Source organism: Anticarsia gemmatalis, chromosome 4, assembly GCF_050436995.1.
Source record: "Anticarsia gemmatalis isolate Benzon Research Colony breed Stoneville strain chromosome 4, ilAntGemm2 primary, whole genome shotgun sequence".
NCBI lineage: Eukaryota > Metazoa > Arthropoda > Insecta > Lepidoptera > Erebidae > Anticarsia > Anticarsia gemmatalis.
In genome coordinates this window covers 354,979-499,157 of record NC_134748.1, presented here as the reverse complement: position 1 = coordinate 499,157, position 144,179 = coordinate 354,979, and the positions used below count along the sequence as shown (strand labels likewise).

Sequence of the window (144,179 nt, the reverse complement as noted above, 5' to 3'; positions counted from 1 at the left end):
GTAGTCGCTTAGGTTGAAGTTCCGAGGACTTTACATCAAAATTGAATCATATTTTCCTATACAAAGGTCGTTTTGTCAAAGGCATCCGAATGGCTTAAACTTTTTTGACACCAAACCTAGCACGTTCTGGTCAATTTGACATTTCTAGTAATGTATATTGCCTATTTCTCTGTTTAGGTGGCGATGAGTACGTTGAACTTGCGTTTGTCGTACCACGACATGCGTATGTTCGCCGCAATGTTGCAGTCTCTGCCTGTACAAGCTAGGACTGCTCTCTCAGGTAATTTTCCCATTAATCTATTTTAATATATTTCACGTACACACTTATAATGATATGCCTTACCTATAAAACATATTACATTCATCATTATGTCGTACCAGGCAAATCCCTCGTATCGGAGTCACCCGAAGACGCACCCGCAAACAGCGTGCACATGCGCGCAATTCCCTCCCCTCAACCGAGTGGGTCCAGTGACACGGGCGCGGGGGGCGTGTCCACGGTGGGCGTGGCTACCGGCAGCTGGGTGTGTCGCCCGCGCTGGTTGCGTACCGCTCCTGATCCACCGCCACCTCCGCCGCCGCCGCCACCTGATGCTAGTATATGGCCTTTGAAGGCTGTACAGGTTTGTGACTATACTTATTTTGTGTAAGCATTTTCTATTTTCTTGAGCTAATTTTTTTTGTTCTTATTTATCATTGCAAGACCATATGTCAAGTGATACGGCCTTATATACCTAGGGCTAAAATGTAATTCACTTTGAACTTTTGGTAGTAAATTCTGTAATGAACATGTCTCCTACGTCGTGCTAAATTCCTTTACAATGTACTCGTTATTATAAGTTTCATCTAATTTATATAAAACATTATTGTGTCTCAGGTGTCAGCTGACTGCATAACTCTGTGCGTGATTGATGACTGTTTGGACTCCGACGTACCACTATTAGAAGTGGCTCTCGGTGATCTACAAGTTGAACAGGTAAAGACAATAAACATTTTAAAGCCACATTTTTATAAATACCATTAGCCACAATTATAACATGTTGAATCAAAGCAATCAATAAACTTTTGGTCTAAAAATTACTTATGTGGAGGAACGAGGTGATCATGTTTCTCCAACACAAAGAGAGGATCCTCCGACCAGGCGAGATGATCATGCCTTGTGGGCCTAGGCTGCCCGACTGTTCTAGTAGGGAACTTGTATATATAGTCGATTGCAGTGCAAACTTTGATAACGCGATTCAGGATTTGTGACGTCAGTCACTCTGCGAGTTGGTTGTTATGCGCTCGTCCCATGAGATGTCGCTACACTTATATTGTTCGATGCAGGACCTGCGTCGTGTAGAAGATTCCTTCGAAGACCCAGTGCTGGTGAGCACGCCAGGCTCTGTGGCCGGAAGCACGGCCGGTGCGGGCGGAGGACGTCTCTCCGCCTCGCTTACCATCGACTATTATAACAGGACATTGTCTGGATGGGAGCCGGTCGTTGAACCCTGGAAGTAAGTGCCACCCACACCTATTGGGGTTTGAAAGATGTTCTATTTGGGCAACGATAGCATTTATTTAACTTTATTTAATTTTATTAAATTTTATTCAATTTATTTATTCTACTAGCTGACCCGCGCAACTTCGCTTGCGTCACATAAGAGAGAATGGGTCAAAATTTTCCCCGTTTTTGTAACATTTTTTACTGGTACTCTGCTCCTATTGGCCGTAGCGTGATGATATATAGCCTATATATAACCTTCCTCGATAAATTGGCTATCTAACACTTTTTAAGAATTTTTCAAATCGGACCAGTAGTTCCTGAGATTAGCGCGTTCAAACAAATAAACAAACTCTTCAGCTTTATAATATTAGTATAGATAAGTATAGATTATTTGTGCGATCCACAAATAGTTGTTTTGTGTCTGGTTTTATAATTTCATCAAAGTTTTTCAATAGTTCTTGTGTGAAGGTAGTTTGGAAGAATCAATCATGAGGAATGACATGTCCGACAGTTGTTTAACACAGCTCGTTAAAGAATGTTGCATTTAAGTTAATAAAAACTTTGTATGATACGTCCGCGTGTTTTCTCTAAAACTACTGAATTATTTCACGTTTTTTTTACTAATACAAAGCTTAATTATTCCTTAACAACAAAATATGCTTTTTACACGAAAAATATTCTCAAAATTATTTATATTTCTTAATAAAACGAAGTCGCGCTAAGGCATATCCGCCATTAAAACAGTTGCCATGACAACGGATTTTTGTTATTTCAATGTCATTATAATATTGATTATTCGCGACTTCTTGACTTCACTTGAATTTTCCCGGGAAATGCGTCATTTTCACGGGGTAAAAAGTAGCCTATGTCCTTTCTCGGATATCAAAATATCTCCATACCAAATTTCATGGAAATTGGTTGAGTACTTTAGGCGTGATTGAGTAGCAGACAGACAGTCAGACAGACAGACAGACAGACAGATAGAGTTACTTTCGAATTTGTAATATTAGTATGGATAGACATTGCCAATTTCGTATAAATATCGCTGAACTTGAAATATAAAAAAATGAAGAAACCTTATTTGTCTGAAAGGAAATATGCTTTTATCTTTTAAATAACTATCAAACATATTTGATAGATGATCACGTTAATTGGGAATTTAATCCTGCAGTGCCGACTTCAACGGTCGGAAACTGTATTTTACACGACAAAATGTCATCTTCTGTCTTCTGTCTTATGTATTCCTGTGGTTTTTTTTAAATATCTAACAGTAATAATGTACGTTATGTATGTCAGGTTCGAGACATCATGGGAGAACACACTGACGAGCGAGCTGTCACTGGGTCGCGTACAGATGGAAGTGTCGTCGACAGAAGTGCTCAACACTAACGTGACGTCATCGCTCATTGAACTGTGTCAGCTTGTGAGAGCTAACTGGACCGCTGACTATTATGCACCACAGGTAAAGAGACGCTATTATCACTATGATTATAATTTTAATTTAATAAAACCAATCTATTTAAGCTTACCGACTAACCTTTGAGTTGTGTCAGTTCAGGGGTATTTTTTATCTTTTCGTCAAACGATGTATAACAAAACTATTTTGTCTTCGAAATTTGTTATAGTCACTGGTAACAGTAGTAACATAACTTGAGTGTGATTAAATATTGATATACTCAATTTGTGTAGACATCCGGCACATTGGAGCAGTCACCTAAAGGTAGTCCAGCTGGACACCGACGTCGTTCACCATTTGTGCCGTATGCACTACGCAACCACACTGGACACAAGCTATGGTTCACCACACTTGTGACCACTTCTGATGTGTAAGTTACGATAATTTTTGCTAAACAATTCCAGTTTCTCAAAATTGATTATGCTGTTTTACCTAAGCAAGTCAGTCAACGAGCACAAGTATACATTATTAACTGATATATTACTCAAGATTTAGATTGAATACTTTCTTTCATATCGATTGATTCATTCTACTCGAATCTCATGAGCAAGATGGCAATGAAAATACAGTTTTAGTAAGTTTTCTTATCAACAAGTAATTTTCTCAAACAAATATTTTGTGTTATTAGTTTGAACGAGCAGCAGAACTGGTCAGGTCCAGATGATTCGTGGATGATAGTGCGTGCGGGCGACACGGAGCCCTTCTCGTTCGGCACGAGGCGAGGCCGGCGCCGGACCCGCGCCGCGCCCGCCGCCGGACAGCCCGCCGCGCTGCACCAGCTCGCGCTGAGGCTGGATGGATGGAGCCCGCCTGACCCCGTCTGTGTTGACCGAGTCGGCGTGTACTTTAGGAATCTCACACATACTGTAAGCCTATTTAAATATGTTCTATCTCCACGCCATACCAGGAGTTTTTTAGCTCTGTTGAAAAATAGCATAAACATAAATATGTCTTGATTTGTATAAGAAAATAAAATCTATTTATTTGTACTGCTAGACGTGGACAACCTACCGTTATTTAACAATGCCATCGGTGTCAAAATTTCATTGATATTGTTTGTTTCAGAAATCGGGCGGTGAAGCCCGCATCGTGTTTGAAGTATCTCTAGAAGGGTCAGCGCGCAAGCTAGTGACAGTGCGCTCGGCTTTACAGCTCGTTAACAAACTGCCGCACCCTGTAGAAGTGAGGGTGGACCACGCGCCCTATGTCGGTGAGTAAATTGAACTTACAAATATCTATCACTCTCGTTCTATCTTCACTGGACACTCATAATAGGTCTTAAAAAAATTGATAGAGTAGTTGTCGGGACGACATTCCATATACACAGCCCTTAGATTTTCCCCCTATTTTGTATATCCCATCCTTATTATAATATCATGTACGGTACGGTCGGTGAGCGCACTTGGCGATGTACGGCTGGGTACTCACTTAACTGTGTAGCATGTGACGTATATGTATAATTGTATATGCATCAAGTGAGTACGCACGACGCGGGTCTGTGCGGGTCGCAGTGCGCTCATTGACCACGCGTACTCACTTGTAGCATTATACTCGTTACGACGTATTAAATGCTACACGTCTAAGTATTTCTTCACATAGTGCAACGACCGGCGCACAGAGCAAGGCAAATTGGGCCTCAAATTATATTTACTTTTCATATTGCATTGGATATAATTGCGGCCCTGCTCTGTGTGTCGATCAATGTGAATGGGCGCAAAGTACCCAGGGCAGTAACAGTAGTGTGGTCAGGGCTGGTGGCGGCGCAGCACGTGCGCGAGACCCTGCGGGCGCTGGTCCGCGCGCGGCTGCCGGGCACGCGCCGCACCGCGCCGCGCCTGCACCCTATGTCGGCCAACTGCGGTACCGACCTGCCTCCTACACCCCACCTCCATTATCTAGCACGTGTATCGAACCGATGCTTTTAGTTCCCTAGGTCATCATCAAGTTGCTGAACACATCGAATATATTCATAAACACTTGTGTTTTTAGTATAATGTTGGAGTCGCGGGTTTATTTGTACCAATGTTGGTTGTTTTGTAATGTAAATTAAGCAAGTAATGTCATTGCATATAACATTCATCGATAGAAGTAACGGCTGATACATAATTGTAAATTGAAATGGATATTTACACACACGCTGTTTACACTGTTTATAACATCACTTTTAATATGAAAGAACGAACGTATATATCTACATACAATTTTATTCTAAGCAACATAACGTGTATATGTGTGTTGTAGCGGAGTGGCGCAGTTCGTCGGGCGGAGTGCGGTGCGCGGCGGTGGCGGCGGGCGCCACGTGGGCGGCGCCGCTGTCGGCGCACGCCTCGGCGCTGTGGACGCGGCCCGCGCTGCGCTCGCTGCCGCACGCGCCCGCGCCCATCGACTGGCGCCAGGCGCCGCACTCGCGCGTGCTCATGCACCACGAGTGCACCGCGCCGCCCGACCACATCTACAGGTAATGTATACAAGTTCATTCATGCTTATACTAAAAAGTGAATGCACTGATATATACCTAAGTACTTAGGAATGAAATATGAATACACTACGCTATACTATGTTAAATGCTATATAAAATTCTGATATTCAACTACGTTTTGTTCAGATTCTGCTGCGTGATAATCCGCGAGCGTTTCCCGGCGGACCGCGGCACGCCGATAGCGGGTCACACGCTGACGCTGGTGCCGGCGCTGCGGCTGGAGAACCTGCTGCCGCTGGAGCTGCAGTTCCGCGCCAGTCCTGCCGCGCCTGCCGCCGGGATAGTGTGCGCTGCGGGCACTATACCGCCTGGGGATACTAGACCATTCCATGAGGTGAGCTTACTGTTTTGCCACGTTTTGTTTTCGTAACTTATATTTTTTATTCACATTATAATGAAATTCATTCATTTCCAATAGCAGTCACTTTTTCCATTAAGTGACTGCTATTGGAAATAGATTTCTATTATTTAGAAGGCTGATATAAAGCTTCTATAAGACGCTGAATAATTGCAAAGAATGTCGTTGTGTGGTATTGTACCAAACACCTCTCGATTGATATAGATACTGATATAAAATGATACGAGAAGATAGATAGAAGAAAAATATGTTTATTACTGCTAAAGTTCTAATGCTACGTATAAACTGATAGTAATGATAAATGATAGAATGATAGAGTACACGCGACGCGGTTGATGACCGGTAGTGAACTGATTTTTATATAAAACTAATGAATTACGAATGCGTCGTCGCGAAAATGCTGACATGACTGAATGATAATTGTGCAATGTACGGTTGCACCGTACATGCTCCCGGGCGAGATGAGAGATGTGGGTGGGTGATAGTAATGATAACAAGATGAAAAAACAATGGTTGATATTTAAAGTATGATTAATATAAAATTAATTTATTGTCCCTGTTCGTCCATATGAAACACTGATCTACACATTGGTGAGGTAGCCGAATCTTTTTTAAAGTAACTTTTAGTGGGAATTTCGTCACTATTACCGTCACTGAGGTCTATACGCGAACAATTTACACTTTTACGACACTTGGCACACGCGCACTCATTATTGCACTGAGTTGGGACACTGACACTGGTGACACTAACTGCTGGCTGCAACACCGCAGGGTCCTCCGCCCGCGGCGCGGTGGGAGCCTCCCTCGACCACCGTGAACATCCGAAGAGACCTCGCAATCGTCGCCATGCTACTGCTGCTCCAAGCAGTATCACGATGCAGAGAATACTGTAGATCGCTACATAGTGATGTACATCATGGAAACTCACATTTTCTGTTATTGGAGTACTCTGCTTGATTACATCCAATTGGTTCTTGATATTTGACAACTCTTGTCGTTGTAATTTCATGTCACTAAGGTTGAAAACTGATTCATGGAGTGCAGGTGTCAAGTTAACTATGTTGTTGATAGGTGCCATCTCAAATGTGTTTATTTCCGGCAGGACTATCGTTTTGCTTGAACCTTGTCGGTGTCCATAAATACTAAAGTTTTCCGTCTTTATAACACATCCTTGACCTATGTTAAACAAGCCTGCATGGGTCAATTGTAATGCGGAAATTTGATCGGGGCACAACAAACGTAGTCGACATAATTCACAGCAAGTGTATAAATAATGATTCATTTTATTTGTTTCTATAAATTTATTTATACACGGCTTAGCTATTGTTTTACATGCTCCAGTCGCTTGCGAAATCAAACAGTAGCTTTCATCATTTTTGATGTTATATATAGGCTTTTGTAAGCTACATAACAAAGTGCCTGGATTCTGTTGTGTACACGAATTGATATCGTTTTCGGTTAATGATAATAGAGCGTCCTTTTTTAAGTTAACGGCAACGTATTCTGATACAGGCACTATCTCGAGCATTTGCAGATCGACTCTATGGGGCACTGGAATGATTTTAAGAATTTCGTAAATATCCCTGGTAATCAGTGGTATTTTTACTTCAAAGATAAGGTAGTGTTCTGACATTTTGGTGCGTACTCTAAGTAAATGATAGATCTCTGTAAACTGCATTCCATCTACAGGTGACATAAGATCATTTGGGAGATGACTCGAAATGACATCAATCTCGTGCTTTAATTGCTGGGGTGATATCATGTGCAAGTTGAATTTGCCATGATATATATCGGTAACAGTATCGATTAACTCATCTTGAATGGTTTTCAATTGTAACAATATATTGTTAGCTATTAATGCCGACAAATTAAAATCGGTTATGATAGTGCAATTTTGTACGGCAGATTTTAAATGACTTATGGCATTTTCTAAACTGAGTAGTTTTTGATTGATTGCTTTATGTTGCTTTTCCATGACAGATTCCGTTCTCTTCAACAAATTATATTCTGATTCAACAATAGAGGTTTGATTTTTCCAAAGCATAGCCATATGATTTTGATTTGTTTTTATTGCATTAATGTCTCGCTCATACTTTTCTGCGAAGCGGTCATCTAACACGCCGAACAATGTGTTGGCTAGATATCCGACACCGTTTATGATACCGCGCTTGTATCGCGCACGGGCGTCAATTTGCTGATTCGATAATACACGGTTGTAATGTTGAATTTCTTGGTAGCCGTGACGTAATTGTATGAGGATTCCCTCGCAATGTGACACTGTGTTTATTTTTGTACATAGTCTGTCTAAGTACTCGATATTCTTTGATAAGGCTTTGAGACCGGCCCAGTATGGATTCATATCGAAATAAACTACTAAATTCCAATCTTCTCGAATCAGATGCATATTATTAATCTTATCAAAATATAGTGATTGATTATTCGGAAAGGTTATGTAGTTATATGAGGTATGGGACGAGGTTATTAACGTCATAAAAAATAATAAAAATGTGATAGCCATAGTTGTAAAGTTACATTTTTGTCGAGTAGGTTTTTTCGATGATTTGCTTGTTGTATTTGTTTGTTGCTGATTGTCTGTTTGTGTTGTAGGTTGATGAACTGGTAAGACGGATAGTTTTACAATGGGACGTTTTATGAGTCCATTTTTTGTTTTTACAGTAACGACTCGTACGTGACCATCCTGCCCTGGGTGAAGTGCCATAACTCTTCCCATAGGCCATTTGCCGGGGGGTGTATTTTGGTCATTTATTAGCACTATGTCGTTAATTTTGATCTCACTTTGTGCTTGTTTCCACTTACTTCTCGCGTTGAGTTGAGTGAGGTATTCTGACTGCCACCTTGCCCAAATGTCATGATATATTTTTTGTGCTAGTTGCCATCTGATTGGTAGATTTGTTTCAGAATCATATATTGTAAGGTTTGGACCACTAGCTAGAAAATGTGAAGGTGTCAATACGTCGAGATCTTCTGGGTCCTCTGACATAGGGCCAAGAGGTCTCGAGTTTAAGCAAGCTTCTATTTGCGCTAGTATGGTGGCTAGCTCCTCGTAGGTGAGTTTTTGATCGCCTATTACCCTTCTCATGTGGTGTTTCAGACTCTTGACGCCTGCTTCCCAGAGTCCTCCTGCAGATGGCCATGACGGGGCATTAAAATGCCACTCAATTTCCATCGCTGTTATTCCTGGAATGGCTTGCTCTTGAATATCTTGATATTGCTGTTGTAATACGTGGTTCGCTCCTAAGAAGTTGGTGCCATTATCACTAAATATGTGACGTGGTGTACCTCTTCTGGCAGCCATCCGCCGCAGTGCTGCTAAAAATGCTGATGTTGTTAGATCCGAGACCAACTCTAAGTGTACAGCTTTGGTCGCCATACAGACAAAGAGGGCCACGTATCCCTTCGTGGTCTTGACGCCACGACCTTTGTTTGTTTTGATGTCAATAAATCCTGTGTAATCTACGCCTGTGTTATAGAAAGGCCTTGAACGATTACAACGAGCTTCCGGCAAGTCACCCATGAGTTGGTAGTGTTTGTCGGGATTATGCCGCCTACAAGTAACGCACAAACGTAATTGTTTCTTGATAGCTCTGTTCCCGCCCAAAATCCAAAATTTCTTTCTTAAAAATGCCGATGTTAATTTCGGGCCTCCATGCAGCGTAGATTCATGACCAAAATCAATTATCAGATTTGTTAATCGATTGTTATTGGGCATAATTATGGGGTGCTTCATCTCCTCGCTAATGTAAGCTTTCCTAAGCCTACCGCCGACTCTCAAAATACCTTCACCGTCAATATAGGGATTTAGGTTTACAATCCTGCTAGATGCTTTGATTTTGTTAGTTTTCTGTAATGCTAAAATTTCTTCTAAAAATTCTGTTTGCTGTACATGTTTAATTAATAATAACTTGGCTTTATGTAACTCTTGTAATGATAAAAATGTTCCTTTCTGTTGATTTTTGTTTATAAATCGTAGAACCATTGCTAACGCACGCACAATCTTCATGTAAGAACTGCACCTTTCTATAAGTTGTGATATAATACTTTCCCTTTCTTGCTTTGTGACTACGTTTACTTTGATATTCTTCTTTACTTCTTGATCTGTAGTATATTGTAATGTCCTGTTGCTGCTCGGTATCTCTGACTGCATTAGCCAAGTAGGTCCACGCCACCAAAGAGAGTGATTCAACAATTGAGAGGGTGACAAACCCCTGCTAGCACAATCTGCCGGGTTATCCTCGGATTTGACATAATACCACTGCTCTGCTGACACTGCTTGTGTGATATGAGACACTCGGTTAGCGACAAAGGTATTCCAACGAGTGACGTCACCCTTGAGCCAACCCAACACTACCATCGAATCTGTCCAACAGTATTCCTTTATCTTATAATTTTGTAAGCACTCTTTAAGTTTAAGCATTAATTTGGATAAAAGAAGTGCTCCGCAAAGTTCTAATCGAGGGAGTGATATACATTTGCTTGTAGGTACTAATCTAGCTTTTCCAGTCATCAAAGTTATAGATGTGCTGCTTGTTTTATTTATCTTGCAATACACCACACACGCATAAGCTTTAGTAGACGCATCGCAGAACCCATGTAGTTCGATATGATCGTGCTCCTCTGTTTGTATCCACCTTTCGACGCGATATTGATTGATGGTGACAAGATCTTCCCGAATTTTAATCCATTCTCTAAGAATTTCATCCGGTAAAGCGTCATCCCATTGAAGATTCGAAATCCAAACCTTTTGAAACAGGATTTTTAATTTAGTTGTGATCGGGGAAAGCCAACCTAGCGGGTCAAATAGTTTTGATATGTTTGATAGCAATGTACGCTTAGTTGTTTTTGATATATTTTTTTCTATGTTGTATTGAAAATGGAATGTATCTTCATGCGGATTCCAGCTGAGTCCTAAAGTTTTTGTTGATTCTATATGTCTGAAATCATATCCAGATTGATTGTTGTCAAGTGAATCAACGTTATGTAACAACTCAGGTGTATTGGACTTCCACTTGCGCAAGTTGAAACCGCCTGATTGCAATATTTGTATTAGTTCATGTTGTATACGTTTAGCCGATTCAATTTGATGTGCTCCGTATAAGGCGTCGTCCATATAAAACGAGTTCAATAAAATATTAATAGCACAGCTGTTGGGATAATTTGGCTTTTCATCTTGAGCAAGTTGACGTAAAGTCATCATTGCAAGAAAAGGCGCTGCTTTTGTTCCGTATGTCACGGTTGTCAAACGAAATTCTTGTACCTTGTCTCCAGGATGATCTCTCCAAACGATCTTCTGCAGCTCTTGATCACATTCGTTCACCCAAATCATACGAAACATTTTCTCTATGTCTGCTGTAAATCCGTATCTAAACTGCCGCCATATAATGATCAAATTTTGTAAATCTTGCTGTAAGTTTGGCCCTCGATACATAAGATCATTCAAGCTATATCCAGAGGTTGTTTTTGAGGACGCATTAAAAACAACGCGTAATTTCGTCGTTGTGGAATCAGCCTTATGAACGCAATGATGAGGTAAATAATAACTTTTGTCAATTTCACAGTTTTTGCTTGCTAACGTCATATGGCCGAGTGATAGGTATTCATGAATAAATGATTTATATTCACGTGCAATATCTTTTTGCTGAGTAAATTTCCTTTCCAACTGTTTAAATTGTGCAATTGCTTTGGACTTTGAGTTGCCTAAATTTTCATAGAACATTGATTTTAAGGGCAACCGAACTTCATATCTGCCATCCTGGCGTCGCTTAGTCGTATTTTTGTAAAAATCTATGCATTTTTGATCCTCTTGTGAATACGTAGTATTGTCATGCTGACTTATGTCCTCTATCTCCCAAAATCTTTTGATATCTTCCATGTTTCTCAAAACTACGTTGCATTGTAATGGTTTGATAGTTTTGCCACATAATATCCAACCGAGGCTAGTCTGCTGAGCAGTCGGGAAGGAATCTGATTTGCAAATCCCCTCTAAAATGATTTCCGAATATACTTCGCTACCTAAGAGTATATCGACAGGACGGCTGACGTAAAACTCGGTATCGGCAAGTTGAATATTATCTAGACAAGACCATGCTGGCTTGTTAAAGGTAACATTAGGTAAATTATTCACTAACGACTGCATGATAAAGACATCCGATTGATACATGATATTGCTATATATTGATTTGAAATTAATAGTGATTGCTCCTGTACAATTACTATTTTTGGAACCTACACCGGACACCACACCTTTCAGTTTTTGTCTCGGAAGGCATAATAGTCGCGCTGCGTTCTCTGTTATCAATGACGTTTGCGATCCTTGATCTAGCAGAGCGCGCATTTTGATAAAGATTCCATCTGCGTTTTGCACCATTATCATAGCGGTAGGTAATAAAACTTCTTGTGCTTGGCCCTGCAAAGACACATGCGAGTTCCAATGACCCCGAGGTGACTCGTTGTTGGTCGCGGATTTTGATGTCGATGCAGCGGGCGTCACGTTGCCGCGCGTGTATGATTCATGTAGGACAGTGTTATGATTTCCATTGCACGTGCGACACCGTTTTTCTGATATACATGCCTTATTATGATGATTGTAAAGACAATTACTGCATAAACTGTATTTCTTTACAGCCCTTTTTTTCTCATCGGGGGACATGCCTAAAAACTTTTCGCAATAAAATATGCCATGATCGTATGTTTCACAAATGGGGCAGTTGTATTTGGATTGATGTCCAAACGTGTTGCCGTCTGACACTGCTTCAGTTCGATTACTCGTAGATGATTTTTGATAATGCAGTTTTTGCTGTTTGCTTCTCAACGACGATATGATATGATTGTTGCTAAAACTATTCTGAATAGTCTTTACATCCGCCTTCCTAGCTGACGTCTCTAATGTAATAAATTTACTTTCAAGAAAATCAAGAAACTCTTTCAACACTGGTAGTTCTCTTGGTTCTTTAAGTGATTGAAGGTATTCTGTATGAGTTTCGGGATCTAATTTCTGTGACAATATGTATACTAGAAAAGGGTCCCATGATGTAACATCAATACCTAAATTCCTAATGGCATTCAAACACTCGTTGGTGGTTGAATGAACTCTTTTGATATGATTGACTGATAACTTAGCGCTTATGGGGATATTTAACAGGATACTCGCTTGAGATGTAAATAAGAGTTTTTTATTATTGTATCGCTGATTTAGAATATCCCAGCATACAGTGTAATTGTCGGTGCTAATCGTAAGATGTTGAATCAAACGCTCGGCCTCTCCTTTGACCTTTCCTTTCAAAAATTGCATTTTTTGAGCTCCCGACAATGACGGATTTTTGTGTATGGTCTCTGTAAAGAGGTCCCTAAAGGATGTCCACTGTCTATAACTACCACTAAAAGTAGGGATTTCCATTTGCGGTGTAGTTTTCTTAGTGAACGAAGTAGACCATAATTTTTTGTTGATTGTCTTTTTCATGTCATTGTAAATCTGCTCATAGGAAGAATACATATCCTCATACTCTTTGTTTGAACCTTCCAAGTCACTATCTATCTCCCAATGTAAGGTGTCGATGACCGACCAACGCGTTTGAAGGGTATGAAGTAAATCATCGAACTCCCATTTCTCTGCTACGGAATGTAAATTAATGTTTGATACAGTTCGTTTAAATGCTCTAAAATTGCTCATCTGTTTCCTCAACATCTCGTCTGTTTTACTACTAATGCCCTTGGACACGGAAGTAGAAGGCAGGCTCGATCCAGCCCCGGAAAGAAGTGTAGCCGGCTTCAACATAGGTGTAGTTGGCCTGCTTTCCTCCCTATACTGATAATTTTGTATCGCCTGACGTATATTACCGAACCTATCCTTTACAATATCATACTGATTAGCGGTAAAATATTCATGAGATGTTACTCCAAAACGGCACAAATTGTCATGGTTTGCTTGGAACTCATGCCAGTAGCCGTCTAAGGTCTCGAGACGACGCTTGATGTAGGAAGAGGTCTTCCTCTCCGCTCCGTCTTTCTTAAAATTGGTAAAAAGTTGCTCAATAGCAGAAACAATTTGCTGTTGCGTGGACAAAAGATCTTCCATCGTTGCTTTTCAGATGAAAGTAAGAAAAAGGGAAAGATCTTGCTTGATATTCCGCTGAATAGTTTACCAGTTGACCGCGAATGCTGGATGCTCACGATCACCGCTGATAGTTCCGACGCACAAAACACAATAGTTCACGAATGTTGCTGGTTATACACTTCACTATGTAACAGTCTCACACGCGAAATGTAACTGAGTGTCCGTTTTATTCTCGAAGGACCAAAAAGATGTGTGGTATTGTACCAAACACCTCTCGATTGATATAGATACTGATATAAAATGATACGAGAAGATAGATAGAAGAAAAATATGTTTATTACTGCTAAAGTTCTAATGCTACGTATAAACTGATAGTAATGATAAATGATAGAATGATAGAGTACACGCGACGCGGTTGATGACCGGTAGTGAACTGATTTTTATATAAAACTAATGAATTACGAATGCGTCGTCGCGAAAATGCTGACATGACTGAATGATAATTGTGCAATGTACGGTTGCACCGTACAGTCGTAGTTCAGGCAGTTATTGACATATTATTGATTGTTTCTTTTTCGTTCATACTATATCTTTTTGTTACAAGTAACACAAGATACCTTAAAACTCCTTATTTTCCAGGTGAACGTAGAAGAAGGCGTGGAACTAAGCGTGAAACTAGAAGGTTTTGGTTGGTCAACTGCTCTCAGCGTGTGCGGCTCGGGCGGCAGTAGCGGCGCCGCGGTGGGGGGCAGCGGCAACGGATCCTTCAGTGCACGGCTCAAGCTGAGGGACTCCAGGTCCAGGAGACTGTATCTCAACGCTAGGGTTACTATTAAGAAGACTGATGGGATTAAGGTAAGAAGTTTTTAACAATTAAAAAGTGCATGTATGGTTAAACATTATTATTTTGTACTTTTTTTTTGTGCTCAGACTTATGTGTGAGAGACTATTACATATTTTCTTTGAAAACAACAATCCTACTACACTAGTACTACTTTTAGTATCGCTTGCATAAAGTCTTTAGTAAGGGTGCGAAAAAGAGTGTTTGGTAGAAAGAGAGAATGTGTGTACTATAAAGCTCTCTTCTCTATCACACATCTGCCATTATTCCCTCTTGCTATTAACCTCTATACCGTGTATGAACATGCACTGTTCGACTTTATACAGCTATCTAATTCTAACTATATTATGTATGTACAGGTGTCGATATCAGCGGCGTACTGGCTGGTGAACCGCACGGGCCTGCCGCTGGTGTTCCGCGCGGAGGGCGGCGCGGCCGAGGCGGCGGGGCAGTTCGACGAGCACGAGCTGGCCCGCATGGTGCAGCCGCTGCTGTTCTCCTTCGCCGAGGCTGACGGCGGACCCACGCTCAGCGCCCGGCTGGGCCGGGGACTGCCCGGCACACCCGAGGTAAATTGGTGTACCTAACGTTTGTCGTGTATAAATTATTTAAGGAATACAAAAAATGAAGATGCTATGGTATAATGATTAAGTTGATTGTTTAAATTCTGCTAAGGAAACTGTGCTATAGATTTTATTCTCACCCAAGTGGTATCGGCACAAAAAATAACTTCATTGAAAATGTTGATGTTATTAAGTTAATCATCTGTCAGTCAATCGGTCAAAGTAGATTTTTTTTTATTGAGATAATTAATAATGCCGTTTTATTCTTGTAGTGGTGTTCACCCTTCGGCTTGGGCGTTGGCGTGGGAGTCAAGAAACTGGAAGTCCGCGGTGAAGGCGAGGCGGGTGCGTGCGAGCGCGTGTACGCAGTGGGCGTGCGAGTGCGAGCGGGGCGCGGCCGGTACCGACACACGAACATAGCCACCTTCACGCCGCGCTACCAAGTGCATAATAACACGACACATCATCTACAGTTTGCGCAGAAGTGCACTGCTACCACACTGGTGAGTTATACGAATCTTTATAGGTACTTTTTGAAGATTTGTCAAAGTTTTAGTAAAAATTAAAACCGAACTCATGCAATGATTTACGTATTTACTTATTATGGTATATAATGCTAAATTAATTAGTTTTATTGAGCTTTACAGTAAAATTGTTAGTTTAAAAAAACATGCCTTACTTCATTTTGTCTTCATCCCTATGATTCTACAGTAGATATCGTGACTAACACCTAGGGACGGGTTTATTCTCTTTGAGAAGTATAAAGTATACTTCGTTCTTTAGTTAGCCGCATTAAATTACATTACATTACATATATTGTATGTGTTGTGCAGAACGATCCGGGCGCCGTAGCAACACACGTATCCGCCGTAGCAGGCTGCTACTTACCGTGGCACTGGGCGCGCTGGGAGCGGGAACAACTGCTATGTGTACGAGTACTGGCGCCGCCCGGCAGTGGCAGTGCAGGCAGTACGCCGACACCGCTCACTGCCTGGTCCGGCGGGTTTAGAGTTGACACGACGCGGACGCTGCATGTTGCGTGCAGGTACGATACTGGACTATTTGTTTGATATGCTGCAAGTTTTAAAAACTTATTGCCGAGTTTAATTATGATCTTTCCAGCTCTTCAGATTGGTTTTAATTTTCAAACTGGTAGCAATTTCACTAACTATCCAAGTAGATAAATTATTTGATTTTGATAACAGTGCTGAGAAGTGCAAGAGTATTTAGGCCTAAATATTCTTGTTAGTTTTCTCTAAAACATCCACCATTGCTTAGCAATTAAACAATTATAGTTTTCGCTGTCTTGAAATCACTACCAAATTTGACTGTGTTATTAACTTTAACGTCCACGTTTACGTTGTGCAGAGAATCTGGAGGTGGCTACCAATTAGTGAGGGTAGAAGTAGTATCGCAAGGAGCCACTATGTTCGTAGTACTGACTGACGCAGAGTGTGCACCGCCGCCGCTACGGATCGACAACTACTCGCCCGTGTCCATTATGTTCCACCAGGTAATAATATTTTTTTTATTCAGATTTACTAAATATTAGCTTTTGAGCAATTTAAGTATTGTTTATTTAAGTATTTAAATTGGAAACTTTATCGTATCGTATGATTGACTAAGAATAAGGTGACGAGCAAAAAGTCATTTACCATCTTTCCTCAAGAGATTAAATGCTTTGGGTATTGTAGGTGGGTTGTGGCGAGGAGTGCGTGGTGGGTGCCCACGCGCGGGCCCGCTGGGCGCTGCCGGAGCCGGAGGGCGCGGCGGCGCTGGCCCTGCGCGCGCCGGGCGGGCCGCGCACCACGCTGGCGCTGGACGCGCTGCCCGCCACGCACCAGCTGCTCTACCAGAACTTCATCTACGTCGCCTTCACGCACACGCACACCAGGTACATATTTCACTGTATACATTGAACGTATTTGCACTGTTTTATTTCTGACAAAAATAATATTTACAACACAAAATTAATGATAAAGAATAGCGTAGACTATATGCAGCACTTTTATGCTGCTAGTAGTTAGATAAATACTTTTCAAATAGTAATCACTAAATGTTTTGCTTCGTATAGTAGAGACAGTGGCACAGCGAACAACAAGCCGTCATCGACGACGTCGCCGGACGACAATGTACTCGTTTTAGAAGTACCGCTCGGCAGCACGCGGGTCGTACTCGGACGAAAGAGATACGGAGACAGGTATGTACACCAACCCTTAGAAACTTAGCGAAGTTTTTTTTATTTCCTCATATTTATTTTTCATCTTAGAAATTAGAATACGATTATTTTCTTTTGTATTTTTTTAAATGACAACTCCCGCACGAACAATTGCTCTTGTGTCGCCGGAACTTTTACAGACATACAAACAACAGACACAAAGTACAACCAGACCCAAAACAGTTATTTGTGGATCGCACGATTAATTGTTCCGTGTGGGAATCGAACCCCCGACCCCCCGACGCGATGGTAGTGGCGCGGCGTGGCGACGTAAACCACTGCGCCATGGAGGCAGTCAATAATTTATGTTACGTGTTTCGTACAGATCACAACTATGGCGACGAGGTCCCAACGACCAGTTAATTCACGAAGGCAGTTCACCGCCACAGCCTACAGACGCGCTACTATCAGACGACGCACCGCTCTCTCCTCATGCTATGGTAACTATCACCTGAAATATTCTAATTCAATATGAACCCGAAAACAATGACAATAAAACAAACTAATAAAATTAACAAATCAATTCTACAAACAGCTATTGCAGCTGTCATTTTAAGAATAACGAATGATTACGATGGCAGTATCTATGCCATCGTAATCATTCGTTATTCTTAATTTATCGTAAAATTACAGGTACTGGACATTGAAGACGCAGCTCCCAGACCAGGTCGTGCATCAGCGCTAGTACTGCGTCGCGCGGACCCCCGGCGCGCCTCCACACAAGCGTGGCGCCTGGCGCCGCCCGGCCGCATGCACTGTGCACACGCTAACTTGTGCGTGCAACCTGATGGACTCTCACTCATGGCTCTTACACCCGGTACGTATACGAAATCGTACGTTTGTTGCGTACACATAATCGTACTTGAGTACCCATTAAAACTTTTAATAGATTTTGTTGAACTTATCATTGGTATGGGATAGTTGGATTGGTATAGTATTACTTATTAAAGGTTAATAACTGAAATATGAATCTAAATTGCATTAGTTCATAGGTCCCTATTTTGTAGGAGGTCAGTGTATTTTGGTACAGGATATTATTGAGTATTATCTGGTGCAATTAGTGTCTAATGTACGAACGCATATATTTATTGTATTTTTTTTCACATCAAGAATACATTTGATTATAGCTTGTATTAACAATAAATACTTATATCACACACTGCTTGGAAAGCACTGAATTAATTTCAGATTACTATAGTTTTATAATTATATTTTGTTACAGGTACTCGTGTAGTGCTAGGCCTGCCAGCGTCGGGTCGATCGGGCTGGCGCACGGGCGCGGTGCCGGCGGAGCAGGCCGTGTCGTGGCACACGCTGCGGCCCGGCTCCGGCCGCCTCGAGGTCACGCTCACCGCCGACGGGCCCACGCGCCTCGTCAGGATACATGACCTTAAAGCACCTGTGAGTTGACTTTTTATCTTACATTTTTAGTATAGCCTTTACATTCCTTTTCCCTTATATGTATGTCTCAGGGGGTCGTCAGGGTGCTTCGACGCATTTGCTTATTATTATTCAAATTCAACTTGCAACGTTATACCGGTTAATCAACGCCTGAAAATGCATCGTTATTATTTGTATCTACTGATCTCGGTAATCTTTATCGCATCTAGGAGTCTGGGTGGATCGAGGGCGGCTCGGAGGAGGAGAAGGGTCGCGCGCCGAGCCGCGGGCGCGAGTGGGGCGTGCGCGTGTCGCTGGCGGCGCTGTCCGTGTCGCTGGTGTCGCGCGCGCCGCCCGCCGAGCTGGTGCACGCGCTGTTCGACGGCCTGCTGCTGGAGCTGGCGCTGGGCCCGCGCACGCTCGAGCTCGCGCTCGCCGTCACGCACATGCAGTGGGACAACCAGGTACACGCACTGTGCTACACGACGCTAGTAGTATTCAGACGGTCTGGTGACTAAACTAAACTAAAATAAAATTGTCGACTGCTAAGCTGATAATTTAGCTAAAGATCGCGTCATAAATGATTCTCATTTTGTACTTTTTTGTGTCTCTCATTTTGTGTTTTTTTTGGCATCTACTTGTAGTCTTAATTCTATTGTATATTGTGTTTCACAGTTGCTGGGCACTCCTAGCCCCGTGCTACTGTACTGTCTGCCTGGTCGTGGCGGCGGCGCAGGTCCATTGCCGGCGCTACACGCGGCCGTCGAGCTGCAGCAGGCGCCTGCTAAACGATACAATGCGTATTTCTTCAAACATCTCGTTGTGGCATTGAGACCACTTGCTATTAGACTGGAAGAAAGGTAATTTATTCACAGTATTATATAACTTTTAAAGATATTAAAGTCTACCGTCTTGCGTAATGTTTTTATTGTGGGTTATGTCAATCTAGTTGAGTTATCAACTTCTGCTCGCAAGGATTCCTCGCATTGAATGATCTTCACTCCACAAAAGTTTATTTTAATATTAAAAATAAAGTCAGCCTAATATATTTTAAATACTAATATTTGTGTGTGTCAGACTGATCCTGCAGCTGTGGGCGTGGGCGGTGCGCGGCGAGGCCGAGCTGCGCGAGCAGCCCGACGAGGCGGACTACGAGACGCGGCGCATGCTGGCCGAGCTCACGGCGCTGCACGCCACCAGATACTACTTCGCGCTCATCAAGATCATACCCACGCAGGTACCAAACACTACACACACTACCTACATGGACCGATGATTGTACAGAACCATAATATGTCACTGGTTTTCTTATTTTTAACTAACTTTTTCCTTTCAAGTGGTCGTGAAAGAGCCTAAACATTTATAACTGAATATATTACTCTCAAATCTTCGAGTATTTTACACATATTTAAATTTTCTGTGGCACATGCTTTAAGCCACTGAACCGTTTTAGTTTCTTTGACACGCAAACAAATTGCTTTTTAATAACTTTATATGCATTTTACACAATTAAATTCAAATGTGCTGACTTTTTTGTGCTTACGACACATTTTTGTTTCCAACGCGCTCAGCTTACGACGAGCAAGAAGGTTAGACTCAATGTGTCAAGTTACTGTTTGATCGCTAAAATTTATGTTCCAACACTATCATTACAGAGCACAGCCAGAGACTATGTACTTATAGAAAATAAATCATAAGATCAATTTCGAAGGCATATATTAAATAGAGATTATAGCCCGACAAGACAGCGGAAATCTCAGCCAATTTTTAAATTCTACATGAACATTTCCATGAGCACTGTCACACGATATACTTACACATAATTTTGTGTCATAAACACAGTATTGCTAGCGTGTTTGTCTTAAGCTGGGTGCACACGGAAAAATAAAATATAACAAAAAAAGTTGCTAATATTAGCTCATTTATGTTTTCTTTAAAATCCCGTGTGAATGCAGCTCTTCACTAAACAGCTCTTTATCTTGTGTTCCAGACCTAAACAACTTTTTCACAGTAGTTAGTGTAATATCTCTAATACAATGTATTTCTCCTAGATCCGCCTGTCAATGTGCACAGCGAACAAGCTGGAAGGTTCACTGAGTGCGTTGAAGCGTCGCCTCGGCCTCACGTTCATCAAGTTCGAAGACGCCGCCGTGGAGCTGGAGCCGTTTGTGAGAGCGCACGTGTTTGACACTGCGTCCATACTGGGACGACAGATGTTGCAGCATTTTAAAGATGTAAGAATATTGATCATCAGTTTGTTGTAGGTTTAATTTGATTTTTGGGCAAGTTTATTTGTAGTATACGGAAGAATGCGAGAAGGTTGGTATAAATCAGAAAATATATTTTTCATTTCGTGGGAATGAAAAACATATCAAATCAATACGATTTTGTATTAACTTAAACAGCTCTACAGGTATCAAATTGTGAATCTTTTGTATAAAACAAGCTTGAGTTTGAATATTTGGATAAAATGGAATATCCACATTCATAGAAGTGTACGGACGGGTGTATATATTCGTTTCATATATTAACAAAACTACGTATTTTAGGAGTTAAAATGGCAAGCGGCGAAGATCCTGGGCTCGGTGGACTTCCTGGGCAACCCGCTGGGCTTCGTGGCCGACGTGTCGGAGGGAGTCACCGGCTTGCTGCTGGAGGGCAACGTGGGCGCGCTCTTCAAGAACGTCACGCACGGAATATCTAACTCCGCCGCTAAAGTTACCGGTAAGATGTCTGTTGTTTTTTAAATCATGCCTTTATTTCGTTTCGGTTTCCTGATGTTTTTGAAATCATGCCTTTATTTCGTTTCGGTTTGTGTTCTAGAAATGATATGAAACCATTTACCTTACCTAAGAAATCTTATATAAGAGTTTGTGACCTTATAAAGCACAGACCGTAATCAACTGTTGAACTTCGGTTTTAAAACTGAATTTTAAATTTAAAGAAATAGTCAGCGTTGCTTTGCTATCTAGTGTCTAGATATCACATGAATAGTTTTGACTTGTCTATATGTGTGCAGAGTCCCTGGGCGACGGTCTGGAGCGCGTGGTGGGTGACGAGGCTCATGAAGAGACACGGCGCCGGATCCGCTCTGCTGCGGCTGGAGCTCACCTTGCCGCTGGTTTCCGTGGACTAGGCCTCGGGATATTGGGTCTGAACCCTTTTTATAATTATTACTTTTATTACATTTACTAATGCAAGCAGTTAACTATTTTTTATTCAACTCAATATTGTATAGTACAAAGAATTCAATGGGGTTCCATTCAATTTTTATACTGTCGTGATATCTATGTGTACCAACTTTGCTCAAAATATCATTATAAGATTAATTTTATGTGTGTAGGTGGTATGACATCGCTAGTAAAGCACAGTTACGAGGGCGCGACGCAAGAGGGTCTAGGTGGATTCTTGGCCGGCGTTGGCAAGGGGTTGGTGGGCACCGTCACCAAACCAGTAATTGGTGTACTAGATCTTGCAGCTGAGACTGCATCAGCGCTTAGAGATACTAGCAGAAGGTCAGTATTATGATCTCATTTTTAAATATTTTTAATATCTGATGTTGGTTGTCCGTTTAATTTAATTTTTTATTTTTAAAAAGTTGCATTATTTATACAGTTTGTGTTATAACTACAGGTACAAAGGTCAATGTTGAAAACACTACCAGTACCGATTTAATTCGTGAATTAAAATATTGTGCTTTGTGTCATTAGGTCGGACAAGTGGGTTCCGCAGCGAGTGCGTGGTCCCCGCTGTGTGGCAGGTTGCGGCGGCTTGCTGCCGCGGTACTGTGGCGCTCAGGCAGCGGGCGCGGCGCTGCTATACGCGCTCAACCACACGGACTACTCGGAGCACTTCCTGGCGTACCGTGCAGTCCGCGACACGCCGCATGACATCCGCGCGCTGTTGTCTGACACATATCTGCGCATCATTACTTGCAAGCACTCTACGCCTTGCATCGTCATGGAGACGCACCTCAGGTATGAATATATCACATCAGTCACTCTGAGTATTGTAGTTAATGACTAATTATTGGTATCTTGATGCAAAGTGAGGTGGATAATCGGCTTCAGATGTTTATCTTTTCTTTTAAAAATATGTCTCCCGCATTAAGAATTACTCATGTGTCTCGGGGACTTTTACAAACATACAAATAACGGACACAAAGTATAATCAGACCCGAAGCAATTATTTGTGGACCGCACAAATTATTGTTCCGTGTAGGACTCAAACCCACGACCTCCCGACGCAATGGTAGCAATGTGGGAATTTAATTACTGCGCCACAGAGGCTGTCGTCTATTTGATTTATATCCAATAGTTGTGCTAGTTCCATAAATAATTTAAATTATTCCATGAAGCAATAGAAATTGCTCTATTTAACTTGAATATAATTGTTAGAAATAGTAATAAGTTCAACAAGGAGTATTTAATCAACTCGTTATATTGTCTCCCAGCAACCTGGTGTCGTGCACGGTGGTCTCCTCCGGCGGCGCGCACTTCGTGGAGCTGGGCGTGCGCGGCGGCGAGCACGGCGTGCGGCGGCCGCGCGTGCAGTGCGACAGCGCCGAGCTGGCGGCCTGGGTGGCGCGCCACGCCGCCTACGCGCGACAGCTCTACCACGAGCACGTGCACACGCTGCTGCCGCACACCGACCTGTAGGAGACAATCTCGACTTAACACACAAGTTAGTCGACCAATTATTAATGGTCCTACTCGCTACCAGAACAAAATTCTAAACTAATGTACAGGTACATTGGTTACAATCACATTTTTTGCTAAACAGCAACAATATGCAAAGAAAATACCTATTTGTGGACTACTTTCCACGAGAACAAAATACTAATCTAATATGTAAATTGATTACAATGACATCTTTTGACGAACAAAAAAACATGCAAAGAATACCTTCACGAATCGGATAGAGATTTTTATATACTATTGTGTCAGTTTAACGAACAGCTGTAGTGTAAAAAACGTCTTTACGGATTATATAAAGTTTTCTCTACAAATTGCATAAATATACTATTGTGCCCGCGAACTAATCACTAGTGATGAAACCAGTGCGCGTGTTTGAATAATATTATACTCTAGGTTTAAAAAACTACTAATAACAATCAAGTGATATCACCACTAACACTAGAATGTGATAAAAGTGATTGTACTTAAAAAAACTAATAACACTATATCGTGTGAAGTGACTGAAAAAGACAGTGACGTGAATAAATAAGACTAAAATGACTACAAAACTACGAACATACGAACGACTAAAATAATAACTACGAAAATTATTTAAAAAAGACTTAAAACTAGTTTTAACGAAGATAACAAGACAATTATAAAGTGACTAAAACGAGACTTTTGTGAAACATAATATAAAAATACAAAATACATGTTTAATTGGCCAACATACAGCAGAAAGCAATGAATCGTCCAACTAAGTTGGAAGGTGTATTTTCTAAGTAAATACTCAGATATAAAATGAGCTTACGGTGCGTAGCCGCACATATCTTGTGTATAAATATCCAAATGCTATGTTAAATTCTACTATAAATTCCATTTAGACAATCGATGTAGACTGATAACTATAATTCTCAATATTGTTAGTATTTTAACGGCCAGTTTCATCACTTCTAGTTAAGTATTGGTTAGCTTATCCAGTGAAAAACAGAAAAAAAAATTGTTTATAAGTTAACCGAGATTTATCTAATAGTAATGAAACTGGCCCTTAGTGTTATTAAAAAGACAAAATTGATCCAAAATTTAACTCAGTATTTCGTTATATATGTTCCTCTCTTTCTGACTCTACTCTTATGACAGTGAAAGAAAGAGACGAGGAAAGCTGTCTTACTAATACTTTTTTGTAAGTATTTTAGTGAACACTTTTCTATACTTTGTACTAAATGCGCTTTATGTACCTTATTAATAAACGTAAACACTTAATAGCAAGTCTATGTTTTATCCTTATAATATAATATATTTAATTTAAAATAGATCTTAAGAGCTATGAATATTAAAAACATACGACCTTTTCATTTCCCGACATTTCGGCCAAGTTTTACTGCACTCGGTCTCTAGGGATATAATCTCGATCAAAAGTGACAAATCATAGATCAGATACTGGTTTAAGCTACGTTTATTAATAAGGTTATGAAAGTTATTCTTCCGACCAGACAAAAGTACTAATATAAGTGTTCAATGTAACTACTTTGTTATTCAATTGTTGTGTACTGCCTCATTGTTGAAATAAACCTATCAGTATATACAAACAGTATAATAATGTATAATATCAGAATATAGCAGCTAAGATGTTACTAACATTTATAATATACAGAGTGAGAGGTGACTATGTTGCCTTTTCGCTCTTTCACTTTTAGGGTATTACCACACTGATTGAATGCTGACTGAATGGATCAAAGATTGCTATAAAGAAATTGATAAATGGCAAAGATAGATGTCCATGGAAAAGTGTGGTAACACTCTTATTGTTTGATTTCATAAGCATGTGTTCATTATTAATAGTTCATTGTGTGTTCTAAAGTAAGGCCAACGAAATGAGTTTTGCAAGATTGTTGGTACCGGGAACTGGTTGCTATGACAACCATATAACATATTATGGCAACTTGTGACTTGAAGTCGATACCACGTTTAAAATTGTATTCAATAATAACAGTATGAGTATAGAACTCGTTTCGTTGGCTTTACTTTATATTCAAATCCAAGACGGGCTAAAATATACATTTTGTATTTTTTTATTCCACTACCCAATCACACCCAGGTTTATTATTACACGTATGTATATCTATTTCTACTTATCTATGAAATCTATCGATGTAGTGTATAGTATGACTATATGTCAATATTTGTACACCATATTGGATATTATGTGTTTGTATCTATGTAATATATTAGCTAGTATCTTGCATATTTAATGACTTGTTATTTAGACGACAAGGCGAAACAATTGGAAATAAATCATAGACTAAGGTTTATACTTTATAATAATAATAGGTTTCTAATTTGTAAAGATTTTTGGTTGTGAACGTAAACACACAAACAGAAGTAAGGTTTCACTACACTTCGCATTACAACACTTTATCGAGTAACTGATATGCCTAGTTTCTTTAGACCATGACTGTCTCACTGCTTTGCAATGGTCTCCTCCCAAACGAGGGTGTGGTTAGGTCTTGAATCCATGTCATATCTAGTTACTGCATGCTAGTGGCAATGATCCATTTAGCATTTGGTCTCTCGTTGCTTAAAAGCCAGCCGGAGTGAAGTGAGATCGTGTTACTAGTTATACTCATGCTCTAATATCAGTATTGTTACCTATTTAGTTCGTCTTGTCGTCTAAATAAAAGGAATAATAAGTGATAATTTATGTTTGTATGTCGTTGTGTTTGCGTGTGTGCGACTAAGTCGTGGCGACTGTACTTGTGTCAAACATATTGTGATACCTGTACCAATAAGGATTGAACAGTAAAGGCATTGGACGCTAAGCAAAATTAAACTCTATTGCTCTAAGAATAGAGTACATTCTCATGTAACTTATTAGTTACTTATGTTTTGTCAAAAATTCAAAATATTATTCTTCTATAACTATGTTATATTCTCAGATTAATATATTTTTGTGAAGGAGTGAGTGAGAGCGAGATAGTCGGTAGACTAGATGTTATAGGCTGTGATATAACGGTGTAACATTGTAGGACGTGTGGCGACGCACTGCGGACATTTTGTGTACTAATGTTTTAAATTCATTCCATTGTAGATTCATCATTCATCATCCATTGTAGTGTTCCATTGTAGTTATCGTCGATAACGGCCTGTTTGAATAATGAAGTAACTAGACTTGTGTCTGTTACTCCAGTTAGGCATTTCTGAAGAATTTATAATATTAATACAACATTAAGACAAAAGTTGTAATTCAGCAAATTATTACTTCAATTGTAGTTTGTAAATGCGAAGTAAGGTATGGGTAAACCTTTAAGAAGTCATACCGTAACTCAGAAAAATGTAAGCACAATCTCAGTTTTGTGGCTCCGACTATTTCCGCAGTGCTTCGCCACAGTTCGTCCAGTGACAAGAAGTAAGGAGTGTATTGTAATAATTTTGTGTTTATTTGCCTAAAGTGCGATGATACTATTTACATTCGGTGAAAGACTTTGATGGTATAGATACGGTTTGAATTAAATCTATCCATTTGTTTAACGTATGCCTTATTAGAGTATGAAGAGTGGAAGCAGCTATGTGCTGATATGTAACATAGTGATCTCGACCATTAAAAAACCACGATACGTCAATACCAGGCTACTTTTTCATCATCACATCATAAACTACCGCTAAATATACCTCAGAAACCGGGCACTATAGAATTACTTGATTTACTTGATATATTACCAAGCCACGCGAAGTAGATCCGCTAATTTTTCTGGTGAAAAAACAGTCTTGTTTTAGAAAATTTATTGTTTAGTATTGGGTGAAACTTTAATGTCAGACCTGACAATTTGCCATGAACTATATTTTATGTATACGAGATCAATTTGGGTTAAAAGTGTGAGGAAGTTTGGTACTGAAGTTTCATCTATGGTTTTAAGAGTTGTTATGTATGGTCGAGTCACAGGCATCTGTAATTTTAATTGGCTTCTAATGATATTGAAACTTGTGCGATTAGTTAGTGATTTTGTTTGTGTGAAACTATGAATTTTAAGTTGTAATAGCGTTGTGGTTGCTCATTATTTTATAAGCGAACTTTTATGCTGCAGTCACTTTATATAAGTAGGGTTTAGTTCACTATATTTTTTTACGAATGCTCGTAATTTTAGCCAGTTGCATAATACTTGGTACGATCATATGTATCGTATAATTTTAAGTTAAGGCTTGCGCTTTAGTGGGCTACAACGCACTGCAAGAATTCTACATCACTTAAGCCAATCTTTTAACATTTGACCGACCCGATCACCTCATCCCTTTTATGTATTTTGTACGTATACGTGCACGTACGAACCCGTAATAAATGGAGTCTATATTATTTGTCTCTAGGAAAAAGTAACATGTACTAAGTAAACGTAAACTTTGTTATTTTAAGGTAAAACGGTGATCAGATCGGGCAAATGTGCTATGGTTGTGGCTTTACATACTTTATGTATGACAACGTACACTGAAAGCAGGTCACTATAATCTGCAAAATTTAGACTGTACAATAAGTAAACGCACAGTTTTGCTACCGTTGTATACATTTAAAAGGATATTACCTTTGTGTGTATTCTACCTTTATGACAAGAAAATTAAACCACAGTTCTAAAGTACTTTATTTAATGAGTAAAAACCTGCTTTATTCCCTAACCCTATGGAAAAAAGACGTGATAATATGTATGTGTGTAAAACCCTGGTTCAGTGTACGTTGTTATAAGGTCTCGGCGTGAAACGTCGGGCCAAGTCTCCGCATTACCAAAGTACTTGTAACTATAAGTGGAGCAAGGTTTATTTATTTATTTATGACGCCTCGATAAATTATTACCAACTGTTATTGTTTAGTTGATATTAATAAATACATTTCTTGTAATATTCAGTTGTTTTATTTATACTGTCCTAAACAAATTGTAAATGACTCCTAGGTAATTAGGACAAATGCTTTCCGTTAGGTCTTTGTTTGGCGGTAGTCTCTTGGAAACCAAAATCGCTGACTATCGGCGATTTAACCTTGTATTTCTTATACTTATGAGTTACAATAGTTCAACAAGCCTATTTACTTTTGGTTGGGCGTTTATCTTACAGTATTGCTTGTTTCTGAACAATTCTTATAATGCTAAACTGTTCGTATTCATGTCATCAATAGTGTTCTATCAATTGAATACGATTCGTAATTAACCCTAATTGAACTTAGTTGTAGCTGAGAGACTGATGGTACTAATTATATCTTAAATGCTGAGGATTATTATGTTTACGTATTGTTAAATCATTCAATATTGTTTTAGCAGACTTTTCCTGCTAACTTCCTTTATCTGGTCACCTCGTCCGTCCGTCCGTCTTAATAGTTTAATTTAATGAGTTTGGTAATTCTATTAACGCGAGAACACAATTAGCTACTTTGTTAGACAGCTACTAAATAGTAATATACCTAACCTATACAAATTGTTTAACATGAATTACAAGTGATATTATTACAAAATCATTGTTTACATAACAACTTATCGCATCATAAATAACTGTGACCTTCATATTGTAATTAAACGACAAACTACTGGAAGCTCTCAAACAACGATAAAGCGCACTACACAATGTCAGATAACCGCGCAATCTCGGCACGAGAAACTATCACGGTAGCAGAGTAACACTAGCGAGAGACGGGCCTGCGCGGGCGCACGGGACTGAACACACGAATCAAAGGCACAATCAGAGGTCATATTGGGTCAACAGTTACCGAAAACTCAGATAGTTGGACTATATCACAACGTAAGTTTCGTTTAAGGTTATAATGTTAGTGAAAGTGTTGTTTTTAGCGGCGTGGCTGTGTGCAGCGCGCGCCGCGACCTTGAGAGTACCGAGGTAAGTAAAAACCAATGCGACGACACCGTAACGACCTCTACGTATTGTGACAAAACTCGATCGTTTGCCGATGAGCCATCTGGTTCTCGACAATACCTACTACTGACTGAATAATTAACGCGGGGAACGAACTCGGTAACTTAATATACGCAAACGTTATTAGCATATTTGTTAGTCACAGCTGATTGGTACGAGTTAAAGTACTAATTAGTACGTCAAGTGACGTTTTATTGTATGTTATTGTGGAAATATTTCAGCATGGCGTCCGTAGATTATTCGGCGGTTCCTATCAAGGAGAAGACCCTTCACCAGCCGCCGCTACAAGAAGTCGCTGATGGTGAGAACATACCTACATTACATAATAATTGTTTAAGGAAAATACTACCTACATACCCACAACCTACACAAATATTATATCTACCTACCGTATCAACGCTTGGACGCAATTCACTCAGCTCCAAACCAGTTCTCATAAAAAATAACAACAAAATAAATAAATGACAATTAGCGTCTTGAAATTCATCTATAGATTTACTGTAATAATCCGATCACTCGTAATCTAAATGGATGGTGAGCCTGCAACTTGTACCTTCTAATGACAGCCTTAATATTTATTTTGTTAATGTGGGTATTCCGATATTTTCCAGTGTTGTCCAGAGGTTTGAAGAGCACATTCTCGACGGTGGAGGTGTCGGTAGCGGACACTCCTGACCTCACCCAGAGCCCGTACTACCTCACGTCTCCTGGTAAGTTAATTACATACAATATTCTACTTATCAGAGGGTCTCAAACTCTATATTATGTGATAACAAGGTTTATAAGCTTCATTTCCTTACACAATGTGCAATAGGGATATATTATTATGTATATATGTATAACTCTATACAGGTATAATTACGTCTAAATTGTGCTATGACATCGTGATTGACTGCCTCCGTGGCGCAGTGGTTTAGGTCACCACGCCAATACCACTGCGTCGGGAGGTCGTGGGTTCGATTCCCACACGGAGCAATTATTTGTGCGATCCACAAATAATTGTTTCGGGTCTGGTTGTGCTTTGTGTCCGTTGTTTGTATGTTTGTAAAAGTCCCCGCGACACAAGAGCAATTCTTAGTGCGGGAGTTGTCTTTTTTAAAAGAAAAAAAAAGAAAGATTTATATTGTTTGTGTATTTCAACGATAAAAAATGTCATCTGATGCAAGAATTGTTTTGAACTTAAAATAGCCGAACGTAGAGCAATAAGTACTGCAGTTAAACGATCACCTGTCGAGCGATTAGATAATACGTATTGATCAGTTAGTAATAACTTTGAACAGAAGTCAATAAAGTAGCAAGTAGTCCGTGTGTATGATAATGAGCTTGATACATACATACAGAGATAAAATATTACGACTTTTTACCATAGAGGTAGGCAGAGACCAAAGAACGTCACTTAGTACGATCCTTACAAACTTCACTTGCCTCATTCACCTACGGACTTTTGGTCATTCAATATCATAGTTTCGTATATATATATTTTTATAGATGTATTCGCTTGAAGTTAATATCATTGCAATATGCAGATAACAATCTCTTTTAATTCCCAAGAACCATTCTCAGGGTAAAAGGTACACACTAAGAAATGATTACGAACAATAAAAACCTTTTCAGTAAACTATTTTCCTGTAATACTATCAGCAAACAAATTACATAATGATAATACTTAGTTGACCAGTTAATTGTCGGAACATATCACGTTATCTGAAAGTAAACAAGAGATAGACTACTGTATATAACACAATATTATTTAACTGTACTTATCTGATTGTATCTCATTGTTTACTCAGTTTTACTGCCGTGATGAACAAACAAGCAATCACACTGATTTTATCTCCAATCTGCATTGTTTGAACAATCATAGTTAAAATACATAAACGTCTAAGATATTACTAGAAGGTACAGCTACCTACATCTATCCATTTTAAAATCGTCTGTATTCAGATGTATTTTTACTTTTAAATTTTCGCGTTGCATGTTTATTATATAGGTACCTACTTATTACAATACGGGAATTAACGCGAACATAATAACTTAAGTTTAAGAACATTTTACCGTGGGAAGTGGTTTCGGCGGAGTTTACACTGGCCGTGGTCGCAGGCTGACTGTATGACATTTCAAGGTAAAATGTGTGTGCACGTTATTTCCCGTATTCTAATAATACATGTCGTACATGTTATCAAAAATAGAAGAAAATTCTTTTCCGTTCAGAATATAATTTCCTTATTTTTGTTGTTTTCTTCGTTTCTATTTTGGTTTTGTTGAGGTTAACTGACAAGTTCGAGCCTTATGTTTAGTGTAAAGAGAAAAGACGCACTGAATGTTAAGTCAGCCGTATCATGAGAGTCCTCGCGAATTGCTGATGTAGTTAATAGCTTAGTCATTTAGTGTCAATGGAATCCAGATTTTTACAATTATATTTATCACACTTGAACTCGTTAAATGGTGTACATACCACCTACATAATTGATAATACTTCGCGTTCAAGTGCTCTAAGTGTTTTGTATTATACTAATAAGACACGTGAGAGCACTCATTCAATAATATCAAAAACTGAAAACCTACTTAATAAAATATCGTGAATCACTTTAATATGACAAGTAGGTAAGGGTTATGGAATATCTATGTCGAGTCGACTATGACTCCAAACGATTGAAACGACAGTGTATGCGACAGTCGATTACCAGGCTTCAGGTTCGATTTCCGAGTTGGGCAAATTACATGTGATTTAAACAAGCTTCTGGTTTCGACGCTGCTTTATTACGGTAATAGTTTGGTAAGGTGACTCGCCTTCTGTTACGAGCTGTCTACGGCGAGACGTGGATCTATATGGTACACATTTACGTATACATACCAGTAAAGCGTAACTTTAAAATAAACAAATCCATTGATATATTTTCCAGGGCTGACCGGCAACGCAAAGTTGTTAGAGCTCGGCGGTCCACCATACTTGCTCCCTCTGGTACAGCGCGACAAGCTGTATGACTTGGCGTTGCTCGCTAAACATCTGAAGCAGGACCCTGCGTTCGTGGCCGGCGCTGGCGCTGGACCTTGGCCTCACATTGGTGTTAATTGTGAAGTGAGTTTATGTGACTGGAAATAGGTACTGCTAACATTGGCAGTCGATGAATAAATTCCCTCAGAGAAATAAAGTATGGTAACAAAATGGGGCCGAAATGAGATAAATACTCGGAAAATTCTATCGGTTATGAAATACTTATTAGGATTCACTTTGGGGACTGGTCAAAATTCTGCAAAGTCCCGTCGCTTCGCTCGGTCAGAGAGAAGTTGCTCGAAATCCTAGATGAAGAATTTCGAGCAACTTCTGTTTCTGTTCTATTTGTAGATCTTTTGTGTTCATCTTCATATGATATACCGTTCTACGAAAATCAAAGTTTCTATCCTAATATCAAGAAGGTCACGGTAAATATTATATATTTCAGGGTATAATAAACCTGAGCATCAACAACGGCACGATAGATCAGGGCACTCGTATCGTGTCCATCGAGCCGGTGGGCGCGCCCAAGGGCAAGGGGCTGTACCTACAGCGCAGACTGCCCAACAATGAGACCAGGACCGCGCTACTCGGGAACTATCTACTAAGTGAAGGAAAACCTGGCAAGGTATAATATACTTAACCATATTTTTTGCAAATTTGCTGTAAGTCTATCAAGATTATTCAAGATAGTATAGGGTCAGGGAAGTAGAATACCACAATTACAATAGTTTTTTTTTTGCTACTAACTAAACTGCTAAACTAAAAAAACTAAAGACTTAATGGCCTCTGTGGTGACTGCAGGTTGCACTGTCAGCCGATGGCACACAGCCAGCTTGAATGGCATACAGTTTAGTAATGTCGTCGTAATTCTTATTACAGGTGATCAAAGTAGTAGCCAAGAAGCGCATCGGTGAGTCCAACTTCATCACAGCTATCAGAGAGACACTCAAGAACCACTATGGTGACAAAATCGTCGGTAAGTACACATTCTCATCCACCGAGAAAAAATGTAGCCACCATTGCACATGCAAGATAGCTACTCGATACTTGTCTACAGAGTCAATATTAACGATTTTTAACTCTTGCGACTGGTATATTATAATGAAACGGGTTTTAAACACGAATGAAAATTGAAAGTTATGATACCTTATTTGTTTCGATCGACCGACGTTTCGATCGAATTGGTCAAATAACATTAAATTTTAGCTGTGTTAAGATAAGAATCATTTAAAAGCTACGTCAGTAAAATAATAGCCTACGAGCAGCAACTACCAACACAAGTAAACTAAAATACGATGTTAATTTCTATTTCAGGTCTGGGCGGCACGTTCTTACTCCGCGCGGGTAAGGTGAAGTTCCACGTGATGCCGGACTTCTCCGCGACCCCGCTGTGCACCGACAGCGACGTGGACACGTGGCTGCACTACTTCGAGATGAAGGCGCCCATCACACACGTCGGCACGCTCGTCACCGGAGACTTTGTTAGTATACTTTGAATAATAAATTTAACTCATTTACGCTACGCTGGCCAAGGGTCCCCTCCCGTAATGAAGGAGGGTTTAGGCCTTACGTTCACTACGCTTGCCAATTGCGGGTTGGGGACTTTGCAAACCTTCAAGAACTGCTTCAAAGAACTCTCAGGCATGCGAACTGTAATCAGTAGTGTGGGAGGAATAATGAACCAAAACTAGCTTTAATTTATAATTCATTAGCACTCAATTGTAATGACAGCACTGTCCTGCAAGCCCCAGACATAATCTTAAATAATTTATGAACTAGCCTCTGTTACCGCTTTAGGTAAGTATATGCCATACGTATAAATTTAAAAGGAGCAGTGAAGAGATAATATTAATTGCCTATAATATGTCGTATAATATAAAGTGCATCCAATAAGATTTCTTCCTTGGGAAAACTTGATTTGTTTACCACTGTCACATCACTTTTTGTATCTACTACATGTGACATTATCTTCTTAGGGTCTGGACCTGCGCGTGCAGCACTTCCACGGGTTCAGCGCGCACGGTGACGGCGGCCACTACCACTACGACACCACGCCTGGTGACGTCGAGTACGAGGGGTACTTCGCGCTCGCTGGCTCTATTGTACGAGTGGATGCGCCAACTAACACACACGCTGTCGGACGGGACTAGGGAAATTACTTTATGGACCAATTAAACTTTATTAACTTGGAATATTGATCTATGGACCACTTAAACTTTGTCATCTTGGATCAAATATAGGCGTGTCAATGCATTTTAAATAACAAAATTGTCGAGTAATTTTCTTGTTCGACTGATAATGAGCTTTATTAACATGGAATAGAGTCCAAAACGCAAAAATGTTGAGATCAAAACCTATCTATAAATCGTCCGAGTTTTAAATTCGATCAATCAAATCAACCGCTGTACCAATACTGTACTGCTCTGTACTACTCAACACACATATTTAATGTGTGTTGAGACATTATGGGGATGGAAGCTCCATCAATGTTATATGGTTGTTATTTGTTAAATAAAATACCAATACAGGCTTTACCGTGTATTCGACTTAACTATGTGTTACAATTTGTATTGAAATGATTGAGTTTTATTTACACGGAACATATTTCATCAATAAGTATAACTCTATGGTACAACGTGTGTCTCAATTCACTGTATTTACAAACCAATTTAGCTAAAAATATAAATTTTAGGTCGACACTCGACCGATTTACTATCGCCGATCAAAGCAACTGGGCACGACCATTGTACAGACGCATAGCTGAAAAAAGTAATACATTTTAAGTTCCTATTGTAGTCCATTGAAAAATAACATTTAGGGTTGTCTTATCCCCCAGCCGCCATCTTCGAAAAAGGGTCGGGGCATTAACCCACCCCTCAACACTTAAAAAAATTGCGTTCTCTGAAAAACGCAAGCTAAGGCCTAAAATGATTTACATTTCAATGGACTATCGTGCCCTAACATATGTTCGATACCCTGTCTCCCTTCCTACTAGGTTTTTAGTCCACCCCTAAATAAATAAATATAAATAATTTATAATAATTTTGTTCAAAGACACACATTGTACCATTGACTGACTGTAAAAACGCTGAACTTACATAAATATAGATGAATGAATGCATAAATTAAGATTTATAGCTGCCGTCAATTAGATATTAGTATTTTGACAACAAACTTTTAGTTGCAACATTTTTTTGTATTTTTCTAACTAACCAACATTTTCGTTACAAATTTATAAATGTCAAATGAATAAATTCAGGGTTCTTACAGTCGCACATAACAGTTACTAAGCCCTGCGACTTCGTTTACATACGCCGCGGGCTCTACATACAAAAATAATGTAACATTTCATATTATTTACATACAGATATAACGGGAGCATACAGCCGGACTGAGGGACTTTTACAAAATATATATAATGACGTAGTTATATAAAATAGTGACGTCATACATTACATCGATATTAAACAAGATATATCTAATGTAGGAAGATTGAATACATTGTACATTTATTTTGATTATATTCTCGATCCCGCGATATTCCAAAAATACATTCTTAGTTGCCTCTATAGCCTATGGACCATATCATTATCTTGCAGAGACAATTCATACAAACATATTGATTTAATAACAGTTCGCAATACAGAGCAGAAAGGTTTAAAAACGTTGCGCTATACAATAATCCCCTTTCATTTTTTAGTGATTGATCTTGCCACATTTGACTGAACCGTTTTCTCAACAAAGTAGTTACTGCCTCAAGCAACAGATGGCTCATAACAGAAAGTATGTTGCCGTCCCGAAATTATACACCACATTAAAATTACGATACTTATACATTTTCTAAACTACAGTTAACTAGGGCACGGATAAATAAACGTTACTTTGCAAAGTAAATATATGTCATCATTAACCGAAAAATATTTTGATTTACAATAAAATATAGGACACAATTTTTAACTTTGCAATTGATCGTTTATTTATCCAGACCGTATTATTTTCATATAACAATTAAACAACTAAAGCGATAATTTTCACATGGTCTGTCGACCGGCGAACAACGTGCACGTGCACGCACGTATACGCAACTAAATAAGTCTTGAAGACACAGCCCTCGCTAGCAAACTAATAAATAATTATAACAATGGATATTATTACTATTAAGTACAGCCGACCGCTAAATTAATTGATTATTTTTTAACGTTTTTAAACTCTCGCGACATAATATTATAATGTCTGGTCTTAAACGTGAGTCAGCCCATGACCACGGTCGATGTAATTGGATCGAAATGTCGGGAGAACAAATCAGGCATTCTAACCTTTAACTTTCAATCGCGTTTAAGACCCGTTGGATTATAATATTATGATTATTTTTTAGTATCGAAATAATGTATCTAAAATCGGTAATCATTTAACGATTTCAGAGACATTAGCAGTTATAGGCCTGAGTAAACTTAAATCAGAATGAATAATGAAGTTTTTGACACGTAATTATGATTGTTATGAATGAGTGTAAAATAATGAACACTGGCAAGTTAACGGCCACACTTAAGTAGATACAAGCTTTGGTATGTTACAGTCTAAAGGTCAAAGATCAAACTGTCAAGACTTGTAGTAAAATTACAATTAAATGTTTAATATCTAGGTGATTGAAATTTCGTTAGTTGGAATAATATGAGCTTAGGCTTAATTTTCTTTTACGCTGATGTTCGTCTAGCGTACGAATAACGTGGATACTACACGGCGACTCTGACGTGCGCGGCAGATGTTTCTATGCAACGAACGCTGTACGCGACCGGCGTTCGCGTATGAGAAAAGGAAGCCTAAAAGCTATTAGTTCTTAATTATTTCCTATGATACAGTGCGATCGGCTGTAACCGCATACACAAAATAAAATGTTGAGCTAAATCAATCGATACATACAAACTAGAACCAGGAGCATTCAAACTGAACACAAAACAATTTTGTGACTTAAAGCATGAACAATAATAACAGAAACATTAAAATATTAAATTGAAGGAGATTACAAAAATAATAATATATACATACAAGTAGAAACTTGCAACTTTAAGATATCATATACAGCGAATAAAATATACTCTTTGATCATTATGATCGTACATTTTGAACAATTAAACACACAAGCAGAGTTTCATTCACAATATTTTTTAACTTGGACTGACCATTTTCATCGTGAAATTAAAACTTTATAAAGTCATGGTGACAGATTAAGACACCACACGATGGACATCGTTGTCGAGGATTCCACGACGCAGGACGCATGATGATTGAACGGTACTTGCAGGTCTATCGTGGCAGAGTTTGGCACAGGACAGACAGGTTTGGAAGGAAAGCAGGGAGGCCATTGTCCAGCAGTGGGACACATAAAAGGAAACTAAAAAATATATACCCGATTTATGATATATCTTTAACGACTTATGTATTTAATTGTTCATATATCCTTCTATAGTAAAATTTTATATACCCGACCATTAGAATAGTCACCGAATAGTCCCTAACTCAAACCAATCACCCCTATTGCACACACTTAAGTTCAACGTACTATCAACGCATTTCTAACTAAATGTGAGTGAATTTAATTGAGGAAGCAATACAAAAAGCTGGCATTTCTTCAGACGAAATCTTTGATTTCTAGAAGGAATCTGATATTTTTTAAACAATATCTACATACTCAGTTCTGTACTTTTGGCGTAAATATTTCGGACATTCATTTGTGGTACAATTAGTCACGATTGCTCATACTACTTTGCAAAAATGAATAAAGGACATGGACAATACAGTTAGCCGCATTGCTATTTTTTTCGTAAGAATCAATTTGATTAAACACGCCATGTAAATTTAAAAGTAAAGATATCTCAAGAAACTATTTTGTAAATAGTTCGTAATTTTAGATAAACACACAGCATATTTCTTTATTTTTTGTTTGCCTCTACTGTCCCACTGCTGGGCAAAGGCTTACTTCTTTTAGATTTGTTAATTTCATTAAAAATAATGAAATAATTTCCATTATCTAAGTGACTATTTGATAAATGACAGAATCAATCGTGACACTTGCAGCACAAAGAAACGCCGGGCGCGATCATAGTCGCGGTATTGTCTATAGCAGCCACTGCGAACATATTAGCACAATACAACGCGTAGCACCTTGCAACAATATACACTACTGCACAACAACATATTTTCAAAGCTTATATACTTGTAAAACTGAAGCAAATATAGATGTCTTGTATTTAAAGCAGCCTTGAACAGAATAACATCAATTATTACCACCATATTGTATAAAAATAGCGAAGACATCAATTAACTATATGAATTACGTAGTGTACTGGAGAGCTCAAACTGTTACGCAAACTAAATAATATAAATAATACATAGATTATTTCCGACTTTTTATGAGCTTTGCGCTTTGAATAACAATGAAGTAGAATGAAAGGAAGAAGCCGACTGCAGACCACAACTGCACGAATACACACGCTGTCGGACTGCAATTTAAAGGACTTCAGGCGACTATTGCAGTTGACGTCAAAGTTGCTGTCTGTGGTCACAATATACGCTGTCGCTGCTGTTTGCAGTTGACTACGAAATCCTACTTTCGAATTACCCAATATCATGTAATATGTTTAAATAAATATTATAATACTTATTCTTCTCGGAAGTCATGACGGAACATCAATTTTAATTAGATTCTACATACATATACAAAAAGTTCAATTTAATTTGTTATCAATAAAAGATAGATCTTCCATGTTTTGGCTACAGGGGGATTTTCGAGCTTTTATTTTCGGGGTACAAAAATATCAAGGTAACTAAACTATAGTAGACCTATCTCTTACTGATTGTAGGTTATTGAAATATTGTCTAAGCATTTGACATTTAGACATTTATAGTCCAACAATATTTTATGATACATAAACACCGTAGTTACTTTTTATAGACTAGTATCGATTGGCTTCTCTGCTATGAGAGGAAGGCGTGATTTTATGTATTTTGACGACAAAAAATATTTGATGTAATGACTTTTATAATTTGATGAAATGTAAATATCGGCAACAGGTTAGTGTTACTATGTCGTTCTACAAAAAGTAACAGCGATGCGAATGCACAATTACGCTGACACTAAGCCCATATAACATGAATAAAAGATGACATTATTATTATATCTTAATTCGTTAACAACTTGGACATATAGAAGCAAACACTTACTTGTATTATTCTGGAAAGTTCTTAATTAGTAGCGGGGTTTGCTCACGCGAATTTCAACTTTATGAAGTAGACAGGGAACTCAGTATTAAATGTAGTATTAATGACTGGAAAAGCTAAGAAAGGAACGGACGAACTTTGTAGGCGTTCGCAAAATGTTATGCTAAGATATCGTTGTATTGAAAAAGGTGGGTTATAGATGGTATACGGAACGTCCGAAACGGACACGCTTCGTACATACGTACGAGATAGCGCACGCAAAATTTAACAACAAAAAAATAGATGTAGTTTTGTAAGCCTCGGGGCTAAAATGATTGGTTATAATATAGTTAGGGTTTACCCTCGTTAGTTAGTCTCCGTGCCGCGTGGGTGTTCAGGAGCGGAAGAACCGCACGGCGCGCACCACGTACTGGCGACAGATGGGGCACTCGGCCAGCTGCTTGGCGCAGCCCGTGCAGGCCGCGATGTGGCCGCACTCCAGCAGCACGCACTCCAGCGGCGCCGCCATGCAGATCTTGCAGCACTCCTCGATCGGCAGGTTGTCTATATCTGTAAATATCAAAGTAAAATATCAGCTATGTAAAAGATCTAGATAGCTGATTTCGTGCGTAGCGTACCGGTTGAAGCAGACAGCATGGTGCAACTGCTCGCAAAGGTCGTAGGTTCGATTTCTGGTATGGTTAAAGATAAAGATGTTTATTCGCTATAACACGAGATACAAATTTAATGCTTGCTTGTTTACAGTTGAAATGTTTATTCATACACTACTATTTTCATCACTACCTACTCAATAAATTGTGATTTTTTGAAAATGCTAATTAAATATTCCTATGATTTTTTGAAGTACACAATGTATTCTATAAAAACCACTACATTAACAAAATGTTTCAACAATAAAACATGGTCATTCCAAATCAATTTAATATCAGACGTGTAACGTTAGTCAGTTAGAAGTAGGTACTGACCATCTTTATAGATCTGGTGGTTCCTCCAGAGCGTCTTGGCTCGCTCCAGCAGGTCGGCGCGCTCCAGACAGCCGCGGTACTCCACGCGGCTGCGCGTCAGCAGCTCCTTCAGCTGCTTCACGCTCAGCTCGTCCAGCTCCGACTCCTGCTTGAACCGCTCCACGCTTATGTGCGCCGGGGACATCGTACCTGCACACGAATTACGTTAGATTTATATTGTAAAGTGTATGTTAGCAGTAAGCTTAAGCACACATATATATTGGCAAAGATTTTAGCAAATATGTTTAATTATACGTTTGATGAGTAAAAATTCAGTCTAGTTAAATTTTATATTCATTGTTTTATAATTAATTTTTACAAGACGAACATAATTTACACTCGTTTTAGACGGGCAAATAAGGTGCATTCTATAGATACTTTACCAATACATGATTAAAATGATAGTGCTAAAATTACGATGAAGATTCTGATTATGCTCGATCGTTCAAGTACTCTTACAACATTTGTGAAATTTGTAAAAACGAAAACGGTAAGAAGTTGTTCTCACTTCTCATAGTGGGAGGTGTGTGTGGCGGCGGCGGCGTGGTGGGCGGGCTGGGCGCGTGGTCCTGCGGCTCGTCCCGCAGGCTGGCGGAGTCCCGGTCGGCGCGCGGGTCCAGCGCGTCCAGCTGCAGGTCGGACGAGTGCGCGCGCACGCCGCGCACCAGCGCGCCCGGCACCGACACGTTGAGCGTGCGCCGCCCGCCCTCCAGCGTCACCGTCATTAGGATCTCCGCCGAGTCTACGCACCGACGATGACACGTTAGGTCTAGGGTCTACGTATGTTAGCTAACTAACTTCTAATCATAAATTAAAAAATATGTTCTTATGCATATTATATGGTGCATACATATTGTTTCTTTTCTCATAATTAACCTGTGACTACTACAGCTCTTGAAAATCACTACCTAGGAAGTAGCAATTCTAGTACATACCAGGATATACAATAGCTCTAGACTCAAAACCGTTGTGCAGTGATAACATTAAACAATTTATACTCAGGACATCCCAATAGAACATTAATTCACATTACAAGCAAAAGCATCACATTTATAACATTATTATATAAGCTTAACAAGTAAAAGCACTAGTGTAATAAGAGTGTTACCATCGGGCAGGGGGTCGGCGGGTCTGTTGACGAACTCCCAGCCGGCGTCGTCGAGGTCCTCGATCTCGAAGCAGTCGGCCGTGTCGACGCGCGGCGTGTCGCCCGACGTGCTGCGCGACACCGAGCCGCTCGAGTCCGGGACTGGCACGCGGATGTCGGCTTCACCGCCTGGGAACACAGTTCGAAAATGGACTTTAAATAATTGTAAGGCAATAAGACCATAGAAAAATACGTCTCTTAATTGAGCGTGTTTGTGCTTGAAGCACTCGTATTCTTCGGTTTATATTGCTAAAATAAACGCATGAAGGCACGCATGCGCTTACAACCCTTAGGAGAGACTATAAAAGGATGTCAAGATATTTTTCGTATAACTTTTATACATAAATACATTTTTACCTCGCGAAAAGTAGACAAATAAATAATAAGTAACGTTGTTTACCTGGTCTGGTGGTGAATCTCTCAGGGTTGGGTCGTGGTGGGGTAGTGGTGGGCAGCACATCATGCTGAACGGGCGGCGACGGCGCGTGAGCGTGTGCCGCGTTGAAACAACCACCTGTAAATGACGAGCGTATTTGAAGTGCACTGTTCAACTAGTTCAGATAATAATGGTAAGGTTAGTCATTATATGGCATTACTGGTGAAGTTATTACGTGGGGACAATGGATTATCTGGGAGAATCCACTACAAAGGTGTACTAAATTAACGACAATAGAGTATTAAATAATATTAAATGTGTGTATACGCACGCTTATGAGCGTATACGAGCGTGTACGTGCTCGTACCGCTCGTATGCGATGTACGCGCGGACATAAACAAAAATGCAAAACACAGGCTTAGGGTCGCTTTGTTTGATCGATATGCATATTTTATGATCTTGTATGATTCGACAAAGAAACATACACTTTCAACATTCACACAGCCATAACAAGGGGTGGGTGACAATTTGTCAATTACGAAATAAAAAAACAAATAATGGAACAAGCACTAGGTGACATTATTTCAGTTGAATAAAAGCAAATTGTAACCAATTAGAACTCATAAAATCATAATAATTTTGTTTCCTTAGAATGTTAAAATTATAACAAACAGCACATATTTAATCGGGAAAGTATCTTACGCAAATAATCACATCGATTTATAACTAATTTTACGACACTTATTAACACTAATATTGTTTACAATTTAGACCTTATTCATCTGAAATACAAAGAACAGATACCACAGAGCATACTAGTGAATCCTCTGGCGGGGGGTGGCTGGGGGTTGTTGGGCGCGGGGTTGAAGGCGGAGTTGAACAAGTCGTTGATGTTGTTGGTGAAGCCCTTGAGCGAGCTGAAGGGGCTGGCGCCGGCGCGCTGCCCCCGCCGCCGGTACGACGAACTGTTCACGTGGGACACGCACAGACTCACTAGCTCCTCTTTTTCTGAAATTATACAACAATTGAGTTAATAACACTGCATTTTGAATACTTTATCTGCCCCTAGAGTTTATCAGGTGAAGGTAGAACGTCTTAAACTTTTCCATATAGATAGACGCAATTAACGGCAAGTAGCCGTAACACATGAGCGTAAATACACTAATTAGAAAACGCCGATCGTAGGTTTCTAAGAGCGCAATCCCAAAATTTTTTTGCTTACACTTATTATTACTATAACAGTAATAAGGTTTAATAGAAGAGGTCGTTATGATACGCCGTTTTTTTCGTTAGAAACGTTATTTTATTGCAGATACGAATACGTACACGCGTTCCTACACATACGTAGCTATGTATACGTTCGTCATTTCCGCAATGTTTTTAAACTGTCAACCAAACTAGAATATTTATCGCCCGACAATAACACCACACGCACTTTAATGATAGCATACAAACAATTATAAGTTACCCTCCCTTTGACTGAGACGCAATCGAGTAAACATATACAAACAACGTATATTTGACTGGCGATGAAAATACTTAACCACTGTTTCGCCGAGTTATGACAACTTATGATTTATTAAGAGAAACCCTACCTTCAGGTAGATTATTATCACACTTCTTCATTCTTTTCATGTCCGAAATCCCGTCAGGTTTGTTCATGACACTATTGCACGGTACTCCAGCCTACGCACTTGGGACCTAGGGAACGAGTGAGGGCAACTAGTGCGCGCGCTGTGTACCGGAAATCAATAGTGCAGTGCCCGACGCACTATAAATATCTAGGTATCAAAATTCCTGGAACTGACCTTCACAACAAGGTTGCATACAGCTCGCAATAACAATAATGCCGTATGTACTATACTTTAATGTTAATATTTATTTAAATAAATTATTACTACTACTACTAAGCAGTGATAGCCGAGTGGTATAAGTTGACACCTCCCACTCAAGTGATCGCAGGTTCGAACCCGAGGCAACACACCAATGACTTTTCGAAGTTATGTGTGTATTAGAAATAATTATCACATGCTCCAACGGTGAAGGAAAACATCGTGAGGAAACCTTGCATGTCTAAAATTTGTTTAAAACATTTATTGAGGGCATGCAAAGTCCCCAACCCGCACTTGGCCAGCGTGGTGGACTCAAGGCTTAAAAAAGGGCCCTCCCTCATTACGGGAGGAGACCCTTGCCCAGCAGTGGGACAGTAATGGGTTAAATTTATTTTAAATTTATTTATTACTACACAGGAATATGACACCTTTAACAAATTTTAGAGTAATCAAAACAATATGTAGAACAAAATTAATATCAAAAATCTAAGGACATTATTACGAATTACGAATTATATATGAAGTTGTCTTTATCACACATACAGGCCACGTTATACCTATTCCGTTTCGGTAGTGCTTTTAGGACGCACAGGAGTATAGCGCGGCAATTTAAAATCAGTAATAGGGTTCCGTTTTTACCCTTTGGGTACGGAACTCTAAAAATATAAGAATCAAAATAGAATATTCTCAACTCCCAAGAATCTAAAAGTAGCGTTTCTGGAAAATCCGTATCAAAATTACTACATGATTATTTTTATCAAAATAAATCAAAATCACAACAACCTGTTACGATATTTACGAAAACTTTGTAAAACAAATGTTATTAAGTAAACATCTACCTAAAACTACTATTATTTGTTACAAACACTTACCATTTACGTCACATAAAACATGATGAAAACAAATTTAACCGATACAGTGTATTACATTCGAATTATTTATGAAATATTTATCAAAACAAGTGCAGTGCTGTGACGTAGCAAATTAATTACAGAGTGACCACTCGCCATAAGTCACAATTCTACCAAAATACGGGTGAAATCTACTAAATGTGAAATGACCTCTACCAATATTTCGTATATTTGTCGGTGTTATTTCAAGCCCCAGTGAGAATGACAGGTAGTGCAATGTTTCGACACTCACTAGTCACTACTAACAGTTCTCACGTCTAGCTAGCATTCGAGAAATCGCGGTTCGCAACTGCGCTAAGTTTACATATTTGACAAAAACGAACTAAATAAGTACAAATATTAAACTTAATATCAAATTGACTACTAATACCATAAGTAATTTAGTACTTTCTTCTTATGCTGTTTTCAGCCATAAGAGCATATTCAAGAACAATGCTGATCAGAAATCATTGAAGTAATGAGCATGAATGTTAAGCACTTATAACATGTTATTGTACCCAATTAAATTCATACATACATAACTCCTTCTAAATGCACAGGTGTGCCTACACCTGTGCATTTAGAAGGAGTTAAATACACTAATATTTGAAGTGAATTAAGAATTATTTAATAATTAATTTGAAGAAGTGAATTAAATACACTAATATTTCCCTTCAACAATGTAAGTTCCATATAATAGGGGTTGAACTATTGTCATTTATGGCACACATGAAACAGCTATTCAGAAATATTTTTATATAAATTAGAAAGTATCAATAGCACTTTGCCTGACCAGAAAAGCAAACCTGAGACCTTATTATCAGCAGTTGGATACACTACTAACAGCTCTGTAGATGCAGTATAATATAATAATGTAATATTTACTACAAGGGAACACCCTAGAAAGATATACACAGATCATTATTTCTGGTGGTCCTGTATGACAAGATGTTTGTGATGAGATTAAGGAAAGAGAAGTTTGTGAGGATTGTACCAAGTGGGTTTTTTGATACCTGCCTACCCCTATGAGAATTGGTTTTATGTATGTACTAGCTGACCCGCGCAACTTCGCTTGCGTCAGATAAGAGTGAATGGGTCAAAATTTTCCCCGTTTTTGTAACATTTTTTACTGGTACTCTGCTGCTTTTGGTCGTAACGTCATGATATACAGCCTATAACCTTCCTCGATAAATGGGCTATCTAGCACTGAAAGAATTTTTCAAATCGGACCAGTAGTTCCTGAGATTAGCGCGTTCAAACAAACAAACAAACAATCAAACAAACAAACTCTTCAGCTTTATAATATTAGTATAGATTTAACTGAAAGCAGAATAACCACATACAAAGCAGGTCCAGTAACTTACTACTGTGTTTTTACACTTGTCACCTTTATTTAGGAGAGTTGGATTGGGCTGAATAAAAAACCTACACATTCTGTCTTATTAAAGACTATTATTCCGACAAATATCAACTAGATTTATGCTCACAAACTACTGAATTTTTTTACAATATACTTTACAGAAAAGGAAGAACAGAATGAATGCTCAACATCTTATGTGTCCTATAACTGCACCCAATAAGAAAAATCCAACAAATAATAAATAATTCAACTACTTGTCTCCAGCAGTTGCATGTATAACAACTGTGATTACGGACTCCACTTTCATGGGATAGCAAAGACCATTAGCTTCTCTTCTGATTGTTGCACAATTAATAAGATTATTTTCTTCTACATAAGCATGATTACTACAAAAACTCCCCAACTTATCATTTTAGTACCAATATGACTGTACCAAAGACTGAACATTGTGCATACAAAGTAATTGATAATATTGTTCTCACAGTCTACTGTTGTTTAAGCCAGATAGTACTATCATGAAGCCACAAAATACTGCTATCTCATGTGAGTGTTGTAAAGCTACCATGTTGACCTCAGGGTGATCACGGAAAACATGTAAATTATAAATATTTTATATAAATGTAAAATTATGCACATTATGATAAAGTTATAAAGACAATGTTTTAGGTGCTTCTTTTATAATTTATGCTTAAGTATAGTTCGAGTTTCCATTGTGTGTCGAACTAATACAAGGTGATGCAGTACCTAGTTAGTTTAAAAATGCAATATTTATTATAATATGCTAAGATTGAATGGATTGTTCACTTAAGTAGGAATAGCCCAGTCTTGCATGTAAAAACCTAAATTGAAAGTCTCTTAGGATTTTAAATCTGATATCAGTATAGTTTATGTTAAGTGAGGCCAAAGGTTTTGCAAAATAGTAAAAATTACATAAGTATGTAAATTCTGTTAAGACATCATGTAACTTCATTCTTATTTACTGTTAGCCAGGTCGTTGTTCCCCTATTCATGTATAGATTGAGAGAAGTGTCTGTGACAATTTTCATGAACATGCAATAGATGCTAATCCACCTGAAGTAGCTAGTATCAATGATAAGGATGAAACATGGATTTTCAACTGTAACATCATGCTGAATCATGTTATTCTTAGAACATATTCATTTATATAGGAATGCAGCAGTAAATCAAGGTGATAGGTAGTAACATAGTGCAATTCATAGTTTTCCTTCCTCAGTATTGTCATAGTTTTGCTAAATCATAATGTTCTCATGACAGTATTATGGGTATTGAATACTTAGAAATGCTAAAGCAAGCCTCAGCTGCTTGTTATTGAACTAAACAATAAGTGCTGTCACTGCATTATGGACTAGTGCGATTTCTTGATGTTTGACGACGTCACTGCGTCAATCATGTCACACATCAAAACATGGTCAGATTTAAGGAGATCAAATCCTATTAGGAGCTGTGACGAGTACTTAGCATGTAGGGAAGGTTCTGTAGACGTGGTACATACCAACACAGCCCCTGGTGGAGACGTTCTGTCGCTGCAGGAAGCACTGCAGGTCGCGGACCTTCAGGTGTGCGATGGTGGCTCGCGACAGCGGGCGCGTGGACAGCACGCGGCACGGCGCGCACATCGTACCTCCGCCGCGCCGCAGGCACCCGCTGCAGTAGTACCGCTCGCACTCACAACACGCGCGTTTTCTCTTAAACACGCTAAACTGCACGGCGCAGCTCTCGCAAGGCATCTTACTGCCCTCCCGTCCTCCTATCCTCCCGCACCATCCGGCTGCGTTACACACACATTACACGGCTGTGATTATGGAAATTACAACAACATGAAGTACATTTAATATTTTTGTGTAACGTATTTATCTAAAAAAATCAAAACATATGAATGACACACCTGCCATCACGAAAACAATACTTCAACCTACGCATACCACTTCAAAACATGTACTTATTTTCAGCTTAAAAAAATATTTTAATTATAATTACAGATTATTGCAAACAATATTACTAGCAAAAAATATACCTATTAGCTAATTAAATAAATTTTAAACAGTTGTAATAGTTACTGCGAAAACATTAACAATATAAGATCTGTTTACTGCTGCATGTAACGGAACGTGACAAAAATAGAGCTTGGCTCTACAGTGTCCAACATGCTCGACAACTTTACGAACACTAAAATATCTGATTAAATATCAGTCTTTTAGTATCACCGTGTAAATTGGTGTAAATACCATTTTTTTTGTTAATTAGCTGTTTGGATTATGGCGAGTGTATACATACAAACTGTTAAGTTTAAAATTATCTTTGGGAATCTTATTATTCTTAGATGTGTTTTGCTAGACATTAAAAAACTATGGGCTTGTATTAATGTTTAAAAGTAAGTGCGAGAGTTAGCTCTTACGGGGCAAAAATCGATTAACCGTGATAAGAAATAGAAATAGATTGATAAAATGCAAATTTTAATAATAATATGGTTAATAAAATATATGTTTTAAAAAACACTTCATGCTAAAAATATTATGTAACACGTGTACACAATAAAAAATGTATTCAAAACCATTAACTGTTCACGCAAAAGGCTTAAAAAGAATCGCTGAGGACAGGATTCGAACCTGCGCGGGTATAACCCATTGGATTTCAAGTCCAACTCCTTAACCACTCGGACACCTCAGCTGTGTGTCATAGATCTATAAACAGTTATTGTGTGTGAGGCAGAGATTGAAAACTTTATTTGTTCAAGTGAAACAACAATATTTATTTACTCACTATCTAAGTAAATTCGTTATGTATGTACCTAATGCTTTATATGTTTAGGAGATAGGAACGAAAATCCAAACGGATATAAGAAAGTCCTAAGATTATGTAGGATATAATAAATATTATTATGATTATTATATTTTGATGATGGTATTGGTAGACACAAGAAAATATGAAAATATGCCAGAAATTAAGTGCCTAAATAAGTAAATACCTAGATGACGACACAGCGCTGGCTAAAAGAGATGAATGAAGGAATAACAAAAAGTAACTTTTGTTATGCTTTTTGTTAGCCTTTAGTTAACTTGCGACAAGAGCACCAGCAGAATGATTTCCTTCTAGGCCTCGAGGATGATGTTTAGTCATTGATGCCTAATGAAATAAACTGCGCAAAATGAAAAAGGTAAAAGTAGCCATAACGTACCCAACATTGGTAGAAAGCATGCCCATCAAAGGGAAACTACGACACTAGTGAGTTCAAATATTCTTATAAAATATTGTTGTACTGCAGACACTAGTCAAAGGAGCAAATGCAAACCAAATTTGCTATTCCGCATTAAATTAAATGAAAAGTAAATGGACGTGTACTCCGGTAAATGAGAAATGCATGCAGAGAGTGGAGGGCGAGTTGGTAATGCGTTACAGTTCGACATTGAGAGGTAAAGCGTGTGAAATGTGAAACAAACATGAGTGCACCGAGCCGTGAGCCGGGCTCGTGGTACCTGCCACCCCTACTACGTGCAGTCATGGGTGACTTTACTGTTCAATTTTGTGACATCATTCATAGCATGATTTACCTCACAGAGTTTTTGCAAGAATGGTTTAAGGTGTTTGGTGTGATGTCGCTACTCTAGCCCGAATTTACTACTATCGAGTATCGACAACCGGCTAGGTGTTGAAAATTGTGTATGAAATTTGATTAGGGCCTCTAGTGGACGTCGAAGAAACTATTTTGATTTTAAATGTGAAACTTTCGGTACTCGATGATTCCAATCGAAGATAATCGCGCTACTGATATGGGGATTTAAAATATTATAGGCAGCATAGGTAATGATTCATCCGCGTAGGGAACAGATATGTGATTCCAGGTTTGGTTCACGATGTTATTTTTGTGTCCGTTATACTTATTTTGTATGCTAGAAAAGTCCTTCGTGGCGCAAAAAGATCATGATTTTTAAAGTTGAAGAAATTTTATAAATTCTGTTGCCTAGACGAGGATTCTTTTACAGGATACAGGAAAGGTTACAAGGTCGAACAAGAAGTTATCAAATTAAGCAACTGAAAAAGTGAGTTCTAATCGAGTTCTGATAGTAACAGTTAGTGAAGCACTGCTTTGTGTGTCGCATCAAACAAATGCATCTCGGAGTGCGCTTTCCAGCACTACACTCAGCTTCGTACAATCCCAACCTCGCCAGCACTCTGCCATGAGAGATGTGAGCCCGAAACGTGCAGCTGTCGAACTTGCACGAACGCACCACGAAGTTTGCCGAATGGAACATGGGTAACGCGGGTTTTCTGGTTGAATTTTCTTTGCTGTTTTATTGTAAAGGCTTTCGATAGCTTTTGCATTGGAAATTCGCTTTTTATTACTGTTTAGGTTTTCCACTAGAATTGTACTATTGCTTGATATACGAAAAATGTTTATGAACTAAGTAATTTGGGACTTCCCGCTGTAAGTGCGTCACAATGACGAAGACAAAGCTTTGAACAATTCGGGGCTTTTCTTGGCAAATTATCTCATCTTAGGCAAACATAGAATTGTAGGTAATTTTTGGTCTATTTCGTAAACATATATTTTGTGTTTTACTTTTAATGTCAGGCAACAGAAATTATATTACTCGTCTCAAGGCAGACTGCCATATTTAGTCATATCAATCTCGTGATTGTTCACTGATTGGAAAATTGCCAATTTGTGTTCGATCTTAAATTATTATATCAATGTGTCATGAGTACATAAGTACGTGCTATATGTGCTCTTGTGCGTTTTACTAATTTTAACTTCTTTTTAACTACGTTTAGAATAATTTATCAAAACTAAACTTTCTTGTACTGTGAATCTAATATTCATGTGGTTATTACCTTCATCCATGCCACAGTTATACTTACATGTTTTGAAAATACAAAAGTACTTTATGAATAAATTAAATCATTTAATAATATTCCGCCCAAAGGCAACCTCTCACCTGACGTAGGTACAATTTGATCAGCTGTTGTTATTTGAGGCGGCCATTAAATTAACACGTTTACGCGAAAATTACGTATTAAGTTACATGACGTCATTAACAAAATAATATCATATACTGAGACAATAATGATGTATGAAATACGTTTGTTTATTTTGTAATTATATTGTTAGACAGCTTCCCTGTGTGATAATTTATGTTCAGCTGTGTCTTGTCTGGCTCTGGTTTGACTTGAACAAATACAATGCGTGTAAAATACGGAACAAATGTTAAAACGTGTAGTACAAAATAAGTTTAGAGTTTATATCTAACAGTTATTTTAAGTCTTTGCTTTATTAAAAACATCAAAAGATACTAACGATTTTAAACTCTCGCTATTTGTAGGTACCTACACATGATGTTCAAATGCAACGGTTCTTAAACGCGATTGAAACGAAAATAGGTATTATTGAAGTTCTAAGACAGAACCAACATCATTCTCAAAAATCATGTCTGCCTTTCCCGTAGCAGTAGGTAAGCACCATGATAAGCACAAGTTAAGCGTATTTAAAACTACTGCGGATAATAGTTAAAGCTCTTTTACTTCGCCTCTTTATAACTTGTTCCTACGCAATTCCACGATACAAATATTCAGTTTCAAAAAGCCTACACAAAGAAAATCAATGTAACAAAATTGACGGACTGGTAACACGATCACTTCGATAAATTAGCACTCTTTCGCAAATTGATACAAAATCAATACGGAGCGTGGAGCTGGGGGTTTATTGAACGTAATTTTTCTTTTCAGAAAGTCTTATTTAGTGGCTTTATATTTTATTAAGAAGAAAGGCCCGCAGTTCCCGCAGGCGGGCTGTCAGAGTGACGAGTAATCTTCCTACTATGATTAACTATACCTACTAAGGTATATTAATTGGATTGTTAGGCACATAAACACATACGAGTAAATAGGCATATAGAGGCACATGCCCCCAAACGATTCGATTTCCGGTCTAGGAAAGCATTAATGATCATAAGACTTTGTCAATTAATTTTTGTTTGAGCTTTTCTTTGGTCCATTAGGATATATCAAACATTCACTTGATGGTATCGTGTTCAAAAAATATATTTAATTTCTACTTACCTAGGTATATTATTATACTTTTTTATTTCGTATGACTAATAAGGTAGCGGTAGATAGGTATCTACTCAGTCTAAACCATACTTTCTATATTTAATTTCAAGGTTAATGCTAAAAGTAAACACATTTATCCAATTTTTATAATTTCAGATAAGATTATAATAATAATATGAGATAAGATGCACTTGACTTTTCCTTGATGTGACGCAACATTAACTAGATAACTGTATTTATTCATTCAATTAGTAGTAATTTTGAAAACCTTGAATTTTTGTTAACATTAATCTGACCTTCAGATTTCTGATCAATACTTCAGAGCCATATAGAAAACAGTACCTATTTCTCTTAGCTCCAGGACCTTGTAACTGTTAGATAAAGTCTAGAAATTTCTCGAATATTTACCGCGAGATCTTTGTCTTGTAAGTACTTTACCCCCGGTTTCTGAGTACATTTAAGGGTAGTTTATCTACTCAATAGAGTTTTTTTTCATATGAGTTTAAACGCTATTCAATAGATTAACTACCGTAAGTCGATTTACAAGATATAGCTACATTATTTCTTAATACTCTAAATGAGAATATAAACCACTTTACCAAATTTATATTGATAAAATATGTTCGGAAAATCTCTATAATCCTGTACGGAACCCAAGGCCGAAGCTAAGTTACGTACCTCCAGGAAACAAACACACCATGCTCAGCAGCCGGACTTAATTTATTACTGCCCGCAAAGTTTCTTTCAATCAACAATGTCTAGAGGTCACTGAACTCACAACAAAACATTCACCCTTTACAACGAAATGAATGAATGATGCACTCTCTCACTTATTCTTGTTTGAACAAGATTTGTAATTTAAATAACTTTTTTATTTGTAATCATTCATATCAGTTATTGTCTCATTCATCATGCGCATGCGTTTAGAATCTACCAAATTTTATCTATGACGTCACATCATATGCACATACAAAATACACACGTAAATAATAATACGCTATTTCGCCGTCTATATCACAGCTGAGGTGTCCGAGTGGTTAAGGAGTTGGACTTGAAATCCAATGGGTTCTACCCGCGCAGGTTCGAATCCTGTCCTCAGCGACTCTTTTTGGTCTTGTTTTTAATGTAGTTATTTTATGTTTTTGTATAATTAAGTTTGTTTTGCATTATAAATAGTATAATTATGTCCATTATATTTTTACGGATATATATTTTAGTTTTAACAGTGATGATCATAATACATTTAATTCTTTAGGGCGATCTTTACGATACATTACTAGATTTAAACCATCCTTTGATCGACGATTACTCATTTTTGTGATAAAAAACAATTTTAAGATATATTTATAAGGCATTTTGGGAGAAAAGAACCTAACTGGAAATGCTAACTCTGAATAGAATTAGTTATTTAAAAAAATTACAATCCTAAAATAACTCGGAAACGGAAACGACAAAATATCTTATAAAGATAACCACAAGCAGGAAAATATTTGATTTAAAAAAGGCATTTTCCTGCTACGTTAAGTAAGAAACCGGGACTTTAATGACTTATTAATTCTAAGAAACAAACAGAACTGCGATCTCTTTATTTGCATTCATATCAATTTCTAAGAAAGGGTGAGGCGTGTCATTACAAATCAAGCATTATTGGTCAACCTGTATTTTTAAGAAAACTATACCTAGAGTCTATTATTTATCGTTTTTGGTTTAAAGTGCTAACTTAATCGTTGGAGTTTTTGTGATTTGGCTATAATCATCAGATAAGTAAGCTGTTATTGTTATAATAGTGTTGTATACTATAAAATTGATTTTATCAAACATATAAACAAAATAGAAAGGTTTTAGGCAAGTACGATATTCTTTATAAAGATGAAGAGTTATTACTAAGAGAGGAGAAGTGCATTATTTTTATAGTGTCAATATTCATATTGACAGATTGCTATAAGAGTTTGAGTAGGCGCTATCTAGAGGCATGCGTTAATCGACTTTATATTACTTTATCATAACATTTTTAAGCTACGGGGATAGTTTATTTATATAAATACACACATAAAATCACGATTTCTTCCCGTCGGAGTAGACAGAGACCAGGGACTTTATCTTCAAACAATACGGGCATAGAATATTTACATTGCAAATTCTCTGACTCTTGAACCAAACCAGTGTTCTTCCGATCATCAGCAGAATATATTACTGGTCATCCACTCGTATCTAGCATCGTTATTTTTATCGTTTCCTACTCAAGACTGATGGCAGCACCACACAGTTCATCGGAACTACTTGACAAAGCGAAACGACAAGGAATAATCCTCATCCCACTGGACTTCAGGGTTGTTGACCTCTCGAAACTCTGAAAGTGGTGGAAAAGGAAACGTAGAAGGCATTTGCATACAACAAAAAAAAACCAACCCTATGACAAAGCAGTAAAGTCTTTTTCCAAATATCTGAATTTCAAGATGTTATTCGCACTATTTGTCGTGCTACTATGCACCTTTTGTGGTTGTCTTAAGGTAGATTGTGTGACTATAGGGATGGTTTCTAGGAACTAGGTTAAGCACAAGTTATTTTTCACAATTCGCGCGAACCGGTACAGTTGCGAGCTTCTGCAATTGAAACTGGGATAAGTATAATGGCGTGCATTAATACGGCTGCTGTTTGCAATGAGATTGTTTTAATTACAGATTACTGTCCCTTTGCTCGGTCTCTTTCTTAACCCGAAATAAGTTAAATAGTAAAGGTATAAGGTTCGAGACTTCAAGGAATCTATAGAGATATTGTGTTAAGATCTTTTTATCAAGGTTTACTTTATCAATTGATTAGCTGTTGCCCACCATATGCCGCTTATTCTATCAAAAATGTATCTTATGTCCTTCCCTGTCTGCCTTATTACTCGGTCATATAATTATGTTATTTTAATTAAGTGGTGTCGGTAATCTAAGCAAAAAATTATCGCAGGCAGACTTTCGTTTGTATATTTTTACATAGACGAAACAAGACGAATGAGAATTAATCTTTATACAGTCTATACATGTCCTCGTAAAAGTCAAAGGTATGTGCCCTGGATTGAACGCTTTGAACCCGAATTTTCTGCGTGGGAGTTAATTTATTATACCTACTTACTTGCCTGCTACCTGACTGTATTAAGCTAAGCCCTGAGGGATGTGTAATAAGAAATTAGCAGTCCATTGTATTAGGTACACGTAGTTACCGTAAGCGCAGTTGTTAGGTAAAAGAAAAGCTTAAGGAACTTTATGGGTTGGTCATTAGTTTTTGTCCGAAGATAGGAATAAATTAAATATTTATATTCATGTAAGAGATCGAGCAAAATAGAAATTTAGGGACAGTTAAAATAAGCTGTACTTTGTAATAGACGTTCCTATTTCTTTGGTGTTATTATGATTTGAGATTGCCACCTTAAAAGGTGCTTCTGATTTTAATGTTCGATTATGAAGCTGAAGACAGCAACTGGTGTGGATTTTCATCTGACTACCGGATTAATATAACCTTTAATGAAAACTATGGTTCCACTCATCTGTGGAGTTACAGCATACAAACTTAACATTTCTAAAAAGCGTAATTGAAATTCAAAAATTACTGAAACAAAGCCAGAATATAACCCTAGTTTCATAAACAGCACAAAAATAGAAACCTCATCAGTATCAACATAGAATCAAATTGTATCAGATCACCGATATTTGACGCTTCGCAATAAAACCTGCGTCGTTAGCTTCGGCAGGGGAATTACCTAGATGTGCTGACTCAGCTTCATAAGCAAGGGTCACTGCACTCGCTGTAATGCGGCCAGCAACGCACTCATGCTCATATTTATTGCAATCATTAATTTATTGTGTAACGTTTTTACCGCTGAATAAAGTGCTGTAATTAAAATTTTGTTGTTAGCCGGTTTACACTAGTTTTTAGCCGTGATTTCTCTTGCAATGAATCGTTTTTCAGGAGAGACCCTAATGGATTCAATTACCGGTTGTTAAATGATCAGTGGGTTAAGTAACCTTTGGCACGGACATTCCACAGACTGATAGTCGTTAGTATAGTTTCAAGGAGTCAGCGTGCTTTGGATCGCACGTTATAAGGTCCTGGTTAATGACAATTAAAATAACGATGGTAAAGCCATGCCAAATGCGTTTGGTTAAGGTGAAAATCTTTATCTGTAGATTAACTACATACTATGCAAAAGAAACAAAAGGGTTATATGAAAATTGTATGAAAAATACAGGACGCTAGGTTTCTACTCTTTCTACAGGCTTATAGTAATCTCTTTTCTTTTGAAACATAAACTTCTTCTTCTTATCGTTTGGTTAGTGGTCAACCTAGTGTCAAAGTTGTTCAAGCCGCCCCAAGGCCTTTGACGTGGCTTAACGACTGTTATCTTAATTGACAACTACCGGGACCGACTTTTTACGTGCCCTCCGAAGCACGGAGACGCAAATAACACTATGCATTCCATAGATGGGTGACCCCATCTATGGAATGACTGCGCCAAGGTTTGCTTAACCCACAGATCGTTTGCCGACCGGTGAGCGCAACTGGCTACGGGCGCCTCAAACATAACTGTTAAGTACTGAAATTTAAAAAAAATCGATTACTGTATTAACAAACATTATTTTATGATTTTCTTTATAGATATACGTTCTTCTACTGTTGAGAAATATTTCTCAAAACTCCTTCAAGGCTCTGTATCTTCAGCTGTTTGTTCGTCTCTTCTAAGAATAGCTAGATATTGTAATAAGCTAATGCATAATATTTTCTCAGAAATATACAATATTCCATGTTATTCGATATGTGGGAGTAGAGCTGATTGATTTGAAAGTGGGTGTACCGCGGCCTGGATTATATTTGTATTGACAGATGACTGTAGATACAATAGATGAAAGTTTGTGTGACGCCATGAGCTATGGTTATAGTGATCGTCTCATTGCTGTGACAATGGTTTGGCATCGCGGGCTTGATTTCCACATAGAACAAAATGTATTTTGTCTATTAAAGAAACAGTTTTTCATGTCTAGTCGAGAGTTCGTTCTCCCTACGATTGTAGGTAAACGTTTTCACGACATAAGATAAGTTCATGTGCTAACTTCTGTACCTAATTAAAAAGATTTCGAGAATAGAAGTAACATACAGTTGTGGTTCTTGTATGAATATTAAATGCCCTATTTTTATGTTGTTGAAGTCTTCTGATCCGTTATGTGTAGGTGTGTGTATAGCCACTATGGATGACTTGAATTTTTGCGATAATAGTCTTTGAACACGAACAATACGATCTCGTCCGACCTTCTAGGAAAACACTGAAAAGGAAAGTAATTGGGTGTAATTTGCGTCCCACAAGCAGAAGCCTATTGAGAATACAGGTGTTAATGAGAGGCCGCGACTAATTAGAGAGCGCGCGCTCGAGGTCAACTTGCCAAGTTCTAGGTGAAGACGACTTGGGTTCAGTGGATTTGTGAAAAAACGAAAGTGTAGGAGAAAAGTGGGATCTGCCGCGGGAGCTTGTGTTTGTGTCACGGATAAACTGCGGGTATAGTAGAAAACGAAATAGACATGCTGCAAGGTACTGCAGGCTGACCACTTGATTATTTTGACGACAACGTACTCTAACTGGACCATCTCCAAGAGATGATCACGCGTGAGAAGGACAATTTATAAATGTAAATAATATAGTCATGACCCAGTTTCTATAGAAAAATAGTTATGGAAGATGGTATTTCTTGAAAAGATCTGTAAATTAAGCGGCTTAAAATCCAACATTATTTCTAGTATAGTTTCGCTTTATTCTTCATAGCTTAGTTTGCGATTTGCGTCAGACATTTGCGTAGACAGCGCGGCGTAACAACAAAAAGTAATGCCTATCACAAACCTATTACATTACACTGACAAAACACTTAGTAAGCGACAAGCGTTAGACAATGTAATTAATTCACGCCATGATGACATCCGCTATAAACAAATAATTGCATTTTAGAACCTAAAAGTAATTTTCTAGAACATTCTCGTAATCAATAAAAAATGTATTGTTTGCAGCCATTCATACGTAACGGCTTGAGCATCGTACAATAGCCGAAAATGCATGTTTCCGACACCCCACGGATTACTTCTAAAATCCCTCAGAGAAGATGTAATGACCTATAGATATGTAATTTGTGAATGTATAAAAATGAATCCCAATTTCCCTTGGTCACGCCATCACGCGTGAACGGCTGGACCGATTTCACTAATTCTTTTTTTGTAATATTCCTTGAAGTGCGGAGATGGATTCTTACGGAGAAAAAAAAATACATGAATTATTTATTTATAAAAAATCGACTGTTATGCAATACGAAGTTTGTGGGGTTAGCTAGTAATATAGATACTATGAAGGAGAAATACTTATAAATTGTAGTACATTATTATTTTGACATACAAAACAGAGTCGCACAGGTGTACATAATGGGGCCCCAGTCACCCCTGTGCGCACGCGGCGCGCGCATTGTCTGCCACTATAGCACAATGACGGCGGCGCCGGCGCACCGTGAACTATACCAGTACATAGATACACTACACATGCGAATTGTGTCAAACTTGTGTTTCATTTGTTATTTACTTTTTACAAAGAAATTGTACTCTAGTATTCTTAGTATATGGACTTTATGACTTCTGACTATATGTCAAACAGCTTTCGTAGCTTTGCAGAACCTAAGTTTGTCTGTCTGTCTGATTAACCTGTGTAACGTTTTCTAAACTATGTCTGTTACGCAACATTGCTGAACCAGTTTTCATAAAACTTCGGATATGTATAGTTAAAAGCCCGCATTTTTTTTTAAGTTACTCCGTATGAAACAGGGTATTAGTCACTGAGTCAAGTCAGCTAGCGGAAAATGAAAGAAACCCTATATTGTAAGTCAAAGGAAGTGTTTCCATAGTCATAACAATTGAATAGGTATATATTAAGAGATGTATGTTATACATAGTGTATCTCGTTATGTGATAGTGGAACGAGAGTGTGAATATCATCGGCTGGGCGGCGCGTGCAGGGCGGATCGATAGCCGCCCGCGGACCGTGACTGACACAATGCAGTAACGTGCAGAAATATTACTTTATCATAATTTATTATTTGTTTTTCGACACCACTGGGTAATGAACACAATAACTAACATATAACTGTTCTGGACTGCAAAATGTATCACACCACTTGGTTTTTGGTAGACTAAATGTCTTTTGCGATCGGTTTCAAGTCAGTTTCAGTTATTGGCGAAATTGACCCTACGTAAGAATGAATATTGGAGTTATAAATAACAATTTGTAAAGTATACGATGTCTAGGAGATTGGCCAAATCTGTGAATACCTAATGTTAGTATTAGCAAAACACAACATTTTACCTTCTCTACAAAAAAACTAAATTCTATTTACGATTCGAGTATCATCAAATAGATATTAGCAGCATATAAACAAGTATTTATCAAAATGCGACATCGTGAACTATGACGTCACAAGTTCGAATATTCCGCGAAGTGACGCCGGGTGACGCAACTGACCTAGTGACATTGCTCAACACTGTCCATTCCTATTATGTTGGCATGTTAACATTACGTCATGGGTTTTACTAAATAACGCCTAATATTGTCGCTCGGAATCGCTAATCGATTGTTTTGGGTTTTCGATCAATTACTGTACTTGTACATTAAACTAAATAAATTTGTAAACTGATAATGACTTTGTCTGTTTTTTATGTTTATAATGACTTACAGTTGGATCGATTTAAGATTATTATCTGAAACTATATCCTATACTTTTCACGGCCTTGCCCTGTGAAACTAGAAGCATTTTAGTGTCCATACTTTAGATTCGTCAGTGAATCCTTTACAAGTGCGTTTTTTTGGGCACAGTTTTTTTTCAGAGACGGTACTGAGTTAACCTACTGTATACTGTCCCCTGTAATAACAACTGCCCTCAGACTCCAAGCGCGACCCGTGACCTGACTCAATCACACGTGTACAACACTCTCCAAACCAATATTTACTATTGTTCCCTATCCATCGTCTGCTTACATAGTCCAAGTTTAATGTAGAGCTGAATTCAAACTGCAATGGATAAAAAAGTGGGATTTAAGGAAAAGTGTTCAGAGATAGTGTAGTGGAGGGTGTTGCATGTTACGATGTCCAATTTAATATCGGATGCAAAACTTATTGAAACTTTTACTGTAGACATTCGTAATACCTACATGAATGTTTCGATAACGACTTATTCCTGATTATTTAAACGAAAATATGTGACTACAGTTTCAGAGGCAGATTTTTATTTTGGACTTATAATTATTATAATTTAACCCATTACTGTCCCACTGCTGGGCAAGGGTCTCCTCCCGTAATGAGGGAGGGTTTAGGCCTTGAGTCCACCACGCTGGCCAAGTGCGGGTTGGGGACTTTGCATGCCCTCAATAAATGTATTAAACAAATTTTAGGCATGCAAGGTTTCCTCACGATGTTTTCCTTCACCGTTGGAGCAAGTGATAATTATTTCTAATACACATATAACTTGGAAAGTCATTGGTGTGTTGCCTCGGGTTCGAACCTGCTACCACTTGCGTGGGAGGCGTCAACTTATACCACTCGGCTACCACTGCTCATATTTTGGACTATTATTTTGTATTCGTACTACAGTTTATTATTTGCTTTTTTCTAAATAATCATGCGTTTAGCTCTAGTTAGAACTTTGATGGTTTGATAGATATTTCGGCGTTAAATCTAAAAACTTTGTTTGCCGGTTGTCATTTTGCAACAAATGAAAAAACAAGAATCTACGGTTAAGTACTTCTTTCTTTCTCTCTCTCTCTCCTTTTTCTTAATATCCATATGGGGAGCTATCTAACGAAAATAGTTGACAACTATTTCAAAATGATAAACATGTCATATCAAAGCAGCAATGTAATGCATAGTGGCTATCAATATGACGTATAATACTTGTCAATTGAGATACATAATAAACCCGCTGGCCATGAAATTCAACTATGAAAATATCTGCACTCTTTATTTGCAAAGAAGACGCCATCTTATAATTCAGTCGTAGAATGTTCCAATGTTTGGCTCGAATGCTCTACATTAGGTGAAGGGCAAGGCGCTGTGCCAAGTGTGTTCACAGCCGGGTCAGCTAGTGTTTACATTGTATCTATGTTATGGTACATGGTGTGTATGGGGGTTTACTCACGTGTTGCATTTAGCACAACTTTATGGTGTCATGGACCGAATGTGTCTGTCAAAACATCGTGCTCAACTACCTAGTTCTATTGTTTAAGTGTTCTATCGTGAATTTTACTTTGTCTCCTATCTTTATAGGTATTTTTTATAGGTTTATAATGCCTTATGTTCAAAAAAACATTGATTTCCTTGCCGATTATTCTTTTGAACATAGTGCAGTTGAGAACTAGGCTGGTTTTGTAATAACATTATATACTTGTAAATGAAAAGATTATAAAAATTGACTTTCTCCTATTTCCTTGAAGTCATCCAAAATACGGAGCGAGATTATGAGTTAGATAATGTTTCAAACATGACGAATATTTTGCTTATACGTATGCATATAAACAAAAAAAATGCTTCTCCATTTTCCTCTCTCGATTAATAATCAATCGAAATTGTTACGAGTTCGTTTTATAACCGTAATTGTGCTCAAACACAAAGGTACAAATGTATTCTACGTATGTACAGCTACGAGCACAAATATGTAGAACATTTCAAACACGTATTTATATAATGAAAACCCAAAAATGATCGCAGCTTTGTATAATGCTGAGCAAGAGTAGAAAGAAAGATCGAAAAAAGATAGATGGATTGTGTGAAAGAGAATATGGAAATGAAAGGGGTCAAGACAGTGTTGACGGCTGATAGAGATGAGTGGAAGAAGAGAACACGTTGTACTGACCTAATTGACGTGGTATAAGGGTAAGGCAAACAAGGAGGTAAGATTTACTTACGTTACAGATATATGATAGATTGTCTTTTCATTGTAATTAGATATAAACTAGTTTGAAAATTGTATAGTGTAGAGTATCGCCCACATATTTTGTCTTTGGAACTGTATCAGTCGTTACATATTTTATCTCGTGACTGTACAGTGAGTACCGTTGTCAGCGCCAAGATGGCAGGAGCCTCGCGAACTAAAAATAAACCAATTATTTGTCGGCAGGTATTTACGACCACGGGATATTCTGCGGCGTTATAAGGTTGCTTGAACACACGCTAAAATATTGCTAACAAAAATATTGAATTTCGTAGTGAACAATGTAAATCTTTGCTTAAAGTATTTGTTCTTTGACTTGCAGAGAGCTTTTGAAAGAAAAGAAAATTCTAGTACTTAAGGAAAATGTATCTAGGCTACTTAATCTTACTGCTTAGAACAATTTAAAAAAATATTATTTAAGGGCCAAGCAGCCACTGTTAAAACGTACAACTACCCTGCCAAATGATAATTGGGATCAGGTTTAGATAGCATGATAAAGATAAGTCTCTTTTTAGGAAAACAAGTCGTTAGATCTAGTAAGACATCCTCGAACTGCCTAAACAACTTTAAAACGTAGAGGACCACGAACCACATCAAAGAAAAGTATGATGTAAAAATTATCTGCAAATAAAGTTCGCCCGTTAAAATCGCAATGTTGTAACCAGCCTTAATTGTCCAACATCCAGTATTAAAAGTGATATAAAGTTACTGTTACATTTGGCGACAGACGAACGACTGGTGTCTGTCGCGACGGCTCCCGCGGCGCCGACCTCACTCTTTGCAATTATCTTATTACTCATTTGACAACAACATTTTGATGAAGGATTAACTCGGACTAAATGTGGACCGCGATTGGGGTTGGTAGAAGGTAATATCGGAATTTCTGATTGTAAGTTATTATTTTAAAACGTTTGACTTAAAGCTTTTCTTAGTTTATAGCATAATTAGAAATAAGTAAAAAGCTTAATTATAGCTGTAAATTCTACAATAATTATAAATGCAAAAGTTTGTTCAAATGGATGTTCGGGTGTGTTTTTCTTTCGTATAAATTAGACATCTGAAAAACGGCTTAGTTATCTTTGATTTACTGCTGAAAACTATTGTCACGTTAAATTTCATAAAAGTTGTTTCAACGTTTTGGTCCTGAAAGCGTAACAGGGGGCTTAACACGATTCGGTTAGCAACGATTTGAAAGCCACCTTGCTGTACATTGTTTTCTCCCTTAGATTATTGTGATTGACACGTTACGTCAAAGCAGCAATGTACTGAATAGTGACCATTAGATTATTAGATCTGATCGGCCGAAGTCGGAGCTTTACCAGATTAAGTACAGAATAATCCACTGTCATATTCCTTCCAGTGAGCACTCTGCCTATAGTTTGTGTGTATCTCTTATGAGTCGATAATAAATTATCAGAGAGCAGTAGATGTACAGTGTAATACCACAGTAATGCTACAGTTAGTCAGCAGGTAGTTATAATTAACGATCATTTGCATGTATTGTGAGTATTTGTGAGACGTAATCACAGTTTTTAGACCCACTCGGAAATCATTTGATATGTTTGGTTTTTGCTGTTCACTGCTCATATTGCTTTGATGTGTTTATTGCGGGGACTTGTCGATGTTAGGTAGGTACCTAACTTATACAATGTTTCGGTATCTTGAGGTTTTAATGTACAAAATTAGATCTAAGTTTTAGTACAGCTTTGGTTTCCAGCCTCGTGTGTGTGTGGAATCCATGATTTTTAATCATTTTTTTATGCTGTTCGGCCCTCCAATTTAATTATTTATGTTCATAGATATGTGATTAGGGCGAAGACCATTGTTCTAGTCATGTGCAGGACAATAATTTAGTACATTTTATAAATAAATTTTAATCATTTATATAATCTGCCACTTACGTAAAAACCCATTATTATTTCACTTGTAAAATTAATTAATTCACCCAAAATGGAACGTCATAAGTATTTATTAAACAAAAAATACATCTAATAGTTGGAGACACAGCTTTAAAATGGTGTCATACAATGGCAAGTCACATCCCTAGATCTTCTCTTCATTTCCACACAGGTTCTACAATTAGGCACTAAACTCCGGCCTTAATTAAGGGGAAGTGCAACACGAGAGGCACAATTAACAGCCATGTACCATGACACGTATAACTTATGTGCACTTGAGGCCAAGCGGCGATGTAGTCCCACGTGGAGCTCTGCGGCTTGGCACACGGTACTGTCCTGAGATTTGGCACCTAAGTGTATAATGCTCTTAAGTAGAGATAGGCTAATATAAACTCTATAGATTCTTATGGAAGGTAATCTAAGCACGAAACTGACAGGATCATTAAGAGGTTTGATGTTCCATGCTTAAGCTCATGCTGTTTGTAAATTGAGATCAGTCGAGTTAATGTCCCATAAATATTAATATCCTCTCAATGCTAAAAAAAACATTGATTATCTCCATATTTGTAGGCTGTAATTTTCTTCTCATTAAATTCTATTATTTATTTATACATAATCGTACAACGTTACCATTTTTAAATATAAGTCGTTGCACAATTCGAATTAAAAAGAAACAATCCTCAGCCATACTCTCCATCACACAATTTAGCTAAAAGTTGATCAGCTTACTAAATTTTCTTAAACAGAGAATACTACATACTATAAAGCAATCACTTATATTTTCACTTTACTCCTTTAAAAGCAGCGTGTATTCTTTACAAGCTAATATTAATATGATGGTTGTAGGATATATTTGAGAACCTGTTGCAAGTCAGCGCGCAGGTAACGGCCTCGTACATTATGTTTAATCCCGCCACGTTGCAGCTTGTCCCCCGCTAGTTTCAATATAACATAACACTTAGCTTTTACGAGTGTAAGTAACACTAGCTAAGTACTACAGCCTCTGCCTGGGAAAACAACTGTATTTTGGAGGTTTCTTAAACGGTTTTGAATTATTTCTGTAGTCTCTACAATTATTATGTATGACAACTGTAAACTCGACTTTATGAAAAACGAAACTATATATATTTCAGTATATGAATGGAATTAAAACAAAACAGTAAGAGGATGCGAAGCGCGCTACGCGTCGTAGTATTGCTGTCCACTGAACGTTCCCTGAATGCCAGCAGCATTTCCATGTTGCTTAGCAATGTTATATCTCTGTGCGAGGTAAATGCTAGCATTCTGGTTGCTTGAACAGTCGATTAGATGTATAGCACCTTCTTTCTGTATACGTTATGGTAAGACAAGGTTTAAGTTAAAGTTTTCTTAATGATTTCCGTTTCTAGACGTGCGGGAGAATATAAAACTAAAGATTAGAAATTAATTTCTGAAGACCAAAAAACTCACAAATTATTTCTGAGCACACCATGGAACTAGATAGCGTCTAATGGCACATAACACTGATCAATAGAACTAAGTTCCACAATTATATAGGTCAAACAAAATCAGTCTTTCGTCCAACTATGTTGGAGTCGGCTTCCAGTCTCACCGGATACAGCTATAGGTAGGTCAAATAAAAAGTAATAACTAATTTGATTCTTCAACAAGTTTAGCATTCTCCTCTTTGCCCCATTAATGTACTTTTTAATGTGTTCAACAAACAGACACAGTAACAACTTGTACTATCATAGCTGAGAATGTGAGCGTAACCGGAGACAATGCAAATTTAATGCATCCCTGGCAAAGTGCCACGACTTATAGTATCGTGGTTTTAATGTGTATGGTCAGTGGAACTCGATGATTATGCCTGGTAGATAACATAGGTGGTAATGGATGTACTAACTTTATGATCAAGGGGCAGAAATGTATATAAGGCACTTATTTTGTGTGTAATGGGATTGTTTTTCACATAAAGTATACTAGGTGAATGCGTTACTATTTTCCTTTGTAACAGACTTTTTTTGCGAGTCAGTTGTCTTGGTCGTGAAATATTTCCTTCAATTTTACGACTTCTTCACTGCAGAAAGTATCTTACTGTTTGTATTAATCTGTAAGCAGTTAATGAAGTATTTTAACTTTGATTTTATTGATTTATTACTTTACTATTGATTATATTGGCAATTTTAGTGTTTGTGGGTTTATATGGTAAACTAATTTATTTACTTATTTATATCAAAGAAAGACCAGTGACATAACTCCGCCCGTGAATATATTAAGTTCCTCACGACACACAGTGGCTCGCGTCCGTGTAGCTTACAAAGACAAAATATGTCAAACTGCAGACCACCCCGCAGTAAAAATCATTCAAATATTCACATACACCTAGTATCATTGAATAAAGTAGAGTTTAGTGCGCGTGCGTGCGTGCGGTGCGTGAGTGACGTCACAGGCGTGCGCCGGCGCATATCGGCCGCATCGCGCGCACGCATCCTCCTATTGTTCTACGTGTTATGCGTCAACTGATAACTCACTTTGATCATCACTTTATTGGCTAAGGGTAGTTGCAGATAGGCATGGAATTACTTCAAATTATTTTTGGTAACCTGTCTAGCTAATCTCTGTATTAAGAGTGACTCTATATTGATTATATTATGAGTTGCCTATTCATTCTACGACTTTTCGGTTTTCGGAATTTCTTTGTGTTGATTGAAGTTTTTAAACTGTACACATACTACTAAAGTTAGTGTGCTTTGTGACCAGTTATTCAGTCGTGCTACTTGAATGTAAGATAGAGAAGTCTTTCATATTTTATGCAGGACCTCGTCTTATCATATTATTATGTGATGTGTTATGTGATAAAAAATATTTAAAGAGACAGGTGTATAAGTACTAAGCAGACAGTACAGTCGCAGAAGAGAGCAGAGTAGAGAGTGTACCTACCATCTGGTTTAATGTGTATCCTGTGAGACTATATGCAAATGAACTTTGGAAAGGTTGCATAATCGGGGAGTAAAAAATACACACGAATCCTCTATCATATTTTGAAAACGTTCATGAATGAAATACAACATAATTTATGTCCTCGTACAATACACACGGGAAACCTTTTGTTACAGTTATAATGTATGCAGTTTTCACCACAATTTAAATATCTTTTCACGAAATAATCGAGTGTGTAGACTGCATGTGCATGACGTATACTTACCACAAAGCGTTTGTAAGTAAACAGTGAGAGATTTGCGGCGCCATTGTGCGGAGATGCCGTGAGGTAACATGCTGCCAGGCGGTGCCCCACTTGTGTGGTCACTACATACAATTGCATGACTAATATTTTACTAATGACGTCATGTATGTGCATGTCCTGAAGGGGTGTATTTTAAAGAAAATAATAACAAGAATTAGTCTAGAGTTGCGGAAAATCTTTTCAAACATGCATTCAAAAATTTTGTTAGTGTGATTCAGTGCAGAATCGAATGAAGTGGCGTCATTAAACATTTCTCTGCTGCCCCATTTGCCGCCTGAAATAACACACCTATTACGATTACGCTGTTAAAGCTAAAATTTATGCGCTTACTGAAAACATTGCTGTGAATTTTCATGGCAATCATTTTCCGCTACATAATTTTTTTTATAGAGGCGTACCTAGTAATCTAAAGTTTAAGTTCATCGATTGTATAAAGTGTAGTCTTCCTGACTTTGCTATAGCCTATAGAAGTCTAAGAATTGACATAATAGGTATAACAGTCATAGGACATAAAAAACCCAGAATCAACGCACCACTTGATCCAATTAAAAACTGTCTACTCATATACAAAAATCGTACGATATTTTGTTATTTATTACATCATACAAAAACACAGACAGTGCGATATAAGCACAATTTACCAATAATGTGCATCTAGTTGTAATTTGTTATTGAAAGTGCCGACTGCTGTGTCAGGCTATGATCACGCCAGTGCAGGCACCTGACGACCAGTAATATGACACGAATAGCCCAATTTAGAACTACTGACTTGCGAATTTAATGCACGTGTAAAATACTTGTTTGTGGAAATAGTATTTTTGTTTGAAGATTCTAGAATTTTCTACGAAAGTTCTGTGAAGAAGTTAGGGCCGTAAACTAATTGTGTTTTGCAAATCATTATGTATCTAACTTTTCTCGGCCATGCTGTTGCACCAATATAGATAAGGTTTTGGTAAAGCGGTAGATTATATCTAGAGGGAAATAAATATTGGCGGGCACAAATGGTAGTTTTAAATAATATTTATATGTATTTCTAGAACACTGTGGCCTTTTCTTGGGATCCACAAAGTTCAGTGCCCTGAAAAAACTATCTCTAAATCATACCATTTATATTACTTACTTTACCATATTTCTCCTTTATTATTCGACATTTAGAGAAGATGTTTTGTACAAACAAAAGAAAAACAAGCCAATGAAAACGGCATGTAATTAATTGGTTTAGGTTGACAAATGTTGTGTGTAGGCTGTAGCAATAAACCAGGGCGCACGGCCCCCTGGCGTCGTAAAACTGTACTAAGAGATTATGTAGCAGAGGCGAAGATACTATTATTTATATGAGTTGTTTGTTTTGTTCAAGTTTTTTAATGTCCATAATACTAAGAAAATAAAGTATACTAACTTGGTACTATATTCTTGAAGGGTTAAAGCGACCAACCGTTAATTGATATGGGGTATTTTCTCTTCATACCGAAAGATGTTTCCTGTTCAATAGTTAAGCTGTAGCGGTGGTGAAGGTCCTTGCCATGCCACTTCTATTACGCAAATGATCGTAGATTTAATTCCTACCGGGGAGATGTTTGCGATTTCCGCGAACAGTCATTTCAGAACCGACGCCTTTTCTTGAAAACTTTGGCCGTTTTTGAAAAAATTAATCAATGCAATTTAAATGAGGTTTTACAAAATATTCATCACGATTGCCAAATAAAATTTGACTGACTACACTCACCTTTTGGTATATCCAATACCATGCAGTGTCTTTTTCACAAAGCACGTGACAATTATGTAAATATGTAATTTTCTTTTGACGAAAATCACCAATAGTTCTGAATGGTAGATAATAATATTGTTCGTAAAATAAATGAAAATTAACAATCAGTAATCACTATCGTACATCCTCGCTTCTTTTGGGTGAGTTTCTCTGAATCATTTGTCTGTATTTGTTTTATATATTTAACTTGTTAGTTACAAATATATTTTAATCACTTTTGCACATCTTCAAATTAAATCAGCTCAGCATTTCGGGGGAGTTACTCATTATTAACTTAATGTTGATTGTAAAGACCTTTATGAACTATGTAAAGATTAGCTTTTATAAACTTCATACAAAAAGTTCCTTGAAAAAATAATTTAACTATTGCACGGTACAATAGTTTTCCCAACATTTTATTCCAATAGTCGTGTGCAATAAATAACGTGAGACATTTAGTTCCAGCAAAGTACAATAAATAAAATATCAATATAAAAAGTTATTTGGAAGCATGGTCCAGGGCGCTGAGGGCGCACGGTCGGGCGGGCGGGGTCTGCGCCGCCCTCCGTGCGCTCGACTGCGCGCAAATTTGCGCGCTCGCGTGCGCCGGCCTTCACGCGCCGTGTCTCCCCCAGGTATCGTAAATATCAGATAAATATAATACTGGATAGAATTAACCAATAGCGTAGTACGCTTTAATTAAAGGCTGCTATGGAAAGCGAGTAATGAGAGAGTCTAGTGATAAGGACTATAATCAAACTTTTATCCGTCTAATTAAGGAGGACTAGTTACAAACCTTAGCCTCGGAACATAAAAGATCTGTTTATATCTAAATACTACATACTACTTATATCTAAATACTACGTTACTTCGTTGATGTTTGTATAAGTTTCAATTTAGCAATTGGTCACTCAGAGATTCTATGAGTCACCACAGTAGAGAGACTAGCTGTATAACTGAGATAATAATTATTTATTACTTTCGTACTTACAATAAGTACAATATTCACATAATTCAATGATAAAGTTATTTAATTATCACTTAACAAGAAAGTAATTAGCAGTGAACGAGTCAATTGTTTATAATTGAGCGTTTACTACAAGTTACCGGTGTTGTGGGCCGCGGGCTGCCGTGACTTGCCGCGAGTTGCCGCCTGTCGCATTGTTCTGCGGCGACAAAAAACTAATGACCACGGTGAATTTACAATGGCGATGAATAAATACTATGCACTAGCGCTGTAGATAGTGAAATTACACGATAGAAGGTAAAAACAGTATCCCCAGCGTATTTTTTTGCGTACTCAGCGTGTACAATTTCCGAACTAAGAAATGCATTTTGTCCCGGAGACTTTTACAAACATACAAACAACGAACTCAAAGTACAACCAGACTCGAAACTTTTTTTGTGGATTGCACAAAGAATTGTTCCGTGTGGGAATTGAAACCACGACCACCTCGATGTAATAGTAGCGGCGTGGCTACCTACACCACTGCGCCTTTGAGGCAGTCATATGTTTTGTTGCGACGCGACTGTTTAACATAGTTTCCTTAACAATTCATTGAAAAGTTAAAGACACATTGATTTGTGTAAATATAATTATTCCTATCAAAAGAAACATAGGTATATGTAAATCACTTATCATTATCAAACATCACGCTACAATCATTTGCGGAAAATCGTTAATCGTTTGTAATAAAGTTGCAACAGGTCCTGTTTCACATTTTACATCTTACTATGAAAGTTGTTCAGAGTATAACTACTGAAACTACTTTGTAGGTGTTATGTCAAAGTGAGTGCTGACTTCCTTCCACTCACAACACTACTCATGGCTGAGGAGTTATTAAAAAGTGTCCTTCTGATTAGAAATACTTACTTTTGCTGTTTGTTTAATTAGAAACTAACTGATGTACTTCTTCTTGCTTGTACGACCGACTTTCGGTCAAAGATTACAGATAGATTTCTATCTTAGACTATTATGTTAAAAGTAATGATTAAACTGATTATGTTAGGCCCTGCATCGTTGTCTATAGCTTGTTGATAGCAAAGTAACCATAAATGTATTTAGTAAGTAAATAGTGATTAGATGGAGTATTAAAAATATCGCAGGATTTGTAAAGGTTTTCCCTATTAAGTTTTGTAAAACTGATTAGTTTACAACTCCAGTTTTTAAGAAAGTTTTTTGACAAATGGTACAAAACAGTGAATTCTCGTCATTAGCAAAAGCTTCTAAGAAAATGTTCTAACTTGTGAAATCACGCCGTCATTCTGCGTTATTTATTTTATGTATTGAAACTGCAAATATTCGTGACGTCATAAAGTCCTTGTGACGCAGGACTTGACGTAAGTTTTTTAAATTGCGATTATCGAGAGGGACTTTACAAAACACAGACTGATGCATACATCATTTTACATACATCCAAAGTTAAAAACTATTTTCTGGGGTCAGGACATTTTGCTATGGATTCTACGAATCGTATTTCGTGCAATGATAGTAGCATTGCGTACGGCTATTAACTGTATAAGCACCGATTTGTACAAATCTTCTTTGTCATTCTTTGATACGATATATTTTAGTTGGCGGTCCTACCACTTTTGTGAAAACTAGCGTAATCAGTAAATATTCAAAAATTCTTCCGTAACTGAGTGACTGACTGACTGGCTGATGGACACTGAGCTGAAACTACTGAGCGTAGAAAGTTCCGATTTTCAAAGTTTCCTTAAGAAGTATGAAGAGTCACTAAGAAAGGATTTTAGGAAATTTCACTTCGACAGAGTTGAAATTACACATGGGCATAGCTGCGGGCGGAAAGCTAGTTTACAATACGTTCATCTTTGATGAGATATAGAACAGTTAGGTGTCCCAATATTGTCTACCCCTTTTTTGAAAACTGGCGTAATATCCCTATAGTATTTTATACTCTATTCAAACATCTAACTTAACATAAACTTAGTAGCTCTTGATAGCCACGTGTCGCACACGTGCATCAATAGCCCTAACGTTTAGCATGTGACGTGTCAACTCTACGCAAAAACCAGGCGCGGGTAAACGTAGGCGCTCTCTATGTAATTACCGGCTAATTGATGGTGATAGTTTCTTAACCTGTTTATAGTTTTTGCTTAATTATACCTACTTTATGAGCTGTCATAGGCCTTTGAAGAACGTTAATTTGATGCATTTATACACTACGCTTTGGGAGGATAATAGTTTTCTTTTTGTAATCTGAAGCATACTTTTTGACATTGCTAAGAATCTTTTAACAAATTAAATAACAATTTAACAAACAATTAGGAAACGGTACTTTTCTTAGTTTGTTTTTCAGTCTATTCATATTTACTCAGGATATTCATAACCCATATGCTTGGTGGCAAAAGAACATAAAAATTGTTGAATTATGCAATAAACAGGGCATTATTTTCAAACTATTTATATTACACTCAACGTGAGTTTTTTTTGGCTAGGTATGTAAACCTCGACAGGTGCTTTAGTCTTCGTGACACATCAGTACATTTTAAAGTGCAGAGTCCAAGTGAATCAGAGGTGGTTGATTAATTCGGCACATCTTCCTTAACCTTCGGATGCCGAGGTGTGGGCCCTGATTCATAAGAATTCACCACAAACATAAGAACATGACGTTCATTGACATCGATATTGACGCATTTCTGTGAAAATTAAACATGCTTGTGAAATAGCATATACGAATAAGCTTGATTTTCCTTTTTACAAATTCTCGGATTATCTTTAATATCGTGAAAATATTCTCGTTGACTTATATTATGTAATTTATTTTTAGTTTGATTTCTACACTTCTTAAAATAGCTCTCTTGTAGTAAACCTTCTGTGTATAATGTGATAAATAATACATCTACAACAATAATACCAATTAATTAAGTATATAAAATTGGAAATACAAAACTAAAAAAATGTTGTACCTTAATTCCAGCAAAACTGCTATACGGAACTGGAATTCGGTAAACAGCCAGACAGTCAGGTTCAGAAAGTAGTTATTCATCTTCCAGCAAATATACTGTTCCTAATTTGTCCTTACTTAAAATTCCTAGGGGTAATTTTAATGGTCAAAGAGGAATAGAGAATTCCTCTTTTGCAGGCAAACGCTTTGTTTAACTATAACTAATAGATAAGGATAAATAAATACAATGATTTAAAAGTGATCTTATTGGCATTGAGTTTGAGTCGCAGGGTGCCATCTGGCTACGTGGCCGGAGTATCAAGCGGGTCCTTGGCGGCGCATCAGTCGCTCATGATGTGCTCGGGATTTCCACTCGTTAGATGTCACACATGCTCGGTACATGAATCACATTATCGTTTCTGTGCTCTTCTAGAAATATAATACGACTCATAGTTCCTTAAAAGGTTTAGAAGATTGTTTACTTTTTGCTGGTCTTTTAGAGGTATATTAAGCTATTTTTGACAGTTAGGAAGTTGTCAGGATATAGGGAACTAACGATAGCAACCTATTAAAAAACAATATTTTTTAAGAGCTACCAGATTTTTATTAAAGTAGACACTCTCGACTACTTCGATTAATGCTAAAATTTTCAGGATTACAACAAATTAAGTTGTAACTACTTGTTCTTAGGCTTTGCAACCTTCGCTTTGAAACGATTAATTAATTTTTTTGTAAGCATTTTTAACTTTAAATCCAATCTAGTAATAGCCATATCACCTAACATCTGTTTAACTCCCAATAATTACGTTTAAGTAATAACTAGTATGTAACGTAAATGTCCGTCGTGGTCGATTGGTCGGCGCGGTAGAGCGACACGTCGTCACACCCGCCGGCGCCGGCTCTACCTCATCAGCTGACACCAGGGGCGTCTGGCAATGACCCTACACACTCTACAAATGACTCTACTTGGATTATCAACTGCTGACTTAGAGCAATCATAGCATCAGGATACCAGGATACCAGGATGCAGATCATAGCATCAGGGACGATGTCTACACACTCTACAAATAATCTTACTTCTAGTAAATTTTGTTGACACAGCGATAGAGATGACAGTCAGCATTGATCTCATTGGCCATGAGTCTAATTCATCAGCTTACACTAGGATCAACTGATAGTGACTGTTGTTGCTCTACCAATAACTCTACCGTCATAACAAACTATAGACCGATAATTTTGTCACATAGATTTTCTCTAACTTCTACTACCTCCTCAAGTTGCACTTACGAGTGACAACAGCTTTACTCACTTTACAAATACCTCTATCGTGATTACAAATCTGTAAAACTAACTAGTCACGTAGGCTGGTTTTGGCTCTACGCTATAAGTTGATATTATTCTGATTGACAATAACCACTCTATTACCAAATGATAGTTTATACGTCCATAAATCTTTATCTTCAGAAGAGTGGTTTAGTTCATATTTCTCAAAAAAGAATGTCAAGTACCATTTCCATCTTAAACACATTTTGTTTTGATTCTGAGATATGTTTGTTTGTATACAAGGTTCATCTCTGTGTCACTGTTATTTAAAAACTGTGACAATAATGATGTAATAACACTATCATCCGCTCGTGACTTAAATTCTTTTGCCTCTTATTAATTTCCGTTGTAGAATATATTTTTGGGTTCTACATTTAGATTTTAGGGACCTATTATTTATATAAGAATCTTGACAAAGTTTGGAAAGTATATTATTAGGTTTAAAAGCTAAATACCTTTTTCACCTTCATAAAGTTATCAACAAAATGTAATAGAATGTTTGGTTGTTAACACAAATGGTATGTAGAGTTAATCGCTCCAATGAAACAACAGTAGTTAACTACGTATCGACAAATTTCATGCCAGTTACCGCGATAAGCGTACACGCGGTAGAGTCCTAGAACACAGCGCACGTACAATCATAACTGTATCAAATAATCTGTGACATTCCCATTGTGAGATTATAACGAGCAATTAAACTAATTTTTTGAAGAAATTATATTGCATAATAACATATTAAAAGCACAGCAGAAACTCAAATCGGATGTTTTGTCAATCGTCGTTACACTTGCTTAAAATATTGCAATGTGCAATTTAGTTATTCGCCGACACAGTGATTAAAAGGTGATGTTGACGGTGATGGAGATGCGGAGTCAGCAGGGAGGTAGCGGGTCGGCATGCGTTGCGGCGCGGCGCAGCGCACGCCCGGCCCGCGCCGCCCACTCGCCTCCTAAACCTCGCCGCGGACGGACGGCATGGCTGTCTCGCGCTGAACCACTAAATACGTGTCTGTGTGCTCTGTGGAACATTACTCGCTCCGAGCAGCGCTACCCCGCGACCCGACCACCACCACGACATGCTCCGGTGAGTACCACCACCACCCTCCTGTCAACCGACCTTCGCTCGTTTAACAATTACCGATCTTTCCCGGTGTTTTCCCTCCGGAAAATTGTAATTGAACATCCTTAGATTCGTATTTTATCATGCTTTATTTCATCTGTATTTTTGCGTACCGAGTCAGTTAATTGGCACTCGATAGGCTCTATTGTGTCCGCGTATTTGTTTTAATATTTCAATACAGAAAGGTCACGAATTTTCAATAACAGCGTGAGTGAATCATGATATACTGAGTCATCGGGCACCTTCTATCTGGAACTCTACTTTAAACTTTAACTTAGTCTGAGCTCGGGAAAAACTAACTAAAATAATTCTGCGAATAATTGACATAAACCTTCGAAGATGTGCAATTATGTTTGAGTGACTATTCAGTCGAGACGGTTTTCCTTGTAATCGTAAAAAACGTTTCAATTTAGTGTTTACTTTTGCGCACAATGATGCTGTTGTATAATATCAGTGACGGAGTATCGAGATGTATGCCAGTTTACATGAGCAGTGACCTGACAGTGAGGCGAGCTGATGGCTCACGTGTGTGCCGGTGTGTGGTGTGTGGTGTGGTGCACGAGTGTGCGTGGTCGTGCGCCGCATCACCAGCCGGTCACCGACGAAGGCTCAACACCATTTCGCACGAGGAATTTTAATTAGTGACGCAATGACCTCTGCTTTTATTTTTTGCATAACGAAAATAAAACAATAACCAGTAGTATATGAGTGTGTAGTCTGAGTCAGGCCGGTTCGCCTTGAGGATGATTCCGTCGGATCCCCCGAGAGCCGATAGTTGTGACGATCTGCACCGGTCACACAGTGCACCGGTACACTACACCACAGTACGACAGTGGTGCGGGGGTCACTTGCTCAGCGATTACAAGTAACGAATGTAGGTTACTATTGTACGAGTAGCAGTTTATTTGCACATCGACGAGCGACTCCGCAGCCGCCGTCGGCCGGTGGTCTTGATCTTTCAATTGTATGCAGATGAGGCTGTAATGTAAAACTAGTCTGTAAAAATAGCAGTATGCTATAAGCTATACGCGGCTTATGCAATTATAGCAGAATTAAAGTAGCGAGTGACGCGTGTGGCGAATATTGAAGTTGAACGCGGATACTTGCGCAACATAATTGTTCGTTTGCGTCGTGAATCGCGAATAATCCATGTTAATAACGAAGGTGGTTGTCGCGGCGGTGTCGCAACATGCGGCGTTTGTCGCGCGACGCGGGGAATCGCAATTAGTCGTGACGTGTGATCGTTAGCGCATAGCAACAATGCACCGGACACCACCGCCTCCACCATAACACGCGCTTCGGTTACATTTACATACGACCAGTGTACGAACACGATGTGCCACTACCACGTACTGCTCAGTGCTCACCCCGGCGGCCGGCTACATCGAGCACCTCCACGGAGCGGCGGATTCACTCGTACGCAGTTTTGAAATAATGTCAGAAGCGGTTTAGTTCGCGTTGCGGATTGCAGCACGGTTAATGCAATAATTAAAAATCTAGTACATTAGCATTCATCATACTCAAACTAGTTGAATTATAAAAAATATGTTGACTAAAACGAAGCGCTTTCTTTGTCTATAATTTAGGTAGGTACTTCATATTCAAATTTTCGGAGCGTGACGCCCTTAAAGTCTATTGGGTTTTTCATTATTTGATTGTATAGAGGAATTGTGAGACTAATTGTAAGTTTGTAAAGATTGAGTGAAGAGTAAAGGAAGGTAGTACAACCTTCGTGGCGAGGATGAAGGCTACACTAAATTGTGTAGTTAGGTAATATTAAAAGCAAACAAATTTAAATTGAGGACATTTAAACGCTGTTCCGCTTGGATGTCACGCCTGTTGCAGCCGCGCCGGTAATTATATCAACCAGCACGCAACCAGCCTCTCATCACTGACGACATACTACACAATCATAAACAAATATACATTGTAAGATATCGATGGTTTAGTCTCAGGAGTATTTTAGTACGACTGCTGGTCCAGGTCCAGCAAAGTGTTAGGAGTCTTCGTTTAGTATTTGCTCGGGAGATGATGCTAGGCGTGGTTTATTGTAATAAACAATGGTAAGATGGCTTCACCATAGTCAACTTCTTTGCAAGGGCCTTTTCTCCGTTCGAAGAAGAAAATCTTGTAAACAAGCTAATTTCGGACCTATGTTAATCTGTAGCTAAACTTTCCAATGCCGTATTTTAATTGATCCTCGATCTAATCGGTTTCCACAAGTTAGTCGTAATTGTTAACATTATCATAGTCGACGAAGTAGTATTTGAAGCTCAAAACAAATGATTACTGCCCATTTTCAGGATAATAATAAACTTGATCTAGACTTTAACATAAGCTAGGTTTTCTCAAAATACTGTGTTTAGCAATAAACACATTCTAAGTGATGAGTATTCATAACTTCAACACCTGATTTTTTAATCAATAGACCATCTATAATTACTCTAACCAAATCTACTCCAACCAAACTGTATTTAAAGACGTTCCTTTACATAATCTATACAGCTGTTCGTACTCGTTGTTTTTGCTGATATTTTGCACAAAAAATGTCAATGCCATAACTTTTTCTGTCAGAGTCATTACGGTTCACAATGCGGCAATCCCTTGCGGTATCAGTCACCATCTTGGTACCTGTCCTCTCCGTAACGTTTCGACACAGGAATGCGAAATTCAATTAGCTTTTTTTATGCTCCGTCCGTTTTGATTCCCGAACGGATAAAGATGCGTCAGCTTCAAGACATTTTGGCGCCAATTAATGGAGGCGTGTCATTTTTAAATGGCGTTTTGGAATTCAATCGTTTCCTTGTTTTAACGAATATTTTTTTTCTAATAGAATTAATTGCGGATTTAATAGTATTCTGACAATTAAACAACATTTTTAGATGATAATGAAGCGTTTTTTGTCTGAGTTCAAACGGAACTTGAATGAATCAAGATTTTTTTTCCTGATTGCCTGACCGCTAAACATAGCAAGCATACAAATCGCTGAATCAGACGACTTTACACAAAAAGTACTGTCTCAATTGAAATCAAACGGTAACCAAACTGCAGTCAAATAACGGAGAGATCGACCACTTTCATGCACTGCACGTGCACTCAAAATTGACGCTAAATCTTTGACACTTATATTTACGTAATACTCCTTTCGAATATGTTCTGAAAACTGTCGTGTTACATTTATCCACTTGATTTAACTTGTGGTTAATTAAATAAAGCGTTAGTGGTTTGTTCAAATGTTTAAGACATATAACTGACATGTGAAAGTAGTGAGTCATTTATTTGCAGTGTTTTGTTTCATTTTGATCAGCTTCTGTTATGTGAGCAGAATATTGGTTTATTTTTGCCTAGACTAGTCCCTCGCTATAAGTTGTTTTTGTGAGTGGCCTTAGAAAAGAGAAGAGCTTTCAAACGAATCTCAGACACGCGAAGATTACATATTGTAACCGTTTGAACCTTCGTTACATACCCTTACGACGGACGCAATAGCAAGGAGTCTGATCTATCGTTACGCACCCTTACGGCGGATAATAGAATAGCAAGGACAAAATGCTGCCTAGTATTGTAATACCTAGCCTAGATGAGAATCATTACCTCAATATTATGTGCTAGCATTATTTGTAGTTGTTGTTTAAAAAGTCAACTCTCGCACTAAGAATTGCTCTTATATCGCGGAGACTTTTACATACATACAAACAAGAGACATAAAGACACGACCACCACTATACAACCAGACTCGAAAAAAATATTGGTGAATCGCACCAAAGCGAATCAAACCTACGACCTCCTTACGCAATGTTAGCGGCGTAGCGACCTAAACCACTACGCCAGGAATTCTACAAACCACAGTTTATCAGAGGCGTTAAAACAGCATTCAAAACTTTATCAGTAAAATCATTAAAACATTCTGCAATAAATAACTCAGACGTCGAATAAAACATTAAGATTCAGACAGAGATGTAGAACGTAGATAGTCCACGTTATTGTAACACTGTTCGGTCGTAAAACGTGTACGAACGCATCTTAAAATGCTAAGCCAGCATTGATAGTGGCATGTCTGGAGATAAGGTGATAGATTCCAAATCGTCTGGCTTGAACGTGTTTGAGCTGTGTTATGACGGTAAACGTAATCGGTGAATGCCTAGGTTTGTAGGTTGATAGAGTTATTGATAAGATTAGAAGTTTTTCTAAAGACAACCCAGGTGACTAAGCTTTTAGTTAAAGGCAAAGAGAGTTTAGGTGTAATTATCATAGAAGATTAGCCACTCATTTAATATTCATAGCAGGCAAGTCCGATCTAAATTTCTAAGACGCTTTTTTGACACTGAATGCAGCTAAAATACGTTAAGATGGCTTATTTACTACCCTTCTGAGGACTTACCTTGCAATCATAACTTTTAAACTCTCGCGTTGCATGTTTAATACATAATAGGATACGGGAATTGGTTCGAGTCGTCACATACTCGCAAGTCCTGGCTTCAAGCCATAAACAAACCTATAGTTATATTCTATCAGTAGGAAGTACGTAGCCCTACGTCTAGTTGAGAATGTACAGAATGGCTGAGAATGGTATAATGTATGCGCACGCGGCATTCGTATTCAGTGCCGGCGACTGCACGTGCTGCGGCATTCATTACTATCATTCAGTTTCGTTATTCAAATCGAGTGGTTGAAAGTGGAAACTATGAAGTGTTAGGGCTCTGAGCTTTCCCATTTATATGCACGTGGTTATAGTAGTTATCGTACGTAGAGAGGAGAGGCTTAGTTCACAATAGCCGAACGATTCGATCTTTGGGGTTAAGCTACGCTTGCCGAGGTTGATCTGTGGATGGGTGACGATTATTATATAAAGCGAATTCCTTCGTGATTCGAAGCAAGATTTGTACCTGAGTAGTTTTTTAAATTCAGGAAAATCATGAATGAAAGAAGTACCGTACTGTCTTCATAAAAGTTAGACGCAAAGTATCCACCATTTATTAAAATCGTAGCTTAAAGCTTTTATTAGTCACCATTTGGCCGATTTACATGATATTCGGAAATAAATATTTGTATCAATAGCGGACAATGTCGTAGGTAACTCTCAGTAAATGAATATAGTAGCAGTCTTGTCTCGTCAAAGTCAATTACGCTTCAAGAATGACAATCGATGCAAAAACATTTGACGCGAGATATAATTTAAATACGATTTCTTTGAGGAAAATCGTTTGTAATATTCAAACATCTTTCAAAGTTGACGTTTGTCACGAGGCATCAGAAACTCATGGGTGGTTCCACTACATAAGTATACATACACAGATAAAGTTTGACTGCTTCCGTGGCGCAGTGATTTAGATTACCACGCCGCGCCGCCGCCGCTACCAGCCCGTCGAGAGGTCGTGGGTTCGATTCCAACACGGAACAATTATTATTTTTTGTGCGATCCACAAATAATTATTTCGAGTCTGGTAGTGCTTTGTGTCCGTTCCGTCCCCGCGACACAAGAACAGTTCTTAATGCGGGAGTTGTATTTCTTTTAAATCAAAGTTTGGTTATAATTCGATTAATAGTTTAATATATACTTAACTTGTTCTCTGTTAGATAGGCTACCCGGCACTTATCCGTAAGCGTCGTAACATGAGCCAAGTCAATGTAATTGCTGTGATTATGCATCAGGTGTAAGGTTACAGATGCGATTGATATCGACGCAATAGATTAGTATTGATAGATTTATCGTAACTGACATGAATGACCAACTAATTGAACAACTGAATATTAAATACTTTACATATGAGATGGATAAAAACGAGCATTTTTAATCATAATTCAGAACATAAATAACTGGATTTTTTATTGCAAATCAAAAGATAGTTTTAAAGATATAATCGTTGGTAATAACAGTTATTTAGCTGTTCATTCACAAACGTAAAGATAAAAATGTGACAGCACACATTATAATCTCGTGACTGTATTGTTATGATATAATACGAAACCTAAAACATTTAGTTAGTTTATCAAAACAATAATAATTCGGCAGCCGTCGTCATCTCGACGTCACCCATTGTCTCAAAGTCATTGTCAATTGATGTTCCGTGTTCATAAGACTAACACTTCACTGATATGTGCTCACTAAACAGACACATATGTAAAAACTAGGCATAATAATGTGACGCAACAGTCTGGCCGCGAATACTTTCACTTACATGGACAATGGTCTCAGACTCATGTTGTTCATAAAACTCTGTGCAACAATGCCCTGGCGATGAATTCCTTACATAGTACGCGACAAGAAATTTACACGCTCCAAGACAAATTGTTTTGACAAGTGTAGACTTTAGCTCGTGGAGTTAGGCATGCCTTGAGTTGTACGACAGTTCGCCAAGTTGTAAAACGATACGGCAGTTCCAAACATAGATAGTTGTTGTTTGTTTTAGTGGCTCTCTTTAACCGTCTTCCGAGTAGTTCCGAGTAGTTCTGTGTAGTTCCGAGAACGAGAACGATCTCGGATCTAGTTTATTGCGCCCACCGAATAAAGTAGCGAGTACTTGTGTTAGTTTTATAGACGATATTGTGAGCTGTTGTAATGTTTGATGTACGGTTTAGACTTACGTTTTGGTAACGTGTCTGATAAATGACAATGAATTTGCTAAATCATCAGAAACTATAACTGTTCGGCGGTTCTAGTTTTTCCTAAATTTAAAGAGAAAAATCGGCGCGGCTTAACGAAATAACATAGCATTAATGCTTCTGACAGCAGGTACGTATGTATATATAATTTATAGAATAATTGGTCTCATGAACATTATAATAAAAAAGCTACTAAGTTTTCGTTAAAGACAATGAGTGTGCTCCAAAAATATTAAACTGATCACTAATTTGCGTCTACGCTTCTCTCTTTAAGGAAAATTATCTCCGAAAACATACCTAGACTGATTAAAAGAGTGTTGATTGCAAGGTGCATACAACGGGCAGTTGCACCGAATATCGCAACAAAGTCTAACGTATTGTAATATGTGGTAACTGTGCATTACGTGCCAGCACTGCGACGACTGGCAGCACTGCCAGTGTAACGTAAGGTTCATATCTGACGGAACATGCGTCGCGTATTATCGGTCGCGTAACGCCAGAACAGACAAATGTATAGAAATACACTTGACCGTTCACACTCAACCGATGATGCGTCGTTGCGAATCCCATACTATTTAGGCTACGCCCGACGCATCTTCCGCCAGATGTGAACCGTTCCTAACGCCTCAGCACTGCCAGTGTAACGCCACGGCACTGCCAGTGCAACGCCGCTGAACACCTAATTACATATTATATATTACACTGCGTATCTGTTCATCTCGGTTCATTATAGTCGCGGTTTCATGAGAACGCTCGTTCAGGAACTGTTACAGTCATTGTTCATCTTCCGGGATGAAATTAGATGTGGATAACTGGTTTTGTTTTCATTTTTATTTTACTGTTAGACTAGGGTTTAAGGCGCTTGTTTTGAATTTTATTTTGTAACTAGGGGGCCTCTTATACATGAATGTCGTAGTTGCTTATTAGGTCAATGACCAACGCAATAAGTTTTGATTTGGAATTATCATATAAGAATATATACCTTTTTCTTGTATCGTGAACTAAGTGGTTGTGAAGCGCATTTTAACCACTAAACCATCGTAGAGCTACTATTTATAACCTACCTGTACTTACTATAGTCCTCTAGTTTCCAACAAACGAAGGTCACCAGTAAGCCGTATTCAAAGTAGTTAGTGAGTGATCCTCAACTAAGCCGCGCTCAACTGCCAAGATTTATATTAAACTCTGAACTTACATCTCAGACGTACTGTATAGCGCTTTCAAATGTACAGTCAGCTGCAAAACTCGCTGAACAAGTTGAACTTTTGAATACCTTTTATTCTAAAGCATGAATACTGCACTTGAGTAAAAATAATTAAATTTTATTTAAAATGTTGATTTCGAGTAAATTTTTGATGCTTTTTTTCACATATCAAACCACAATATGCAAATCTCTGCCTACCCCATATGGGAAAAAAGGCGTGATTTTATGTATGATGTACGTAAAGAGGTTTTGAATATATTGAGTTATTCAGCGAATTTTGTACTTAACTGTACGACCTATCCGTTCTATTGTAATGTTCTAGGAAATCTGCCGTACTCAGTTACAAAGGATATTTGACCACTATTCTACTTGATACCAGGAAGTCAGCATTTTGTGACGAAACTTAACCCATTTAGGACAGTACTCGAAACATCAAAGCCTTTAAGGATATCTTGTAATAAATAGATCTGTAGAACAAAAACTACCATCGAATAACATTTAAATTGTTACCAAAAATAGCTTTGCAGTACTATTATGAGTCTAAATACATAGTTAAAGTAAATACGTGCAAGTGACTACATCGTTTATTTACTAAATGGATAGTTTAGTCCTTATTCGATCGGTTTGTGGGTAGATAATGTATTAAATTCTGAGTAGAGGTAATACGCATAAATAGATGTAATTTGTTTCTAGTTGATTGTTTTTTCCTGAAGGGGTGGGAAGTTAGTTATGAATAGTTAAATTAGTTCTTATATCGTGTAGTTTAGATACACAATTATATTGTTGATATTTTTGACAAATTAGTAGAGGTTGCAAAAAATATATGTTAATTACAAATTTTCAGTAGAACGTGCAATTATTTATAATTATTAAAATATTAACGTTAATCCTTCCTAAAGTATAGAATTATAGACTATAGTTAGCGTTTGAAATTGTAGCCTTCGCTTAGGCTGGACACTGGATTCTACAAAGCTCCCGCGAGAAATAAACTGAAACAACTCCAAACTGTCAGTAAAACTTACCACGCGAAAAAATTACTACGGCACTTACTAAACAAATATGACCTATTGCTATAACAACTTAGCCTTTAAACCTCTACTTCCTGAACATTAAACACCTCACACATATATTTTCCTGAACTTTGGCAGGCAGCCCGCGTCCACCATCCTTCACTCGACGCCGTAAAACTAAATCGACATACGATTGTCTCATTATCCTTGTTTCAGTTACGATTGTTTGTTTATGCTAATAACTGTTTAGTTTTGAAGGTTTAGTGCAAGGGGACTAAGTGTGGAATATTTTAGATAAACTAGCATCTTTTCGCGACTCCGTTCGCGTGAGAAGATTTCTCGGGGTAAAAAGAACTATGTGTGTAAATCCATGTTATAAACTATCTTTCTTCAGGCCTTTCAAGTGGTCATAAACTGCAAAATTTATAAAATTCGACAGTTTATCATTCATATAACAGGCTTTGGATTGCACTTGAAGCTTGGAACTGTCTTTCATTTCCACAAAAAAACGAAATGATTTTCCGAACAACCAACTATTCCATCCAAATCCTTTCAGTAGTTTTTGCGCGAAAGAGTTACTGATCTTTACTTGCAATCGTGAGCGCAATTTATAAAACACAACAATTGCTAAGCACTTACTAAGTTACCAAGACAACGTAGGTGCATCTAAGTCCTAACATAATTTACTTCAAGTAATAACAGATTAATTCTATAATAAATCGTCTGCAAATCATTGTATAGTCCTAAAACGGCAGTTTGAAAACAAGCGGTTCCCAAACCTACCCGACACAAGTAATGGTTAGTAATCGTATGTAATGATAGATAGCGATCGTCTATTGTTAGAGCCACCGGTCGACGGACGGTAGCCGCGGCTAACTACCGTTACTCAAGACCTTTCACACTTGTAACCGACGGTATTGTGTTGGGATCTTATCGGTGACAAATTACGTGCAAGCGTTTACTTTTATTGGTAGATTGTTTTGTTTGTTGAGCTTAGATTTGGTATATTCTAATCTGATTGAAATTGTTTCAAATTACTTGTCGTCTTTACGTACGAATTTTTTTTTTGGTTAGGTTATTTTTGTTTATAGCTTATTTTTCAATTTCGAGATTATCTACGTACTTTGGAAGATCCGGGAGTCCATGACCATTCCAGTTTTAGGTGGCCGTTTATTAATATTTTAGCTGAGCGTTTTATCAAAAATGTCGGAATATTATGATTTAATTGATCTCTATGTTTTTAAGGGTACGTTGACGGTCAGTCCCAGTTTTTGTTAATAAAGATAAAACTCATTTAGTCATGTGTCAGGCTATATGGTGTCTCGTACAACTTTGACATTCGTTTGACCATACGAAGTAATGATTCACTATTCTATGAGCGTCGGAATCTTAGCTAGTGTACATTGTTGTTATTGATAATATCTGCTGAACCGTTAGCGATAGCCGCCGTGATGAGTCACGCGGTGTAATGGCACACTTTTACTTGTCAATAACAAACAGTCATCTTCAAGCTTTTAACGTAATTGGGGTAAGTATACTTACAATTTGTAGGTCGGTTGGTCAGAATACATGATGGGTTTTTTTGTATGTCTGTGGATGTAATTATCATGTATCAGTAGTGTTAGAGTTATAATATGTTATTATGAATTTGGAGTGGCTTTGTTTGTATAAAAAATCGCGTCAGTTTGAGAACTTCCTCCTTTTTTTAAAGTCGGTTTGTAAATGAAGACAGATTGTCTGTATATTTATCGATCTAATTGTATAACAATATTATGATATTTCCGTCGAGCAGTACATAATAAGTGGTTTTTACTGTATACTGTTATTTCAGCTGAATCATTTTCCATTCATCTATACTTGTGTCAAAATGAATACAAATTTATCTAAATAAAAATAAATCTTATTATTTATTTACCAAATTACGAGTCATCTTTCCGTGTCACGTGACCGTGTATGAATCACACAGCCAAAAAAACTATTGCTACTCAGATTCTCAGCAATTACTGTAACTAATTAACAAACTTTTTGATGTAAACTTCAATCTTTAACGACTATACTACCGAACTAATTTGAGATCGGTATCTTATGTACCATGGTAAGCCACCTTACAGGCTATCTTTTCACCTTAATGCGACGTATATAGGAGGGCATAGTATTTATTCTTATAGTAACTGGTTGCCTGTTGGTAAAAAGACTTTTCTATGATCTTCCAACTTTTGATTTCTGCAAATGAAAACCTTTACGCTAGCATTGTCATCTTCTAAAAATTCAATCAGCATATCATCCACAGCCTCACTTCATTTACGCTAGCCAGGCCTTTTCTTTACTACCCTTATCCAGATTGCAGGAAGCACAACACTCTATTTAATTTATTAAGCTTCTAACATTTTTACATACAAGCGATTTTTCTCTAGTTAATGTAACAATGTAGTGATGTATTCGGGCGTGCGCGGGTGTCGGGTGTCGCGCAACCTTACGGTATCAATAACGCGGTCACTTCACGTTATCTTGAACTTGGCCGTGTTTGTGCCGCCCTCTACCGCACTGTACACGCAACTACCTTTAATCAGAAATTACTGAAAATTAATCGCAACTTACATAAGCTTGAATTTTTGTTTCTATATTCACGTGAAAAGGTTTTTCATCACCTTCCGAATTAACGACCTGGCATTAAAATAATTTGCAGCTACTACAGTAGATACTTATTTTGTATACTCATTTACTTTTAAATATGGAAATGTTCTTGGACTAATGATGGAATGAGTTTTGAAAGTAATCAAAGGATTGTGCCCTATTGCCTTAATGGCCCAAATGACAATGTAATACATCCATCGCGATTTAGGACGGTTATCAGCATGTCGAACTTCAACACGACTTGACAAACAGACATGACTTACTATGCGATTTAATTATTTGCAGTCAGGAAGTAAAATTCATACAATACTCTACTACGAAGCGAGTTGGCATTCAATATTAACGCCGGCTCCATACGTTGGCCCCAATATAGGCCCTAACGCTATTCGTCCACCGTGTGGATCTAGAAAATGGCATTGGTCCCACCCAACGTTGAGGCGAGCGTTGGTAATTGACCGTGTAGGTTTCATCAAAGGAATCTGCACCAACGCTTGCGATCTGACGAGACAGAACTAGTTTATTAGCCAACATGTGTACGTTACACCGAGTTTGCAGTCCAACGTTGGTACGAGCGTTGGGACCAACATGTGGACCCGGCGTTAGAACTAGTGCTCATAGTCTACGATAGCAGGTCACATCACCGCCCGCGGCGAGCCTTGTCCCGCCAACATACTAACCGACTCACACTCACTCGGAACCACTCGGAACTAGTCGGAGGCACTCGTGTGTGTGCTTGTTTCTTATCTACTCCATCTTTGTTCCGGTATCACTTAACATATCATTATACTATGCATATGGCTAGAATTATTAATGAGAACAAAAAATCTCGACTATCATTTAGCCGCGAGTTTGGCTAGTGTGTTTGTGCAACATCCTTTCTCATGACCGGCTATTAGATTATCAAATAGCAGTAATATGAAAACACAAGCCTCCGAATGTAAGCTTTTACCCTTACAAATTTCTCGTGAATTGCTTCAGCGGTATAAAGAATCATACAAACATAGAATCAGACAAACAGACACACATTAAGTACTAGATGTATATAGCCCAAGAAATTAAAATACACTTTCCAAGCATAAGTTTGGTTTTAATTAACCTACTAATTGGCACAGTATCTAGAATTCTAGAGCTTCTACATACATAAACTAAAATACTAATTTAAATACTATGGAGATAAATTCGAATATCCTAACTAAAGTAGAGTTACTACTCCCCGAGTCCCAATAGAACGTACCTCAATTATAAGTGGACCGTAAACTTGGCAACTACAACGATACGAAAACTTTACACATTGGGATTATCTATATTTGCATACGGTGAATAAAGGTGACGTCACACACAACGTATTGTTATATACAGGGGAACAATAGTATTGGTAAATTTAATTCCACGCCAACGTACAATAAAAATAGGTATATTTTACACTAGTTGTAGTAAATTTTTTTTTGGTTGGAAGATTATTAGTAAATTCAGTAGTAAGCTGGAAAATTTATAAGTGACAGCGATTATTTTAGAAACGTAGTTTACTTAAGGGTATAAAGGATAGTTTGCTACGTTAAATAAGTTAACTTGAGAATCTTCTGCCGGTTCCAAATATTTATATAACCCATGTCAAAGCCTAGGCTTGGACAGCTTTGACTCTAGGTTTCCAACTAGCGATACAATTAAACTAAATAAAAACAAACTTTAATATGGTTTCCTCTTGATTTCCATCCCTAGGGTTACGTAGATATGTCATTTCTGTTTTATATAAGGTGCTAATCTAACAAAAGTACGAAAATTCAAGCCTTTGCTAATACGTATATAGTTGTTTTAACAAACTGGCTTATGTTATCAACATCGTACAGTGTGTGAGCATCTCACCGTCCAATTTCCATATAATTAGGTTGAACATTCCCGTTCGTCTGTTTCGATCTACACGCCATGTCTCACGAGTGTCACGAGTCTCGCGACACTCGCTGATACTCGCTGACACTCGATACATACAGGGAAGTAATGTCTGTTGACACTTGATATATCACTCGTCAAATTGTTTAGATGGATGAAAAATATTACGTAATTATGTATGTGCGTGTACTGCTAAGTATTGCCAGCGTATTCACCCAAATTGGGTAAGTTCTTGTTCATTTATAATTACCCTGAGATTAAGAGTATTTTGAATGATTAAATCGGTTATATGAGTGTATAACTAAAGTACTTACAGAGATAGTGCTCTACAAAGAAATTTTGCATCTCAGTTATCACTGTTTTTTTTGCAGTACTCGTGCCCAACATACTTTTGAATAAATAGGTTTTCAAAAGTAATAACTTTATAATAATAACATTTATAAATAATTGCAATAACTGTACAGTGATTGCAGCTCGATAATGATAAACAGATGATTCAGAGCACACCGTTACACATCACTCTGCCTCTCTACCGCTCTACCGCTCTACCGCTCTACGTAGAGTCTAGCTCGCTGGTGCTCTACATGCGCGGGCGCAACAAGGCCACAGTTGATTGACGCCTGACACCCCTCTCCCTCCCCCCGAGGTGAAAGTGTACGGGACTTTCGCGAATATCTCTGTCTAACAACAAAAAAACAAACCATAATAACTTGTTCTCAATTTTTGCTGAACAAAAAATAGTGTAATGTAACAAAATCAGATCGTCAGCCTTAATGTGCTCTAGAAAACGCACTTTTACTTTTTGTACAACGAAACAATTAAGTTGTATTGAGGAAAATGAGAGGCTATTAGGTGTAGTCTTTATACATAAGGATAGAATAAACCACTTTTATTATCTATCTTCAAGAACAAAAAGAACATTGAGAACCTTTTATTTGTTTTACCTTTGCCCCGAAAGTTTCCGATAAAAATAGACTCACATCACTAAGACCACCAAGGCACTTCAATCACTTGTAACTTTTTTAATTACGTTCTATCAATACTTAACAATTAATCAATAGTATCTGACACCAATCAATTTGTGGATAATTTAGCTAAAACGGCTGACATTGGCTGTCTCACCTTGCCATGAGGTGATGAACAATGTTTTGCGCCGTTGTGCGGCGTGTTACGTAAACAGTAATAGAATACCGTTCAACACTGTTACAGACAATGTGTGAAATCGTGGGCAATTGCTAATATCGCGGTTCAATAACTTACAGCTAGATGCGGCTTAAGGTGGATTTGCTTTATATTTGTAAATCCCAATCTTGTAAAGATACATTTAAAATGTTGATCTAGTTCGAATCTCATGGAATGAATGTTACTCTCAATTAATTTCGATGTCATTAGCAATTAATATTTAATAATTAATTTACAAGCATCGGTTTTCAGAAAGATTTCCATCTCGTTTTGCATTCACTGGTGACTGTTGTAGAAGCCCTTAGCGTAGTCCATATATTAGTATTTTATATGATTTTGACATACAGTATTTGATTATCCTCTTGTTGCCAGCATAAATTATAATATCGCTAACTAAAAGCCTTGCTAATAGTTTCACCAACATTAGGTCGACCACGTAACCAAAGAAAATCAATAAATCAAACCGTATTAATACATTCCGGCCCCCCAATTTAAACTGTCACCTCTAATTTGCACCGCGCGAGGTCTTAGCATTATTTATAGCCTGTAAGAGTCAAATTAAGCTTCAAATGAAAAATTATGACTTTTAAATCTGCTATGGCTTAATCGAGTTGAGCACCCCTGCGAAATGTGTACACTTTTTTTTCTTTCGCCACTTTTATTTGCCGCAAGGAAAAGGTGACTAAGTGCTAATAACATGCATGCGGTATTTTTCCTTAATCGATCTTTTTTTCGTTTTAAGACTGGTTTTTATTATTTGTAGATAAAATATTTGGTAGTTTTTTCTTTCTATTTTGTGTCACTACTTAGTGGTGCATTGCAGTGGCTAAATGATTTTGTTAGTTTACATAATTGTTAACTTTTATTTATTAGTAGCACTATATGAGAAGGAACTGGTGTTTTGGTTAGTGCACCCGCTGATTAAAATTTAGCGCGAATCTCTTCAATCGGTACCATCGAGTATCGAGAGTTTGACATTTAAAATGTACTATATGTATGTTTCGTTAAAAGCACTGATCAGATTTTCATACAACATTTTTTGATAGCTAGCCGGTTGTTGTTACTTTATGGCAGATTAGAATCGGGCTACTGACCTGTGTTTTTATTTTTTGTTAAGACTAGTTTCTAACTAGTATCGAATTTACTTTCCTCATGTTAATAAACATTCTGACAAGCAATGTTTCATTCTGAAAAATATAATTACTGTAACAACGTGCAACGGTTTCCGCTCTACATAACAATATCATTATTATTAAATGTTTGTGTACATACAGTCTGTATAACGTGTAAGTCAGTACATGTAGCTTGCTGATGACTGTACATTAGAATATTAAACACAATTTGAGGGCTTATTTAAATATAAAAAGATCCTTTTCTACGTTTCAATTTAAAAAATGGGCAATCGCTTTCCTGTTTGTTTGTTTGTAAGAGTATGACTCAAAACTATCAATAATAAAATTAAATCTATATCATTAATGCTTAACTTAAAAAAAATCTGCGTCTTTTACCATGGTCTGAAGCCTGACCAAAAGCTTTTCAATTACACTCAAACTTTACGCTAGAAGAACCACATGGGTCAGCTAGTGTACAACTGTACAGTCATGGTAGGTTATGTGAGGCACGTCGAAGGAAGCTGTGACTAAGCCAGGGTCTTCCTCCGGCCTCTGACACACAATGCCGAAGATATAACACAAAACATCGTAAAATGAAACGTGATTACTCTTGATTGAGGAAATTTAGCAAATTCCTGCAAACGATTCTCATCCCTGTTGTTGAATGAAATGGGCTTTTGTTAAAGACGCGCTTTATTATACAATCATCTGTTTCAGGGGATTTATATTAAATGTATTATGTCGTTTTTTGCGTTTAAAGCTTTTCCTATATAAATTCAAAAATGAAGTCTAAGAATAAGAATATATAATAATAGAACTGTATTGCAAAAAGACATGAGCGTGTGTGAGGTTTCCAAATACGATGTTGAGGAGAGAGCGAAATGGAGGAGAAATATTAGGAAGGTTAACCGCACTATCATATGGGATTAGGGAAGAGAGAGAGAGACAGAGAGAGGTCTGATGTACAGTTTAAATTAATAATGTGCGTTTTTTGTGTTTAATATTTTTAAATAAAAAATAACGTGGCTTTTTTGTATGTCAAGGCATTTTAGAAATTAAACGGCTATATTCTTTTAACCTCTCAATATATTGTTTTAATAAAATGGATGAAATAAATACGTTTTATGTGTCGTGTGTTAAAAGTCAATCTGAGTGACGATAGGAGATTAACCCTCGTTTATCCCTTTTTACGGACCCTCAAAAACCGACAAAATATTTGATCATAGTGGTATTTAGTGTTTCAAGTAGGGTCCATAAGTTTCCCTTTCCCCGTGCAATGACTAGGAAATAGTTAATGTACTGGAAATTAGTACTTAAGTACTTTGAACCTTTAGTTGTAGCCTGTAGGTAAATATAAATAAATATAACCTGTATTTGGAAGTTATATTTTAACTGATATATTTTTGATGGCACATTTTTCTAAATTATTATGTTTTTGTTTGTTACAGGTAAGCAATCCTAACATACTGCTGAAATCAGGAAAATATTCACATCTATATTCTTAAATAAAGGTATTTATAAATCATCATCCCTACATATTATTAAAAAGAAACCTCACCGTGTTTGTCTGACTGTCTGTACGCGATTTTCTCAAAATATTCTGAACGGATTTTCATGTGCGTTTTCATCGATAGACGGAGCAATTTTCTTGAAACGTTTTAGTGTGTAATTTGTTAAGGTTTTGTGTAAACTGTAACCAGGGCGGAACCTGGGCGGGGCGCTAGTCAAACAGACACTGAGATTCGAGTATTGAGGTAGTGTTAGTAATAGGAAAACCCTTATATGTTACCTAAGTAATTATTATTTTTCTCGCATTATTACTACGGGAATAAAAATTCAGATCTTTTTTGGACATGTGTCACGATGTCAACTAGTGTTAAGTATTATTAGTACATCCTTCCATCTAAGAGTCTAAGAATAGCGAGGCTGCTTCAATGAGGAAAAGGAAGTGGCTATTTTCTATCTTTATTATGTCTTGTTTTTGCGTAATTTTCGTAATAGTAACTTGTTATCTTTTTCAGTATTACATTTCAGTTTCAGTTAACATAGTAATAGAACGGCTTAGCTCGGCGATTGACTACCATAGGTAGGATAAAATCCTTCAGAATTTCCTTAGAATATATCATAGTTCAGACAGAAAGCAATTTTCTTTCGATTGTGCGAAATTCTCAATCAGTTCTAAAAAAATCGAAAATATGAGTATTTGAATATGAGGCAGATTAACAGAACCCAATTTGGCTAGACGAAGATAAAACATACAAAGTAAATAGATCAGACTAAAACTAAGCTATATACGGAAGATACATACTATAAATAGCGTGCGATTAGTTGATAATATGTGCAGCAAGCGTGTTCGACGTGTGCGACGATCGTACATAACTGGTTGCGTAAGACGCCGGCGACGCGGGCGCCGCACGCCGCCGACGCCGCGTCGGTACGCTGCGCACGCGCCGCCGCCGCCCCGCGCACGCACCACACACACGATTTCTATGACTATTTACTATGTATGCTTGTTTGTTATTTGTGTCATAGCATGGGTGAATTACTGATCCTTTCTTTTGTTTAGTTGATGTTATTGAAATAATTTGTTTAGGTAGGTTAGGGCTAACACACTGTAATAGCTGTCGAACTGTACATTTTTCTGAACTGTTTATGAAACTAATCGTATTATTTTATTCGTAAGTCATAATATTTTAACTTGCAATTCGTGTAAAACTCAATTATTTTTACGTAACCTTAACGGTAGGTATATCAAATAAATAGAATTACATAAAACGTTTTATTTGGTCTAGTAGTTTTTATTTTAGTGTAGCAGTCTCCGTAGGTCCATTAGTTTGTCTGTCCAGTGTTCCTACTTTATAGCATACGACTGACACTGCCCATCTCCTGGGAGAGAGTCCAGCATTAGAGGCAAAAATAAGACTCTCTATAACTTACGAACTACAATTTACACAGAATGCCCTCAAAGAAAAGCAAGATATTAAATTCCTTCTTGATAAGGCACGAAATATGAACAATATATAAAACTATGAATAGTAAGTAGAGCACACATACCGCTGCGAATAGAAAAAGGGCACGAGATGAAATTGATGTGCGGCCACTTAAGACGTTCTTTTACTGAAACAAAGTGTGTAGTCACGGAAAATGTTGCATTTTCGAAAGAAGAAAGGCGTAAGATGGAATCAGAATAAAATCACTTAAGCCATTCTTACCCCGAAGGGATATTAAAAAGAAATTGCGGTCGCCGGAGGCACCTTGCTTCAATGTATATATTGGACAAGGCAGGATAATTTGTGTTTGAGCATTTTTGGTTCATTTGGTATTCTTGCAGCGTTTGGCCGAAGGTCGTGGTGGCGACCAGCTCACCATTATATATGATATACAAGTAAATACGTGAGGCTCTGCACTAGATTTTCCTTCTTCCGTGTTTGGGTGTAGTTTATTTAGTATCCTTAGAGCCTGCCAAGTCGTGGCCGTCGTGTTTAGACTATGGGTTCACGATAAACATTTTCCTGTTGTAGTGACATGACAAACTGTATTCCCTATACATAAATTAGTAGTACACAAAAAGAGGCTTCTCGCGACGGCACAATTTTTTTCCAATTTTCATTAAAAAATGTGTAGGTAAGGTTAGGTTTATTTTTTCTTTAAAAAGCGCTAGAATTGGTTTGACGTAGTTATAGTAAGTAGTGTATTTTCAGCTTTCAGTCTTTAAGTTAATGATATTCGAGACTACTATTTCTGCATTTCACCCAACTTTTCTCACTCGGAAAAGTATGAGTTTTGGCCGTTCATTTTAATGATTTTCAGCCCAACAAAAAATATCTTATCTGAAAAATATGATGATATAAGTACCCAAAAATGTTTGTAAAAATGTTTACGAAATAAAAAGAAATCTTGATATGAATTTCAAAATGTATAATGAATACCAATAATAATTACTGAAATGATTAATACTTTATGTTAAAGTAAATTTGATATGCATAAAGTTAATTTCAATAAGTGACAAGCACATAGAGAGGATTTTTAACGAGCTCTCATATCTGTGAGGCAGAAAAAGTTAAATAAATATACGAGTGAATAATTGCTTAATGAAACGAAGTAGTGATTAAAATAGCCAGTACTATGTTTGATGTGTTCCGGCACTCGTACTTAAGTACATATATGTACAAGGGCGAAAGCTTCTCTGCAAAAACTTCATAATTATTTGCTCGGAGTAATTATTTTTCTTGTGTATGTATTTTTAATTTTACGATCCTTGTATGAATATAACTGGCTATATTGTATGTTTATAACTTATTAATTAGCTATGACCTATTTTATACATATGTACATAATATCACGCCTTTTACCCAAAAAGGTGGGCAGAAACCAAAGAACGCCACGAAGAACCTATTTTATGATCTTAAGACTAATTGATTCTGCATAATATACCTATGTATAGTCGTAGATGAATCGTACTAATATTATAAATTCGCAACTTTGAATGTTTAGATAGATATTGGTTACTCTAAGTCGACAAAACTACGGAACGAATTTTGTTAACATTTGGCACACAGATAGAAATAGCCGCTAGCTTTTTACTATGGAAAACCTTTTCACGCGGGCTAAGTCGCGCGCAGAAGATAATGTTTAATTAAAATTCCTCCATACTACTTGGGAAATATGTTTTCCCAGGTAATGACACTTAACAGTATTGGCAATGTGCAAGCACCTTGGTGAAGTACGACCGATTGCCAATAAGGAAAAGTCTGTGTTATCCTTAGTGCATTCGCACATCGTACTAGTGTCCACACTTAGCTTCAATTAGTTGAAACAAATACTATCAATAAGCTGCTGTACTCCTCCATCAGTTATGAAATAAGACAACCATTGACACGATTTTTGAAAGATATCGGGCATAATCCGGAGAAAGAAGTAAATGTCAACCACGCTTTGCCTACAGGCTTACTCTAGACTCTACATAAAATAACCACAAGCCTACCAGATAATCACTCGACGATAGAGTCGCAGTGGCCACCGTGTGCCGGATCACGCCCGGCCCGGCGGCATCCGGCGACATCCGGCGGCATCCGGCCACCTTCCGGCGGTGTTAGCGAGGCATAGCTAATGTCGCGATGTCGCCTCTACCTGTGATGCATAGCTCTAGGTAGAGTTCGTGTAATATTTGTGGTTATTGCTGTAGCATTGTTATAAAATATGTAAGTGTCTATTGTAGATAGTGTAGTCTGCCAGGTTTAAAATATAATAGTCGCGTATGTATTTATTTATTTTCTAGACTGTCCTGTCTATCTCTAAATAATTCAAACAATTGATAACAGTAAGCAAACAGCCTTACCACCAATGTATTTTATGTAAGTATGTGTCTCGAAATTTCATAGTAAATGGTGGAAATATTTATGTATGTATGTTTATGTGCAAACGACGGAAACTAGTGTGATTAGTAAAAAATAAGGCCTTTTATATTTTCATTGTGATAAATATTGGTGTCAAGAACATTTGAAATTACGCATCATGCCTAATTCTAGTTAGGTTTTTAACCATACACTTGTTTTGCTGAAAGCGTTGAAACCTATTACCACCTTCTGATAATTTAGTGCCCAATAATATTTATTGCCTAAGGATCTACTAAGGTCCATGAAAACGAAATTTCGTCAATAATGAAAGTACCTTTACCTTTCTCTTATCCATTTTGTCACACAGTAAGCAGCATCGGATAAGCGTGCTTTATATTTTTGTGCCATAGTTCAACTGATCTTAAATAACGGATAGAATTGTAATAAGAAACTAACGAAATTTCAACGAATTATCTTTTTCGTTAATTATAGTAAGACTCTTAATCATCATCAAGAAAGTATTTACTTTTACATACCTAAAATTAAGTAGGTCCTACATAAATGACGTCTCTCTACCATTAGTCACTGTAGTACCGACATAGTTATTAGTAACTAAATAAATATGTACAACTCATTGAAATACATTAAGTCTTCAATTCGTTAACTGGAATTCGATAAGACAAGCGCTTCGAGGAAATGTAAAACTACATTATTATCGTACAGTACTGTAGTCATATGAAGTCACAGTTTCTTATTCATTCATAAAAACTTGAGATTATACACGTTTAACTGTTTATTAGCATTCAATTTATAAAGAAATTTCATGTGTGAGCGTAGAGTCAAAATTGTTGAAATAACCGAAAGCCTTTACCTTGGTTTAGAAACGATTATCCAAGATAGGATTGAAGAATCCGGGTCGCTACACTTTAAACTATAGATAAAATATCAAATATCGCTTAAAAATATAATTAATTGTCACAGTGGTTTAGGTGGCCGGGACTACTACTCAGTCGATGGATCGTGGGGTCTTTTTCGTAACGGAAAGAGAATTTGTGCAATAAGTGTCCTATGTACTTCGAGTCCGTGATTTGTATGTTTGTAAAAGTCCCCGAGAAACAATAAACAAAACAATTTGTTTATGACCGGTGACTGATACTGGTGCTGTGGGCATCTTAACTTGTGACACATTCATTTAAAACACCAACAGGATGAACAGTCACTAGTTCTGAGAATGAATTGTTCGTAACTGAGGTAGTCATAACGAGTTTAGTTAGATTATACCTACCGCTGTTTGGACAGGATCATAATATCGCTTCTTGTTAACTGATCAAGTTAGGGACGAAAGGGGAACTTGATTCCTAAAATAACTATTATTGAGAATTGACCTTCTAATAATGCCGGTGGAGCAGTGGTTAATGTGGTCACTACAAGCTTCCACTGTAGATGAAGATTGTTAGTTTGTTTCCCTGACGGAAAATGTATTTGTGTGGTCCAAAAATACAAAATAGATTTTGGTCTGGTGATAGTTTGTATGTTTTTAAAAGTCGCAACTACACAAGCGTGAATTTTAGTACGACGGTTTTCTTTAACTATTGTGGATAAATTAAGGGGCCTTGTTTTAAAGGCACGGCACAAAAAACTTTGCAATCGTTTTATAACACAGAAATAATAACCTGAAGTTACATTTAGTTAACTAAAACTTAGTTATTTCACATTCACCAGAATTTCAGCATAACGTTTATTGCCAAGTAAAATATCAGGAAGGCGTGTCGCCGTGTTGAGCGTGTTCGTGGACAATCCGTCTCGTGCCGTGTCTCCCAACTATCACGCTGCATGCGTCACGTCAAATACTCTTTTTGTACAGTTTTGTCGCAAATAGGTCGACATCGTTAAATTACATGCTTCTTTCCCTCGAATATGTAGTTGGTTGTTGGTAAATCGTAGTTTTGAACACAAAATGCCTGTTTTGAAATCGGGAATCTAAATGATGAACTATGTATTTAAATAGTGAAGTTAAGTCATACTTTTCATCGCCAAATAACATTATCCATTGATGGTTTAAGCTGTCTTTCAAAACGAATAGCTATTCATCAATTAAATTAGTTATGAATGATTGAAAAATTGGCCCTTAGTTTGCCTGTTTCATTTATTCGTCCATTCAATGACTGAAAAATTGTAAGTAAACTAAGTTTACCTACTAGAAATAAGCATCTCAAAAGTCATTGTCACCAAACCGTTTGAAAAACAACTATAAATATTGTAGTAATATTTACGTACACACATACGTACATATTCGGTTCAGAGTAACATCAGATTTTAGAACAAAAGCCTCCGAATAGCGACACTTTGACGTACAATTCCATAGAGAATCAGAAAATTAACATGTGATTCGTTCCACGCAGTTAATACACGAACAAACATGACTCCCGAACTTAGTAATGCTTAGTATACTATGTAAAACAATTGCGTTATTTGTGTATTATATCGTACTGTTTGCGAGTAAATATTTGTTGTTATACATGTACAGATAGCAAAGTAAAATATGGCTAGATTTTTTTTACTTTGATTGTAGTGTAGGTTTGTAGTGTGATAGTCATAGTAAAGATTTAAGAATAGCTTTCGAATGATAACAGAATCAATAGAATTTAGGACTGGCTTTTGTATGTAATAAATGGATGGAATTAAGTTCAATGGATTTTGATGATACCACTTTATTTAAGTGATAATTTTTGTATGATGGTTTCTCAAGTCATACTAAAAGTTGAATATCTAAATATCTATCTATATTCTATAGTCACATAATTGTCGACAAAGTTTTCATCTATCGTCTTAACTAGAGATACATTTAGATGAAATAGCCATTCATTTTTGATCCTCGGTGACCTTTGTTCTTCAGGCTGTGAGTGCCTGCTGACCGTACGAGTGGTGAAACAGTGATGTTTGTCGGCCAAAGTTGAGATCAACTCGGCTCATGTTTTATAAAGTTTCCACGCTTTTTACCGCTCTCTGAACTTTCAGTTTGTCCGAGTGAAAAGTTATTTTTATCCACCAGTTGGGAACATTCGCAGATCATCAAATTGCTTTAGGAAAAATAACACTGGATTTTGTATAATTCCCAAAATTGTAAGAGAAGATGTGTGTTTCTTTTACGCAAAAACTACTGATTGTATTTGGCTGATATTTAGCACGTAACTAGTTTATTACCTAAATTAACACTCAAGACACATTTTACTCCCGTAAACCCGTCCTCTCGTTCGAAATTAAAGCTGAAGCATGTTTTTTTGATACCTTTACTATCAATTTCCAAACGATTTTGTTTTGCTTAAACATAATAGTTGAACTTCCGACTACACAGTGCCACTTGAGGACAGTGATCGTCGATCGCTTGTTGTTTGATCAACATTCTGCTTCACTCGGGTTACTTGCACCACTTGCACGTATGTGCGAACACCTGTACGTCTTAGGATGTTATGTTATGTGATATCTTAGTTCGTGACACCACTGTATACTGCGGAACCAGGTGCCACTAGGGAACTTGAAACTCTTCAAAATAGTATCGAAATTTTTTTTCTTTGTATCAAAATCCTGAACTCTCTACTGACTTTATACATCTACTACTGCCTAAATAAACTAGCAATCGAAAGCGAAACTTAACTCCTATAAATAAATCTATTGCTTCGACAATCTCAGTTAAGGTAGTCCCCACGCGGATTTTTTTTTTGTTATCCACAAATAGTTCTGTTTGCGCTTTGTGTCGGCTGTTAGTTTGTATATTTGGAAAAAATCATACGAAAATAAAGATATGATTTGATATATATTACAAGTAATTCTCTCATTTTCATGGGTTGCATACGTTAATAATAAGAGTAAACATAAAATACAGTACAATTTGTTTATTTGAAGTATGTTTGTGAGTTACCGTAACAATAACGGGTTGGAACATTTTCACGAACCTGTCAAAATGCCAAACGTTTACAACATGATTCATACTGAGGTTTACTCAGATTAACCTACCGCTGTCTTTTACCTACCGCTAAGTGTAAATAAGAGAGTCTGAAATCAATCATATAGCCGTGGTCACAGGTTGTCTGTCCCACAATATCAATAAAAATATACTATTAGGCACCTAAACGTGTCCTACAATGAGTTTTCTCTCATATTTGACTTCAAGTCAATTAGTTATGATACGTCTTTTCGTTTTTTTTTTTACCGAATGCAAGAATTCTTAAGATGTTAATTGACAAGTTAATGGTATGTTTATTAACTTTTTATCTGCTGACTATCATTACAGAAATTGCGATTACAGAGAATTATTTCGACAGTTGGCTGTGCAAGCTTTGTAAGTCTAGCCTAGCCCTTGATAATGTAAGCAGTTGGAATTGCGCTACCGATTTAATACTTAGCTTCTTCAATCTTCAATACTAATTCGCAAATATGTTCCTATAACTATTACGAAAGTTAGGCACAATAAATCTATAACCAAAATTAAAGTTATAAATGTCTGGTATCTCGTAGACGTCGAGACAGTGTCAGATGACACTCGCTCGAGTGTCGAGAGTGTCGACACCCGACACAAACGAGCTTATTCATAAGATATAATGGATGAGGATACAATAACGAGATAAGTAGCGATCCGTGTATTATTTCTCAAGTCTTGAAGCTAACTGAGAATGTACAAGAATTTTGGAATCGTTGTTCTTAAGAGTAAATTACGAGTAGTTTGAAACTCTAAGTTGTGTGTTGGATTGTTGAGTTATAGTAGTTTATAAAAACTCACGAAAAAGATACTTTTTTTTTTGAAAACCTTGCAATTAAGACGTCTTTCAAATTCGCTTTTGAATACTAGACTTGTAATACGTTTTATTACTTTTGTATCGTATCACTCGATTTATACTCTTCTACGAGTATAACTTGTGTTTTCTTGATTCGAGCCCAGTATGTTTTGGAAGAAAAATTCACAGGTTACAATCCTGACGATAGAGACGCTATAAATTGGCGACAAGAATGTTATGCTTCATAAAATTTTGAAGTTAAAAATATATGTAAATATTGTAAATTGAAATTCACATGCTAAGGTTAAAATTATTTCAAATAATGATGTCTTCATAAGTTTATTTTTAACATATGGTTTCATTGAAGAAATCCTCTTGTTGACACAATTGTTCAGGAAACTAATCGAACATGTTCATTTGACGTCTTAACAACGAAAATCCATTACTTACTAACATTATCATTTGCAAATAAGAACAACTTAAACACAATATGCTTTTACGAACGAAAATAAATATGAATTAAATAATATATTTTTGGCTGTAAATCTAACTTTACAGACAGTACATGCATGTATTTTAATGATTAAATAAATCCTAACAAAAGGCGTTGCGAGGGCTGTGTTTTTGAAAAATCTTTCAATATTTTTTTCCGTAAACCGTATTGAAAGTCAGAAGCTATTTAATCATTATGAAAAATCTGGATATTCTTTTTAGCATGTGTTATTAGTGGAGTTCGGGTTAAAGCCAGGATCGCCATTAAAAAAACTCTTATTCAAAATAATAGCATTAATATTTAATTCAATGGTTATTGTCATAACATTCCACAAATATCATATTAAATTATGATTCGATCGTGATAGATTTCATAAATGCAGGTGATTCTATCCGTTCCCAAGTGTGGTTACCAAGAAAAAATGTTTATTTATACAGGTACTCGGTCTATATCTGAGTGGTTCGGCCGGGACTAGAACCTGGCTCTATTTATATCTATCAGGTTCTCACGTGAGGAGTAACGAGGCGGGCAGGGACTCGCTCCGATGCGCCCGCGGCACTAGCTTGCATAATTACTGCATTTTTAACATTCCAAGACAAATTATTATCGACTTGTTTGTATGACTTATTTTAGTTTATTTTGCAATTTGCTACACAGAGGATGTAAACCATTATTTAAATTAAGATGTTTAATAATTGTACTCAGTTATTGACGGTTCGGAAAACAATGCGATCATCAATTTAACTTTGGATTACTTGACGTTTCGGCGCAGGTTACACTGGTTGATATCGCAATCTGTAGCTCGATTCTTTACTACGACTACCGGCACCATATCGGTATCCAGAAATTTTACACGAAATCTGTTGAGCGCCTCTACCGGGCTACGTAAAAACTATTTTGGCAGTACATTTTATATGTCAAACTTTCGTTACTCGACAGTACTGGCTGTAGAGAAAAGTGCTACTGATATCGCACTTCAGCATCATTAGAAGGCATTATAAATTTAGATTTAAACAATAATTGGTTCTATTACTGTTTTCAACTATTGTATTTTGTACTTAATAAGTAAGTAGTTAGCTAACATGAATAGGTAATCAAGTTCCCAATAGCTAGACAGTTTGGCACCAATACAGTATCGGCGTCGTTCACACAGTACATAATTATGACAACCAACATTCCGCTACTTGATTATACACGAATTTAAGCTACGTGTTCACGAGCGAATGAGAATTGATTATTGTAGCCAATATCTTTATTTAGCTTATATTTATTTTCAACCGTTTTTATTAAAGTCTGTAGAGATAGAAGTCAAAGTGTAGACTTTGTAGATTGTTAGGTTGATGATGTTAAGCAACGTCACTGAGGTCACATACTAGATGGGTGCCCAAATCATGATTTCATCGACCGTATTGACAGTCTTTTTTGAGAAAAGGACCCTTAACATGTTTCGACATGGGCAACTTCATATCTGAGCGAACAACAAAAATACTGAAATGTAAGCTATATGCCATTTTACGCCACTTCAAATCTCCTAGACAGGTTTCGGGAAAATTTATATACAAAAAGACAATAGACAATGTCCTGCGTAATACCTCGCAAGTTACAACGTGGTTCAACATTACGTATATGTCAATTAAGCCGGCGTCATCGATGCGGGCGTGCGAGCGGCGCCCGCGCACCTAACTAGGTCATTGACAATGTGCGCTTGTGCAAGCGTTATGCACTTAGGTATATGCATTTCCTCGGTAGCCATCTTTTTAGTTAATCGACTGTAATATAAGCTAGTATTCCTAAAATGGGTGCTGATTTGCATGATTACGGTGGTTAATGTAATGTTGACATGTATTTATTGAGAGTATCCTTTTGTAGTTTGCGATTTCCTTTGCCTTAACTGTTGATGTAAATCGATAAAAGTTCACAGTTGTTGACGATGGAGACAGCCATCAGTCGTACCAAAAGGTATCCAATAGGCAGTCGCACTATGTAAAATACTCGTATTCAGCTGCGTCCGGTGAGACTGGAACCCGACTCCAATATAGTTAGAAGAAAGGCTAGGCTAATGAGTGACAGCCAATGTCAAGCAAAGTTAAAAATTCTTTAGACTTGAAATAGCGCCTTAGCGTTTACACAAAATATTATAAATAGATCAAACTTGTTGTCTCTTAGCTCAAAACTTTTCTTTTACGAATAAAGAAGGTTTCGCTGAGTTTTGCATGACTTGACGTTTTGACAATATCTTGTAAATCTCAAGGAATGTTTGAAAAAATATTTTATCCAAGAATAATTTATAACAAAAGACATCAGAATCTATCAAGCTTAAGTCTTTGAGTGAGGCTTTCATGAGAGAGCTTTTGTTTTGTTATCGTTTTTATTCGTAAATAAATGTTACGTATATTTTAATATTAATACCGACATTGTTGAGCGTTACATCTCCGAGTTTGTGGCGCAGCGATTAATTATTTATGACGGAGATTCTATAATATAATGAACCAAGGAAGACTGGTGGATTTATTAAAATTACAATGTCTTGTTGCATCATTCGTTGGTGGTTTGTAAACAGTCCGGATCTGCTATTGCCAATGTAAATCCAGCCATTTGGAAGCATTTTTTACGAGTCAATGAAAATAGCTACAAATTAAACTGCCACGTCTTTTATAATCGAAACCAACATATAAGCTAATAATTGTCTTTTACGCTAGACTATATAATACTGTAGTACCTCTCAGTACGTAAGGGTTAGATCCTAATGGGCAATAAAACCAGTTCTCCCGAGTAAATAGCACAGTAGGATCAACATTCTGTAGAGCAAATTATATGATGAAAAGAGTAAAAATAACCGCGAACATAGTATTGATGAGCGCTAGCGTCCGGTCGTCGAGGTATTTTATTTTTGTTTGCACAAGTCAAACTAGTTGCGCGTCTGTGTACCCCTTACATGGGCGTGCTTATGTGAGGACAGATAATCGCGAGGAGGAGCATTGCACTCTCGTTGCTACGCCACTAACAGGGTTAATAGACTTGTGTGGACTTTTTAAGAAGTTCGATGCCACGATAGGGAATGTGATGACTGACTGGAGATTTTGAGACTCATTTCGTCATTTTGGCTTGGGTAGGAGTTAAAAGTGAAGTCTGTAACTGTGTAGATAAAGAAGAGAAGTAGGTATACATGATTTCAGTAGTTAAGATTTAGAAAAGTATTTCAGAATTCGATTTCGCCATAAGAAGGCAGAAGATTCAAATTCTGGGGCATATAGGTGTGTCTTTGATAATCATTTGGTTAGATAAAAATTACATAATTTGCTAAACAATTTCAGGAAAATACAAGCGTGACATTACATAGCTCGCGTTTTAATCGTCATACACTTCTTGTAAGTTATAAATATTAAACACATACACTCATACTTAGTTGCAATCACTTGTCGGTGAACGATCAGTGAGGTAAGCAACCTATCAGCTCATCCATATAGATAAAAAACTGCAGTTTTTGAGACGAACGTCTTCATAGTAGATTTTCCGTGGACATATAGTGCAGAGGTCTGTAATCGGTATTAGTTTTTTCTTTAACATTTCTTCTCAATGCTCACTAGCTCGAGTCTAACCAGTACTAAATATCGACAATTGACTAGCTATTGAGAAATTTTCTATACAAATTTAATCAGCGCCTCTAACGGACTTCGTAGGAACTATTTTGGCAGTACATTTTAAATGTCAAACTTTCAATACTCAACAGTACCGACTGTAGCGAATCAAGCTAGAGGTAGACTTCTAAAGTGTGTTTGTTGTTAATTAACAGGGCGAAAATCTCGGGTACCTTATAATATGACTTTTTCAAAACATGACCGCGTGAAAGAAAGATAAATATTCATAAAGTTAATAACATTTTCCCATATTTTCACATTAGTGTGCACTGAGAGGTTTTCTGAGAGCCCTTTCATTATGTTAATAGAGTGTTTCACGCGAGTGCTTACTTTTCATACAATTAGTTATGCATTACCTTATATTTTCGGGTCTTGTAATGTGAAACAAAAGGCAAGAATATCCTCTCCTATGAATGTATAGTAGCTGATAAAAAACTGCTTATAAAGGAATTGTACTAGCAGATTTTTATAAGTGAACTATTTTTACTATCAGCTTTATGACTAGAAAGTGTTTGTTATAAGCTGTTATAGTTTAAATCCTTTTTAATAATAGTAATAAAATAAACAGTAGTGATAATTTTACAATTAAAATAAAGCCCAGAGTCTGTTGCCTGCAATAATCACTGGTTTTACTTTCGGAACTGGCGCCAAATTCATTAACTGTAACTCACAGGTGTGATTTTACTTCGTTTATAAAATAAAATTTATTTACTTTAATATTAATAAAACACGTCATATTTTCTTTAAAATATGTTATTTAAAGAAACATGTTCATATATACAATAAAAATTCTTATGTTAATACGATATCGATTCATATTTAAAATATGCAGTATTTCGCATGACACGGAATGTAAATATAGACAATATTATCTGATAATTTAAAATTAATACGTGATTTGTGTCCGGATAATATTTTCCATGTTTGTTTTTAAATATGACAACAACATTTTGCCACCCCCCGACCAGCAGGATTTACCACGTTTACATTTTATCTAAATAAACAAAAGTAAACATCTTTATCTTTACGATATTTCTATGATTCATAAAAACAGTATAATAATATTTCGTTTCGGAAAACGGCATTTTCAAAGATCTTTGACAGGCGTAATCAGAAGCTCGGAAGACTCACAACCAACTTTACCGAGAGTTATCGTGTAATAACTCAGGTAACTAGGTAGTGGAGGTTCGATAGGCAGTCGCTGCATGTTAAGTTCAGCTGCATCCGATGAGACTGGAAGCCGACTCTATTACGGTTGGAGGACGGACTAAGATAATTGATTTCCAATATTAAAAAACATCTTAATATACTCACGTTATACTATTGACACTACAGAATTCACAATTAACAATACTCTGCCACAATTTTGCCTACAAGACAACTTAAAAAACAAAAAATCATTGCCACAGCAAAGTCGCGCGACAATCGCATTACACCGCTTTATTTGTCGTCAATCACAATTTCCCCTCGGCACTGATAATGGGAGGTTTTCTTTTTACTCCTGTTCATTCAATTTGTCTGCTGTTTGTACACAATTATTGATACAGTATCGAAAATGTTTGTTTTACAATATTCTATACATTTGATTGGGATCGTTTCATTTGCTCCCTGGATTTGATTGTATTTACCATAGATATTTTACTTAAAAAATCTGACCAGAGTGTTTGCGTATTGTAACGCACGAGTTTCTGAGGGCGACTTGTACATACATGTTCGTTTCACTTGTGCAAAAATCGCTTAACAAATTATGAAGCTTAGGGTAATGCAGTATTGCTTAGGAGCGAAGCGGGGTCGGTCAGCCAGTTGAATATAATCAGATAACGTGTAGTAGGGCAATAATCGTAAAATATAATTTCATCCAATTTGACCAAATATCAAATTTCATCCAATAAATTAGGGTTGATGCGCAATTTACTCTGAAAATTGGTGTTAAATTGGTATTTCCGAAATGGAAGACATGACACACAAATGATTTACGATAAAATAAAGCTTAAATTTCTAAACATAGAACGTTATACCATAATAATACTATCTTATGCATCAGAGATGACACAGTAAAAACCCACTCGCGCCATTCTCGTAAAGTAACGGAATGATTATTATCTAACACTCGTATATTGGTATTCGACTGGTCCGTCTGGTTTGTGTGCCAAATATCGCAAATATACAAAAACAATACGATTCTAGTCTTCGACGAGTCTGCATATGTAAAATGAGTGATTAGTTGATTATATTATCGGATCGACTCATAATATATGCGTATGTAAGGATGGGGATTCCTTCATATAGTAAATTCACATTGAACTTTTTCTTTGAAGTTTCTTTGAACTCTAGAGCAAAGAGTGGTATGCATAGAAAAAATTATAAATCTTACGGTATTGCTCAATCTATGTAAAACAATTATAGTTATATTTGATTAAACTCTATATGTAATCTGTTCTCTATATTTTGTTCGTTTTAAGGGTCCTTTCAACTTACAAACCCCCATTTTCTCTATCATAGTGCATATTTTTATTATTGTATAGTTAGTAGTTAGTGGTCAACCTAGTGTCAAAGTTGTTCAAGCTGAAAGCCTTTGACGTAGCTTAACGACTGTTATCATAATTGACAATAGCCGGGAACAACTTTTTACGTGCCCTCCGAAGCACGGAGATCATAGTGTTAATATGATTTATACCTCATCGACTTTTATTATACCAACGTTTTAATTATCATTTTTTAACAATATATTTTTCATATGTCAAAGATTCTTTAAGAATTAATTGTTATTTTAGCACCGGTCATCCAAACTCGAGTCAAAGTTTAAACCAAGGCCAATAGGTGTTTGCCTGAACAGTTATTCATAGAATCGTTTATAGATTAATATTTATGTATGTATGTATGTATGTATGCAGTAACAGACAGGCTCTTGTCTGCAGGTTATTTATGAGCTGTTCTATGTATTGATGGGTTACTCAATTTTACCAGTTATGTATAGGTTTTGTATTGCTGTTTTCTTACTGTTACGCTACCGAGCGAGCTTATTACGCTGGCCAAAGAACTGAGAAATGAGAGAGAGATGGCCGGATGGAGAGATTACGGACAGTTATAGGATCTAAGGAAGATCGAACAGGCTAGGCAGTTATGTACCTTTTATTTAATTTCTTAGTAAATAAGACGTTTTCTCAAATATTGTTTTTGTTTGTTACAGGTAAGCATTACATGTAGTATACACGACTGAAGCTGTATCACATCATCAGAAGTAATTTCTAGCTATTAGTTTGATTTCCAGGTTTGAGAAACATTTTAATGAATTTTGATAAGAATCGTGATAAGACGATTAAAGTACCTTTAAGCAAGCTTTTATGCCTTTTACAAGGGACAACGGATATACAAAGTTGAGTATTGATTATGATAATTTTCTAACGACGATGTTTTGCGATAAGTCGCATAAAATGCATAAATTATGGCGACAATTTAAATTTATACTTTAAAGTGAACAATACAGTGCCTGGATAATACATACCTAAATGCTTAAGCTTTGTTAAATTTCTTTCATACAGTTATTACAGTACTAGTTAGTAAAATATTAAAATAAAAATTATTCAGACAGAAATAACATGTCGATCACTCATTTGATATCCACGATAATACTAGCCCTTGACGTAACACGCAAGTAATTTCACTTAAAAAAAATACATTTAATAAGGAATAGCTGAATTTACTAATAGTTAAATACCCTATTACGTATGCATTTAAGCAATGACTTGTTTATTTTCGTACTAAACTTTACAAGTTGTCAATCACGGAATATAGCAGTAATAAACTATTAACTTCAATAGTATTAGCATATTATAATTAGTGATAAAATGTTATTTGTAGTAGGTATGCCTGCTGTGCTAGAGTTCGCTGAAGAAAGTTTGGCTTCATATAAATATTATCGTAACTTGTAATTTTATTTGGGAAAGTGATAACTTCGACGTTTAGGTACTAGATTGACGAGATTCACATGTGTGATCGATAAATTGTTTAAAACTTAGTAAAATAAGAACAAATTACTGTTATCAGATAAGCAGAAATAGCTCTCGATTCGAAGCTTTGAGTCATAAAAAAAAGTATGTAAAAGGAGCTTTTAAAATTCATTTGAAGTTTATTTTTGTCTTTTAAGGGGATAGCATGAAAATGGATCTTAAAAATTACATACATATGTAATATCACGCCTTTTTCCCATAGGGTAGGTAGGGACCAAAGAACGCCGCTTACAAACTTCCCTTTCCTTTTTGTTTTTCTATGTATGTTATTTGCAAACACAATTTTGGTGTGGATTACAGATTAGATTCGAGACGTAGATAAAGTGAGTTTTAAATAAATAAATCACACGCAAATTAGTATTTAATGCAGTAATAAAGTCAATAAAAACACATTTACAACATATAAAGTGACACATTTTTCAAAAATAGTAGTAAATTTCTTCAAAATGGTAGTATTAAGTTGTCACCGACATACAGTTACAATACCAGTCGTGTTGTTCCACTCATTCGATATGTTCATTAGTTATTAGAATTTATGCTCCAATTAGTAGCTGCTACTGATTTCGTTGATTTTTTTTATTGCCGTTTATTTTGGGTTTCTGCATTTCGTTTTTATTTAATTAAAATATACATTTGGTTGTTTTCTTTTCATATTTTTGCGGAATTCGTTTCGTCAGACGCTGTTACAGCGGCACTCTATGATAAAATATAGTTTGGTTGGTCTATTAATTTAGTAGTTTGTTAGCAAAATTAGGCATTTCGAAATCAACGTTGGTGTCCAAATAGGTATGGAAAACTTTAAGTACTAACTGCGTAGACACATTAAAGTAGAATTACAAGCATCTTTGTAATTTTTTACAAAACAGTACTAACCTGTTCCTGAATTACAAACAAAATAACTGTAGCTGTTTGTAACCAAAACCATTAAGCACATATTTAGTTTCAGGAATTTTGAAAGTATACAACTATTTCTTTTCAGTATTAAAAATCAGCATATTATATTATAGCAACTTGTGTGATGAATAATTTATTTTGTAAAATGATTGACTGAAAATATTTTTTTCTATACATTAACAATCAAGCTTATAAGCAGATCGTTAGGCATAAAATTACCAACTAAATAAGAAAATCACTATTCGAAACATTAAGAAAGCTTAAGGCGTTAACTTCAAAGCCGTAAATATAGCACAAACAAGACAATTACTCTATTAGCTCTGAACGTTTGTCTCAATATAGATGTCAGTCAATATTTGAGCCCCATCTCGCGAACGGCTCGCTCTCAACCGATGGCTTGGACCGTTGGGGGCGATGATCCGGACAAGTCAATAGATATTTAGCACCACGGTAAATTGTGACGGTCTACTTACAAGAAATTGCGTGTGAAATTGCTTAAAGAAGGAAGCTAGACAGATAAGTGTACAGATATTGCACTATGTACCGCTTTTTATTATAATTATAGATACTCAGAATTATAGCACATACGTTAAGAATGGGTAATGGTAAATAAGCACCAAGTTGTACATAGCTCAATGTAGTCGCTACAACATTATTTAATTCGCAATTGCAGAATATATTTTTTAAATAATTTTGGAAGGGAAGGGGGAGCTCGGGACGAGGCCTTTCCTCAGCAGAGGGACACTTAAACAGGCTAGGAAAAAAATACAAAAGGAATAGAAACTATACCTATTTATAGCACATTGTGCACCTGTTCCTCAATCATGCACGTCCTAAATTGACAAGCAAAAACTTAACCGCAATATCTAATCGAAATTCCGATTGGGAATCGATAAAAAATCCGGGCGTCATTCGATTCTCGATTATGACCGGTGGCGCCAAAACCGCTAGCTTTTATTTTTTTATTTTTGTTTTTAATTTATTGGGTCAATGTACGGGTGCAATATATTGTACGGACATTTTATTTTGGTGACGAGGAACCATGTTGTGGAATAAATTCTTACGAGTATTGCCTCTCATTTATATTATTTGTTAGGTCGTTCACTGTAGGCCTGATGATGCTGTGCGAACGAGATTAAAACGATTTAGATAAATTCCCGGAATAGATTGAAATGCTTTCGTTGTTTTGAATGAAATTGCAGTACTATAGTCGAGAATCGGTAGATCACAGAAAGATTGTACAGTTGTAGTAATCGTTCAGTGGTCTCTTATGAAAGTGATGTAATATTTATTCATGTTGTTGCATGTGCACAGTGCACACGCACTACAATTATCAATTAACATAAAACTGATAAAAACTATATCACAAATTATCATATTTGTTTCTCAAGGTAACCAGTTTCCCGTATTTGATGTTTTCTATGTACTTAATTATCGTTATTTAATCTTTTTTATCTTTTGCGGTACATGGCAAGTTTTCCACGGGAATTATGCGAATACGTATCTCAGACTTTTTTTCTTGACGATTCGGCGCAGGTTACGTTGATTGTAGTGGCAGTGGTTGTAAACTGAAATTTTGTTTTTTTAACGTAATTAGTAATTTAATAATTAGGTAACTGAATATATCAACAATTTTTTAACCTGGCCTAAAAGTTTCATCTCAAATGTATTTTTTTTCCTAAATAATATTAATTTGTAATTATAACAGACTGGAAAATTCTATTAGGCACTAATTTAACTGGAAGCCAACTACTCTATTGTTAAAGGAACACGTATTTAAACCTTCAGAAAGTATTCCTCAATACAAATTGAATGCAGAGAAGCCTTAACTTACCATATTAATATCTGCAATTTGACAACGTGTCAAGTTTCATTCACCCTTAGCCTTTTGTGAGGGCAATGACCTTCATGTGCCGTGTTTGGGATGCCTAGGCAAAATATTTAATGATTTTTAAAGATACTACCTGCTCTCGGACCTAGATAGAAATGTAGGCTTAGCGTTCGGTATTAGTTTTTAAAAGAAGGTCTATCACAATTGCCACGTCGATCTATTTGTTTTAAACGTAAAATATTTTAAATATTGGCATGATAATAACTTATGTAATAACTTAAGCCAGAAGGTCCTTTAAGTAGAGACTAAATAGATTAATCGACTTGGTATTACATAGATCTCACCTGGGGTTTTTACAGGATGTTTTGACGGCATCTATATATCTGTCGCAAACTTATCGCGTCACATATTTAGATTATTGAAAACTTCAGAATTAAAAAAAAAGTTTGGTTATTATAATTTTTTGTGGAACCCTTCTTCTGTCTTACGAGCATATCAATTCTAATTTGCAATCTGACGCTTTGCTAGAAGAACTGAACAAAATAGTCAATACTCATAACTGCACTTCAGTTATTTAGTTATTTGGAGTGTATATGTTACTGTAAAAGCCCGAACTGTGGTAAATCCTAAGATTTTCCGGTAAAACCTAAGATTTACCAACTCTCAATGGTAAAAGTCCGAACAAGCCAGAGTTTAAAAACTATGTTACGATATATAAAAAAAACCCGCTTCATAACTATGTTTATAACTATTTCGCGGTATAATTATATACTGTGACATAGTTATAAAGAAGGAGTTTTGGGCAAAGCGACATGGGTAGGTTAGGTTAGAAGTGGTAATTTTTTTTTAACCACCCAGAAGGAGGAGCCCCGCGAAGCGGGGCTCCGGCGACATCTCGATATCATCAAGTGAATATAGGTAAAAGTTCGAAATAAAAGAATTGTTCGGACTTTTACCAATTCGAGTTGGTAAATCTTAGGTTATACCGGAAAATCTTAGGATTTACCACCGTTCGGGCTTTTACAGTAACATATATAATGTACATATTATGTGTAGTTGTTATTGGTGTTATGTAGTAGTAAGAGGTGTCAGTAACTGTGGACGCATGTTTTTACTTTCGCGTCCGGTGTCGGGTGCCGTCTGCGCGCGCGCATACGTGACGTAACCTTAGGACACATGCATATTGTGTGCATTTTCTTACTATTTGGGTTTTATGAAAATGTTCAAGTGGTCACAGAAAGTCCGCAGGTTTTCCTACTAGACTTTAACTTATGAGAAAATGTGTAAAATGACGTTATTTAGCTTGAGATCTTAACTTTTACTTTTGTGCATCTACATCTGATTCAATCTCAAATACAATTCAAAATCAAAATATAATTTATTTCATAAATTTCATTTGAAATCGACTTGTTTTTTTTACAATAATTTAAACCAAACAAGCATCTTATGAATGATAAATCTACATTTAGCTTTTTTCACCCACGTTTACAGTCAAGAGTTGTTCAAACCCCTTCCCATTCAAATCAAAACATTTATTGATTACTAAGTTCCAAGCGCTTAGATTAAAAAAACTGGGCTATTTTCATAATGTGATGTGTATCCAGCCTTAGTATCGTCAAGTGATTGATGAGTAGCCATTTTGTCGTTAGCTCTGTTATAACTACTTGTAACGTTGGTCGAGAACATTTGTTGATTTATTGAAAACATTAAATTACATCAGTCAGACAGTCACAATGATCACACTTTGGACATGTTACATCATTTGTAAGATGATTGTCTACACGACTGTTTTGGACATTTACTTAGATGTTAGTTTAACTTCAACTTTATATACAAGTAAAATATAAATTATTTGCCTGTCTTTAAGTAGATATCGAAAAGGCTTAGAAACTATAGTTAAAGCAGATTAGTAATAAAAAAGTCCAGTGCCTTGATTCTCTACAGCCGGTACTGAAAAGTATCGAGAGTTTGACATTTAAAATGTAGCGCAAAAATAGTTCCCTCGCTAGAGGCGCTGATCAAATTTTCATAAAAAAATTTGATAGCTAGCCGGTTGCCGATAGTTGATAGCAGTAGAGAATTACGCTACTGAAATCAATTTTGTGAAAATCTAAACTGGCTATAGAACAATTAAAGTCTTATAAAAATTTATTAAGAAACAGACATATACGAAAAATTTAAAAGTAAATATAAGTATACCGTTATCTCTCAGTAAGTCTACATGGCTAGCCTTCAGTGACAGGTGACAAGCAAGTACACTTAAAGCCTCGAACCTGTGTCAACACGGGACTGAGCTAAATTGGTGCCGTACATCTGTGCAAATCTCGCCTCGACCTTACAATGCTAATCAGTGCTACAGATATAAACTAATGACTTTCATATAAGGTTTCGCTGTGGGTGTGAGAGACGTTCTGTTGAATTTATTTCAGTTTGACTTGCGAATTCTGCCCATTACGTCTACCTTCGGACCTAACTGTCAATGCCTTAACAGAAACTGTAATTTGGGATTATTGACTTTAGTGAATAAGTGAACTACTTATTTAACAACTTAGCTATATGAAATAATGCTAAGAGCATATAAATAGCAGTAACCATTCAAATAGGATATTCCATTTCAAATACCGATACCTTGGATGCAATACTGTTTGAATAAAAACAATATCCTCACAATTGATCTCATAACTAAAAATAAATAATCCATGGTTCAATGAATACGTAGCCGTGTCCGGCTGGTGACTGTTCCGTGTCACCACTCACCAGTCAACCACGAGAGAGATGTATCGTGGGAGCTCTGGGAGAGTTCCCAGGGGACGTCTTCACACGTCGCGCGACACCGCGCCGTCCCGCGTCCGACGCGCCCGACTGCTATTATCCTATTGACGGAGATTGGTAATAGCGGTCGTCCACCCGAGCCTGGTTAGGGCTTGAACTCATGGCCAGGCAGATTTTTATCTTTGAAACATATTATAGATTTTCTTGGTTACGTAGAGAGGTAGACGACAATGCACGCAAATTTTGTTATACCCATTACAGCGTGCCAAATACGTCATTGCATATCATACATTGTCACGTTTCTATGATACTTTTGGAAAACGTAGTGCTTTGTAATAGCCCAAGTATTATTTATTAGCTTTAAGAGATAGCCATTTCACCTTACAAACTTATCAAAAGTATTTACACTTGAAGCTAGAATGTTTTAGTTTTGAACTGTGATGACTGACTTAGATAAAGGAACGGTCTAAAGGCTAGTGCCTAAATTTAAAGGGCGCTGTGATCGATTTAAAGTTCCAAATAGTTTAACAAGGTCATGGTTTTTTTACGAGTAAGTAAGTAATTTACTTTAAAATGTGGGCCAATTAATGGTCTACCCCTATAACATTGAACCTAAATTATCGATAATGGTGTACTTGTTTCAAAATAACAGTAGGTAACTGTAATATAAAATACACAGAACTGACACCAATAAATCATATAGAGTGATAAAAAGTACATAAAATGTAGAGACAAAGGTATTGTTATGATTCATAGGGACTGCCACTCGGTGATGACGTCAATACATTAATACAGGAGCGATTCCTAGTTATATCATATGTACAAGTTAAATGACGTCTGTTATGAATGAAAGGAACTACATTTTAAGACGATGACTGTACTAAAAATCTATACATTTTAGTAGCAGGTATATCTCTTAAGTTCTTAATGAAAAAGTGCCTTGTGTCCCAAATCGTGATGATCTACATAAATCCACCATCTTTTTGTGGAACCAAATTCAATGAAATCAAGCATAGATATAGTTAAAGAAAGAAATTGTGCCATAAGTTATTTTTTTTTGTTCTAATTAATTTAATCAACCCTACAAGCTGAAATTGGGGAGGAAGGTATGTTCTATAGACAATAACCGACCATCAAACAAGAACTAAAAATATCTAATACTCTGCCTAAAAATTGTAGTGGGATATCTTAGATTACATTACGGACATTCAGGAGAAGACCTTACAATAACGCCTAGTTGTCCTACAAGCTGACCTCTACATGACATAGAAAAATATCCTAACAGTTCCATCAGGTCATTGACCTCTACAGCTAGTAGGTGACACAGTTCCCATACACATTAGTTCTCATTTGTCGCAGTGGACAAGAGTGACAGTGATCAGGACGGTGGGCGGCGGGCGGCGACGGGCGGCGGAGATAAGTGCGTGTCTGTCTTTATTTGTTCAAGTGAGGGGGTCGCGTGATTGATTGAGTGTTCGGATTAAAATAAGTGTTCATGTTAACGTTTTTATTGCTTCGATCATATTCGAGCAGATTTTCTGATGGAGTGGTAGGCATCTCACTACGGCGCCCCGGCAGTTGCCATTGGAATGATTGATATCTCTCTCTCTCTCTGTTCCATGCTATGGCTCCCATATGGTAGTGGGAGCAGCCTTCCTTATGTTTCTCCTTCACTTTGTTCTAGCCTGGATTAAGATCGGCTCCTATTCAGGTCCTGTCAGGTCCAGGCTCCAAGTTTTAGTCTTCGGAATTCGGATAGTTTCATTAAATTCTGTAAATGTACTACTGAAAAATCTTTGGCAGATTAAGCAGGAAAATTCGATTCTAGGATTACGTAATTTTTACTCGAATGCCCTAATCTCGGAAGAGCAGTTATTAATAATCTTGCTAAAGTTTTCTTGGAATGTTTATAGGAAAATTACGACGCAATTTTCATTATATACCACAAAATGGAAGCTAGGACAAGGAAAAAGGAATAACGCCTTGGTAAATAACATCTGGCGTCGGTAAACACAAATAAATAATGTGATAATTTAATACACGAATAGGTCGACGATAGCCATCCATCTTAATAAGGTGCAAAAGGTTGTACCCAAAAACCCTTGGAGGACACCCGCGGGTACTCGGCTGAAAGAAACCCACCTATAAATACATGTTATGTTATAGAAAATTCTCTTTGAATGTTGATTTTTATTTATACATACTTTTTACTCGACAAAATCACGTTTTTCTTGGATCGAATAACATTTTGAAGTGTTAGGCTTGCTACACACATATTCGGTTCGGCAATATTTATTGAACAACAAAACCGACTCGACTCACTTGTTCGGCTTGTGCCGATCGGGTTCATCTACGCATAGACGTTTTTTGCCGCTTGGCCGATTAATGCCGCAACGAATATGTGTGTAGCAAGCCTTACCTATATGTTATACATTATACCTCGTATAAATGATAGAGCTAGAATTTTAGTAGGGTTTAAAGGTCGGGTTGAACAGAACAATTTATATTCGAGAATAGAAAATTAAGTGGGTTTTATTCAACACTATGTATGTTAGTTCTAACATACCTCACTGTGAGTGTGTTCATAAGTTATTCTTTAAATTAAGTTATTTTAACTTACTACGGTCTAATATGCGAATTTATTTATGTTTTGTTAACAAACGGTATGTACCGTTGTTCTAAAAATAAGCTTTTGATAAAATCACTTTCAAGCGCAATTTTCGCTATTTTACAAAACCTTTTTCTATGCTAACACTTACTAATTCCGATATCATCATCATCATCTCAGCCGGGAATCGTCCACTGCTGGACAAAGGCCTCCCCCATCGAGCGCCAATAGGACCGGTCCTGGGCCAATTAATTAATTCCGATATATTTTTGATAAAATATTAACTAGTACTCCATACGCTTTGTTTGACGACATCAACAATATAGGAAGATATGAGTATTCAATTGAAACGTTCACATTTTAAAAATAATTTGAAATTTTTCATCGCCTTGTCTATAACAAATAATAATCAATAAAACGTCTATTTATTCGTGAAATTTACATGAGAATCTGTTAATAGATTTCAAGTTTATCGCGAACAGACAGACGCGGCGATGTGATTTTGTATTATATTATGTAGTGATGAAACCAATAAGTTTCTTTTTCCACACAACATAGCGTGCAAAGGTTCTGTGCGATCTAGGGGATGTGATTGCGCAGGCCGGGTCGTTGACCCTGCGCGCGCGCATCAAGCGCTCGCGATTTGCGATGCGCATGCGCCGAACAAGCACTGTTTAGCGATCGACGAACGATTGATTGCCAATAATACTAGTTAGATATTATATACATATTTATTTGAGTTATTTATGTGTGTAGGAATTGGATAATTATGTAATTGTTTTTCACTTTATTTGATTGGTAGAGCCAATGTTGGTTGAATCCAAATGCACAAGTTAATAAGCCGATATTTAATTGTCCGAGTAATAAATGGAATGGAATTTCATATTTAATGCTTTAATTAGACGTTAAATAACGTATATGCAATCCAGTTTTTTGTTTTATCCTTAGTCTCAATTAATAGTCATTTGCTTAAGAAAATTTTCCGAAAGCTTACTAATTTTCCTCTTGTCTAGATAATTTCTTGAAGAAGTCTACCTTTTTTATTGTTTATTCTATGACTAATAAGTTTGTTTTTTTATTGTTTTAGATCGCGAGGCGACATGGCGTCGCCACGACACACGCTGTTGTTGTTGTTGGCCATCAACTCCGTCGCGTTCAGCCGAGCAGGTAAGACCCTACGTTAATGACTTTATTTTGAACATTATTATACGATAATATACCATAATTGGTCATTAACTGGCAAAATTGGTGTTAAATAAACATAAACGTGTTTTAGTTTGTAAACAAATAACACATATTTGTATTTGTCCGTTTTATATGACAGTAATGTTAGCACATTTTCCCAAGCAGGTATATTTTAAGACTGGTAACAAGATTTAATAGATTTCAGTTTAAAATACCTTGGTAAAATTTACTTTTAGCCTAAAATGTGTGCATACAAGGACTAGGACTAGAATCGTGGTTATTTCATCAACGAAGTCGCTATAATTTATGATGATTTCCAATAATAAATATAACTATATTTAAATAAAACTTTCCATTACTGAGTAACTGACTGACAGACAACGCGCAGCTAAAACTACTGAACGCAAGAAGCTGAAATTAGACATGTATGTTCTACGGAGAGTGGAGGAAAGCACTAAGAGAGAATTTATGAAAATTTCACGCAAAGGGGGTGCAATTCCACGCGGTCAATGCCGCGGGCTAAAAACTAGTCTAGGTATAAAACGTGACTATAGCTAATATTTTATTATCTGTGGTGAGACTAAGTAGATAACCACGTGATGTGTTTACAAAAAACAAATAGTACCACTTCTGATTTATTGTTATGACACCAATTACAATAAAAGCAATATAGGAAACGTAAAAACTTGATTGTATAGATTGTAACTTGCTGCTTCGTGTTCGCGCTCACACAATAGATGTCCGACCACAAACACATAATATAATACTGACTATACACTATCAAACACAACCTATACAAGCTAATATTGCTAAGAATTAAAATAATAATACTTGCTAGAATCCCAAATCGACTAATGTACTTCACGTACCAAGTGTGTGTGAAAACTGAGCAACCAATTTAGATGAACTTTTGCTGAAGGATATCTTACACCCGGGAGAAGAGTTATGTAGCGGGTAGAAGTTTGTGTTATATGCTACGTTTTATCTGAAGGTTTTATATGAATCGTTTTATATGAATTATCTGAAGGTTTATTCACATTCATATGCTAAGATACCTATATATTTAATTAGTGATTCGATATAAACACTATTATTCAACAATGTTCAAGTATCGCTGCCTAGTAATAGGATATGTAGCTATCAGTTTATTTGGAAAATGTGAATATTCCGCGGCTACTAGCACTGATTGTAAAAGCTGATGTCAAAATATCTGCCATATTTCGACGGCACATATTAAGATGTTTTCCTCCTCCGTGATTTGAATGATAAATTATAATTTAGGATGAAAACGTCCGCGTTATATGAATACATGCGGAATTCATTGTGAATGATGAACGCTGGCCGCTACGATAGGTGGGCGGTGAATGCTGTGTCCAATCTGTTGTCCAACCTGTTACTAATGCTGCTTGTTCTTCTATACATTATATACGAGTCCTTGAATAATATGTGATACGCGTGTATATGTACTATTTTTATTTTTACTCACAAATTATTTTACTTAATAATAATAGGATTGCCGATATTTTGTCTCAGTGGCCAGCTACATTAAAATTGGCCAACTGTACCGGAATTTGTTTATAGTGACCAAAACATAGCCACGTTCTCTTTTGCATCACTCTCACAGCCCGTTAGAACAAGTGCTTTAAAACTGAACTGAAAAAAAAGACCTTAGCTAATTTAGGTACAAAACCGGCAGGTTCATGATCTCACCATAATATAATAATGTATCTTAGTCATGTTTAGTTAAAAAAAGTAGAACTTAACATTATATTCTTTGAACTTTGCCCTTTATCGCGTCACTACGGTTTTTACAATTAATTCTCAAAATGTTACTGACTGAATTTTGTTCATGTTCATCAATCATTGAAGATCTCGTCATCCATGTTGTCATTAACTATTTAAATTAGGATGAAATAATACTTATACAGTATACTTTTATGTCATTTATTAAATTCGTGTTGTATGTGTTCATTTTTACTCTCCTCTCAGTGATAAGATTGAAATAAACTATGATCATGCAAAACTGATCGCATGTTAACCACAATAAGTCGTTGGAAAATACATTAAGATGCAAATGTTAAGCAATAAAATCAAATATGATTATTAACAATAATAAATTACTACAAATATTATTCGTTGCTTCATTGTATACGCGACAGTTGATCATGTGTCGCTGATTAGACTATCAGACTATTCAGTATTTTTCAGAATTTTATAAAGTTTTTAGTACATTTTGCTACAAATCGTTATAATTTTTTTAATTTCGTATTTGCCCTAGACACTAATGTAACGCAAGAAGTCGTCTGGGCTATTAAGGCATTTGACATAAATCTTCGTACCTAATACATTGTGGCCTGTCTATGCTTTGGAAAACTGGCAAAGTTGCCGAAAAGGCAAATTGTTGTAATGTACACTTTGATTACAATAGAGTTACGTATTTAGTTGGTATCTGCAGATTTAATTTTCTAATCATCAAAACATTCAACTCACCCAGGTGCTCTATAAAAAAAATGTTAGGCATCAAATTCAATATACTGTCGCTCCGTGAACAAATTTTTCGAGTCGGTTAAAAAGAAATACGTAATTATAACAAACTCATTAAAAGTTCGTGTGTAAATAATAGGCGCGACAAATGGTAGAGATGTTCTCTATATCCTGATCAGTGTAACGTGAGAACCGCGTGACGTCATAGCCTTCAGATTGAGTGTGACTCACCTGTGCTAATAAAAACAGTACGACACACACGCACACTGTTTGTATATTAACACAAATAGTGCTATGAATTTTTGGTGTTGTTCAATCACTGCCTTTTAGAATTTTGCTTTCGAGCTTGCAATGACAGATTTGCAATTTTCCAACAGTATTTTCCGTGTAGAAAAGCTTTTAAAAGACATATTGATAAATAAAGTCATTAAATTAATACTAAAGACGAAAATTTTAAGTTTAGTAGGGTAGTAATCATATTATAGTGTGTTAATTCCGACATCAACTTCCATCGACATAACAGCCAGGGTGTTATAGTTCTTCTATGTATATTTGATATCTAATAAAGTTTATATGAACCATAGGATTTGACACCAAGAAAGAAAATACGCAAAGGTCTGCAACCTTTCATCAAATATACATTTGCCATATCATTTTTTTATAGCGAGTTAGAGTTACGACAAAATCATACAACAGGACTTTGGTGTTTTATCTTTCTATATCCATCTTTAATACTCTTGTTGAAACTTTTTGGAAATGACTTTATTAAACAGTTCATGATCGGAAATTCTATAAGCCTTTCAATGAAAAATTCTTTCTTTTAAATTAATAAGTGAGGGTTCATTCAAGCTTTAGTTTGTCAGCCTCACATAATAATATACTCAAGGAACTATCTCCTACAATAATAAGTCCAAATCCAGTAAGGCATGCTACACACACCACATTAAGAGTATGATAGCGATCGATAACGAGTGTGGTATTTCCCGGCGACGTCCGAGAAAGTGCAGCCGGCTTTATTTTCCTGTCGCCGTACACTTGTAAATTAGGAGTTTTACTACTTAACACGTTGCGAGTACTGGCTGAAATCATTGACCGACAGATTACACTTGTTTATTACGATATTAACATCGAGAAGCTCGCAAAGATATTGAAAAAATAACATTATTATGGCTCTGCAAAAATTTAAGGCTTGGTTTCTGGTTTTTATATGAAGCTAATATTTTCTGAAAATAGATCAAAAAATCTTTGAATTTCAAACCAATTTCGGAATTCACATGATGGAAATATAGAGTTGCAAAGCCAATCCTGTTCGACCCGGAAATCAAACTTAGAACCTTAATATCACCTTCTCTAATAAATTTTTCAAAAAAAAATTACTAGTCTCTTAAAAACATAAACATCAGTATAGGAAGACGCAACTAGCTCTTCTCAATTTGTACATTTTCTGTGATGATAATACCTACATGTTATTGGCCACGTCTGCTCTAGTTAGCCAGGGTAGGGGGTGAGAGGAGGGCGAGGGGGTGGCATCTTCTGAGGAATAGCAATCGAGTACGTGACGACAATGTGGAGTGCGAACAAGATAGGACACTGTTATAACGCCTGATATTGCCTTAAGGTAACGTTTATTTGACCTGCTTGTTAAAGAAGAATAACATTAGGTTCTAAGGGTGTATATTTCGTGACGTGAGGCTTAGTTAACAACAGCCGATCGATCTCTGAGTTTAATGTAGGCTTGCCGAGGTTCATCTGTGGATTGGTAGTATGCTGGTGTCGGTTTTAAGCCTCACCGGATGTAGCTGGATACCAGTATATAACATAGAGAGACTTCCTATCGGACCTCCACAACCCAGATACCTGGGTTATAACACGATACCCTTCGGTAAGACTGGTTGTCAGAGTTTCAAGCTTCTGACTACTGTTAATGACGTTCAAAATTCTTTGAAAATGTGAGCCTTCCGAAACATGGAGGAACTCGCTTTGTATAAGATGGTCACCCATCCACAAAACAAACCTCGGCAAGCGTACCTTAACCTTAGAGATCGATTCGCGCGGCTGTCGTTAACTAAACCACGAGCTTCTCCCACATGTCATCATCATTCACGATTATTATAATACCTAATATGACTACCTACCAAAAATACAAATTATTAATAGTCTCACAAAGAAACAACGTATAACCCCGATGATTCATTGCAAAACCATGCACAAACATAACCGTATAAAATATTTGTATGCTAATTATACAAAAAACGAGTTAAAATATTGCGCCTAATGAATGTACAGTAATTAAATTAAATCAGGACGGCCAATTAACACATATTTGACATTCCTGGCGATGTTTGACGAGTTATGCATTATATTAGACGTTCATATACACTAACTGAAGGTATTTTTTGTGTCTACATATTTTATTGTATTTAAGATATGAGATTTAATTTGATAATTGTATGGTAAATTATTTATTATATGGTAATAAGTGTTATTTATTAGTACCTTACTTATTTATAAATGTATGGTATTAATATCATACATAGATTATAAAATTAATGATCTCAACGTACTTTCAATAATCCACTTCAATCGATTCAAAGCTTGTGCAAGTGTAGATCAGAAGGCACTAACTAGGTTCGATTCTCGGCTTAAGCAAAATTATTGGCGATGTGCAAAATCTAGTTAATTTTCTAGACCATAAATCAAAATCCCTGGTCATCGCTTGAACAACTTATTATACGTCTACGTTTAAGGAATTATCAACCGCTCACCCATCTCTATCCTAACCGCATCTCAGATTACTTAACTCTCTAAGTCAAACTAATCAATGAATCACTCCAACAATCTGCTATTCTTAAACATATATAAATATAGACATATGTATGTAAGATCTGTCGATAAGACATTCCGAGAGATAGCGAGATGTGCACGGTCATTACAGCCTCCGGCCGCCTGCGCGTAAGTAGCGCCCTACTGTGGGAAAATAACGATATAATCACCATTGTCTCATTAATGATAATTATTGTATTTTTATCTCGTTTTACGATACTGTGCTGGTTGATTTATCGTGTATATTAAATGTAAGTCGATAATCGGTATTTGCGATTTCGATTGTAATAAAATCGATTAGTTAAAATACTTAATGCATTTGGTGTAGGCTTTAGAATACTGAGTTAACGCGTTGATTTGGTCTTAAATAAGAGCAGAGATTTTAACGCAAATGATAGATGAGGACAAACTTTAGTCGTAGGTATAAAGTTTTTGAAGGTTATGAAATCTGACTACACTAGGCTCTTGTTTATAGATGCTAAGGAAAAGTGACGGGAAATTCAAAAGAGATGTTTTAAGAGCAGCATACGGAAGAAGCTCCATAAAATTGTCTCATATATTGACCTTGCTAGTTAAATAAGCCCTGTCAGCTAGTCAGTAGCCTCTCTTTTAACGGAACAGGTCTAGCCAAATCTTAAATTCAGAAATTAAAGATGACACCATGAGATAATGCGATGGGAACTAATAAAGTGGCAGTGTGTTACGTCCGCGCGTCCGCTGAGTCACGCGTGGAATGCCGTCTGTCCGGCCGAGGCGCCCCGCACTCCGCGCACCCCCCTCCCGTGCCCCTCTCATGCCCCCCGCGCCCCGCGCCACGGTCTAGCCATGGGAATTGCATAGCACACATAGCTCGCCTAGTATGTGGGACATGGGATGGACTGATGAATTGATGAACTGATGTATATCAATCCACGTAATATTGATGGTAATGCAATTGGTGAGACCGTTTGCAAAGTTTGATCTAACTGTAGTTATGGTTTAAGTTTACTTACACTTACCCCCGGTTTCTGAGGTACATTTAACGGTAATTTATCTATTCAATTGCGTCAAAACTCGTCCAAAAAAGACGCTATTGAATAGATAAACTACCGCTAAATGTATTCAGAAACCGGGGGCTAGTCGAATCCAAGTGATTAGTTAGTAGTAGGATGCCAGTGTCTCGTCAATATGGATCGGATAGTCGTTGGACGGTTTTGACCTTAAAGAGATAAACGATAAGAAACAGCTGGCAGGATATTATTTTGAGGGCACGATCTTCCCTTGTTTTACTACTGTCTTGGTGTTCACTGTTCATGACAGTCGGAGTCGAGAGCGTACTCTGTTTAAGCACCGTTCATTACTAAAATGGTCACCCATCTAATTCTTGTCATCTGTAACGATGCTTTACTTGAGCTATTGTGTGAATTGCTTTATATCCATTGTGGTGTAGGAGTCTGTTTAGTTATTCTAATTCTCATATTAAAGTTTAAATGTTTGTCTTACAAAATGTGAGCTTTCAGTGTTAAATGTATCATGAAACAATGAGTTAAGTTAGTTTGATCCTAAATAAATAGTGAAAGCAATATTAAATACAAAAGGCGGTGTTGGCTTTATATTGTTTCATTATTTTCATGTTAATATGATTTAAATTAAATTAAACAGTCTAGATTTAGCCGACTGGTTTACTAAATTTCGTACAGAGGCAATCGAGTGATTTGTTTGTAGTTTCTGAAGAGATTGCTTTTAACATGACATAATATAAATATTTGCTTGTATAAATGACGTAAGTCCCTAACCCGCACTGAGCCAGCATGATGGACTGAAGGCCTAGCCCGTTCCTCGTTAGGGAGGAGACCTGTCCATCAGTGGGACAGCCGTGGGTTAAAATAATATGGTCAGCTTCTGTTTCGTCTGGTCTTTTTCTATGCTATTCAAGTTTTTCAATATTTTGGTATTGTAGGCTAGGTACTATGATAGAAGAATAGACTCATTTCAAGCTTTACATTTCAGCTTGTTCTTTATACGTCATGTATCATGTATGTAGTAATCTTGAGTATCTGTTATTACCTTATACGCTATACATCTGCTGTAAAAAGTGTATCTAAAAACACAAACACCGACAGTATAAAATATTAATTAGTTGTGAACAAAAGGTTCGCGAGCCAGTTGTTATCAATACCTGAATAATACTAAATATGAATGACCCCCGCTCTCGCGCAACAATCAGTAAGGTGAATGCATTTGCATTGCATTCGCAAGTTTTGTTCAATTTATTGGTTGTGATAATGAGGTAACGTACTGATTTTTGAACCTGATCAATAGGCTGAAACAAATACGATGTATGAATAACATATTGTGTACTTTTGCTTTATCCTGGGCCCACAAACTTCACCATGTCATTGGGTTTGGTTTTCTGTTTTTGCACCTCTAGAGGTAAAGAGAGAAACACAAGAACAAATAGACTGAGTTAGATGAATATTTGGTTATGATAATGTGTACTCACCTTAACACTTGTTTTTATTAGTTAAAGAGCTCATAGAAATAGTAAAAGCTTTTTCTTCTTGGTATCAAACAAGACGATTTGTATAAATAGAGCTGTTTACCGTAGCTGTCTTTGTGTCCGTCGATTGATTGCTAGTGTTGATATAAGGAACATGTATTTCTTTTTGTTTTTCGAGTTTCTCATTGGTGATGTGTTGTTTAGCAAACATTCGTTTTGTTACTGTTTTAGTCGTTGTTTAGTTGTCTAAATAAGTGATAGTGTATTTTCTCAGTATTCGTAATCGCGAATTTCCAGTATAACTATTCTTTTGTGAATAAGGTATCCTGAGGTCTATCCGTCTTCCTATTGTATCTTGTTAAATTGTAGTACTAAGTTTCTACACTACTTTACTTAACTGTCAACAATTTACTTTGTCATAATGTATGAATATGTGGGTTACCAATAACTTATTTATTTGTCTTACTTACATAATTATTGCCAAAAACTACCACCATAATAAAATACTATTAAGTTTATTCTCTATCCCTATTATCTACATTTTAGATTCACCTACAAATTCTCTACATCTTCTATCACCTTTCGTCCGGCTCTCAAAGACGTTGCCTAATGGCGAATACGTGTTCGTTCGTATCGAATGTGCCGCTGAGTCGAGCCTTTCAGAAGCAGCTTGTAGCTTGTAGAACAAATTGTGCACTACGGACTGTGCTTGAGAGCTGTAGAGCTTTAGGATTTGAATGTAGAGTATCGAGTGTGAATGTAGAGAAATATTATGTTTATGTATGGGTTAATTTGATTAATATTTTATCAGCTGTCTTTTTATTAATACCACAGAAGGGCTATTGTGTATCTAAGTTGACAACTATTTACAATCTGCTGTGTTGTACATTGTTTTCTCTCTTAGATTATTGCGATTAACACGTTACGTTAAAGCAGCAATGTATTGAATAGTGACCACCTATTTGACGTACACTAGTTGTCAACTGAGATACGTTAATACGGATACAGGTCACTACACAGGTACTAACATACACTATACAGGTAATAACCGCAGAATTTCCGGTGTTAATCTAAAATTTTTATGAGAAAAGTCTGATTTTAAAAATAGTGAAATGTAGTCGTAAGCTTATTTGTTGCAATATTTCGTGTCTGATAAAAGTGGAGACAAGGGCGTGTGCCGTATCGATCGTCCGTGACACGCCGTATCTAGTCCCTAGCGACACCGCCGATACCGCGACACTACCGAATAACCCACAATACATTGAAGCTTTACTACCAAAGTCAAGGATGTACTCAAGGTCGATGCAGCAATGGTTGTTAAAAAATTCAGCCGGCGTAATACTGCATTGTTTCTTGATAACTTCCGCAGTAAGGAAATGAATGCAGCAACGGAGTAGGAATCGATTTATTAGTAAACAACAAATGCAGTTTGATATCATAACGTTGAACCTTTCGCGTTGTTTGTATAACTTATAATAGGACACGGGATGTACGGTGATACTTTGTTTACTGATTGTTTTGCTATTTTACACTGTATACTTCCTAATTATTGATCAGTAGATTAAATGATAACATACATTTATATAACAGCACGTTTGTTATTATCAAAGGTGAAATCAGAGGTGTATGAAATATTTCTCCGCTTCGCAATTTATTTTGTTCACACCGGACACTTCAACAAAATTCGGTCAGCAATTAAATAAATTCAACACATAAAGAAACGTCCAACAATTATTCGTCAGGAAATCGGAATCGTGACTTTTAATCGCACGCAGCGTTAAAATAAACAGGTTGATACTCTGCAACATTTATCACACTACCAAAAACAAACAATTATTAATAAGTTTCATTAAATCAGTCAATACTGCTGAATCTTTCAATACATCAAGAATGACATAGCCACACATCATTATACATCGTCTATATGTATCGTCTATAGGCTATACGTCGTCCCGTCAGTACTCTGTGTGATGTGTTCAGTGTAACAATGACAGCGGTCGCTTGCATGACTCATTGTTTTCATTCCCATTGCTATTGCCAATCTTACTGAATTGTATATGTAGTGCAATCAGTTAGGATACCTGTGTTATAGTCTAAAGAGGTGCTTAGTAACATAGCTCAGTTGTGGTTATGTGACATTTAAACTCACACCATCACTCACTCTACATCAGTAGCTCGATTCTTTACTACTATCGACTATAGACAACTGGCTAGCTATCGAGAAGTTTTGACGGCTCAGAAATTATCTGAAGTTTTTTTTATTGTAAGAGAGACAGAGTTGTTCTGTTATCACAAACTGTGGGATATAATACACTTGATTCGTATTCATTCTATTTGAAAACCCGAGTTACGGAGAAAGAAAATAAATTTGCGAAAAATTACCATAAATCTTTTTTGGAAGATTGACAAAGACGTAGGAAATATAAATAAAAACTCATTAATTTTTCTGAGGATTTCTCTTCCAAATTGTATGAATATAGGATATCGGTAGGGTGGGCCTTAATGAAGGGAAAAGAGGAAAACTCGTACATTTTTAATAAACTTCGCAAAAGAAAAGGGGTAACGCATTTCAATTAATTTTGTTTGGTTATTTCCATGGTGTTTTATTAAGGAGTCGAATTTAATATTGCAGCCAGCTTTTATTGAATTAACCGTGATGCACCCCCCACAAAAGTATTAATTTATTTATTTAACATCATTAAGCATCTACCATCCAAAATGGTTTTCTTAAGATATTACATAGAACTAATATTATAGTACGTTTATTTGCGATCTTAAACTGAGTTTTCTGTACAGCACAATCTACGATTCGCAATCAGGCAATGAGTTCAACACGCGAAGTACTTATTGATTATGTCAGTAAGCCTATTTAATGTCTATTAGCCAATTTTAAGTCGCTTATTTTGTTTACCGAGTAAATTCTAATTAATAAAAAAGCTTAAAAGGGATAAAGGAAACTGGTATGTTTATCATCATCTAACTCAATAATTGTTACGAATATCCTCGACCACCCGCAATTGCCTTTCCACGAAGGCAAAGTAAAACAAAAATCAAATCCTGAAAAGTTCTGGGAAATTTTAACTTTACCGCAAAACACCCTTTGAGCGTATTAGCAGGCAATTTAAAACAAACCGCCCGTGAGCCAAAAATATGTGTTCCAAAATGAGCGTGCTCGTCAGGGGACTGACGGTATATAGTTAATTTGAAGGTGGATGTGAGTCGCGGCACAATTACCTGGGATTTCATCGGCAAGCGGGGCCAGGAGACCACTCATATACTTTGTAATTACACGCTAGAGGTGACAGCGTTATGAATCATCTTTTTTTCAGGGTTCGTGCTTAACATTTGAAAAGGAAATTTTAATGGAGGCTCTGATTTATTCCGTCCGTTTTTATGTAAAATATAAACAAGTTTAATACATGTAAGTTTTCAAAACTTAATTTACTATCTTGGATTACATTACCAAGTCCAGGTTTATTTTTTCTCTTTTTAATTGTCTGTAAGTAAATAAAACAGACAGACGTTACTACATAATAATAAAATTGAGTATTGTGTAAACATACACGCATACATTCTAAATGAAACTTGTCAAGAGCAGTTCAAAATCAGTTGATTGTGAACTCGGGGCGGGCGGCGGCGGGCGGCGGCGTAGCAATGAACAAACACGTAAACTTTGTTAGGCAGAGGACTGGGTCGTGATGTGACTGCTGATGCCAGACACTCATCGAAGTACTACATTGTATCATAGTATAGTTGCGTGACGATACATAAAACAAATGTATAGGTACTATTTAATTATCTATAAAATATAAAAGGGCTAAGTTTATGGTGTTCAACTTAATGTCGAAGTTGATGGAGCATCTTGAAAGCCTTTGACTTGGCTTAACAACTGTTAAAGGCCTGGTGAATTATATTCGGAAATCTTCAATACAATGAAAACAAAACGCATTATGTAAAAACTAGAGATAACTTAGAAAATTAAAAAACGTACGCTGAAAGAAAACTCTCACCTTACTTTGGTTAAGTACCATAACTTATCTAACAAGCACAAAAAGAATATCTCAAAAACCTCGCAAAGCAAAACATAGTAAAAAAACCACGCAAAGAGACTTCATAATACAACTCTACCAACAAAATAGAGCCACAACATAATTACTACACAATATTTATTCTCTAACGTGTAATAAGACGCTCATCCGCACGAATGTTCATTAGCCGACTCTACATCTCTACATAGAGTCTATAACGTCGGTAGAGCCGCGTGTAGACGGCTTTAATTAAAACATATTCCGGTAGCCGACAGCTCGCCCACTTCCCCTCGGCTCTACATGCTCTACACGCTCTACACACGGCTTCTTTGTCGTACAACTCTATTACCCTTTGGGTCCGTCTCTATTTGTCGCTCTATGATACTTGGAGCGTGGTTAGTTAGTTTTTAATGAGAGAAGCGGAGGTAGAGTGACCGTTCGGTTTATTTTGAGTTATGTAACAAATATAACAGTAGTTTGTTTATTTTGTTATAGACTAGATTAGAAGAGCTTTGTACAATATAGAGAAAATTAAATACTTTTTCTGTTTTTCATGTAAAAAACTTACTTTAGTGTTGATTGCTATATATGTATTCAATAACTTATCAACGTTTGCTGTTCAGATTTAGATACCTTTCAAAGGATACATAGGCTAAACTTAAACACTAAAAATATTTTTTGAAAAACTGCATCATTATAGCTTTATATTTCCTGTCGAGGCTTTTAACTAGTACTATAGCACTTCTAAATATTAATATATCGAAAGCTAATAAGCAACCTTTCCCAATACACTCTATATTTCATAATACAAGTAAAATCCATCAATACCGGCTGATATTGACAGTCGCGTTGAGGAAAATCTCGTTTAATCAGACACGAGAAGTAGAGCGTATTACGAATCACTTGGTACGGCTCTCCTTTATCAATGGAAGCCAATAAGGAAATATATTACAGCTCTTGTATTGTATCGAGAGATATTGAATACGTATTAGGTCTATATACAGAGAAAGATAAATACATGGAAATAAGCCTTGCTCGACGGTTTAGGTAGAGACTCATTTAGTATGTACGGGTAGCAAATATTGCTGAATGTAGAGTCAAATGTATTTTGGGTTATGAGTTTCATGTATCTGCTCCTATGAAGGGTGGATGAACTTCAAAGGTTAGTTTTTGAATACTACATAGCTTTAACAGTTGTGAAAATGTATCTGATGTTTCATAGACGAGTACGGAAAAAGTATATTATAAAAATGTAAACCGTTAACGCTGTGACTGTCTATATTATTGGCTCTATCATATCCTAATGGTATTTTTATTATCAATTGATCTACAAAACTCCCCCAAACAACAAATGATCTAGCTCTACATTGAACTCTACCTAACGACATCTAATACACGCATCCTCCCGATAACCGAGTTGATTAGCTCTACGAACTGTGTCACGGTGCGAGGTTAATACCCGTTTGGTGAAACGGGCCAGTTCCTCATCACCCGCCCTACATAGAGTTCAGCCGCCCGCCCTTCAAGCGGCCGAGGTCACGCGACCACTGACTCTACGTACTCTACATGCTCTACCGCTAATGGGTACAGCCTTCCGTTAGGTCGATGTGCAGTTAACCTTTGAATTAAGGTAACTACTTTAGGGTTAGTTAAGTAAACACTAATCAACTCTACCAGAGGTTAAGACTCTATTAAATAAATAATTAAGTTGTTATTGGTTTATTGGAAGTATCTAGTTTAATAAAGGTGACACGTTTAACAATGTCAATTATTTACGACTAGGTATTTATACTAACAATGCAAAATTAATTGGTGTTTTCATATTTAAATGTGATATAAGATCAAAAACTTGGACGTCTTTAACAATTCTTCATAATTTATGTAACATATAAATGATTTAGATCTTCCTATGTAATGAGAGACAAACCCTTGGCTGTAAATCAGACATGTTGAATAAATAAATCTTGGCTACAATTGAAAATATTTCAATAAAATTTGACAAAAAATTATACCATTACTGATGTCAGATAAAATCATAATAAGTTGTCTTTTAAAAAATGCAGTCGCAATATAATATTTACATAATTATGAATCACAGTATATGTTAAGCGTGTTCTACATAATGCGCTCGTAAATTATATGAATGGTAATCGATTGGATGCTCCGATCAATATAACAACGCATTATGCTCGTTATTTGTTATTTATTGCGTACACTCATTGTTTCATACCACTTTGTTAATCTGACACACTTGCTACTTCCTATAATAACTTAACGACAAGAGTTTAAAAATAAATAGTTAAGCTATTACTGGCCATCTACTGGGACATGGTCTCCTCCCTGGATGAGGGAGGGGTTAGTCTTACTTCAGTCTGTCTTCATCACGGTAGCCTAATACTTGCATCCCTTCGAAAAATCTAATACATGCAGCATTTCGTTAAACATAGTTTCCTTGCATTTGTAAAACTTGTAAATAATAACTAAGAAAGAAACTCATATCTTCGAAAAATTATGTATCGATTACCGATTACTAAGAATATTTCTTTTTGTGCCTTGCAAAGGATCTACTAAATGCAATTCATAAACATTTGTTTAGCAAAAATTTGTATATCTTCATTATATAAGTTCCGTTTTAAGATTTTTTGGTATTTTGACACGGGAGTAAACAGAGACTACGAATAACACTTCCGTTTTATTGCTTGATCAAAATAAGTCTTGTTTTTAAAAAAGAACCAAATAAAATGACAACAGTTTACGACATTATTTTTGTTAAAATTCAGGTCATAAAAACACCTGCATATATTGAAACAAGAAACAAACAAACATAAAATATATCATGTTTACATAGTTAACACACGTTGTAAGTTTGACACTCAATATTGGCATAGTTTTACGTACAACTTTACGTACACATACTATACATATACATATAGCAACTTGTAAAAAACATCACATATTTATACATATTGTCTGCCTCGTTGTTTATCACACGATTTTTATGAATTGGCATTTGCCATTTTTAACTCAGTAATTTTTTCGAAAAAATTGGTATTTTTATAAATTGTGGAAGTGAAATCCTATTACTACTATTGCTTCATCGTCTTTTATACAGTCACACTGGCTGGTAAACTATAACTCCATATCACAAAACAGTTGTTTGGTACTCAAAAAAATTTGGTAGATTGAAATCATCCCTTAACCGGTTAAGCACCTTTTAATTTTAGTTGAAAGTTGTGATGTCTAGCAGTGGATTTATTTAACTCTTTCCTGACTTGTGAGGTACAAATATTGCACACAGTGACCTTATTCACTTCAGTTTTATTGAGCTGATTGCATACAGAATCTAACGACCGTGCAATATGACGATCTTGAACCGATGTCGAAGCCGCTGTATACTTCGATGTTTTAATAACTACTAGACACTTATGTTGAGTGTGGTTTACATTGTAGAGCCACAGAAAATCAGTAAGTTAATCAATATAATGTACAATTTCATTCAGGTGAACATGTTTTTTATCAGCACAAGTAGTAATTAATCATTACACATTTAATTGAGTATATTTTCTAATCCTATTTAAGATCTTTTGATATACTTTTGAAACGGCTCATTTGTTACTCAAATGGGAAAACTATAGAACCCTTTTTACTCAGAAATCAAACTCAGGATTTATCTGACACCTATGTTTTCGTCTATCCAGCTAGACTATCGTCGTGTTAAGGTTACAAGAAGCAAAATACTATAAAATCCAATATAATTTTCTGTAGACCTCGCAAAATTAATGCTATCAGCATCATAAACACACAATCGTGTATTGAAACGTTCTCTATAATTCAGAGAGAGATTACAGATACATGGGCAATAATTACCATCACTAATCACTCTATTGTCACAGAGTACACAATTAAGCTCTAATACTCCCAGTTAGGCAATTACACAGAGTAAATAATTAACAGTTGAACATGGTAAAGCAATACACACTCAATTGAGCGAATATGTAGTGCGATGTGTTTGTAAACTTGCGCAGCTTCAGGATTACATATTAGTTACATAGGTTTTTCTTATTAGAAACGTGGTTAGTGGACTTGGCAGGGAGCTATTACCTGTGGATGCATGGTCGTGAGTTTGACTCCCATAAGCAAACAATATTTGCGTATCATACAAAGGCAGAGTTGCCCTGCTGATTAAAATCAAGAGAGGATACATCAGATAGAATATATAACAGCATAATTTAAAAGACTGCATCCACCAGCAATAGTTAGTAATAGTTTTATGAGCTTAGCTACTAATAGAGCAGTTTTCATACCGGGAAAATTAATCGACGTGTACAATTCACTTTTGCGAGCTAATAAATCGAAATTCATACAATTCTTTACAATTACATAATTTATGATCAATAATTATACAATAAATAATCTGTATGACGTATTCATTGTGCGATATTCATACAAATCGTTATAATTGTCTTATTATGTGTAACTAATTAACAATAAATATTAGTTCGGGCGTCATAATCGAGTTAATTGCTGTGACGTCACAATAGTTCGACGTAGAACATGCGTATGCGCGTCATGTAGGCGTTAGTATAAGAATACCTAGTTTTAGTTAGTTACTGAAGTTTTATTTGTTGGACAGCGTGAAGGATTGCAATAACTGTCACCTTGATATTGATAAATGCACCGCATTACTAGGTTTGATTTCCGGTTAAGACAATTTTGTAATGTGTTTTTGCAAGCTGCTGATTCATAAAATAATTCTGAGGTCGGATTTTTATAATCAGTAGTAGTAAGTAGTAATAGTAGCAATAAGCATCTGCAGTAGACGATAAATCATTATTTACCTCATCCACGAGTTGAATAAGGGAAATACTAATACTAAAATAAGAAGGTAGGAGAGTCCGAAGTCATTCGGATCATTAAGGCGGTTCAGCTTCTACCAAAAAGTTCAGAGACACTAATTCAAAATTGAACAAATCAATTTAATGTTGCAACAAATTATAAGATTTAGGATACAAAATGGCGCCTAGAAAGTGTAGTTATTACGTGTCGGTGATATAATAGTGATAAATAACTAAATGAAAGGTGGACGATTGGTTTTGAAACGTCGCGGTACAATTAGGACGGTAACTGGGCGTTTCATGCACGTTTGTATAGACCACTGAAAATATTGAAAGGAATTTATATTTTAGCAACAATATTGTAAAGTAAATTGCCGTGTAATGTGGGACTTGACGCATTTTTGATTGAATATGTTGCTTTCTACGTGCTAACGAACCCTCAAAATCAATCCGCTTAGTAAAATCTTATTTTCAGACAAGACTCTTTCTCCTGTAAGGTCTCTTTTAATGCAACATGCATTTTTTATGCACATTTAATAATCCAAGTTTTACTGACTTCCATGATTGTATAACAAAAGGTTCCAATATCTGATCAATATTCCTAAAATAAAATATTCATTTCAACATCAAAACGTTACAAAATGTCCCCCAAAAAATGGCAAGTGCAGTTGAAGTGCTGTTCGCTATTTAACAACTCGTGAACTTAGTCCCGGGCCTCTCATCTCGAGAGTAGTCGAGAGTCTCTCGTGAACGAGCTGCTAACGTCAAATCAATGCGACTAATTACCCTGAGGGTAGTTTTGTTTTTCGCGACAGCCGGGAGCCGAGACCCCTCGGCATAAAGCAGACTATTCATGTTACGCCAATCGGAAACGCGTGGAATCGTGACTGTCTCGACGGAACTGTCTGCGACTGTTGATCACGATGTTTCCCGGATCTGACAGGCTTTATGCTTGTGCTTTTCGTCGCGAAATTTTATTTATTATTAGGATCGTACAAAGAAGTTATGTCTGTAATATTATACTGAAAACATATTTGCTAAAATGTAAATTTGTGGACACAGCCTACCTCATTAGAATAACAGGTGGTATGTTATAATAAACCGTGAATCTTAACAGCTATTTATAGTAGGTTTAAGATCGCAATATCTTTGGCAATTCTAAGTGCTTAGCGCATCATACGCACGTGAGGAATATGATAATGCACTTGTTTCATAAAGTCTATTGCGAGTTGCAACGTTGCAACGCTCGTCGATTGTGCTTACTTAGTAATTTTACGGCAGTTTCATGCAATATCAGATATTGCTGGCTGGCAATAAGTATCTGTGTAAAGCAAATAGAATAAATAAGGTCATCCGATTTGTTCATCACAACAATATTTATGAACAAAACGTCTTTTCGTCATCAGAAAATACGTGCAGATTTTGTGAAATGGGTAATTCCCCTATTTCTTACTTGGTTTGAAAATAATGAAATAGTAATTTAATCAACAGTGATCATTAATGAAAAAAGTAATGATGTCCTATAATAAATTAGTCTAATAATGTATGACTAAATTAAGAGTAAGGAATTAATTGAAAGGAAATGTTCTAAATGCAGAAGATTATTGTCCAGGTGAGAAGATGCGTTATTCAGCTACAAAACAAAGCTTAATTCACGAAATGCACTACCGTAACTTCGAAAACCTTTACAACGCTACCAACAATGTTGGGAACATGGGCTACCAACAATGTTACCAACAATGTTGGGAACATTGTTGGTAGCCCATCTAAATCCTATTACAGTCGCAACGACATTTATCCGCACAACTGTACAGTACTGCGACAGTTGGCAAGCACTCGACAACGCTTTCAGTCGCGGCGTGTATGGCCAGCTTTAAGTGCCGCCTCCATTACCCGCGCCCTTTGATTTACGTTCCGAATCGCGATGAATGCCGCGCTTACACTTTTTATGTCGTTCTTTCTTGCTCTTAAGAGGTTTTATGCATTAGACCATGTGTGCTACAAAAATTACGATCATTATTTTGTTATAGAGTAAACAATCTCGTTAAAACGTGAAAAATCTATTCACGCTATAAATTCAAATGCTCCACGCGATGAGCAATGATGTTTTAACATTCTTCTGAAAATTTGTGCTATTCTCTTTTTTTTATCCTGTTGGATCAAATTATAACCAACAGCTAAAATATTGAAAACCATACTTAAATTATATTATTTATCATTACGGCAACTCAAATTCATATAATTCTTGTTTTACAAAATTGTTAAGGGTAAACAAAGTTACCCCGCACGAAATGGAGAATACAATAAGTTAATAACGGGAAGAAAGTCCGTATCCGTAACAAGCAAACGCTCTAAATGCTCCAATGTGTACTGGGCTTAAGGCACCTTTCGTTTGAATAAAGGAAATGACAGAAAGGTTTGCTCAGAGATTTTGACGTGACGTGAATGGGAGCCAAAAACTCCGCATTACCGGGATTACGCCGCGCTTCTGTACCAAGCTTTATCTTCTTTGTATTTATTTCAATGATCAAGTAATATTGGTTCATTGTGCCAATTTACCATTTGATGAATTGGTTTTTGCTTCCAACGTTTGTGTAATTCTATAGGAATACTGCCTACTAGCAAAATGTATTTTAAAATAAGCTGTACGCTATTTACTCTACATATTAAATATTTTATACTCATAGCATATAAGAAGGTATTATTGGCCCTATCTGTAATACACCTTCTCTAAAGATAACAGCGAAACTGACTATAACGGATCAAAGAAAGAGAGCCTACAAACATTTCGCTATCATCTTACAATGCTCAGAATCAATAAATGAACTTGGCCAACTCGGTATTATATTTCTAATTCATTTGTCTTGGGATTACGAAATTGATGCAAATTAACGACGACCTGCGCCGTCTCAATCATTGGCAATTCAAGAATTTGTTCCGAAGAGAGATAAAATCTAGGACTTTTCTTCCACTGATGATTTCATTTATATCGAGAACCGAAACTAAAGTATATTTTCTTTAAATATTATTTTTACCAAAAAGAAAATAGTAAAGTATGACTTCTTCTTAATATTTTTATTGAAACACGAAACGATTTTTATATTAAACGCACACGTGCCAAGAGTGTACAGAGCCAGAAAATTGCATTTCAAGAAATTGTTAACGAATACGTGTGGGGCATTGAAAACGAATTCTCTTTATATCTAGCTAACGTTAAACAATAACTTAGAAAGAATTGTTCCGTTCTTAGATTCAATTTGTACCAGTAATTTGGCCAACCATCGAGATTATTTCAAAGTCAGTCAGTTGCGGCGGCCGACTACCAGTCAAATAGCTACTTTATGAAATGTCAAAAACACATTTTACCATAGAAATACGACATAGTGACGCCACAGTGTCTTATGTCAAACAAATGCCTAATAAAATGTTACGAAAAATATTACACAGCGTGAGCATTTTGGATGAACCATTTAAGAGTAGGAGTTTAATAATTTTTTGATAACTCAGTTAACTACCAAGTTGCATCTTTGAATTGGTTTATCTGATCGTTCTAATTCTTCTGTCTGTTTGTTCCAGGTCCTCTGGGCCCACTACCGAACGTGACCAGCGTGGATCTCGGCTTAAAAGAAGGTAAGATTATAAAGAATATTTTTTTAAGAGATCGTGATGCTATTAATGGGAATCATAAGTCTTTTGTGGGTTTATTGAGGTCAGTTGCGACGTGACGAGAAGGTGGTTTTGACACCATTGAACTATATTTTTTTGATAGTAAGTAGTTTGTGCAAATTTATTTTTACTAAGGTGCAATGTTCAGGAGCTTCATGAGCTTCTACAACATGCAGGGCATGCAATGAGCAGTTATGTTGGCTTGCGTTGAACTTTAGCACATTTATTTGAGTGGTGGACTTGTTCTAGAAAAATGTCTTACAGAGTGAAATCATTTCCGGGAGATGAACGTTTCCTCGTATTTTTATTAAATTAAACATGGAATAAAGTAGCAATGTATTTAAGTGTATTTATATAAAAAAACTGTTTCCTAAGAAAAGCGCTTAGTTGTTATTACCCTTATTAACATACAAATCGTAACGTTTCAGGAAGCTGTGCGCTAGGTGACGTGGTGTACATGCCGGGCGACGAGTTCCCGGGTTCAACGCCGTGCGAGCGCTGCACGTGCACGGCCGGCGACGTGCAGTGCGCGCGGCAGGAGTGCGAGCCGCGGCCCGGCTGCAAGGCGCTGCACCGACCTGACCAGTGCTGCCCGACTTACCAGTGCGGTTAGTATAACGACAATGCATTAAAACTTCTACGGTAAAAAGAGGGGATTCTACAGGTCTTTAGCATTTGAATTAACTAGATCCAGCTTAAGCAATCCGTTCTACCTGTGTTCCTGTGTGATTATCTTTGTTGATGGCCAGCTCTCACTTCATGAACATTTAAGTGATGGAAGGTGAGGCTGTTGTAGATTGCTACTGTAGCCAAAAAATATCATAGTATTTATCGTATGTCATCTAATATTCAGATCGTAAACATTTTGATGAATTTCATGAATGTGTTGAAAAAAATACACAGACGTGGAAAGCTATGGGAGCGACCTTTGTCCAGCAATAGGCTTGAACTTGTACACAGAAGTGGAAAGCTATGAGAGTATGCCCAGCAGTAGAACGACGTAGTCTGGTAATAATTTAAGCCTTACAAATGTTTCACATTCTTAACATGAAGTTTAACAATATTCCAGAATGCGAGCAAGAAGGTCGTGTGTACGGTAACGGCGAGAAGCTGGTGGACCCCGCGGACCCGTGCCGCGTGTGCTACTGCCAGGGCGGCGAGGTGGTGTGCCGCCGTATTGCGTGCTTCGTGCGGGATGACTGCACGCCGCGCCTCGTGCCCGGGCGCTGCTGCCCCGAGTATGATAACTGTCCATTGAGAGGTGTGTATTGTTGACTCTATTTGTTGTATTAACAAATGATTCAAGAGTTGTTATTGAATTTGAGATACATAAAGTATGCTTCTCTGAAGGTTCAGTAGAACTGCTAGAGGATAATTTGAGTATTTGAGTATTGTTTAGACTTCAATATAGAGCCAAAGCAAATCAATTATTTATATTCCGAACCATTTTTTCTTGAAAATTATGCGTTATTATATTTTTCTTGTATTAACTTAGCCTATAATATTTTCAGGCGTGACCAGTCTGCCAGGAGTAACACCGATTCCCAACGGTTCACTGCTTGAGAAAATTGAAACTCCTTCAGCTCCAATCAAAGAAAACATCAAACCCGAAATCACCATCAAGGAAATAACTCCTGTCTCTGAGATCCCCGTCATCACTGAGGTTAAAATAAAGGAGATCCTTCCGTCGCCCAGCATCGAAGTAGCCGAATATTCGTCTTCCAAGTCTCCACTGATCCCAAGAGAAGCCACTTCTGAGAAGAACGTCAAGGAATCTGACTCTAAAACTGAGTCACCTTCCGTCGTTGAAGTACACCTCTCGTCACCGGTCGCGTCACCAGAGTCCACACAATTCACTGACTCAGAGAACAAGGATGTAGACTCACCACCCTCTAAAATTAGCTTCTCCACGCAGGATTCTAGTTCTATATATCCTTCGAACATCCCGATCGTAGCAACCATGGGAGTTTCTCCTATAACAGCCGAACCATTCCCAATGGCTACCACAAAAGCGCCAATAATTGAAGAAGAAGATACGTTCGATCATAACCCGGCCTTCCCTCCGCTGCCCGATGACTTCGCGGTTCTGAGGAACCATGATGACGAGCTGGTACCAGAGCCAGTGGTTGACAATGAACACGTACCGAGCCATGATATTGTAGCTAGTGCGTTGCCTTCTACTGAAGCCGAGGTTAAAGAACCTGAGCCACTGACAACATCTACGACTAAAGACCTTCCCGACACGACGACTACAACCACAACTACCACGACACAAGCGCCTACCACCACACAAGAGATAACAACTCCACAGCCAGCAATTAGCACACAAGATCCTTTCAAAGAAAGTCCGATGGTAAATCTAAGGTCGGCAATACCGACAGAATTGTTAAATACAGCGTCTTTGGTGCCGGAAGAAGTTAACGCCAGTTTAGATGAGACAAGTAGTACGTCCCCTGATGATACTACACTCGGAGCCGTCACTACGACTGAAGCACCTAAGAAAGTGGAAGAAATTGTTACTGAAAACGTTGAAACTACAACAGAACTTAAAACTACTACTCCTGAAATTAAAACGTCTTCCGAAGAAATTAAAGTATCTTCAGACGAAATCAAAACAGCAACAGACGAACCTACAGTAGTTTCAGAAGAAGCAAAAACGTCCTCTGCGTCTAGCGAAAGTGCTACACAGACGCCCGAACCAGAAAGTACCACTGTCAAGGCAGAAATCGAGGCAGAAATGACGACAAAACAACCAGAACAGACGACGAGTGAGATTGCAAAGTCAAACGTAGCCACCGAGGTTACATCGCAGACTGAGTTGAGTTCCCTCCCCGTTGAGACTAGTGATCAAAACCCTCCTGAAGTATCTGAACAGACAACTAGTGATAAAGCAAGTCCATCTACTATTGATCCTCTCACCACCAGCTCTAGAATACCGTCGAGCAGTTCTGAAGTTATAACCGTATCCAGGGCGGCTTCTAATGAAAACATCGGTTTCGAGAATGTTGAGACAACGGAATTTATACTAACATCGTTCGGTTCCTCGGAAACAGCTACTGATGCCGTTGAACTGATTAAAATATCTGCTGATCCGCAAAAGAGTGCTGCTATTATTGATCCTAATGGAGGCAATAAGAATAACAATGCGCTGACAGATCTTATTAAGCTGATAAGCGACGTGGCGTCTATGGGCGACCACACCGACGAGCCAGATTCTTCTGCACAGCAGACTACTACAGTTACCAGCATTTCGGACTCTGAGGAACTGATTCCAGTCAACGCAGGCTACAAGAGTAAGAACAAAAACTTCAACCAGAACTCTATAACTGAAATACCTCTTAAGAGCAAAATTTCCAGCTCTGTGACTAAGCAAAAGGTTGTTGAAATTGAGGACGACGAGTCTGAAGGCGTAACCGACTCACCGCCGCCTTACGACAAGGTAGAGCCGACCACGCGCCGACCGATAATTGACAACGTGTCCGACGACGTTAATATCTCCGACAATAAGACCGCTAAGAAGGACATCGAGATCATCACCCAGTCGTATGTGCCGACGATCAACAGGCGGCCGACCAAAGTTATCATGAAGAAGAACAACGAGAAGCCAGCCTCTAACGAGTCAACTGTAGGATCCGCGTCAGTCGAGACTTCGACAGATAGCAGCGTGTCTAACGAGAGCCCTATCCCGACTAGCGCCGAGAGCAGTGCGTCGGCTGAGACGAGCCCGGCCGTCGAGTCCAGTGGCCAGCTCGAGACGAACGCTCCGAGCGCCGAGGTGGAGCCCAGCGCAGAGATAGACACGAGCGCGACGACCGCGCGGTCAGACGCGGAGCAGTGAGTCGTCGCCCGCGCTCAGCGCCACGTCGTCGATGGAACCTCAGCTAATCAGCATTTTATAGAGTAAGTTTCGTTCTTGAAACTGTAAGTTAACGTAGAGACTATTAGGTATATAGGCATATGCGACCCTTTCGGAATCGATCATATTCCTCGTCAATTGACCGCCCGGGGCGGGCGTTCCGCTCCTGGCTATTTATATTTCGTAACGTAAGTAGACGGCCGGGACCGCCGGCCGAATTTATGTGTATTAGCTGGACAAATTATTTATAATACATTAGCGGTAGGAGCGAGCCGTCAGGCCGCGTTGTGTCAAATCGCGAGGCGCGCCGGGGCTCCTCGCGTTAGCGGATAAGTTATTTATTTGTTTAGTGAGAGATCGTGAGTAGAGTGATCGATAAGTAAGCAACCAAGCTAGTCAACATGTGACAGTGCCGGCGCACGCCGCACCTCGACGCCACGTTGCCATTACTGCTAGCTGTATTTAACGAGGACATGACTTCCGCAGACATTACCTGACAACAAACATAAACACACACAAACACAATACATACACATTCCGCATAGACTTAGTTCCTCGTCGAGTGAGAACATATTGTCACTAGCGCCATCTATATCATATTATATACAATTTGGTACAAAACGAATTTGATATTTAGTATATTGCCAACCTTATGAAAAGTTTAGAACTAGACGAATAGTAAATGTGAACGCACATACATTTAATTTATTGCACTTTAGTGGCGGTGTATAGCGGAGTGAGGGGATGATGTACGGATGTAGGGGATGTAGAGGGAGGCTCAAGCGTAGGGTTAACATTAATTTATTGTCAGTGTGTTTTATGTCGTGTTAGTTTCGCTAAGTTCGTTCGTTTGTATTGTCTGCTACGGTCGGTTCATTAGTTGTCTCCTGTAAGTGCCGCCGCACACGGGCCACTGCGCGGAGCGGTGCACAGTGGTCCGTGTGCGGCGGCATCAAGTGCGGCTTCTTGCTCCGGAAGACTGTCACTTTTCCCGGGCAATAAGCGCACATGCTCACTGTATTATTTAATTATTATTAATAATTAATTAATTATTGTTTTTTTTACAAATAAAAGAAACCTAGACTGATGATTTGTTTTATTTTCTTTGTATCCTACATACTAGCAAAACACATCATATAGGTATTATAATGACTATAATTACAAGTTTAACCAAGTTGGTAACGAAGTACTTGATTTTATTCATATTTTGCTCAACCTACAAAAATGTCTCGAAACAGTAAAATTTCTACCAACATAGCATTTTTTTTAATCACACCAAACTACATGTTTACCTTTACACACGGTCATAT

The 144,179-nt window shown here is 37.1% G+C and overlaps 4 protein-coding genes and 2 non-coding genes across 10 annotated transcripts in view; 4 read left to right on the top strand and 2 right to left on the bottom strand.

Moving 5' to 3' along the window:
* The window catches only part of Vps13D (vacuolar protein sorting 13D), a 62,960-nt gene extending 34,548 nt beyond the window's left edge, over positions 1-28,412 (top strand). Inside the window, exons 43-71 of the mRNA XM_076136825.1 lie at positions 178-280; positions 382-623; positions 878-976; positions 1,327-1,496; positions 2,783-2,948; positions 3,176-3,312; positions 3,571-3,808; positions 4,008-4,152; positions 5,184-5,400; positions 5,548-5,755; positions 14,490-14,705; positions 15,051-15,260; positions 15,527-15,757; positions 16,088-16,299; positions 16,623-16,767; positions 16,949-17,148; positions 17,329-17,454; positions 17,798-17,912; positions 18,106-18,289; positions 18,695-18,873; positions 19,083-19,316; positions 19,528-19,712; positions 19,930-20,089; positions 20,904-21,086; positions 21,402-21,576; positions 21,872-22,003; positions 22,196-22,367; positions 22,563-22,829; positions 23,306-28,412. Of these exons, the coding sequence (XP_075992940.1) occupies positions 178-280; positions 382-623; positions 878-976; positions 1,327-1,496; positions 2,783-2,948; positions 3,176-3,312; positions 3,571-3,808; positions 4,008-4,152; positions 5,184-5,400; positions 5,548-5,755; positions 14,490-14,705; positions 15,051-15,260; positions 15,527-15,757; positions 16,088-16,299; positions 16,623-16,767; positions 16,949-17,148; positions 17,329-17,454; positions 17,798-17,912; positions 18,106-18,289; positions 18,695-18,873; positions 19,083-19,316; positions 19,528-19,712; positions 19,930-20,089; positions 20,904-21,086; positions 21,402-21,576; positions 21,872-22,003; positions 22,196-22,367; positions 22,563-22,829; positions 23,306-23,510 (5,256 nt within the window). The 3' untranslated portion in view covers positions 23,511-28,412. The remainder of the gene's footprint in view (positions 1-177; positions 281-381; positions 624-877; positions 977-1,326; positions 1,497-2,782; positions 2,949-3,175; positions 3,313-3,570; positions 3,809-4,007; positions 4,153-5,183; positions 5,401-5,547; positions 5,756-14,489; positions 14,706-15,050; positions 15,261-15,526; positions 15,758-16,087; positions 16,300-16,622; positions 16,768-16,948; positions 17,149-17,328; positions 17,455-17,797; positions 17,913-18,105; positions 18,290-18,694; positions 18,874-19,082; positions 19,317-19,527; positions 19,713-19,929; positions 20,090-20,903; positions 21,087-21,401; positions 21,577-21,871; positions 22,004-22,195; positions 22,368-22,562; positions 22,830-23,305) is intronic.
* Positions 28,413-29,160: 748 nt separating this feature from the next.
* On the top strand, positions 29,161-34,961 carry LOC142987885 (ester hydrolase C11orf54 homolog). 3 transcript variants are annotated; one of them, XM_076136830.1, is made up of 8 exons: positions 29,161-29,300; positions 29,651-29,730; positions 30,041-30,139; positions 32,333-32,508; positions 32,873-33,052; positions 33,307-33,403; positions 33,742-33,908; positions 34,404-34,961. In XM_076136830.1, the coding sequence occupies exons 2-8, from the start codon at positions 29,652-29,654 to the stop codon at positions 34,575-34,577; spliced, it is 972 nt and encodes a 323-aa protein (XP_075992945.1). In that variant the 5' UTR covers positions 29,161-29,300; position 29,651; the 3' UTR covers positions 34,578-34,961. The 3 variants fall into 3 exon arrangements, with proteins under 3 accessions (XP_075992945.1, XP_075992944.1, XP_075992948.1); XM_076136829.1 differs by having other exon boundaries at positions 29,268-29,393; XM_076136833.1 differs by lacking the exon at positions 29,161-29,300 and adding an exon at positions 29,398-29,528.
* LOC142987883 (E3 ubiquitin-protein ligase RNF34) lies at positions 34,953-48,192 on the bottom strand. 3 transcript variants are annotated; one of them, XM_076136826.1, is made up of 8 exons: positions 48,161-48,192; positions 47,768-48,043; positions 42,977-43,180; positions 42,197-42,310; positions 41,758-41,925; positions 41,158-41,391; positions 40,611-40,799; positions 34,953-40,194 (listed from the first exon to the last, which is right to left on the bottom strand). In XM_076136826.1, exons 1-8 carry the CDS (start codon positions 48,165-48,167, stop codon positions 40,019-40,021), a joined length of 1,368 nt encoding a protein of 455 aa, XP_075992941.1. In that variant the 5' UTR covers positions 48,168-48,192; the 3' UTR covers positions 34,953-40,018. The 3 variants fall into 3 exon arrangements, with proteins under 3 accessions (XP_075992941.1, XP_075992942.1, XP_075992943.1); XM_076136827.1 differs by having other exon boundaries at positions 42,989-43,180; XM_076136828.1 differs by lacking the exons at positions 47,768-48,043; positions 48,161-48,192 and adding an exon at positions 43,768-43,878.
* A 668-nt stretch (positions 48,193-48,860) lies between these two features.
* TRNAS-UGA (transfer RNA serine (anticodon UGA)) lies at positions 48,861-48,942 on the bottom strand. Its single transcript has one exon. It is a non-coding gene; the product is annotated as a tRNA-Ser (tRNA).
* A 4,397-nt stretch (positions 48,943-53,339) lies between these two features.
* On the top strand, positions 53,340-53,421 carry TRNAS-UGA (transfer RNA serine (anticodon UGA)). Its single transcript has one exon. It is a non-coding gene; the product is annotated as a tRNA-Ser (tRNA).
* A 21,912-nt stretch (positions 53,422-75,333) lies between these two features.
* Positions 75,334-143,956, top strand: LOC142987881 (uncharacterized). Its single transcript, XM_076136824.1, has 6 exons — positions 75,334-75,494; positions 118,601-118,680; positions 138,924-138,977; positions 139,442-139,621; positions 140,083-140,274; positions 140,525-143,956. Exons 1-6 carry the CDS (start codon positions 75,487-75,489, stop codon positions 142,849-142,851), a joined length of 2,841 nt encoding a protein of 946 aa, XP_075992939.1. The 5' UTR covers positions 75,334-75,486; the 3' UTR covers positions 142,852-143,956.
* Positions 143,957-144,179: the final 223 nt, after the last annotated feature.

Bases quoted from the DNA above. Each gene is read 5' to 3' on its own strand.
- LOC142987883 (XM_076136826.1), bottom strand. The intron at 43,181-47,767 runs GTATGTACCACG...GTATAATTTCAG, and splicing joins CTCCACCAGGGGCTGTGTTG to AAAAAGAGGAGCTAGTGAGT. The intron at 41,392-41,757 runs GTAACACTCTTA...GTCGGTGCGTAG, and splicing joins CGCCGACCCCCTGCCCGATG to ACTCGGCGGAGATCCTAATG.
- LOC142987885 (XM_076136829.1), top strand. From the start codon at position 29,323: ATGTTAGTGAAAGTGTTGTTTTTAGCGGCGTGGCTGTGTGCAGCGCGC. The intron at 30,140-32,332 runs GTAAGTTAATTA...TATATTTTCCAG, and splicing joins GTACTACCTCACGTCTCCTG to GGCTGACCGGCAACGCAAAG. The intron at 33,404-33,741 runs GTAAGTACACAT...TTTCTATTTCAG, and splicing joins CTATGGTGACAAAATCGTCG to GTCTGGGCGGCACGTTCTTA.
- LOC142987881 (XM_076136824.1), top strand. The intron at 118,681-138,923 runs GTAAGACCCTAC...TGTTTGTTCCAG, and splicing joins CGTCGCGTTCAGCCGAGCAG to GTCCTCTGGGCCCACTACCG. The intron at 138,978-139,441 runs GTAAGATTATAA...GTAACGTTTCAG, and splicing joins GGATCTCGGCTTAAAAGAAG to GAAGCTGTGCGCTAGGTGAC.